General features: G+C 41.0%; 8 protein-coding genes and 1 long non-coding RNA gene across 9 annotated transcripts; all 9 read right to left on the reverse strand.

The window, feature by feature from the left end:
• Positions 1-3,619: 3,619 nt before the first annotated feature.
• LOC133425161 (NACHT, LRR and PYD domains-containing protein 4C-like) lies at positions 3,620-18,609 on the reverse strand. Its single transcript, XM_061715842.1, has 10 exons — positions 18,361-18,609; positions 18,173-18,277; positions 17,933-18,046; positions 16,027-16,105; positions 14,308-14,515; positions 7,065-8,901; positions 6,621-6,788; positions 4,772-4,945; positions 4,377-4,423; positions 3,620-4,227 (listed from the first exon to the last, which is right to left on the reverse strand). Exons 1-10 carry the CDS (start codon positions 18,447-18,449, stop codon positions 3,701-3,703), a joined length of 3,348 nt encoding a protein of 1,115 aa, XP_061571826.1. The 5' UTR covers positions 18,450-18,609; the 3' UTR covers positions 3,620-3,700.
• Positions 18,610-27,376: 8,767 nt separating this feature from the next.
• On the reverse strand, positions 27,377-28,826 carry LOC133425160 (neoverrucotoxin subunit alpha-like). The gene is made up of 3 exons (XM_061715841.1): positions 28,568-28,826; positions 28,173-28,219; positions 27,377-28,018 (listed from the first exon to the last, which is right to left on the reverse strand). Exons 1-3 carry the CDS (start codon positions 28,666-28,668, stop codon positions 27,492-27,494), a joined length of 675 nt encoding a protein of 224 aa, XP_061571825.1. The 5' UTR covers positions 28,669-28,826; the 3' UTR covers positions 27,377-27,491.
• Positions 28,827-29,933: 1,107 nt separating this feature from the next.
• On the reverse strand, positions 29,934-36,696 carry LOC133425157 (NACHT, LRR and PYD domains-containing protein 3-like). The gene is made up of 4 exons (XM_061715837.1): positions 36,527-36,696; positions 35,754-35,961; positions 30,542-32,348; positions 29,934-30,249 (listed from the first exon to the last, which is right to left on the reverse strand). Exons 1-4 carry the CDS (start codon positions 36,527-36,529, stop codon positions 30,045-30,047), a joined length of 2,223 nt encoding a protein of 740 aa, XP_061571821.1. The 5' UTR covers positions 36,530-36,696; the 3' UTR covers positions 29,934-30,044.
• A 10,920-nt stretch (positions 36,697-47,616) lies between these two features.
• LOC133425442 (neoverrucotoxin subunit alpha-like) lies at positions 47,617-48,285 on the reverse strand (the record flags this gene model as incomplete). The annotated part of the gene is made up of 1 exon (XM_061716297.1): positions 47,617-48,285. A coding segment is annotated over one exon (558 nt), but the record flags the coding sequence as incomplete, so codon positions are not given.
• On the reverse strand, positions 48,270-58,213 carry LOC133425154 (NLR family CARD domain-containing protein 3-like). The gene is made up of 6 exons (XM_061715835.1): positions 58,010-58,213; positions 57,655-57,880; positions 50,698-52,498; positions 50,314-50,487; positions 49,510-49,683; positions 48,270-48,437 (listed from the first exon to the last, which is right to left on the reverse strand). The coding sequence occupies exons 1-6, from the start codon at positions 58,010-58,012 to the stop codon at positions 48,299-48,301; spliced, it is 2,517 nt and encodes an 838-aa protein (XP_061571819.1). The 5' UTR covers positions 58,013-58,213; the 3' UTR covers positions 48,270-48,298.
• A 57-nt stretch (positions 58,214-58,270) lies between these two features.
• LOC133425163 (uncharacterized) lies at positions 58,271-63,701 on the reverse strand. Its single transcript, XR_009770936.1, has 3 exons — positions 63,637-63,701; positions 59,566-59,811; positions 58,271-58,417 (listed from the first exon to the last, which is right to left on the reverse strand). It is a non-coding gene; the product is annotated as an uncharacterized LOC133425163 (long non-coding RNA).
• An 8,943-nt stretch (positions 63,702-72,644) lies between these two features.
• On the reverse strand, positions 72,645-75,503 carry LOC133425158 (E3 SUMO-protein ligase ZBED1-like). The gene is made up of 2 exons (XM_061715838.1): positions 74,871-75,503; positions 72,645-74,348 (listed from the first exon to the last, which is right to left on the reverse strand). Exons 1-2 carry the CDS (start codon positions 75,289-75,291, stop codon positions 73,351-73,353), a joined length of 1,419 nt encoding a protein of 472 aa, XP_061571822.1. The 5' UTR covers positions 75,292-75,503; the 3' UTR covers positions 72,645-73,350.
• Positions 75,504-80,978: 5,475 nt separating this feature from the next.
• On the reverse strand, positions 80,979-101,398 carry LOC133425162 (NLR family CARD domain-containing protein 3-like). Its single transcript, XM_061715843.1, has 11 exons — positions 100,969-101,398; positions 100,775-100,885; positions 98,288-98,398; positions 95,293-95,403; positions 94,639-94,717; positions 94,284-94,509; positions 86,506-88,306; positions 86,122-86,295; positions 83,032-83,205; positions 82,419-82,465; positions 80,979-82,292 (listed from the first exon to the last, which is right to left on the reverse strand). Exons 1-11 carry the CDS (start codon positions 101,055-101,057, stop codon positions 81,769-81,771), a joined length of 3,447 nt encoding a protein of 1,148 aa, XP_061571827.1. The 5' UTR covers positions 101,058-101,398; the 3' UTR covers positions 80,979-81,768.
• Positions 101,399-125,869: 24,471 nt separating this feature from the next.
• On the reverse strand, positions 125,870-142,635 carry LOC133425159 (calcitonin gene-related peptide type 1 receptor-like). The gene is made up of 13 exons (XM_061715840.1): positions 142,486-142,635; positions 138,236-138,311; positions 132,182-132,326; positions 131,939-132,049; positions 130,628-130,737; positions 130,458-130,549; positions 130,255-130,360; positions 130,014-130,167; positions 129,871-129,931; positions 129,723-129,789; positions 128,653-128,871; positions 128,528-128,569; positions 125,870-126,701 (listed from the first exon to the last, which is right to left on the reverse strand). The coding sequence occupies exons 2-13, from the start codon at positions 138,302-138,304 to the stop codon at positions 126,495-126,497; spliced, it is 1,383 nt and encodes a 460-aa protein (XP_061571824.1). The 5' UTR covers positions 138,305-138,311; positions 142,486-142,635; the 3' UTR covers positions 125,870-126,494.
• Between the last annotated feature and the right edge of the window lie 1,544 nt (positions 142,636-144,179).

Raw genomic sequence — 144,179 nt, forward strand, 5'->3', positions numbered from 1 at the left:
GAGTAATTAATTGAGTGTATTGGGATTTTTTTATTCTTAAGTAATGGAAAATGTTCTTGAATGGTGTTAAAAGTGTGTTAGCGACTGTTTTGCTGACTAAATGTACTTGTTAGAAAGGTATTATTTTACACAAAGAGCGTATTTGTATGCAATTGCATCAAAGATGCTTTAAACGTATCGGCTGATGAGAAAGAGAACTAATTGAACAAGGAGGAACTACTTACTTTTCATTAAAATAATATTTTAAGTAGCAAAAGTTTTGATAAGAGATGGAAAAACAGAGGCTATATTTGTATGTATGTGATACATAGAAACCAATCAAATTATGCTTCTTTTAAATTTTATCTAAAAAAGTGGTTAATTAGTGGCCAAGGCTGTCAACATTACATTTTAGTGTTTAATTTTCCTGGCTTGCTGCCCTGCCTGTCATGTTGCGTATTAGTTTGTCTAGTTACACTGTTGCTTTTGGTGCATGGCTTTTTATTCCGTGTTTAGTGCTTTTGTCTTGTTTGTTTTTGGCCTGTTAGTGTGTTACTGTGTCTTGTGTTATTAATGTTGATGTTACTGTTGCTGCTTCATGTTGTTTCTGTTTTCGTTTGTAGCAATTGTCTGTTGTTGAGCTTATCTTAACCTGTGTGTGTATGTATTTTAGCTTAGTCTCTTACTTTTTAATCTTTATTCTGATGTAGCCTTCTTATTTGGAAATGTTTTATTGATTATATCTTAATAATTTTTCTTTTAGGTTGTTATTTTACACCAGTCCACGGACAGCAGATGCAAAATAGCCTTTTTGGCTAATTCTGGCATATTTCACATTTGTTTAAATGTATTATTAATGTGCATTGTCCCTGATAACTAAACCTTTAAATAAATACATAAAATAAATAAATCCCTCTCATTCTCCGCTCCATGTTGATTGTTCTCCCTCTTTCTTCTCATCACAAGGACGAACTGACCTGCAAACCAAAACCTTCAACCACCAATACTTGCTGTGACTCCTGCTTGCACATACTCCTACTGCAGAGTAAGTACTGCCTATTTCCTACTGAGGGTTATTTGACTCCTCGTTGTTTTACAACAAAAACCCTCAGAAATGAACATCTGGGAATCAAGCATCCATTTCAAATGCGGGTTCTGTGGTGAGATCAGAAATGTTGACTCATTTGTTGAGGATCCAGTTCACTTGTGCCAAGCTTCATCATCAGACTCTTCCAGACTGACTTACAAATACAATAATTATATTAATAATTGTCTAACTTTTGTCTAACTTTACCTTTTAAATGATAGGTTTCCTCATGTTTCTCTAATCTCAGCATGTCTCCGTGCAGATATTAAATGGAAAAGGATAATACATTTAAATAAAGTAAAGTAAATTTAATTGTAGGATTTTTCCATTTCTTTGCTTTTTCAAGCTTTGTATCCGAAGTGCCGCTGTGTCCTGGGAAAAAAAGGGAAAAATTAGCTGCAGCACAGTTGGTAGAGCATTTGGATGGTATTAGAAGCAAGAGAAGAGTTAATTTTACCATCAGACCTCCGTGACTGGCTGTGGATCAGCCTGGAAGGCTTTGAGGACGAAGATAAGCAGCGGGCACCTTTTGTTAATGGAGATTTGGGTGCATGATTATGGACAAAAAATGATAATCATGATTATTTTGATAAATATTGTGATCACAATTATTCAAGGAGTTTAGTCGTATTTTTATTTATTTTTTGTCATGTAAAAATATAACATCTGTGTGCTACATCAAATTTACAAACATTTTGCATAAAAATAAAATTCCTGGATCCGTCAGCCAGCTCCATGCAATATTTCTTTGGATCAAAACACTCATCAAATGTGTGAAGTAGCTCCACAGTCCACCATTGGTTCATTTTTCTTCATACTGTCAAGAAGAAACTGCCTGCAAACATCAATTGCCGTGGTACATATTTTATATATCCGTCGACTCACTTTCCAAGTTATTTCACAATAAAAGCAAGGCACACACAACACTGGGAAAACTTCCATCATGCGTAAATATAACGCATGATATAATAAGTTCAACCCAACATCCACATAAAACAATATGTCTGAGGAGAACACATATCCTAACAACTCATAATCCTATACTTCTACTGCGTTGCCCTCATGAATAAGTCTGAATAATTAATTCATTTTAAGTTGAAACACTACAAGGACATTTATATTATCCTACCGCGCCTGGCTCCGTTAGAGGAGGCCACCTGCAGCAGCAGCTCCTGTAGTTCTGTAGTAAATTTTCTTTTATTAGTAGATATCTTATTTTTGAGTATTTTTCTTGTGTTCCTGTTTCAATCATTTCCCGGTCCTGGGATCAGTAAAGTACATCTTTATCTTTATATGACTGTCATAATTCAAGTGAAACCTGTCAGTCAATACATGGAGGATATTTACTCTCGTTTTTGTTTTAAAACATTTTCACATCTTTTCTTTGACTTTACACCAGTGGGAGGTGATTGTTGGCAATAATGTTGAGAGCTAAAATTTGAATATTGTTTGACTTTTTAAAATGTATTTTCATAAGCATTCAGGTAATAATAAAGTCTTTTAATCATCACAGAAAACGTATAATTTTAATATTGATTGATTTTGAGAATGAATGAAAGAGAATCTGTGTATTGGACAAACTCTGTTTCTAACTTCATCTTGGCTTTTTGCAGCTCACAGACTCCCGTCTCGTTATCATAGTTTATAACGTGCAGAAACTGATACTGAATTTAATATACTCTGCAAAAGAATAAGTAACAAATAATAAGTAGGGAATATGAATAAATGTGAATATTTGCATAAATGAAATATGCAAATATCCTGTATTGCTGGTCTGGATGCAGTCTCTCACTTCCTGAATGAAATCCGGTTGGAGGGAACGCTGGAGTCTGCAATATGTTCCTGCTGTGCTGTCACATCTTGACGTTCAGAGTTCAGAGTTCTTCATAGTCCCAACTTGTCTTCATCAGTGTTCCAAGTTTTCCCACTCCACACGCCAAAGATCTCATATATTTCGGCACAACTCAGAAGTATTTATATACACGTTCTCCTTCTTTTCACTGCCTAACTTCCTCAATGATGTCAGGCTGTCTGGATTATAGAATTACATGGGTTTTTGAAAAAAAATAAACGTGAAAAATGTATATCTATATTTTTTTATAAATATGATAGATAGATAATCAACAAATGTCCCTCTTAAGAAAGTGATAATTAGAAGCAAAATTATAAAGTAGCAGAGCATCCAAACTAAATACAAGTTTCAAAAAAAGATTGAAGTTATTGTAAAGGTTTACAAGAAATATGTACAGACTGGACTTTTACTTCAATGAGTTATGAAACTGAAGCCAAAGTCTCTGAAGAATCGGGCCGGAGCCCAAATCCCGAATCTCCCTCTTCATGAAGTCTCATCAGAATCAGAGAGCCATCTCTCAGCTCATCCCCAGCTCTCGATTCACCAGTCGCTCTACATTCCCAGCCTCAACTATGGTCACAAGCTGGGAGGAGTCACGGGGGAGGCATTGTCTCTCGGCTAAACGCCTTGGGATACCCAAGCCCAGATAAGCAGTCGAGGATGGATGGATGGATGGATGGTAAAGGCTTTTACATGTTGTTTTTTTTAACATCAGCTCACACAAACACTCTTCATTTCTCTGGTACGGGCCCGGTTTGGCTCCTGAGCCAAATACATTTGCACTAAACTGAACACAGAGCCACTGAAGAATCAGGCCAGAGCCTAAATCCAGGATAAAGAGGTTCAGTGAAGTTGGTGTTGAAGGTGTGGAGGTGCATCATAGTGTCAGAGGAGACACTGTAGAAGGACAGAGTGCGAGCAGGATAGTTCACATGTACTGCTACTCTGTTAGAGACTGAGGAGGAAGATGCGACTTCTCTGTCATTGTGAATGACAGAATACCGACCATCATCAAAACACTCCAGACTCCAGGACTGTTTGTTCCTCCCAAAGACACAATCTTTCTCGTCTCCTCTCTTTCCGATTCCTCTGTAACTCACCGCTATCGCAACTCTGCCTTGCCACTCAACCTCCCAGTAGCAGCAACCAGTTAGAGGATCTCTGCACAGCAGCTGAGGCCACTCATCAAATCTGTCTGGATGATCAGGATATGACTGAACCTCCTTCAAGCAGGTCATATTCCTGTTGTCTTCAGACAGTTTGATGTTTTTATTTACTGTGTTTGTGTCGATCGTGAGTTCACAGGAATCTGTTGGAGAAGAAGAAGAGAAACACAGCTGCATTTGTTATTGATGTGTCATCTGTTCATTTGGACTGATGAATGAGTGGTGAAGCAGTTTGAAAGTGAATCATTGTGTGCTGCCTTTTTTTGTCCTGAATTAAATGAGAAGGACTTACACTTGCTTGGACCCGGTTTCAACCATCGCTCTCCAGCAGGCTCCACCCTGAAAGGAGGAGGAGGGTCAGTCCAGCACAGTCTCTCTCAGTATACAATCATGGACACTACATGGCTCTCATACATGAATTGTTCTATTCTGAAAAAGGAAGACATGGTCAGATCTGCATCAATGCAGCGTCTCTAAAGTCCTGTCCTTTGGTTGCTACATTCCAGCACAGTTTGAACTAGTTCATCCACTTGATTTCATCTTGTGGAGGAGTTCAGATGAAGCTGTTATTGTGGCCTGATTGGGCTGCAACTCACGCTGCTGCATCTCTGGTACCTACACAAGATGACCTGCTTAAACTTGGTTCGCTCCTCCTTCTCTGTGGGATGCAAGCGGATGTGTCCAAACCTGAGAGATTGCAGTTTCCATTCTGGATCTTTCACTCCATCACTGAGGATCCTCGCAGCTGACTCTCCTGGATTATTGTAGCTCAGATCCAGTTTTCTCATATAGGAGGGATTGCAGCTCAGAGCAGATACCAGAGAATCACAGCCTTCCATTGTGATTAGACATCCTGAAAGGCTGCAGAAATGCAACAGTTAGAAAACTGCTGTGGGTCGAAAGCCAGGATTCATGTTCACTTGACGATGGCACTAAAGAGTCAGAAGAGCACCAACAACACTGTACTGCACCCTGACTGCATGAAACGAACATCATCACAATGTACATTGTGGAGTCAAAACCACTCTCGGTTGGGTGCTTGTTCACCATCTATTAGATTGTTAGCATTATAAATATTTGTGAGGGAGTGAGAATAGAAGTGATTTTGAGTGTCAAGTGTATATGTTTTTTTTTTTTTATAAATATTTCATGACCAGTAGGCTTCATTGAAAGTATCTCAAGTTTATTTCATGTAAGTTGGTCAGATGTTTAGAAAAAAAATATTACAAGCAAGACACTAAGGGCCCGATTTACTAAGATCCTAAATAAAGAGTACTAAATTGCGTGTGCACTGAAAAAGTTTGCGCGTGCTGTTGTGTGTTTTGCGGGTGATCGACTAAGATTGCGTGCGCAATTGATAACAGGTTCAAACAGCAGTATTTAAATGAGGTGTTGCGCGTCTTACGGTTTGCGGCGCAAACTTTGCGCCATGGAGTCTGGATGGAAATAAGGATATAGTCGCAAGCGCAAAATGAAATTTGACGAGTTGGAGTTAGAGATATTAGTGGAAGAGGCAAATTGTTGTGCCGTATTCAGCACCCCTGCCGTGAAAAGCACCCCCTCGTATATTCAATGATAAGTAGACCAAGAAAAAAAACAACACACTGACACTTCAATATATTTATATATACACACTCATACAAACACATACTTAGGAGTTTATATTATATATATTTACAAATATTATGGAAGACAACACAGTAAGCAGGCTATTGATTAATTACATCAATAACCATTTACCCGATTTTCGTTATCTGTGACTGTGATTGTGGGAAAGTATGACTATTGTGGAATCCATGAGTGCATTTAAACATGAATCATTAACACAAAACTGGACGCTCAGCAGAACGTGACACGGAATGAGAATATAATTTTTGTCAGACGAGGGGGTGCTTTTCACGGCAGGGGTGCTGAATACGACACAACACCGGGGTATGAAGACTGCAGAACATATAGGCGCACAATAAGAAACACTTTTTTCTCCATGAAAACACGTGATTTATTTATTATCACAAATAAAAAAATGAATGTGCCTCCTGTGGCAACCTTTTGCTGAATAATACTCGATTTAACATTCAAATAAAATATTTCTCCTTTTGCATGTGGAGATTAGCACCTTCCGTTCGAACGTATTAAATACAGACGCAATCGCAATCCCTGCAATTACTTTCAGGCTTGGTAAATCTCATTGCGCGTGGTAAATGGACCAATTTGCATCTTCCCCTCCCAGTATTTAGGATTTCTGCCGGGTATGCCCCATATTGATTATTCATCAGGGCAAAAGTACTAACTGAATTGCGTGTGCTATTTTGCGCATTTGAGAGACGCAGTCCTCTTTGCACGCTGTTAGTAGATCAGCTGGCACTTTGGTTTGTGGGTGCTGTCAAGTTTGCACATGTTTTTACACACGCAAACCTTTAGTAAAACAGGCCCTAAGTGTTCATAAGTGCTTCAGAGAACCCCACTTTTAAAAAGAATCTCTCTGATGTGAATGATAATTTATGCTTAACAGTTGACCAGGTTGATGAATGCTGACCTGAGAGTTTCCAGTTTGCACTGTGGACTCCGTAGTCCAGCCGAGAGTCTCTTCACTCCCGAGTCCTTCAGGTCGTTGTTACTCAGGTCCAGTTTACGCAGACTGGATGAGCTGAGAACTTCAGACAGAACTTCACAGCTTCTCTCTGACAGATGACAGCCGTTTAGCCTGAATTTCATATCAAAGGTGGAGAATTAAATTATTTACTTATTGCGTAAGTAGTTTTAAACATATTAGTGGCACTAGTTTTGTAAAATAACTTAAATATTCAGTCATAAATTGTTGGTACACTACAATTTTCCTCAAAGAGGTTGCCGGATTACTCTTGAATTGACTCTTGCCTGTCAATGACACTGAAATTAGTTGAACATTTAGTGTAACTAATTTTTCCATTATTAAAAAAGTAGTCTAGTATTGCCGAACAAGTTGGTTTTTAATACTTACAGAGCTTTCTTCGAAGCTTTGACCACTGGCAGCAGCCTCAGTAGAGCCTCCTCTGTAGCCGAGTATTTCTTCAGGTCAAACACCTCCAGGTCTTTTTTTGATGACAGTAAGATGAAGACCAGAGCTGACCACTGAGCAGGAGACAGTTTGTCTGTGCAGAGACTGTCTGAACTCAGGTACTGTTGGATCTCCTCGACAAGAGAATGATCATTTAGTTCATCCAGACAGTGGAACAGATTGATGCACTTTTCTGGGCTTGGATTCTCTTCGATCTTCTTCTTGATGTACTGGGCTGCTTCAGGATTGATCTCTGAACTCCTTCCTGTCTTAGTCAGCAGACCTTGTAGGAGACTCTGATTGGTTTCAAGAGAAAGACCAAGAAGGAAGCGAAGGAACACGTCCAGATGTCCATTTGGACTCTGCAAGGCCTTGTCCACAGCACTCTGGTAAAAAGTTCTCTCCTCAGCTCCATCTCTTTTTCTTTCAGACTTATTACGGGTGTCCAGCTGTTGTTCCTTTAAGAGGTTGACACCAGAGTTGATGAAGGTCAGATGGACATGAAGAGCAGCCAGAAACTCCTGAAAACTCAGATGAATGAAGCAGAACACCTTGTCCTGGTACAATCCTTTCTCCTCTCTCCTCCTCCTTTCTCCTTTCTCCTCCTCCTTAAAGATCTGTGTGAACACTCCCGAGTACACTGAGGCTTCTCCGATATTGATGTCACACTCTCTCAGGTCTGATTCATAGAAGATCAGGTTTCCTTTCTGCAGCTCCTCAAAGGCCAGTTTTCCCAGAGACTCAATCATCTTTCTGCTCTCTGGACTCCAGTGTGGATCCGTCTCAGTTCCTCCATCATACTTGACCTTCTTCAGTTTGGCCTGAACCACCAGGAAGTGGATGTACATCTCAGTCAGGGTCTTGGGGAGCTCTCTTGACTTTCTGGTTTTCAACAGTTTCTCCAGAACTGTAGCAGTGATCCAGCAGAAGACGGGTATGTGGCACATGATGTGGAGACTTCGTGATGTTTCGATGTGAGAGAAGATCCTGTTGACCTCCTCTTCATCTCTGAATCTCTTCCAGAAGTACTCTTCTTTCTGTGTGTCATTAAATCCCCTGACTTCTGTCACCATGTCAACACAGTCAGGGGGGATTAGACTGGCAGCTGCAGGTCTTGTGAGGATCCAGATTTGAGCAGAGGGAAGCAGTTTCCCCCTGATGAGGTTTGTCAGCAGAACATCTACAGAGGTGGATTCTGTAACGTCAGTCAGGACCTCATTGTTGTGGAAGTCCAGAGGAAGTCGACACTCATCCAGACAGTCGAAGATGAAGACGACCCGGAACTTCTCAAACCTGCAGATTCCTGCTTCTTTGGTTTCAGGGAATAAGCGATGAATAAGTTCCACCAAGCTGAACTTTGTCTCTTTCAGCACGTTGAGCTCTCTGAAGGTGAATGGAAATGTGAACTGGATGTCTTGGTTGGTTTTGCCTTCAGCCCAGTCCAGAATGAACTTCTGCGTTAGGACAGTTTTTCCAATACCGGCCACCCCCTTCGTCATCACTGTTTTGATTGATTCAACTCTTCCAGGTAGCAGTTTGAATATGTCTTCGGGTCTGATTTTTGTTTCCTTCATGTCTTGTTTCCAAGATGCAGCTTCAATCTGTAGGACTTCATGTTCTTGATTGACTTCAGCTGTCCCTTCCTCTGTGATGTAGATCTCTGTGTAGATGTCATTCAGAAGGGTTGGATTTCCTGCTTTTGCTATCCCTTCAAATACACACTTGCATGTCTTCTTCTGCCTCCACTTGAGCAGTCGTTGACAGACAGCAGCAGCATCCTCTGAACAAACACACAAAGAACATCAGGGCATGCTTTATTATATTGAACCTAATATGCACCTTTTTGAGCTTCATATCGATGTTATACTCATGAACATACTCGTACAGCTCCTCATTATTGTGTACAGGGGTGGACAAATGTTTTGGTTCATTCAGTTATTGAAAGAAAAACTCACAATGGTTTCTAAATAAAGTAATAATAAATTACAATTTACTGAAAAGTAACTGATCAAAATCAGATATTGCCTTTGAGCTTTGGTTTGACAGAACATTATATATAGAACAATCACTGCAATCAAGTGATGTCAGTAACACCTAACAGCTTCAGTCATCTCACGCTTGAATGGTTTCTTCTCCAGACTTCATGTTTCAGCTCTTTCTCTACAGATGTTCATAGGATTTAGATCAGGACTCCTCAGGATATTCCAGTGTTTTGTTCTTCCATCTCATTAGTTGCATGTGTTTTGGGTGATTATCGTGGTAGAGGACCCACGAACACTGAAACCAAGCTTTGTGACACTTTCTGACACAACCGTCTCCAGAACGTCTTGATAGTCTTGAGATGTCATCGTACCTTCAAACAATCAAGACTTCCTGTACCAGATTCACTTGTAAAAAGCTCCGGATTTGTCTCATCTGTCCAAAGAACATTCTCCAAAGCTTTGTGGCTTGGCTTTATTTCTTTAATGATTTGCTTTCAATAGCGGTGTCCTCTGAATATGCTCGTCTAGAAATGTTCTCTCTGATCTCTTTTGCTTTCTCTGGTCCAAGTTCAGTGTGGTGAACACCATGATACAAAACAGCAGTGACTGACTTTAATGTTCAAGAAGCTAGTGATGCTAATTACAGGTCAGACTGGTCCAATTGTTTTCAATCAACAAAGTAATTTGTTTAGGCCAGTTTCATCTGCTTTTTTTTTTAATTTAATTATTCTTTAGAAGCACAATTAAATAGCAATATCTGATTTCATTTGTCAGTTTTAACCAAGTTATTAGGGCCCGAGCACTGACAGCGCGAAGGCCAGTGTTGTGCTAGTTACTGAAAAATAGTAACTAGTTACCGTTACTAGTTACTTCATTAAAAAAGTAACTCAGTTAGTAACTCAGTTACTTAGACCAAAAAGTAATGTGTTACTATGAAAAGTAACTATTGAGTTACTTTAAATGAAAACATTATTTTAAATGCTCCAATTAATGCCCCTCTAGCCTTCATTTCAGCAGGTACTGTATGGATTTGCATTGTGCATCATGTTCTGCATTCTAAATAGTCTCCCCCCTCTTCACTTCCTGTATCAATAACGTTGGTTGCTTAGCAACAAGCTGAGAACGGCCAATGAGCTTCAGCAGAAGCTCAGGAACGGGACTCTTTGATGAATCGGTCATTACAGTTCTCAAATATAACCAATGGTGGCATGTCGGTTTATAAGAATCTTTTTGCCCAGAAGAAAAAAGAGCGACAAAACGACCTATAACTATTTTCTTCTCTCGAAAAAACACACCTGCACTGTGGGCTTTAGGAGAAAAAGACGCTACAGAGTCGGGATGCAGCAGCGCAGTCAGAAGAGCAGTGGAATACGTGCGAGGCGGTGCTGATCTCTGCAATTTGAAGCCTTTTTAATTGTAAAAAGAATTTCACTTACCACAGGTTCTTTTTGGAATGTAACCGCTGCGAAAAAGGAGGGATTACTGTAATGACAATATTTCCACGTTGCGAAACTCGCCGTCTCTCGGCTCTCCATGACCGCGGTGAAGTTAGTTTTATGTTTGATATTTGACAGACATTCGCTCTGGGGGCGGCATTTCTGTCGAATATCCAACGTAAAACTAACTTCACCACGGTCTCGCCATGACCGTCATGTTTTTGAAAGCACACACACATCCACACTACATTTCCTCCGGTATCCGCGTGTGGGGAAAAAAGCTTCACTGTAGCCAGAAATAACGGAGTAACGCACCCTTGGTAACGGTAACTGCGTTACTGAATTTAAAAAGTAATGCGTTAGAGTATTAGTTACCGCAAAACTAACGGCGTTACTGTAACGCGTTACTAAATAACGCGTTAGTCCCAACACTGGCGAAGGCCCTATTGTATCTGTAGGAATTTTTTTTCTTGTTTTTCTGTTTTTTTTTATTTTCCTTCTGCCGACGAAATGGGGCCTTCTTGCCCCCCTAAACGTGCCCCAAAAGTCACCAAATTTTGCACACAAGCCAGGCCTGGCGAAAAATTATATATTATAATAAAATAATATAATTATAATTATATAAAATATATTTAATGGTTTGCATTAATGGGCGTGGCCTAATGGCTCAACAGCGTCCCCTAGAAAACTTTGTGCCTCAAGCCCCACAATACGGTTTGACGTACATGCACGGAAATCAGTACACACCTGTATCATGTCGCAACTTAAAGAAAAGTCTCTTGGCACCATGGCCGAAACTGAACAGGAAGTCAGACATTTTGAATTAATCGTGTAATTTTGGCGCAATTTATGCCATTTCTTCGGCCGTTAATACGGCCCGAACCATAACGTGCACCCAGGTGAGTTATACATCAAAATGTTCGTCTCCATCCTGCGACGATGCACATTACTTTTCTCAGTCAAAAGCATTACCGTGGCGACGCTAGACGCCAAAAAGCGCGCCCACCCTTCATCTGATTCGTCCATATTTGATAGTTCCTACTTTCTGCCATAACCTTTGAATGGTTTGACATGGAGAGTCGTGGATGGTGTCATTTCTGATATGCTTATGATGATAAGTTGAGTTTTATGTGAACAGCAAAGGCACTTTTTATGGTATTATTGACCTAGGAATGTGGGGGGAACCCGGGGGGGAGCGGTGGCATTTTGAATTAATCGTGTAATTTTAGCGCAATTTATGCCATTTCTTCGGCCGTTAATGCGGCCCGAACCGTAACGTGCACCCAGGTGTGTTATACATCAAAATGTGAGTCTCGATCCTGCGACGACGCAAATTACTTTTCTCAGTCAAAAGCGTTACCGTGGCGACGATACGACGATAGATGCCAAAAAGCGCGCCCCCCCTTCATCTGATTGGTCCATATTTGATAGTTCCTACTTTCTGCCATTACTTTTGAATGGTTTGATATAAACAGTGTTGGGTGTAACGCGTTACACATTCGCCAGTAACGCAGTAATGTAACGCGTTACAGTTGTAATTTGGGTAATCCCGTTATAGTTACTCTAAGACAAGAAAAAATATGTTACTTTAGTTACTTTAAGCTTTTCAGCTACATGTAGAAAGGGAGAACAGAAAAGAAAATCAAACTTGCCTTTCATGCGTCTTCACGCGTTGCGCTGCAACACTTGTCTGACTTGAGGCTGATTTATGGTTCCGCGTTAAATCGACGCAGTGCCTACGGCGTAGGGTACGCGGCGACACACACCGTACGGTGCGCGTCGCCGCTTACCCTACGCCGTAAGGTCTGCGTTGGTGTAACGCAGAACCATAAATCAGCCTTTAACGTGATCTTACGGGATTTGACGGGACTTCTGGTGCTGATCTGGGCACTGCAGTAATAAAGTTCCAACTACAGGACTGTCTCAGAAAATTAGAATATTGTGATAAAGTTCTTTATTTTCTGTTATGCAATTTAAAAAAAAAAAAAAAAAAACTAAAATGTCATACATTCTGGATTCATTACAAATCAACTGAAATATTGCAAGCCTTTTATTATTTTAATATTGCTGATTTTGGCTTACAGTTTAAGATTAAGATTCCCAGAATATTCAAATTTTTTGAGATAAGATATTTGAGTTTTCTTAAAATATAAGCCATGATCAGCAATATTAAAATAATAAAAGGCTTGCAATATTTCAGTTGATTTGTAATGAATCCAGAATGTATGACATTTTTGTTTTTGTAATTGCATTACAGAAAATCACAATATTCTAATCTCTGAGACAGTCCTGTAAATGTTGTTCATTGGCAATCGAGTTATGGTGCAGCTCAGGTGATAATGCGGAGTAATCCAAAAGTAATGTAACTAGTAGTGTAACTAGTTACTTTCAGCAACAAGTAAGTAAGTAGTGTAAGGGATTACTTTTTTAAAAAGTAACTAGTAATATGTAATGGATTACTTTTTTTGAGTAACTACCCCAACACTGGATATAAAGAGTCATGGGTGGTGTCATCTGATTCGGTATTGAGTACTTGACCTTCATTGGCATGAATTAGCCCTGCCCCTTCTTCTGATTGGTCAATATGTGATAGTCCCTATTTTCTACTATAACTTTTGAATGGTTTGACATAAAGTCGTGGGTGGTGTCATCGGACTCGGTTTTGACTCCTTCACCTTAATTGGTGCAAATTAGCCCCGCCCCTTCTTCTGATTGGTCGATATGTTATAGTTCCGATTTTCTGCAATAACTTTTGAATGGTTTGACATAAAGACTCGTGGGTGGGTTCATCGCACTCAGTTTTGAGTCCTTGAACATAATTACTGCAAATTAGCCCCGCCCCTTCATCTGATTGGTCGATATTTGATAGTTCCTACTGTCTGCCATAACGTTTGAATGGTTTGGTATAGAAAGTCGTGGCTGGTGTCATCTGCTAAGTGTCCAGGCCTGAAGAATCTACATGCAAGTCATACAAGCGCTTTCACTGCAGCACGCCTGAATGTGCACAAGGGTGCGAGGGCCCGTTCATCGCTGCTTGCAGCTTTAATTTGGAAGAAAGTTGACAAATGTGTCCACCAACGTGTGTGTATGTGCATACTGATATCCAGGAACTAAAATAAACTCTCACGTCCCATTACGCTGTTTCAAGTCCTACATGAAACTATGCGTTGTCTTGAGTGTACGTTCTGTGTCTTGGATCTAAAGATTCTTCCACGTTTTGTAGTTTAGCGTTTGAGTAAAGTTTTTACTACTGCCCCTTCTGCTAAACGGGAGAGCAAAGGAAAGGTGGTTGGAAGTGGGAGGTGAACCTATTCAGGACCGTGTCCAGAACTGTTATTGGTCTTCCTCTAAAATGCAGAGAAGTAGGGAAGAGAGTCCTCGATGTCCAGCAAGGCAAACGGCCGACACAAGTGCATGGAAGTAGGCAGTTCATCTCAAACATGTCTTCTTGGTACGAGCTTTGCTCCTCGATTATTATGATCAGAATTATACTGTGTAGGGAAAGAGACTTCCCTTAAACTGGTGCCGGTTCAGCAAACATGTACAGAAATAAAATGAATGCTGCCACTAAGAAACGGTAGATGGAAACAAGCCCTCACACAGGAAAATGACAGAAAAACACAGGGAAGTTAAGAGTCCTGTTTGTGTCACCGCTGCAAACCATGTCCTGCAAGAAAACAACTCTGTTGTTGTTAGCTACAAAAATGTCAACATTCATGGAGAAGCCAGATTTGGTCAACTTTTTGAAGTTCAGACGGATGCTCTTACTGCTCCACAGACAGTCGGCCAGGTCTTTCCGTTTCATTTTTCTCAAGAAGTCGACTGAGATCGTCACAACTGCTTCTCTGGCAACCTTCTCCTCTTTGTCTTCACCTTCCTCTTGCCTCTCTAAGCATTGTGGATCATCTGCACTCAGACTGTTCTTCATCTTCTTTAGCTCCTTCTTCACAAATGTAAAAATCTTCTCCTCCAGCATCTGAAACAAAATACCGCATGAATGACAAACTGAAATCACCGAACATCAGATCTATGTTGGACAGACGGACAGTCTGCTGGTCTATAAAAGGCAGCACAGAAATTTTTTTTTTTTCTCATGTTTGTCGCACTTAAAAATGTTTCAGATCATCAAACAAATTTAAATATTAGACGTACACAAAATGCAGTTTTTAAATTAAGGTTTTTATTATTAAGGGGAAAGGAAAATCCAAACCTACATGGCCCAGTGTGAAAAAGTGATTGCCCCCTAAACCTAATAACTGGTTGGGCCCCTTAGCAGCAACAACTGCAATCAAGCGATGGCAATGAGTCTTTTACAGCGCTGTGGAGGAATTCTGGCCCACTCATCTTGGCAGAATTGTTGTAATTCAGCCACATTGGAGGGTTTTTTGAGCATGAACCGCCTTTTTAAGGTCATGCCACAGCATCTCAGTCGGATTCAGGTCGGGACTTTGACTAGGCCACTCCAAAGTCTTCATTCTTGTTTTTCTTAAGCCATTTAGAGGTGGACTTGCTGGTGTTTTGGATCATTGTCCTCCTGCAGAACCCAAGTGCTTCAGCCTGAGGTCACCAACAGATGGCTGGACATTCTCCTTCAGGATGTTTTGGTAGACAGCAGAATTCATGGTTCCATTTACCACAGCAAGTCTTCCAGGTCCTGAAGCAGCAGAACAGCCCCAGACCATCACACCACCACCTCCATGTTTTACTGTTGCTATGATGTTCCTTTTCTGAAATGCTTTGTTACTTTTACGCCAGATGTAATGGGACATACACCTTCCAAAAAGTTAAACTTTTGTCTCGTCAGTCCACAGAGTATTTTCCCAAAAGTCTTGGGGATCATCGAGATCAAGTTTTCTGGCAAAACTGAAACGAGTCTTCATGTTCTTTTTGCTGGAGTCATGAACACTGACCTTAACTGAGGCAGGTGAGGCCTGCAGGTCTCTGGATGTTGTTCTGGCTCTTTTCTGACTCTTGGATGAGCCGTCGCTGCTCTTGGGGTCATTTTGGTCGGTTCCTCCTGGGAAGGTTCACCACTGTTCCATGTTTTCTCCATTTGTGGATAACGGCTCTCACTGTGTTTCGCTGGAGTCCCAAAGCTTTAGAAATTGCTTTGGAACCTTTTCCAGACTGATAGATCTCATTTACTTTGTTTCTCATTTGTTCCTGAATGTCTTTGGATCGCAGCATGATGTCTAGCTTTTGAGGATCTTTTGGTCTACTTCACTTTTTCAGGCAGGTCCTATTTTAGTGATGTCTTGATTGAGAACCAGTGTGGCAGTAATCAGGCCTGGGTGTGGCTAGAGAAATTCAACTCAGCTTTCCAAAGATGTGATAAACCACAGTTACTTTATGTTTTAACAGGGGGGGCAATCACTTTTTCACACTGGGCCATGTAGGTTTGGATTTTTTTTCCCCCGTTAATATATATATAATATATATATATATATATATATATATATATAAAGCCATTGGTGTACAAGTACAGACCATAAATGTGGAGTCCAGATCTGTTTGCTGCTGCTGGACAGACTGACGAATGGGAGGCTCTGAGCTCTGCTGCTTAACTCTGTGGAGGAATCATGAAGAATTAGCTCACATCGTACCTGCACACACAACCATGAACTAAAGGTAGAAGTGATCTTTAGATGTAAACAGGGATTAAGATGAAGCGTAAAGATTTTGGTCCTGCTGATCCCACTGAGACTGTTCATGACACCTCCAGAGAGCTGCGCTAATTTGTACTGATGCTGATTTGTACTGATGCTGATTTGTCATCAGCGTCAGTCCTCTGGAAGGAAAGACTTAGAGGTGATTCAAACGGTGGAAGGAAGCTAATGTGAGGAAGTAAAGTCCTGTGTAGAGGGAGCTCATGTCAAAAGCAGGGGATCAAGAACCACAGGGGTCGTGCACTAAATGTAAAGAAGCAGAAAATGTGAATGTTTTCACAAATGAAGGCTGATCAACTCCAAGACAACAATGACACACTGGGAGCACAAAGATATACAAAACATGTTTAAAAGGAACCCTGGTTATTAAGACTTGTAGTCCCTAATTAGCCACAATTGTTCTCTTATACTAAAATATGTTGTTAGAAACACATAAAATAATCTAATTGCTTTAAAAATCTACAATGTTTATCACATATTTTGACCTGCGGGAGGCGCCATGTTTTACTTGCGCAATGCATTCTGGGGGCGATGACGTACAACGGTGGCTCTGGGAAGATAAGCCGCGTTGGTTTAACTGGGACAGGTATCTAAAACATAGATGAGCAGCATCTCCCGGCCGTGGAGGCTGACGAGGGAGCCCATAAGACGTCTTGGTTCAGGCAAACTGGATCAAAGTTCTGTGATGCTCGGGAGATCTGCAAAAATGATCAATGTCGTGCGCATCTTACCAGTGCATTAGGCTCCTGCGTAGACGGCGTAGGCTCCTGCGTAGACGGCGTAGGCTCCTGCGTAGACGGCGTAGGCCCCTGCGTAGACGGCGTAGGCTACGCCGTCTACGCAGGAGCCTACGTAGCCGTAGTCGGCGTAGCCGTGGCTCTATGAGCCTGCAGCGCTCCGCCATCCGCTCTCCGCTCTCGCCGGGATGGAGATGCCGGTGGGCAGGAGGCACGTTTGGGTGGGCATAGCCCACCCCTGCCCCCCCTAAAACCGGCCTCGGTGCTGGTTTACCATTTGATGACAGACCAGAGGCTGAGGGGACTGGCCCGGGATTTTGACGAAACGGGAGGCGCAGACTTCGCGTCAAATAGGCAAGAACATCTTTATTTAATTTAATGACGCCAGATCTGGCTGGGGTTTTTATTGTAGCATCGGCTATCTGCTAGTTGAAACGTGTGGTCGGTTAGTCTATCTGAGTTTTATGGTGTTTTTATAGTTCATACTTTATGGTGCGGCACTTTTTTTGTTTTTTTACTTTTTTGTAGGTGCGCCGTCACCTTAATGTTTAGCTGTGTTTTGATCTGTGTTTCTGGTGCGCCGTCACCTGTTTAGCTGTGTTTTCATCTGTTTCTGGGTGTCAAAACAGTGTACGGGGGTTAGCAGGAGCCACCGTCTGACGTCACTACCCAGAATGTAAACAACAATGGCGACCTACATGTTAAATTATATTTTCAAATTTTATAAAAACGAAGACATCAACAAGGTTTTTTATATCACATTGTTATAATTGATACCAACATTTATCTTTTAAGACCTACATGTCTTAATAGCCAGGGTTCCTTTTAAGGGCCACAGAGGAGCAGGAGGGGTGCACTGGAATCACATCTGCCAATATTTTCATCATCCATTCAACACCGTCATAATTATTTTCATCAAATATTTGCAGATTTCAATTTCACCTTCAAATATTAGGATTTGCTGCTTTTCTTGTCTCGGGTATAATTTACCTCTTTGCAGCAGGAGGCCGGTCTTCAAATGTATTCATAATGTCTTTCGACCTGTCGCTCTTGAAGGACCAACAGCTGGGTTCAGGTTCAGGAGAATCTCTCTTCTGATGGACCCTGACAGAGAGAGAGAGGAAGAAAAGATTTGGGGGTGCCTGTGATGGAAGTAGCTGTGTTCATGTCAGACTCATGTTTGAGTACAGTTTGGATCCGAGTCTCTGGCAGGTTTTAGATATAACTCACCTCTTTGCAGCAGAACGCCGGCCTTCAAATGTATTCATAATGTCTTTCGATCTGTCGCTCTTGAAGGAAACAAAGCTGGGATCATGTTCTGGTTCCGGTTTGGTCCTGTGGAAGATGATAGTTGGTAATGTAAGAAGAGAGCTGTGATGTACAGAAGAGATATGGACAGTAAGAAATAATCTTCTCACTTCTGAGCTTGGCTGTGGCTCTCGTCTTTCTCACACGGAGGTGTTTGTGAGGGAGGGACTCCCTCCTCTCCGTCCTCATGACCATCCATGCTGCTAAATTCACCTGCAATTCAGGTCACACATGTTTTTCTTTTCTTTTTTTGGAGGAAGCACATCAAAGATCTACTGATTAGATCTTCTGTTTTATATTCCCATCAGCTGATGTTCTTCTATCAGACCACTAGATGGAGACCTGGAGCCGTAGGATGTCTAAAATAAAAGAACAAACGCCAAACAGGAACAGGCGTCAACTGCTTTGTACAAATGAAACATTTGTTGCAGCAGTCCTGGAGCCGTATGATGTCTAAAATAAACTAAATCAAAGGCCCTTTCCCAATACCTATCAGTAGTTCATGAGTTGATCCACACACACATTACATTAAATGTATATTGGTTATAAGTAATTTATAAGAGCTAGCTGTATAATTGTAATTTTAAATGTAAATGTAGACTGGATAACTGGTATTTTGTAAGTTTTATGTTTTTATACTTTAGTTTTTATACATACTAAATGTATTGTACAAGTGAAAAGTTTAGATAGGATGTCATATGAATGATTGCTAACAATTTCATAATTTTTTTAAAAGAATGTCCATATATACCGCTGCACAAATTACGGTAATGTTTCATCAGATATTTATGCTTGTTCCCAAGTAACAGCATACCGTGATTGTATTTACACATATACAGCGTAAAAAAAGTTAAAATATTTCAACACTTAAATGCACATTTTCCTTTGCTTTGGATCCGCAGACGCGGGCCTTTTTCTGCCGTTTTGGGCTATACCGAGGTGTGGATCAAAGGAGCCACGTCCCCTTGATCCACACTTCGGAACCATTGCTCTTGAGAAATGGGACTCGTACCGATCATCGGGAATGCACAAATGAGGTGCATGAGGGTGGAAGTGCGAGTATTGGGACAGGAACAAAGAGCCAAACGGGAAGAGGTCTCTCTCCCACTCTATCTCTCTCACTCTCACTGTATGTGTGTAGATATGTTGATAGAGAGATTTATAGTAATGTTTATGTATATAATTGGAGGTAAATATGAACCAGTGTATATATAGCATATCTACTCTTATATAGTTATTCAAGCATATTGTTATACCATTGCTGTATATTGTTCTCTATTATATTGTAGTATTATAGTAAAATAATGATAATGGAATACTATTAATTATAATTACTTCTATTATTACATACATACATAGTAGCACAACTTAATGCTGGGCGTTTGTTTTGTTTTCTTTTGTTTGGGTTGATTTGCTTTGATTTTGATTATATTTATATATAATTGAGTATTATATCACTGTATTGAACAGTTATTAAAGTAGGTATGGGTGCTAAGCTTATTGAAACTCGTCTTATTATATGCAAGAATCTTATATCTAAGAATGTAAGATTCAGGGGTAGGACTCGATAAGTGGTTACTTCATTCCTACTCCGTTTCGAGCATGTTGGTGGATCCGTGAGGTCTGCCCAAGTGCTGTAGACAGACAGACAGATATATATATATATATATATATATATATATATATATATATATATATATGTATGTGTGTGTGTGTGTGTGTGTGTATTCTGTTTTTTTACTTTTTTGTACTTTTTTTTATCATGCATGCATGTTCGAAATAAAATCTTCAAATCAAATCACTCTCTCACCCTCTCTCTCCCACCACCACCATTCATGCTGTTCAAAGATAAGCTGCTCCTTTATTTATGGGCCATATCTAATAAATGTTAACACAGTACAGACCAAAGGTTTGGACACACCTTTCTATTCATAAAAATTGGGAAGTGTGTCCAAACGTACGTGTGTATGTATATACAGAAGCATGCTTTTGAATTTTGTTCATGCTTTTGAATTCAAATCTGCACCAGTTTCCTCAGACTTGACTTTTATTCTGCTGAGGACTCGTACATCATTCATTTTGTTGAAATAGCTTCTCCTCCTGATCGGCTCTTATCTTTAGTTTTTTAATGTGTTCAGAGTATGAACCTGTGATTATCTGATGTAATTCTGATTTTAGACTACTAGATCGAGACAGAGTTGTAGCCCAACAAACACCAGCATTTATCTTCACCGGAACATCCAAACAGAGTTTGTGTTTAGTTTTTAAGACAAATGAAATCATTGATTTGCGTTATAGTTGACTTTTTATAGGATGCACGTGACACCAAATACAAGACTAAAAATATTAAAACCTAAGGAGCCAAACAGGCTGTGCAAGCTGAGTATTTTTACAGAAATTAAGCTGTAAAAATTAATAAATGTCTGTGTGATGATGGACAGACAGTTGAGAAAACTTTGATCATTAACCGCACAACTAATCACACAACTGTTGTTGAAGTCACCTTGAGGACAAGTGCAGTGTAAAAGTGTTAGTTTTAATATTTAAACTCGCGACTGATCAAAGTACAAAGTGGATTGTGAGAGAAAAGTAAGAGAACAGATACTTTGAATAAATGTGTGTAATAAATGTAAACATTTCCAAGGGAGGAATGTTTTTATGCACTCAAGAACGTGAAACGTTGTTTAATATTCGGCATCTGCGGATCTTTAAACCGTTTCTCAATCAATTATGCAGAAACGAGCAGAAAACCTTGTTTCAAGAAAAATAATTAAAGAAATGAAGAAACTTACAGTTTCTCCAATCAGTCCATATTGTTGAAGAAGACGACACGTCATCTGGAACTGCAACAGTTTATGTACGACTCCGTCCTGTTCCTGTTACGTTCTCTTCTCTTTCCCTGAAGTCAGCTGCACCTACAAACCTGCGTCTATAAAATTGATATCAGAGTTTATGTCCATCGTTCAAAGTGCAAACTCCAGCTAGTGTTGGTTCAAACAGAATCCGACAGTATCAGTTCATATCATCTCAAACAGGATAAACCAGAACAGACGATGGTTTCAACTGTCAGTTGGCGTCTTCTCGAGCCGCTTGCAGTCTGGAAAACATGTTTTAACTGGGCATGATACAGTTTTATCGATCAGTTGGTCCTTGTGATTTCACCAAACTGGAGAAAAAAATCTCCAAGGATAGTTTTACTTTACTTATGAGTCAGTTAAATGTTTGTTACCCATTTATTGTTTTCTTTAGTTACAGTTTAATTATGTTGCTTTATCAGGGATTGAAGTTCAAAGTAATATACTGTATGTAATAAAAATGTAATAATGTTTAACCATTGTTGATAAAAGTGCTGCAGACGACGGCAACTTGCTACTGCCCATCTTTTAACCAACACTAACAGACGTGTGCACATCACTCCAGTCCTTGACTCCCTCCATCGGCTTCCTGTCCTTTATCGAATTGATTTTAAACTTTTGATGTTCGTTTTTAAAGCTATTTTTGACCTTGCACCCTTGTATTTATCCAAGCTTTTAACTGCACTGAGGTCAACTGATCAACTTTTGCTGGAAGTCCCGAGGTCAAAATTTAATTTAATTTTTTTTTGTAGTTTGTTTTTGAATGTTCTTATTTTTCCTCCTTTTTATCTATTACTTGCTGTAAATCACTTAGACACACTGAAGGCCTGTTGTAAACTGCTATAAATAAAGTACATTACATACATTACATTACATTAATATGCAAGCAAGAATAATTTTTGTACTTGTATTGGAAAAAAAGACAGAGGCTACTGTTGGAGCCATATTTGTACTGTTTGTATTTTGTGAAGGTGGTGCATCCAAGTGGTACTGGTGATAATGTTGACTGATTATTGAAAATGGTTGATGGATTCTGTTTGTTATTGTGACTGCTTTCTGCTGCTCACGGCCTCCTCCTCCTGGTCGGACCGCCCTCCTCCTGTGATTAGGGAGAGGTGGGTGCGCTGGCTCTGGTTTTTGTGTGGAAGTGAGTGAGGAGTGAGACAGTTTTTCTACAGCTAAATAAGTCATATACCTCCTCCTCAGACTACTTTGTTATTTAAAACATTTTTTATTTAATGCAAGAGTAGCCATTACAGCTATATTTGTATGTATGTGATAAATCCCTCTCATTCTCCGCTCCATGTTGATTGTTCTCCCTCTTTCTGCTCATCACAAGGATGAACTCACCTGCAAACCAAAACCTTCAACCACCAATACTTGCTGTGACTCCTGCTCGCACAGACTCCTACTGCAGAGTAAGTACAGCCTATTTCCTACTGAGGGTTATTTGACTCGTCGTTGTTTTACAACAAAAACCCTCAGAAATGAACATCTGGGAATCAAGCATCCATTTCAAATGCGAGTTCAGTGGTGAGATCAGAAATGTTGACTGATTTGTTGAGGATCCAGTTCACTTGTGCCAAGCTTCGTCATCAGACTCTTCCAGACTGGAAGACAAATACAATATCAGCATAGTTGTCAAACTTTACCTTTTAAATGATAGGTTTCCTCCTGTTTCTCTAATCTCACTCTCAGCATGTCTCCATGCAGATATCAAATGGAAAAGAGTAATAAATCTAAATAAATAAAGTACATTTAATTGTAGGATTTTTCATTTCTTTGCCTTTTCAAGCTTTGTATCCGAGGTGCCGCTGTGGCCTGGAAAAAAATGAAAAAATCAGCTGCAGCACAGTTGGTAGAGCACTTGGATGGTATTAGAAGAAGAGTTAATTTTACCATCAGACCTCCGTGACTGGTTGTGGATCAGCCTGGAAGGCTCTGAGGACGATGATAAGCAGCGGGCACCTTTTGCTAACTGACATTTGAGTGCACGATTATGGACAAAAGATGATAATCATGATTATATTGATAAATATTGTGATCACAATTATTCAAAGTCGTATTTTTATTTATTTTTTAACGTGTAAACATATCACATCTGTGTGCTACACATTACTGCTTATTTACAAACATTTTGCATAAAAATAAAATTCCTGGATCCGTCAGCCAGCTCCATGCAATATGTCTTTGGATCGAAACACTCATCAAATGTGTGAAGTAGCTCCACAGTCCACCATTGGTTAATTTTTCTTCATACTGTCAGGAAGAAACTGGCTGACTTTAAACACATAGGTTGATTCCTCCTGGTTTTCTGGACCCTCTGCAGTTTGTTTTTCCGTCATCTTTGTTTCATTTTATCTCCTGCACATCTCAGGACACCATTCACCATTGTGATACATCTTTTTGGCGGCAATGGCTTGCAATATGGCGGTGTTTTCCACAACCATAGCAGATCACTGATGACATGTTCACTTTCATCACATTGCCTGACTTTGGTTTAGTGTCGAACTTTTCAGTTTCTTCATAGCTTCGTAGATTGCTTTTGAACTTTGTAAATGTTAGTTCCTCGCTGCTCTGGGTTGTATGTTCGACAAAAGGCTTGTATGATTCTGGGAGGGCTTTTACAACCATAGCCATCATTAACCCATTGCTAATGACTTCCTTTGCCTTTCTCAGGGAGGTTACCATCTTTTCAGCTCAAATAACATAATCCATCACAGTTTCCTCTGGCTGCTTCTGTAAAGAAGTTAGCTCTGCGTAAAGAGCAATAACTGTGGGCTCGCATTATGGTCTTGCAGTATTCCTAAACCTTTTCTTCCGTCATCCGCCGCGTCTCTAAATGCCAACGACAGGCTTTTGTCGTCGAGGAACTGAATTAGCTCAGGGTAACATTCTTTTCTGCATCTGGTTCATCCGTGGAAACTATATCTTTGAAGCCAAGTATTTTCATGTGGCAAAGAAACTTTACCTCCCAAAGTTTCTAGTTATTTTCATCTCTGTCAAAGACCAGTCTTTGCCATCTTCCTCCTGTGCCGCCGCGCCTGGGCCCATGACCTGTTACGCTTTCAGCTTCATTAAACATATTGAGGAAGAATCACACCGTCTACATGCAACGTAGTACTTATTTATTTCTCGAGACACTGCAAACATCAATTGCCGTGGCACATATTTTATATATCAGTTTACTCACTTTCCAAGTTATTTCACAATAAAAGCAATGCACACACAACACTGGGAAAACTTCCATCATGCGTAAATATAACGCATGATATAATAAGTTCAACCCAACATCCACATAAAACAATATCTCACTCACTCTCACTCATCTTCTCCCGCTTATCCGTTACCGGGTCGCGGGGGCAGCAGCCTCAGCAATAAAACAATATGTCTGAGGAAAACACATATCCTAACAACTCATAATCCTATACTTCTACTGCGTTGCCCTCATGAATAAGTCTGAATAATTAATTCATTTTAGTTTATTAGTAGATGTCGTTTTGAGTATTTTTCTTGTGTTCCTGTTTCAGTAATTTCCCTGTCCTGGTACATCATCAGTAAAGTACATCTTTATCTTTACAGGACTGTCTCAGAAAATTAGAATATTGTGATTTTCTGTAATGCAATTACAAAAACAAAAATATCATACATTCTGGATTCATTACAAATCAACTGAAATATTGCAAGCCTTTTATTATTTTAATATTGCTGATCATGGCTTACAGCTTAAGAAAACTCAAATATCCTATCTCAAAAAATTTGAATATTCTGGGAATCTTAATCTTAAAATGCATAAACTGATACTGAATTTAATATACTCTGCAAAAGAATAAGTAGCAAAGAATAAGTAGTAAATATGAATAAATATGAATATTTGCATATATGAAATATGCAAATATCCTGTCTTGCTGGTCTGGATGCATCTCTCACTCCCTGTATGAAATCCGGTTGGAGGGAACACTGGAGTCCGCAATATGTTCCTGCTGTCACATCTTGACGTTCAGAGTTCCTCATAGTCCCAACTTGTCTTCATCAGTGTTCCAAGTTTTTCCACTCCACACGCCAAAGATCTCATATTTTTCAGCACAACTCAGAAGTATTTATATACACTTTCTCATCCTTTTCTTTCGTTTTTTCACTGCCTAACTTCCTCAATGATGTCAGGCTGTCTGGATTCAAATCAAATCAAACTTTATTTATATAGCACTTTTCCTACAAATAATGAAACACAAAGTGCTTAACAGAAAAAAAAAACAAGAAAAAAACAAACATAAAACTTATTAATGCCCCCCCCCCCCCCCCGCAGACAAAAGCACACTACAATTCTCCTAAATTACACACACAGACAGGCACGCAGACACATGGTGTAGACATGGCTAGGCACAGAGGATCCAGGTGAGGAAACGGTAACAGGGAGCCGTCCACGCCAGGAGGTCTCATAGCCCGCAGCTACAAGGGGGGGGGGCCCACAGAGACCATCCCGGCCCGGACGGAAAGAGGAGTCCACACCACAGCGGTGAAGCCGTGGTGCAGAGTTCCACAACCATCCAGGCCAGAACGACCCCCAGGACGACCCCCTGCAGGCCAGAGTCACTCCCAGCATGGAGGCTCCCCATGAGGAAACACTGGAGATAAAAGCTACAAGAAAACAGGATAAAATACACTAAAGGAGTTTATAAAAAACATAAGACATACAAACATAAAATCCTAAAAGTATGTCTAGAAAGTAAGACATTAAAAACTAAAATAATAAAACAGTAAAATGTATAAAATAGACCATAAATAACAACTAAAATATTTAGATAAAACATTGAGATTAAACAAAAATAAAATACGATAAGAAAGGATAAACTAAATATAAAACAGAGCAGTAAGATTCAATAAAAATAAGGGTGAGCATAAGAAATGTAAAAGAGTTAAATGAGTCAGTTAAAAGCCTGATTAAAGAGATGGGTCTTGAGCCTCTTTTTAAAAACATCAACAGTCTCTGCGGCCCTGAGGTTCTCCGGGAGGTTGTTCCACAATCGGGGACCATAAAAACTGAATGCCGCCTCCCCGTGTGTCCTGGTTCTAACTTTTGGTATGGTTAAAAGGCCAGCACCGGAGGACCTCAGGGTCCGCGAGGGTCGATAGGGTAAAAGTAGTGCAGACAAATAAGAAGGCCCAAGACCATTAAGACACTTAAAAACTAGTAAAAGAACCTTAAAATCGATCCTGAAGCGCACGGGGAGCCAATGCAGCGATTTTAAAACAGGTGTAATGTGCTCCCGCCCTCTGGTCCTCGTCAGCACGCGTGCGGCTGAATTCTGTAATAATTGTAGGTTGTACATGTTCTTTTTAGGAAGACCAGAGAGCAGGGCGTTACAATAATCTAAACGACATGAGATAAAAGCATGCATTAGCACCTCCGTACTGGCCTGAGAGAGAAACGGGCGGACTCTGGCTATGTTCTTAAGATGGTAAAAACCGATCTTTGTTATGTTTTTAATATGTGGAATAAAAGTGAGCTCAGAGTCAAAAATCACGCCCAGATTTTTAACTGATTTTGAGGGTTTAAAATCCTGTAACTTTGGTAAAAGTTTCTCTCTCTGGCCTTCGGGACCGATGAGTAAAATCTCTGTTTTGCCCTGGTTGAGCTGTAGGAAGTTTGCTGCCATCCATGACTTGATGTCTAAAATACAGTTAAAAAGGGCATCAATTGGCCCAGTGTCATCAGGAGACACGGCGATGTACAGTTGCGTATCGTCAGCTAATTATAGAATTACATGGGTTTTTGAAAAAAAATAAACGTGAAAAATGTATACCGGTATCTATATTTTTATATATATATGATAGATAGATAATCAACAAATGTCCCTCTTAAGAAAGTGATAATTAGAAGCAAAATTATAAAGTAGCAGAGCATCCAAACTAAATACAAGTTTCAAAAAAAGATTGAAGTTCTTGTAAAGGTTTACAAGAAATCTGTACAGACTGGACTTTTACTTCAATGAGTTATGAAACTGAACCCAAAGTCACTGAAGAATCAGGCCGGAGCCCAAATCCCGAATCTCCCTCTTCATGAAGTCTCATCAGAATCAGAGACCATCTCTCAGCTCATCCCCAGCTCTCGATTCACCAGTCGCTCTACATTCCCAGCCTCAACTATGGTCACAAGCTGGGAGGAGTCACCGGGGAAGACCCGAGTCCCGGGGGAGGGACTGTCTCTCGGCTGAACGCCTTGGGATACCCAAGCCCAGATAAGCAGTCGAAGATGGATGGATGGATGGATGGATGGATGGATGGATGGTAAAGGCTTTTACATGTTTTTTTTTAACAGCTCACACAAACACTCTTCATTTCTCTGGTACGGGCCCGGTTTGGCTCCTGAGCCAAATACATTTGCACTAAACTGAACACAGAGCCACTGAAGAATCAGGCCAGAGCCTAAATCCAGGATAAAGAGGTTCAGTGAACGTGTTGTTGAAGGTGTGGAGGTGCTTCAGTCTGTCAGAGGAGACACTGTAGAAGGACAGAGTCCCAGCAGGATAGTTCACATGTACTACTACTCTGTTAGAAACTGAGGAGAAAGATGCGACTTCTCTGTCATTGTGAATGACAGAATACCGACCATCATCAAAACACTCCAGACTCCAGGACTGTTTGTTCCTCCCAAAGACACAATCCTTCTCGTCTCCTCTCTTTCCGATTCCTCTGTAACTCACCGCTATCGCAACTCTGCCTTGCCACTCAACCTCCCAGTAGCGACAACCAGTTAGAGGATCTCTGCACAGCAGCTGAGGCCACTCATCAAATCTGTCTGGATGATCAGGATATGACTGATTCTCCTTCAACCAGGTCATCTTCCTGTTGTCTTCAGACAGTTTGATGTTTTTATTTACTGTGTTTGTGTCAATCGTGAGTTCACAGGAATCTGTTGGAGAAGAAGAAGAGAAACCAACACAGCTGCAGTTGTTATTGATGTCTCATCTGTTCATTTGGACTGATGAATGAGTGGTGAAGCTGTTTGAAAGTGAATCATTGTGTGCTGACTTTTTTTTGTCCTGAATCAAATGAGAAGGACTTACACTTGCTTGGACCCGGTTTCAACCATCGTTCTCCAGCAGGCTCCACCCTGAAAGGAGGAGGAGGATCAGTCCAGCACAGTCTCTCTCAGTACACAATCATGGACACTACATGGCTCTCATACATGCATTGTTCTACTCTGAAAAAGAAAGACATGGTCAGATCTGCATCAATGCAGCGTCTCTAATGTCCTGTCCTTTGGTTGCTACATTCCAGCACAGTTTGAACTAGTTCATCCACTTGATTTCATCTTGCGGTGGAGTTCAGATGAAGCTGTTATTGTGCCCTGATTGGGCTGCAACTCACGCTGCTGCATCTCTGGTACCTACACAAGATGACCTGCTTAAACTTGGTTCGCTCCTCCTTCTCTGTGGGATGCAAGCAGATGTGTCCATACCTGAGAGATTGCAGTTTCCATTCTGGATCTTTCACTCCATCACTGAGGATCCTCGCTCCTAACTCTCCTGGATTGTTGTAGCTCAGATCCAGTTTTCTCATATAGGAGGGATTCGACTTCAGAGCAGATACCAGAGAATCACAGCCTTCCTTTGTGATTAGACATCCTGAAAGGCTGCAGAAATGCAACAGTTAGAAAACTGCTGTGGGTCGAAAGCCAGGATTCATGTTCACTTGACGATGGCACTAAAGAGTCAGAAGAGCACCAACAACACTGTACTGCACCCTGACGGCATGAAACAAACATCATCACAATGTGGAGTCAAAACCAACCCCGGTTGGTTGCTTGTTCACCATCTATTACATTGTTAGCATTATAAATATTTGTGAGGGAACAAAAGAGTGAGAATAGAAGCGATTTTGAGTTTCAAGTGTATGTGTTGTTTTGTATGCTTCATTGAAAGTATCTCAAGTTTATTTTATGTAAGTTGGTCAGATGTTTAGAAAAAAAAATATTACAAGCAAGACACTAAGGGCCCGATTTACTAAAGGTTTGTGTGCGTAAAAACGTGTGCAAACTTGACAGCACCCGCAAACCAATGTGCCAGCTAATCTACTAACAGCGTGCAAAGAGGACTGCGCCTCTCAAATAAGCAAAATAGCACACGCTGTTCATTTAGTACTTTTGCCCTGATGAATAATCAATATGGGGCGTACCCGCCAGAAAGCGCAAAATACTGGGAGGGGAAAATGCAAATAGGTTCATTTACCACACGCAATGAGATTTACCAAGCCTGAAAGTAATTGCGGGGATTGTGATTGCGTCTGTATTTAATACGTTTGAAAGGAAGGTGCTAATCTGCTGCTGCCGTTATTGTGGCAAGGAGGCGACATCGCCAAAATCAAAGAATACGCAGAGAGAGAGTCTTTATTCTGCTGCATGCTATTTTAAAAATGGTTGCACAAGTTTTATTAAAGGCCACTTTTTCTTTAGTTCTTCGCCTTATATCTTGCCACCTTCTTTTAACCTCATCTGCCGTTCTTTTTGTCTTACCAACTGCATTTATTCTATGCAGATTTTCTCCCATATTGCATTTCTTTTGGTAATGTTTAAATTTCTTTGCTGTAGTTCATGAATGTGTTTATTTGCCTCTTCCACTAATATCTCTAACTCCAACTCGTCAAATTTCATTTTGCGCTTGCGACTATCCTGCTTTCCATCCAGACTCTCCATGGCGCAAACCGTAAGACACGCAACACCAACATTTAAATACTGCGGTTTGCACCTGTTATCAATTGCGCAAGCATTCTTAATTGATCACCCGCAAAACACAGAACAACAGCACGTGCAAACTTTTTCAGTGCACACGCAATTTAGTACTCTTTATTTAGGATCTTAGTAAATCGGGCCCTAAGTGTTCATAAGTGCTTCAGAGTACCCCACTTTTAAAAAGAATCTCTCTGATGTGAATGATAATTTATGCTGAACAGTTGACCAGGTTGATGAATGCTGACCTGAGAGTTTCCAGTTTGCACCGTGGACTCCGTAGTCCATCCGAGAGTCTCTTCACTCCCGAGTCCTTCAGGTCGTTGTTACTCAGGTCCAGTTTAGTCAGACTGGATGAGCTGAGAACTGTAGACAGAGCTTCACAGCTTCTCTCTGACAGATGACAGCCGTTTAGCCTGAATTCCATATCAAAGGTGGATAATTAAGTTATTTACTTATTGCATAAGTAGTTTAAAACATAATAGTGGCACAAATTTAGTTAAATAACTTAAATATTCAGTCATAAATTGTTGGTACACTACAATTTTCCTCAAAGAGGTTGCCGGATTACTCTTGAATTGAAGGAACCCTGACATGACACTGCCTGTCAATGACACTGAAATTAGTTGAACATTTAGTGTAACTAATTTTTCCATTATTAAAAAAAGTAGCCTAGTATTGCCGAACAAGTTAGTTTTTAATACTTACAGAGCTTTCTTCGAAGCTTTGACCACTGGCAGCAGCCTCAGTAGAGCGTCCTCTGTAGCCGAGTATTTCTTCAGGTCAAACACCTCCAGGTCTTTTTTTGATGACAGTAAGATGAAGACCAGAGCTGACCACTGAGCAGGAGACAGTTTGTCTGTGCAGAGACTGCCTGAACTCAGGTACTGTTGGATCTCCTCGACCAGAGAATGATCATTAAGTTCATCCAGACAGTGGAACAGATTGATGCACTTCTCTGGGCTTGGATTCTCCTCGATCTTCTTCTTGATGTACTGGGCTGCTTCAGGATTGATCTCTGAACTCCTTCCTGTCTTAGTCAGCAGACCTTGTAGGAGAGACTGATTGGTTTCAAGTGAAAGGCCAAGAAGGAAGCGAAGGAACAAGTCCAGGTGTCCATTTGGACTCTGCAAGGCCTTGTCCACAGCACTCTGGTAGAAAATTCTCTCGTCAGCTCCATATCTTTTTCTTTCAGACTTATTACAGGTGTCCAACTGTTGTTCCTTTAAGAGGTTGACACCAGAGTTGATGAAGGTCAGATGGACATGAAGAGCAGCCAGAAACTCCTGAAAACTCAGATGAATGAAGCAGAACACCTTGTCCTGGTACAATCCTTTCTCCTCTTTAAAGATCTGTGTGAACACTCCCGAGTACACTGAAGCTTCTCTGACATCGATATCACACTCTCTCAGGTCTGATTCATAGAAGATCAGGTTTCCTTTCTGCAGCTGCTCAAAAGCCAGTTTTCCCAGAGACTCAATCATCTTTGTGCTCTCTGGACTCCAGTGAGGATCTGTCTCAGCTCCTCCATCATACTTCACCTTCTTCAGTTTGGCCTGAACCACCAGGAAGTGGATGTACATCTCAGTCAGGGTCTTGGGGAGCTCTCTTGACTTTCTGGTTTTCAACAGTTTCTCCAGAACTGTAGCAGTGATCCAGCAGAAGATGGGGATGTGGCACATGATGTGGAGACTTCGTGATGTCTCGATGTGGGGGATGATTCTACTAGCCATCTCTTCATCTTTGAATCTCTTGCAAAAATACTCTTCTTTATGTGTGTCATTAAATCCCCTGACTTCTGTCACCATGTCAACACAGTCAGGGGGGATTAGACTGGCAGCTGCAGGTCTTGTGAGGATCCAGATTTGAGCAGAGGGAAGCAGTTTCCCCCTGATGAGGTTTGTCAGCAGAGCATCTACAGAGCTGGATTCTGTAACATCAGTCAGGACCTCATTGTTGTGGAAGTCCAGAGGAAGTCGACACTCATCCAGACAGTCGAAGATGAAGACGACCCGGAATTTCTCAAACCTGCAGATTCCTGCTTCTTTGGTTTCAGGGAATAAGCGATGAATAAGTTCCACCAAGCTGAACTTTCTCTCTTTCAGCACGTTGAGCTCTCTGAAGTTGAATGGAAATGTGAACTGGATGTCTTGGTTGGTTTTGCCTTCAGCCCAGTCCAGAATGAACTTCTGCGTTAGGACAGTTTTTCCAATACCGGCCACCCCCTTAGTCATCACTGTTTTGATTGGTTCAACTCTCCCAGGTAGCAGTTTGAATATGTCTTCAGGTCTGATTTTTGCTTCCTTTATGTCTTGTTTCCAAGATGCAGCTTCGATTTGTATGGCTTCATGTTCGTGATTGACTTCAACTGTCCCTCCCTCTGTGATGTAGATCTCTGTGTAGATGTCATTCAGAAGGGTTGGATTTCCAGCTTTTGCTATCCCTTCAAATACACACTTGCATGTGTCCTTTTGCCTCGACTTGAGCAGTCGTTGACAGACAGCAGCAGCATCCTCTGAACAAACAAACAAAGAACCTCAGTGTATGCTTTATTATATTGAACCTAATATGCACAGTTTGAACATCCTTGTTGAGCTTCATATCGATGTTATACTCATGAACATACTCGTACAGCTCCTCATTATTGTGTACAGGGGTGGACAAATGTTTTGGTTCATTCAGTTATTGAAAGAAAAACCCACAATGGTTTCTAAACAACTTAAATCCAACAAAAGTAATAATAAATTAAAGCTGCAAGCAGCGATGAACGGGCCCTCGTTCCCTTGTGCACGTTCAGGCGTGCTGCAGTGGAAGCGCTTGTATGACTTGCATGTAGATTCTTCAGGCCTGGACATTTAGCGGATGACACCATCTATGACTATATCAAACCATTCAAAAGTTATGGCAGAAAGTAGGAACTATCAGATATCGACCAATCAGATGAAGGGGGGGGGGGGGCTAATTTGCAGCAATTGTGTTCAAGGACTCAAAATCATGTCCGATGACACCACCCACGAGTCTTTATGTCAAAGCATTCAAAAGTTATTGAAGAAAATAGGGACTATCAAATATTGACCAATCAGAAGAAGGGGCGGGGCTAAGTCAGGCCAATGAAGGTCAAGTACTCAATACTGAGTCCGATGACACCACCCACGAGTCTTTATCACAACCCGTTCAAAAGTTATGGCAGAAAGTAGGAACTATCAAATATAGACCAATCAGATGAAGGAGGGTCGTGCTTTTTGGCATCTGTCGTCGCCACGGTAACACTTATGACTGAGAAAAGTAATGCGCGTCGTCTCAGGATGGAGACGCACATTTTGATGTATAACACGCCTGAGTGCACGTTACGGTTCGGGCCGTATTAACGGCCGAAGAAGTGGCATAAATTGCGCCAAAATTACACGATTAATTCAAAATGTTCAAAATGGCCGACTTCCTGTTCGGTTTCAGCCATGGCGCCAAGAGACTTTTCTTTAAGTTGCAACATGACACAGCTGTGTACCGATTTTCGTGGATGTACGTCAAGCCGTATTGTGGGGCTTGAGGCACAAAGTTTTTTCTGTATGGACCAATCAGATGAAGGGGGGGGGGGCGTGATTTTTGGCGTCCAGCATCGCCACGGTAACGCTTTTGACTGAGAAAAGTAATGCGCGTCGTTGCAGGATGGAGACGGCCATTTTGATGTATAACACACCTGGGTGCACGTTATGGTTCGGGCCGTATTAACTGCCAAAGGAATGGCATAAATTGCGCCAAAATTACACGATTAATTGAAAATGGCCGACTTCCTGTTCAGTTTCGGCCATGGCGCCAAGAGACTTTTCTTTAAGTTGCGACAGGATACAGGTGTGTACCGATTTTCGTGCATGTACATCAAACCGTATGGTGGGGCTTGAGGCACAAAGTTTTCTAGGGGACGCTGTTGAGCCATTAGACCACGTCCATTAATGCAAACCATGAAATATCAAATGTATCGCCAGGCCTGGTCGCACTCTATCGTCGCCACGGTAACACTTTTGACTGAGAAAAGTAATGCGCGTCGTCTCAGGATGGAGACGCACATTTTGATGTATAACACGCCTGAGTGCACGTTACAGTTCGGGCTGTATTAACGGCTGAAGAAGTGGCATAAATTGCGCCAAAATTACACGATTAATTCAAAATGTTCACATTTTTCGCCAGTCCTGGCTTGTGTGCAAAATTTGGTGACTTTTGGGGCACGTTTAGGGGGGCAAAAAGGCCCTCCTTTCGTCGGAAAAATAAATAAAGAAGAAATTGCTACATATACAATAGGGCCTTCGCACTGTCAGTGCTTGGGTCCTAATTACAATTTACTGAAAAGTAACTGATGAAAATCAGATATTGCCTTTGAGCTTTGGTTTGACAGAATCGTATATATATATATATATATATATATATATATATATATATATATATATAAAAACAATCACTGCAATCAAGTGATGTCAGTAACACCTAACAGCTTCAGTCATCTCACGCTTGAATGGTTTCTTCTCCAGACTGCATGTTTCAGCTCTCTCTCTACAGATGTTCATAGGATTTAGATCAGGACTCAGTACACCTTAAGATAGTCCAGTGTTGTGTTCTTCCTTCTCATTAGTTGCATGTGTTTTGGGTGATTATCGTGTTAGAGGACCCACGAACACTGAAACCAAGCTTTCTGAGACGACCGTCTCCAGAACGTCTTGATAGTCTTGAGATGTCATCGTACCTTCAAAGACTCAAGACTTCCTGTACCAGATTCACTTGTCAAAAAGCTCCAGATTTGTCTCATCTGTCCAAAGTACATTCTCCAAAGCTTTGTGGCTTGGCGTCTTTTCTTTAATGATTTGCTTTCAATAGCGGTGTCCTCTGAACATGCTTGTCTAGAAATGTTCTCTCTGATCTCCTCAGACAACTGTCTCCTTTGCTTTCTCTGGTCCACGTTCAGTGTGGTGAACACCATGATACAAAACAGCAGTGACGACTTTTCACGCTTTAAAGCAGCACAATGTAACTTTTCCACCTTAATATAATATTTCCAGAGTCATTGTGATGGTACATCAACTTCCAACAGGTTTAATGAACCTCTGTCATGGTCTGAGGGGTCTGTATCACCTTCACTGGCACTACAGTATGTAACTTCGATGTGGATGGTAGGAACCCTTCCACACTACTGGTAAAGCACTACCGCTTTTGTCCAAAGGAGCCGCCAAACTCAACAAAAGCTGAAAGTTACATTGTGCTGTTTTAAATAGTCAGTCAGATTTGACTGACTTCAATGTTCAAGAAGCTAGTGATGCTAATTACAGGTCAGACTGGTCCAATTGTTTTCAATCAATAAAGTCATTTGTTTAGGCCAGTTTCATCTGCTTTTTTTTTTTTTAATGTAAAGATTCTTTAGAACCACAATTAAATAGCAATATCTGATTTCATTTGTCACTTTTAACCACGTTATTATTTATTACTACTTTCATCAGTTTCAACAATGACTATTGGAGGCTTTTATTTATTTATTTGGAAGAAAGTTGACAAATGTGCCACCGTGTGCATGTGCATACTTATATCCAGCAACTAAAATAAACTCTCAAGTCCCATTACGTTGTTTCAAGTCCTACATGAAACTATGCGTCTTGAGTGTACGTTCTGTCTTGGATCTAAAGATTCTTCCAAGTTTTGTAGTTTAACACAAGAAAATGACAGAAAAACACGGGGAAATGAGTCCTGTTTGTGTCACCGCTGCAAACCACTGTGCAAACCAGATACACTGTTCTGTCCTCCAACTGTTTTCGTGCAGACTTCCTTGAATAACTATGGGACTGACTGCTCCATACTGTGACAATAAACTGCAGAACTAACATTAGTAGAAAACAACTCTGTTGTTGTTAGCTACAAGAGTTCAGACGGATGCTCTTACTGCTCTGCAGACAGTCGGCCAGGTCTTTCCGTTTCATTTTTCTCAAGAAGTCGAGTGAGATCGTCATAAATGCTTCTCTGGCACTCCTCTCCTCTTCGTCTTGACCTTCCTCCTGCCTCTCTAAGCATTGTGGATCATCTGCACTCAGACTGTTCTTCATCTTCTTTAGCTCCTTCTTCTCAAATGTAAAAATCTTCTCCTCCAGCATCTGAAACAAAATACCACATGAATGACAAACTGAAATCACGGTGCTGAACATCAAATCTATGATGGACAGACTGGACAGAGGTGTATATGTATATGTATATGTGTATGTATGTATGTGTATATATATATATATATATATATATATATATATATATATATATATATATATATATATATATATATATATATATGATCTATATCTGTGCATGGAAAATAATATATATATGTATGGATGGAAAATGTACAGAGGTGTTATGTGAAATATTAAAATCAAATGAAACAAAAAATGGAAATCATTTAAAACAGTTACAAATCAGAGATGCTGTCTCAAGTGCACTCATTCTAGACTTAAAATCACTCAGTGGAATAAGTTCTGTTATTTTTAGATCCTTTATAAGTTTGTTCCATGTATAAGGGGCAGAGTATGTGAATGCTCTTTTTCCTTGCTCTGTGCGCACACATGGAACAGAAAGCAATAAATGATCAGGATGGATGGATGGATGGATGGATGCATGCATGTATATATGTGCGTGTATTTATATAGACATTGGTGTACAAGTACAGACCATAAATGTGGAGTCCAGATCTGTTTGCTGCTGCTGGACAGACTGATGAATAGGAGGCTCTGAGCTCTGCTGCTCAACTCTGTGGAGGAATCAGGAAGAATAAGCTCACATCGTACCTGCACACACAACCATGAACTAAAAGTAGAAGTGATCTTTAGATGTGAACAGGGATTCAGGTGAAGCGTAAAGGTTTTGGTTCTGCTGATCCCACGGAGACTGTTCATGACACCTCCAGAGAGCTGCGCTAATTTGTACTGATGCTGATTTGTCATCAGCGTCAGTCCTCTGGAGGGAAAGACTTAGAGGTGATTCAAACAGTGGAAGGAAGCTAATGTGAGGAAGTAAAGTCCTGTGTAGAGGGAGCTCATGTCAAAGCAGGGGATCAAGAACCACAGGGGTCGTGCAAATGTAAAGAAGCAGAAAATGTGAATATTCAAGACAACAATGACACACTGGGAGCACAAAGAGATACAAAACATCTTTAAGGGCCACAGAGGAGCAGGAGGGGTGCAGTGGAATCACATCTGCAAATATTTTCATCACCGTCATAATTATTTTCATCAAATATTTGTAGATTTCAATTTCACCTTCAAATATTAAGATTTGCTGCTTCGCTTGTCTCGGATACAATTTACCTCTTTGCAGCAGGAGGCCGTTCTTCAAATTTAATGATAATGTCTTTCGATCCGTCGCTTTTAAAGGACCAACAGCTGGGTTCAGGTTCAGGAGAATCTCTCTTCTGATGGACCCTGACGAAGAGAGAGGAAGAATAGATTTGAGGGTGCTGGTTCCACCTGTGATAGAAGAAGCTGTGTTCATGTCAGACTCATGTTTGAGTACGGTTTAGATCCGAGTCTCTGGCAGGTTTTTCTTCTGCTTCTCTTTGTCTCGGATACAATTTACCTCTTTTCAGCAGAAGGCCGGTCTTCAAATTTAATGATAATGTCTTTCGATCCGTTGCTCTTCAAGGAAACAGAGCTGGGATCAAGTTCAAGAGATCCTCTTTTCTGGTGGATGCTGATGGAGAGAAAGAGAAATTGAGTGTGCTGGTTCCACCTGTGATAGAAGTACTGTAGCTGTGTTCATGTCAGACTCATGTTTGAGTACGGTTTGGATCCGAGTCTCTGGCAGGTTTTAGATATAACTCACCTCTTTGCAGCAGAAGGCCGGTCTTCAAATTTAATGATAATGTCTTTCGATCTGTCGCTCTTGAAGGAAACACAGCTGGGATCATGTTCTGGTTCCGGTTCGGTTCTGTGAAAGATGATAGTTGGTAATGTAAGAAGAGAGCTGTGACATGCAGAATAGTCATGGACAGTTAGAAATGATAATCTCACTTCTGAGCTTGGCTGTGGCTCTCGTCTTTCTCACACGGAGGTGTTTGTGAGGGAGGGACTCCCTCCTCTCCGTCCTCATGACCATCCATGCTGCTAAATTCACCTGCAATTCAGGTCACACAGGTTTTTCTTTTCTTTTTTTGGAGGAAGCACATCAAAGATCTACTGATTAGATCTTCTGTTTTATATTCCCATCAGCTGATGTTCTTCTATCAGACCACTAGATGGAGACCTGGAGCCGTTGGATGTTCATGAGTTGATCCACACACACATTATATTAAATGTATATTGGTTATAAGTAATTTATATGAGCCAGGTGTATAATTGTAATTTTAAATGTAAATGTAGACTGGATAACTGGTATTTTGTAAGTTTTATGTTTTTATACTTTAGTTTTTATACATTCTAAATGTATTGTACAAGTGAAAAGTTTAGATAGGATGTCATACTGTATGAATGATTAAAAAAAAAAATGAAATTGTTAGCAAAGAATGTCCATATATACCGCTGCACAAATTACAATAATGTTTCATCAGATATTTATGCTTGTTCCCAAGTAACAGCATACCGTGATTGTATTTACACATATACAGCGTAAAAAAAGTTAAAATATTTCAACTCTTAAATGCACATTTTCCTTTGCATAGGATCCGCAGACGCGGGCATTTTTCTGCCGTTTTGGGCTATACCGAGGTGTGGATCAAAGGAGCCACGTCCCCTTGATCCACACTTCGGAACCATTGCTCTTGAGAAATGGGACTCGTACCGAACATCGGGAATGCACAAATGAGGTGCATGAGGGTGGAAGTGCGAGTATTGGTACAGGAACAAAGAGCAAGAGGGGAAGAGGTCTCTCTCCCACTCTATCTCTCTCACTCTCACTGTATGTGTGTAGATATGTTGATAGAGAGATTTATAGTAATGTTTATGCATATAATTGGAGGTAAATATGAACCAGTGTATATATAGCATATCTACTCTTATATACCATAGTTATTCAAGCATTTTTTTATACCATTGCTGTATATTGTTCTCTATTATATTGTAGTATTAAAGTAAAGTAATGATAATGGAATACTATGCATTATAATTACTTCTATTAGTACATACATACATAGGAACACAACTTAATGTTGGGCGTTTGTTTTGTTTTCTTTTGTTTGCCTTGATTTGCTATGAATTTGACTATTTCTATATACATATAATTGAGTATTATATCACTGTATTGAACAGTTATTAAAGTAGGTATGGGTGTTTTATAAGTAAGCTTATTGAAACTCGTCTTATTGTATGTATGAATGTTATATCTAAGAATGTAAGATTCAGGGGTAGAACTCGATAAGTGTTTACTTCATTCCTACTCCGTTTCGAGCATGTTGGTGGATCCGTGAGGTCTGCCTAAGTGCTGTGTACACACACACACACACACACACACACACACACACACACACACACACACACACACACACACACACACACACACACACACACACACACACACACACACACACATATATATATATATATATATATATATATATATATATATATGTGTGTGTGTACATACATATATATATATATATATATATATATATATATATTTGTATTCTGTTTGTTTACTTTTTTGTACTCTTTTTTTTTTATCATGCATGTTCGAAATAAAATCTTCGAATCAAATCACTCTCTCACCCTCTCTCCACCACCATTCATGCTGTTCAAAGGTAAGCTGCTCCTTTGTTTATGGGCCATATCTAATAAATGTTAAAATTTAACAAGGGAGGGATGTGTTTATACAGTCAAGACAGTGAAACATTGTTTAATCTTCGGTAAAACTCTGTGTGTGTGTGTGTGTGATATACACAGTACAGACCAAAGGTTTGGACACACCTTTCTATTCATACAAATTGGGAAGTGTGTGTGTGTGTGTGTGTGTGTGTGTGTGTGTGTGTGTGTGTGTGTGCAGGAGCATACTCTTGAATTTTGTTCATGCTTTTGAATTCAAATCTGCACCAGTTTCCTCAGACTTGACTTTTAATCTGCTGAGGACTCGTACATCATTCATCTTGTTCAAATAGCTTCTCCTCCTGATCGGCTCTTATCTTTAGTTTTATCAAATGTGTTTAGACTATGAACCTGTGATTATCTGATGTAATTCTGATTTCAGACTACTAGATCGAGACAGAGTTGTAGCCCAACAAACACAAGCATTTATCTTCACCGGAACATCCAAACAGAGTTTGTGTTTAGTTTTTAAGACAAATGAAATCATTGATTTGTGTTATAGTTGACTTTTTATACGATTTGCGTGACACCAAATACAAGACTAAAAATATTAAAACCTAAGGAGCCAAACAGGCTGTGCAAGCTGAGTATTTTTACAGAAATTAAGCTGTAAAAATTAATAAATGTCTGTGTGATGGACAGACAGTTGAGAAAACTTTGATCATTAACCGCACAACTAATCACACAACTGTTGTTGAAGTCACCTTGAGGACAAGTGCAGTGTAAAAGTGTTAGTTCTGATATTTATACTCACGACTGATCAAAGTACAAAGTGGATTGTGAGAGAAAAGTAAGAGAACAGATACTTTGAATAAATGTGTGTAATAAATGTTAACATTTTCCAAGGGAGGAATGTTTTTATGCACTCAAGACAGTGAATCGTTTAATCTTCGGCATCTGCAGATCTTTAAACCGTTTCTCAATCAATTATGCAGAAACCAGCAGAACTTTGTTTCAAGAGAAATAATTAAAGAAATGAAGAAACTTACAGTTTCTCCAATCAGTCCAAATTGATGAAGAAGACGACACGTCATCTGGAACTGCAACAGTTTATGTACGACTCCGTCCTGTTCTTGTTACGTTCTCTTCTCTTTCCCTGAAGTCAGCCGCACCTACAAACCTGCGTCTATAAAATTGATATCAGAGTTTATGTCCATCGTTCAAAGTGCAAACTCCAGCTAGTGTTGGTTCAAACAGAATCCGACGGTATCAGTTCATATCATCTCAAACAGGATAAACCAGAACAGACGATGGTTTCAACTGTCAGTTGGAGTCTTCTCAAGCCGCTTGCAGTCTGGAAAACATGATTTAACTGGGCACGATACAGTTTTATGGATTCAGTTGGTCCTTGTGATTTCACCAAACTGGAGAAAAAAATCTCCAAGGATAGTTTTACTTTACTTATGAGTCAGTTAAATGTTTGTTACCCATTTATTGTTTTCTTTAGTTACAGTTTGATTATGTTGCTTTATCAGGGATTGAAGTTCAAAGTAATATACTGTATGTAATAAAAATGTAATAATGTTTAACCATTGTTGATAAAAAGTGCTGCAGATGACGGCAACTTGCTACTGCCCATCTTTTAACCAACACCAACAGGCGTGTGCACATCACTCCAGTCCTTGACTCCCTCCATCGGCTTCCTGTCCTTTTATCTAATTGATTTTAAACTTTTGATGTTCGTTTTTGAAGCTATTTTTGACCTTGCACCCTTGTATTTATCCAAGCTTTTAACTGCACTTAAGTCAATTGATCAACTTTTGCTGGAAGTCCCGAGGTCAACATTTTATTTATTTATTTCTTTTGTACCGTAGTTTGTTTTTGAATGTTCTTATTTTTACTCCTTTTTATCTATTACTTGCTGTTAAGCACTTAGGCACACTGAAAGTTGTAAAGTGCTATAAATAAAGTACATTACATACATTACATTACATTAATATGCAGGCAAGAATAATTTTTGTAGCCTACTTGTATTGGAAAAAAAGACAGAGGCTATATTTGTATGTATGTGATAAATCCCTCTCATTCTCCGCTCCATGTTGATTGTTTTCCCTCTTTCTGCTCATCACAAGGAGGAACTCACCTGCAAACCAAAACCTTCAACCACAAATACTTGCTGTGACTCCTGCTCGCACAGACTCCTACTGCAGAGTAAGTACAGCCTATTTCCTACTGAGGGTTATTTGACTCCTCGTTGGTTTACAACAAAAACGCTCAGAAATGAACATCTGGGAATCAAGCATCCGTTTCAAATGTGGGTTCAGTGGTGAGATCAGAAATGTTGACTGATTTGTTGAGGATCCAGTTCACTTGTGCCAAGCTTCGTCCTCAGACTCTTCCAGACTGACCTACAAATACAATATCAGCATAATTGTCAAACTTTACCTTTTTAAATGATAGGTTTCCTCATGTTTCTCTAATCTCAGCATGTCTCCGTGCAGATATTAAATGGAAAAGGGTAATAAATCTAAATAGTACATTTAATTGTAGGATTTTTCCACTTCTTTGCCTTTTCAAGCTTTGTATCCGAGGTGCTGCTGTCGGCAGGAAATAAAGGGAAAAATCAGCTGCAGCACAGTTGGTAGAGCATTTGGATGGTATTAAAAGCAAGAGAAGAGTTAATTTACCACCAGACCTCCGTGACTGGCTGTGGATCAGCCTGGAAGGCTCTGAGGACAAAGAAAAGCAGCGGGCACCTTTTGTTAACAGACATTTGGCTAACTGCAGTGGTAATTTCTGATTTTTGCCACCAAAACGACATTTGAAATGGGAGGTCTTGTCGATAATGTCTGCTGGAGGCTCTGCACCTCTTCATGGATCGACTGAAGGAGCCGGGAGCCACGGCGAATCATTTCAGAGCCCTTCCAGCTGGAGTCTGCTGAAAACTGGCTTGTGCCACTGCAGCAAGTCCAGCCCAGCCTCGTTACCACAGGTTGTCCATGTTGATGCTTTGACACCCCTCATTTCAAATATAATTTTGGTAGCGACACTTGAAATGATTGCAGAGCTTTGATTTGGATATAAAGGCTTCAAAAGTGCTCTTCAAAACAACCTGATGCCGATGTCAGAGGTGTTTGTACAGTTGAGCTCTGGTTCCAGTTTATGGTGCACTGCTGGACCTGAAATCAGGAAAAAGGTGCAGACAGCAAACATGGAGAGCAGACTCCAACTCTGGTGTTTTCTGATGCTTTGAGCCTGATGAGATTAAACAATTATTTTTCACATGAAAGGTTTCTCTTGGAATCCTAAAAAGTAATGGTTTTATTCCTATTTTCTATGTTGCAAGGAGTTTTTTATCTTCTCCCCTCAGATGATCCGAACAAAAAACTGTATATTAGGAAATAAATCCAGGTGAAGACAAAAAAGCATAGATAACTCTGTGGGACTGAGGGGATACACTCAGACTCAAGGATTTCTCACCATAAATCAATGTCTTCATATTTCAGTCTGGTGAGATTACTGAATGTTATTTTATTAAGGTTGAAATAGTTTTGATATTTTCAGTTTCACAGTGAGCAGAACCTCCTGATCCGCCACTCAGATTTAGGAAGTAAGATTAATAGTCGAGCCACAAAACTCAGTAAATCTTCCAAAGATTGTGTTCATGTTTGGTAACTTGCTGGACCATAGTTAAAATCTAATATTAATCAAAATTATTTAATAATTTGGTCTAGCGTTCAATCACAACTGACAAACTGTCAAAATGCTTTTGATATTTCTAAGTTCTCATTCCTGAGCTCTGCAGATGAACACAAGTCATACTTCATCTTTATTGAATGTTTCGCCTCAACTCTGACAATCCTTTTTTTAGTCTCCATATTTACTTTATTGTTCAAGTATCTGCTTAATGTTTGAAGTGTGTGTGTGAGTTAGAAAAGAAAAAAAAAGTTTCCTTTCAACAGTACAATTCATTCTAAGGAAGGATGCTCATGGTAGAGGGTGAGAGGATAAACTCATCTTACACTTCAGCTTCATTACCCATATTGATGAAGGATCACACCGTCTTCATCTGCAATGGAGTATTTATTTCTCACGACACTGGAAATATCAATTGCTGTGGTACATATTTTATATCCGTCAACTCGCTTTCCTTACACAGAGCTCGTTGCAAAAAACAAAACAAAAAAGCCCAGCAAGGGTAGCAATCAGACCGGAAGTTATTTCACAATAAAAGCATGGCACACACAACACTGGGAAAACTTCCATCATGTGTAAATATAACAAACAATAATAAGTTAATCCCCACATCCAAACAATATGTCTGAGGAGAACACATATCTTAACATCTCATAATCCTGTACTTCTACTGCGTTGCCCTCATGAATAAGTCTGAATAATGAAAGTTATAGTCTGTAATGTTTGAGAGCTAGCAAAATTTAAAAGTGGCACCTCCTCTAAGCCCCGCCCCCTCCTTCCCCTCCCGTCAGCGCTCCGTCCAAAGCCACGCCCCCACATACTTTGGGGAACGCGCATTTGCAGGAGTCGAGTTTTCCAGGACATTTTGGACAGCACATTTTCAACAAAACTACCCCATGTCTCATTCACCTGTAAGCAAGGCCGGTTTTAGGGGGGGCAGGGGGGTGAGCTGTGCCCACCCAAACGTGCATCCTGCCCACCCAATCAAAGTTATGGGGATCCTTTATTTTTTTATAATTTTATTTTTTTTATTTTTTTATTTAGAAGTTCAGAATAGCAGACACAGCACACACTGAAAGCTGATTTATGGTTCCGCGTTACACCAACGCAGAATGGTGCGCGTCGCCGCGTACCTTACGCCGTAGGCTACGGCGTAGCCGTGGCTCCAGAGCCTGCAGCTGAGCACCGCAGACCCCACCACCGGCGCTCCGCACCGGCGCACCGGCGCACCGGCGCTCCGCTACTGGGGGTCTGCCACGGACCCCACCTGCGCCGCAGAATCGCACTTTGGCTTTCTTTTTTAGCCTTTTTAGCAGGGCGAGCCGTTACATTGGACATGACCACCCGACCGCGAGCCGGCGGTGAAGCCGGGAGCAGCGAGGGCCCTCCGATGTCAGGCCGCGGTTGCCAGTCGGTCTGGAGGAGCGGGGGGGGGGGGGTTACACTGGGACACTCTGAGCCGAGGAAGACCCGTGGGAAGCGGACACGGGGGCTGGAGGCTGCTGGAAGCAGAGAGCAGGCTGGAAGCAGAGAGACGAGTCGAAAGGGCGCATGAGACGGAGGGGGGCGTGGACGGGGCTTAAAATGAAGGCATCTGATTGGTTCTTTCCCCCCTGCCAAGCCTCTGGTCCTGGACCCATCCGTTTCATTCGGACCGTAAATAACAGATTGGTCATAATTTTTACAGGATTAAAGCTGTCAGAGAGGTCGGATGTTTTTCTTTCCTTTTTCTGAACACATTATTCACTGGCTACTCTCAGGATGGAAGGACCATTTCACCCAGTATAACAATAAATGTTTTTGAATACAATTACAGACTATACCTTTAATTAATTTTAACTTGAAACACTACAAGGACATTTATATTATTTTACTGCGCCTGGCGCCGTGAGAGGAGGCCGCCTGCAGCAGCAGCTCCTGTAGTTCTGTAGTATATTGTCTTTTATTAGTAGATATCTTATTTTAGAGTATTTTTCTTGTGTTCCTGTTTCAATAATTTGCCGGATCAGTAAAGTACATCTTTATCTTTATATGACCGTCATAATTCAAGTGAAACCTGTCAGTAAATACATGGAGGATATTTTCTCTCGTTTTTGTTTTAAGCTTCTCTTTGACTTTACACCAGTGGGAGGGGATCGTTGGCAATAATGTTGAGCTAAAATTTTAATATTGTTTGACTTTTTAAAATGTATTTTCATAAGCATTCAGGTAATAATAAAGCCTTTTACAATCACAGAAAACATATGCGGTGCGTCCGAAATGCCATAACAGTATATACTCAAAAAATATACTTAAGTACGTACTAATGTTTCGGACGAACTAAAAAATCTCACGTACTGTTTTTGCATACTCATTAGGGTGGAAGTATGGAATTTCGGACGTAGCTATAGTTTTAATATTGCTTGATTTTGAGGATGAATGAAAGAGAGTCTGTGTATTGGACAAACTCTGTTTCTAACTTCATCTTGGCTGTTTGCAGCTTATGGACTCCCGTCTCATAGTTTATAACGTGCAGAAACTGATACTGAAGTAAATGTACTCTGCAAAAGTATAAGTAGCAAATACGAATTAATAGGAAGATAAAATATATATGTGTATAATATTTCAACATCCACACTGAAACATGTCCATGATTATCAGGCACCACAGTCCCTCCTCCTTCTGTCTTGCTGGTCTTGATGCGGTCTCTCACTCCCTGAATGAAAGCCGGGTAGAGGGAACGCTGGAGTCCACAATATGTTCCTGCTGTCACATCTTAAAGTTCAGAGTTCATGATAGTCCCAACTTGTCTTCATCAGTGTTCCAAGCTCTTCCACTACAAACCACAAAGAACTTCCTCAATGAGGTCAGCTTGTCTGGCATTGAGAAATACATGTATTATAATAATTATAATAATAAAGAATAATATAATAATAAAGAAAAAAATAAGTGAAAAATATATAGATAGAAAATCTTGAAAAAAAAGTTTCTTAGAACTGATTTAAGAAAGTGACAATTACAAGCAAAAATATAAAGTAGCACAGCATCCAAACTAAATACAAGTTTAAAAAAAGATTAAAGTTATTGTAAAGGTTTCCAAGACATATGTCCATATGTACAGACTAGGGATGCTTATTATCTATTAATTCTATTATTCTATTAATTATTTATTGACTCAAACATGACAACAATGGCAGTGACACACACAGTAAAAGAAAATTAGCAGGCCTAACCTATATTACTGTGAAAAAGTTCAAAGAAAATGTGTTTTTTAAAATAAAATGTCTGTTTTAAAAGAAAATGTCACTGTTTTGAACTGTGCTTCACACTGATTTCCTACTTAGTCATTTTTGTTCAAGAATATGAGCATGTCTACATGCTCAGGAGTGAGCCGTGAGCGCAGCCGGTTTACAGTCAGGCCAGCTGCTGAGAACACGCGTTCAGAAGCCACTGGTGTGTCAGGGATACACAAGTATCGTTGTGCCACGTTTGCCAGCTTTGAAGAACCAAACAAAACTTTATTTTTCCACCACTCTGTGGGTCTAGAATCAGTGGTGGTACTGGACCCTTGAGAAAACTACCCACTTGTTTTTCCACATCATCAGTGGTGGTGGGGTTGGTGTAGTTGGCACCCAGGAGTTGAACCATAGCAGAAGTGCAGCTCCCTGGACTGGCATGTTGGTCTGTGCCACCTCCTCCTCTCTGTTTGCTTCATCTGGTGTTGTGGAGTGCACATCTTCTGCTAGAGCCAGTTCAAGCAGTTTGGCATTTGCTGAAATCCTCCTGGCTGGGGTCAGAAATCCCAAGTGCTTGTGCCGAGGGTCCACCATTGTTGCTATCTTTGGAATTATTTGTGAAATTAAGTTTAACAGCTCTTGAAACCCCTGGTCATCCACTAGGCTTATGGGCATCATGTCTTTTGCAGCCATGCTGCAAATCCTCTAAGTAATGCCCTCCGTTCGTTTGTCATTACACTGCTTTCTTTTACCTAGCACTGTGGGCAGAGTAGGCTGTGATACACGGCTACTCTCGCCCAAAAAGCAGATTGGAGGTGTGTTTTTTAAATGGTACACCAACGAAGTGGTTGAGTGTTTGTATTTTAAAACAGCGTCACATATTTTACACTTTACTTTGTCGTAAGTGTTCAAACACAGGACTCGGTTTTGACCGCGACCACTTCATGGTTTCTGTGTTGTGTCCGCGGGACAACAGACAGCTGTCGGTAAAGGAAGCAGGGAGGTGTATGCATGACATGACCTTTTGAATAGGCTATGGCAATGGCGCCATCGTGTGGGCGGGACGAGACATTAAATCAGCATTACCTTCACGGAACACAGCCCAATGATAAAATGGTGCTTAACTGTTAATTGATTAATTTAATCGAGTAATTTCTTATTGACAATTAATCTAAAATCAATTAATTGTTAACATCCCTAGTACAGACTGGACTTTCAGTTCAATGAATTACTAAGCTGAACCCAAAGTCACAGAAGAATCGGGCCAGAACCCAAATCCAGGATAAAGAGGTTCAGTGAAGTTGGTGTTGAAGGTGTGGAGATGCTTCAGTCCGTCAGAGGAGACACTGTAGAAGGACACAGTCCCAGCAGGACAGTCCACATAAACTGCTGCTCCATTAGAGACTGAGGAAGAGGAGATGGAATAGGATAGTTTTCTCCTACCATGTCTGACAGAATACCGACCACCTTCAAAACACTCCAGACTCCAGGACTGTTCATTCTTCCCAAAGGCACAGTCTTTCTTGTCTCCTTTCCTTCCGATTCCTCTGTAACTCACCGATATCTCAACTCTGCCCTTCTTTTGGACCTCCCAGTAACATCGACCAGTCAGGGCATCTCTGCACAGCAGCTGAGGCCACTCAACAAATCTGTCTGGATGATTAGGATATGACTGAACCTCCTTCAACCAGGTCATCTTCCTGTTGTCTTCAGACAATTTGATGTTTTTATTTACTGTGTTTGTGTTGATTCTCAGTTCACAGGAATCTAATAGATAGAGAAAAAAAAAAACCCTGCTGGAGTTATTGATCTGTCATCACTGATTGACTCATGAATGGTTGTGTGATAGTTTGAAGCTGCTTTGTTTTCATTAATCTCATGAAAAACGACTTACACTTCTTCAGACCTGGTTTCATCCACTGGATTCCAGCAGGCTCCATCCTGAAGAGAAGAGGGGATCAGTCCAGTTTACTCTCTTTTCAGTATGAAAACATGAACATTTGACAGCTCTCATACACAGGTTCTTCAATATCAAAAAGGAACACACAAAGGTCTAACTTGAGAGTAGCATCTCTAAAGTCCTGTGGTTGTCTAATTTCACCAGTCTTTTGATTTGATTTCATCTTTGCTGAATCAGCCAGGGTGACGAGAAGACCAATGCGTGGAAGAGTGAAACCGCAACGCTTTTTATCTAGAACAATTGTCAGTAGTCAAAAACTGCTTAAAGCTGTGAAGTGAATGTTATTTCTGCAGTATGGTCTATAGGAGCCAAATATGTTATGGGTTGTTGTTCACTCTGTGTGCGTATAGGTGTCGCTGTGTTGTTACCTGAGGGTCAGGTATAAAGGTGGTTATGTCACTGTTGTCTGGCAGGTGTTTGACCCGGAAGGGCAAAAGGTTTTTGACCGCTGTGGCGCTAACTGCCAACGTTTTCTTTGTCGGATCAACTGTCCATGAAATCAGAATAAATTAATCTTTAATTGCATCAGAAGAACAACGTTCTGGTTCTTCGATCGCTGCCGGAAACGTGAGCAGCAGCAGCCAAAAGCGCGTCGACCAGGTTACTCTTGGTCAAGCATCTCAGTAGCTAAAAGCATTAGGCATTAGGTGGTGTTTGGGATGCAGTTTTTTTAGTGTTTGACACATTTAATGAGGCAGTGCCCAATAACATGAAGACCTTTTAGAGGTGTAATATCTGCGTACTCCTTCAGTAAGTAGTAGTTTATTAGGGAGTTAGGTCAGTTGTTGTCAGTTCTGTCAGTAAGTCTGTGTTTGAGAGGAGAGTCTTAATTGCCTAACAGTTGTTGAAGTTCAGTGTTGTGGGTCGATTGTTGAGTTGAAACAGCGATGGTTCAGGTTGTAGACATTCTTTCATGTGCTTGAGCTGTGGAGCTGCGAGCCAGTAATTTATGATTATCTCAGAGGAGGCAGAGAAATGACTAATAATTGTTTTGGAGGACATGGTGTTGAGCGCTCTTGATCCTCTGTGTGGCTGCATCAGGTTTAACAATACCTGAGATTTTCCAGTTTCCAATGTGGATTGTTCAGTCCAGCAGAGAGGATCTTCACCCCTGATTTTCCTGGATAATTGTAGCTCAGGTCCAACTCTTTCAGATGGGACGGGTTGGAGCTCAAAGCTGATGCCAGAGAAGCACAGCCTTTCTCTGTGATCAGACAGCCTGACAGTCTGCAGAAACACAACACACACGACAACACAACTGTGAAGAAAAACCTAATAGAGCATCAGAAGTCTTAGTTTCAACATGTCTTGTTATCTGTAACGAGCTCACTGCAATGACAGGTTCTAGATTGGCCTGGAAGGGTCAGAGGAGGAAACGTGTCTAAGCAGAAGGCAGTAATTAACTCCCCCCAAGGCTGAAGGCTGCTACTTACTGGAGGATGGCCCAATTCAACTGAAAAGTACTGATTTTTGTGATATATTCTTAATCAACATCGTCCAAGGAACTCCTCCAGCAAATTTAAATCAATGTTGTGGTTTTGGTGCTACTGTGTTGGAGCGCAGCTAAGTTAGCCACTTGTTAACTTACCAGCCAGTCAGCCCCATTTTGAGTAATTTAATAGAAAAATGTCTCTAATTTGGTACCGCTGTCAAGGATGTGTGAATTAATTTAATTGGCATTTCTTAGCTCTTTTTTTAATGGTATTTTCATGTGTGTAAAAATCATTGTAGGCAAAAGAGAATCTTATAATTTCCTACTGTTTTATTACAGTTTATTCAAGCATGACGGCATTCACAATGATAGAGACACTAGGTACAGTAGTTAATGTGTGATCAAACATTTTAATGAAGACTGACCTCAGTGTTTCCAGTTCACATCCTGGACTCTTCAGTCCTACAGACAACGTCTTGACTCCTGAATCGTTCAGCTCGTTGTTGCTCAGGTCCAGTTCTGTCAGTCTGGTGGACTTAGAGCTGAGAACTGAAGACAGAGCTTTGCAGCTTCTCTCTGACAGATTACAGAGACTTAGTCTGCAGAACAAAAAAGGAAGAATTCAATTGTAATTACACAATATAACAAGATCAATTCAATGGTGTTTGAATATTAGAATAATCTTCTGGATTTCTCCCTTCATGTAAAGTACACCAACATTAATTTCACAACACTAAATTTAATTTAAGTTATTTTTTGTATAGTAAAAGAAATTGACATATTTGAAAATGTTTTTTATCAATCCTTACAGAGCTTTCTTCGAAGCTTTGACCACTGGCAGCAGCCTCAGTAGAGCGTCCTCTGTAGCCGAGTATTTCTTCAGGTCAAACACCTCCAGGTCTTTTTTTGATGACAGTAAGATGAAGACCAGAGCTGAACACTGAGCAGGAGACAGTTTGTCTGTGCAGAGACTGCCTGAACTCAGGTACTGTTGGATCTTCTCGACCAGAGAATGATCATTAAGTTCATTCAGACAGTGGAACAGATTGATGCACTTCTCTGGGCTTGGATTCTCCTCGATCTTCTTCTTGATGTACTGGACTGCTTCAGAATTGATCTGTGAACTCCTTCCTGTTTTAGTCAGCAGACCTTGTAGGAGACTCTGATTGGTTTTAAGTGAAAGACCAAGAAGGAAGCGAAGGAACAAGTCCAGATTTCCATTTGGACTCTGCAAGGCCTTGTCCACAGCACTCTGGTAGAAAGTTCTCTCGTCAGCTCCATCTCTTTTCCTTTCAGACTTATTACAGGTGTCCAGCTGTTGTTCCTTTAAGAGGTTGACACCAGAGTTGGTGAAGGTCAGATGGACATGAAGAGCAGCCAGAAACTCCTGAAAACTCAGATGAATGAAGCAGAACACCTTGTCCTGGTACAATCCTTTCTCCTCTCTAAAGATCTGTGTGAACACTCCTGAGTACACTGAGGCTTCTCCGATATTGATGTCACACTCTCTCAGGTCTGATTCATAGAAGATCAGGTTTCCTTTCTGCAGCTCCTCAAAGGCCAGTTTTCCCAGAGACTCCACCATCTTCCTGCTCTCTGGACTCCAGTGAGGATCTGTTTCAGCTCCTCCATCATATTTGACATTCTTCAGTTTGGCCTGAACCACCAGGAAGTGGATGTACATCTCAGTCATGGTCTTGGGGAGCTCTCTTGACTTTGTGGTTTTCAACAGTTTCTCCAGAACTGTAGCAGTGATCCAGCAGAAGATGGGGATGTGGCACATGATGTGGAGACTTCGTGATGTCTCGATGTGAGAGAAGATCCTGTTGACCTCCTCTTCATCTCTGAATCTTTTCCAGAAATACTCTTCTTTCTGTGTGTCATTAAATCCCCTGACTTCTGTCACCATGTCAACACAGTCAGGAGGGATTAGACTGGCAGCTGCAGGTCTTGTGAGGATCCAGATTTGAGCAGAGGGAAGCAGTTTCCCCCTGATGAGGTTTGTCAGCAGAACATCTACAGAGCTGGATTCTGTAATGTCAGTCAGGACCTCATTGTTGTGGAAGTTCAGAGGAAGTCGACACTCGTCAAGACCGTCGAAGATGAGGACAACCCCGAACTTCTCAAACCTGCAGATTCCTTTGGTTTCAGGGAATAAGCGATGAATAAGTTCCACCAAGCTGAACTTTGTCTTTTTCAGCACGTTGAGCTCTCTGAAGGTGAATGGAAATGTGAACTGGATGTCTTGGTTGGTTTTGCCTTCAGCCCAGTCCAGAGTGAACTTCTGCGTTAGGACAGTTTTTCCAATACCGGCCATCCCCTTCGTCATTACTGTTCTGATTGGTTCAACTCTTCCAGGTAGCAGTTTGAATATGTCTTCAGGTCTGATTTTTGTTTCCTTCATGTCTTGTTCACTGGACCCAGCTTCAATCTGTCTGACTTCATGTTCTTGATTGACTTTAGCTGTCCCTCCCTCTGTGATGAAGAGTTCCGTGTAGATGTCATTCAGAAGGGTTGGATTTCCTGCCTTTGCTATCACTTCAAATACACACTTGCATGTGTTCTTCAGTTTAAACTTGACTTTTTGTTGACAAACAGCAGCAACTTGTTCTGAATAAACACCAGAAAAGTTTATCAGTATGTTTTTTTTTGTTTCGTTAATGCAGTTAACCATACAGTACTTGATTATGTCTTGATTCTTTGGGTCAAGGCTTAATTGAAAGTCTTTTCTCAGTCTAAACTATTCATTATTCTGATGGCAATATCCAGTTCTTAATTCCTTACAAGAGTGTACTTATTTCAGGATCTATGCACATTCACGGTTTGGGGTGGGGGGGGTGGGGGTGGGGGGGGTCACCGTATTTTTTGTTGACTGCTACCTTTTTTTGATTGCTGTGATGACTTTAAGTTTGTGCACATTTATCATAATTTACTTTTCTTTGTCGTTAATAAAAGCTTTAACTTATTTTCATCTCTAATTGAAGTTTTTGTTATTCGCGACGGACAATCAGGCCCAACCTCAGTCTCTCAGCGGCTCTTTTTTATTTGCTCTTTTGAAGACACTACACATCCTTCCTCAGTTTCTCTCTGATATTTTATGTGTTTTGTAAGATGTAGACTGACAAAATAAAGACTTTAAAAAGTGTTTTTAAATAAGATTAAAAATCTTTTTTGATTTATATTATAATTAGATTGGTGTCCAAGACATAAGACTGAATTGATAAACTATGATGACTGTTTTTAATTTTGTCTGAATGCAAGACACATGGAAAGTTTATCATCTTTCATTCATCGTTCATCTGACGACATGTAGTATTTTAGTATTTAGCTGTAAAAATATGAATTTTTTGACTTGTGTTCTATATATATATATATATATATATATATATATATATATATATATATATATATATATATCTCGTTGTGTTCAGCATTTCATTTGCTATACAATTGCACCATTTTCTGGGCGAATGCTGCAATAGGTTTAACTCATGACAAAAGCCGGAAGTGCTCGTCCCGCCCCAACACAGGGGCTCATTCGCTATGAGGGGACAGGAAGCTCTTGTATGGCCGGATGACCTGTCAATCTATGTAGAGCGTACGCTCCATTTTAGCATTGGGCTCTCCCGTCTGAAAACGTGCAGGGGTTCGTTTCACAAAGCAGGTTCAACAAACTCTGAGTCTAATCCTGAACTCTTAGTTGATCTACTCTGAGATCAGAAACTCTGAGTTTTCATTTCCAGAACAGCGGTTTAGACTTAATTTACTCAACTCTAAGTAGTTTCACCTGGAGTTAAGCGCATGCACCACAACTATAAAAAGCCAGCATCAATGGAGCCCTGATTCGACGAGTCACCATGGCAACGGAAAAGAGGAGGTCTGCTTTTTTCACCCGAATGGAATTAGAGATTTGAATGCGCCCATACAGCGAATTTGAACATGTTTTTCGAAAAAAGAGTAATACCGCAGAACAGAATTTAATATAAAATTAATTGAACAGATCTCTACATCATTCACCTGCAATCCTGTGGAAGTCCTTGATGGCTTGGACAGGTTTATAGGCTTGCCACCCGTCCCTTGAAATACGGAATTGTTCCGTAATTGGGAATTAAAAGTTGCGTTCCGTATTGAACCAATACAGACACATATTATGCTCTTATTTATTTATGTAATAATATACAGGTGGAGGTCGGAAAATTTGAATATATTGCAAAACTTCATTCGTAGTAAATTCAACTTAAGGTGAAACAAATATTTCCCACTACATACAAAGTGAGATATTTCAAGCCTTTATTTGTTATAATTTTGGTGATTATTGCTCACAGTTTATGAAACCCCAAATAAAAAATCTAAACACATTTGAATGTATTATGAAATCAATAAACAATTCAATCACCCCCCCTCCCCCCCTGCGGCTCCACCATCACCACCCCCCCCCCCCCCCCTGCTGCTCCACCATCACCATCCCCCCCTCCCCCCTGCTGCTCCACCTCCACCATTCCCCCCTCCCCCCCCACTGCCCGCCTTTTCACATCTCACCTCAGCCAACCCCCCCCCCCACCTCTGTCTACCCCCCTCGCCCCACCCGACACCCTACCTGCACTTCAGATCTGTGAGGAGGACGTGTGTCGGCTGTTCCAGCGGCAGAAGATCAGGAAGGCTCCAGGCCCGGACGGCGTGTCCCCCTCTTGCCTGAGAGTCTGCGCCGAGCAGCTGGCTCCCACCTTCACACAGATCTTCAACCGGTCCCTGGAGCTGTGTGAGGTGCCCTCATGCCTCAAACGCTCCACCATCATCCCAGTTCCCAAGAAACCCACCATCACAGGACTAAATGATTACAGACCCGTCGCCCTGACGTACGTGGTCATGAAGACCTTTGAGCAGCTGGTGTTGAGCCACTTGAAGGACATCACAGGCTCCCTGCTCGACCCCGGCCTGCAGTTTGCTTACCGGGCAAACAGGTCGGTGGATGATGCAGTCAACATAGGACTGCACCACATCCTGCGTCATCTCGACACCCCAGGGACCTACGCGAGGATCCTGTTCGTGGACTTCAGCTCGGCTTTCAACACGATCGCTCCCGCAATCCTCCACCAGAAGCTCACCCAGCTCACCATGCCTGCCCCCACCTGTCAGTGGATTACCAGCTTCCTGAGTGAAAGGAGGCAGCAGGTGAGGCTGGGGAGCATCACATCCAGCACCCGGACCATCAGCACTGGCGCCCCCCAGGGGTGCGTCCTCTCACCATTGCTCTTCTCCCTCTACTCCAACGACTGCACCTCAGGGGACTTGTCTGTGAAGCTCCTGAAGTACGCGGACGACACCACCGTCATCGGCCTGATCTGGGAAGGTGACGAGTCCGCATACAGACGGGAGGTGGAACAGCTGGTCCACTGGTGCGGTCGGAACCACCTGGAGCTGAACCCGCTCAAGACTGTGGAGATGACAGTGGACTTCAGGAAAAACCCACCGCCACCCCCTTCACCATCCTCAACAGCACTATCTCCACTTCAGACTCCTTCAGGTTCCTGGGGTCCACCATCTCCCGGGACCTGAAGTGGACCACCCACATCAACTCCGTCAGGAAGAAGGCTCAGCAAAGGTTGTACTTCCTGCGTCAACTCAGGAAGTTTAACCTGCCACAGCAGCTGCTGATCACCTTTTACACTGCAATAATCCAGTCTGTTCTCTGCACTTCGATCACTGTCTGGTTTGGGTCAGCCACCAAACTAGAGAGGCACAGACTGCAACGGACAATCAGGTCTGCAGAGAGGATAGTTGGGACTAACCTCCCATCTATCGACGACCTGTACCGGTCCAGGACCAGGAAACGGGCAGGTCGAAACTCTGCTGACCCCTCACACCCGGGACACAGCCTGTTCCAACTCCTCCCCTCTGGACGGCGCTACAGAGCTCTGTGCGCCAGAACCTCCAGACACAGGGACAGTTTCTTCCCCCAAGCGGTTGCTCTGATGAACTCCCACAAATAATACAGTCTCAGAGTAACCAATCACGTGCAAAAATCATATAGCACCTTCCTTGACAACCATGTCTGCCTCACTCAGCTGCACCCCTCACTGTGTATTTCTTTGTATAATTTGTATAATCTTTTTGTATTTTTTTGTATAATTGCCCTGTAAAATTGTAAATAGGTTATGTTTATTTTCATTCAGAACTGTCCCTTTTTCTTTTCTTTTCTCTCTCTACCTCAAACTGCTGCACCTTAAATGTTTATACTTTTTATTCTATATCATAGAAATTCCACATTTGTTTTATTGTTTATTCTATTTCATCACCAAAGAGCGAAATTACCGGAGTCAAATTCCTTGTTGGACAATGTTCGAACCTGGCCAATAAAGATGATTCTGATTCAGATCAAAATTATAACAAATAAAGGATTAACATATATTGCTTTGCCTGTAATGAGACTATGTACTGTAATATACATGTATTACGTGGTCTGATAACCATCTCCCGACGAATATTTAATTCTCTGCACATTAATGCTGCACCTTCATCAGTTGGGTCTTCATCAAAAGGACATGCCATGTTCGTGACTTCTAATATATATACTGACTCTGTTTTTAATGAAAGACGGCAGAACTCGCCTGCTGACTGAGTGAATGAGGAAATCAAATGTGCGTGCGGCTCTGAAAGAGGCGGAGACGCAGAGAAACTCCAGGTTCATTGAGATAAACCTGGTCCCAACCAGGTTAGATTCAGAGCGTCTGTTACTACGGTAACTGACCGAGAGCTTAAGTTACCTCTGTTTGTGAAACAGGCTAGAGTTACCTCTCTTTCTCTGGTTTGAGTTACCTCCCTTTGTGAAACGGAAAACTCAGAGTTTCCCTCATTTCAGGGTTAACAGACTCAGAGTTTTCACTAAACCTGCTTTGTGAAACGGACCCCAGGACGGAGGAGTTACAGAGTGTAAACAAAACAACATGTGCTTCTCCGACGACGGTCGAGATGAAGAGCGGCTGTTTGTGGATATTAACTGGTATAATAATGTATTTTGGACTAAATACTTTACTGGATAGGATCTATTAGACCTTTGGTTCCACAAGATTAGTAAGATTTGTAAATTACCTAGTTTTTGTAAATTTTGGAGTGAGTGTGCACCGGATATTGGCTGGAGGGGGTCGAGGGCGGGCTTCCGAGCGGCAACGGGTTGGCTGGTAAACGCATATAATCCAGAGAGCCACTTGACTGGATGTATTCATGTGCAAAACAGGACTAGAGGTCAGAAGTTGTCAATCCAGATAAAAAGCTGCTCCTTTTACATCAAGAGGATATTTTCCGCAGAGGTAAATCGAGTCATCTATTTTGCCTGCATCATGTAATGTTGAAGAGCTTTTAAAATCTTTCCATTCTGAAGCACCAACACTTATAACCAAACTTTGCAAAATACATGTCATATGTGGCTCCTTCAACCAGGAAAACTCTTGAATTCAAAGTTTGCCATCAGTTTCTTTCACTGATGTTTGGACTTGTATTTCCTGCAGCTCCATTTTGATTTAATGACCAACTGTAAGAAATGATAACAGCAGCGAGACTTATATGCTGTTGCCTTGAAAGGTTAAAACATAATGTAGTAATGTAATATTTTATTGGACTTGCTAATCAAGTCTTGATATACTATGTTTATTGTTGTGTGATGTTTTTTTTCCTGTCACTCCTAATTTTAATCAGCCCAAAGAACAGGTCATTGGATATGTAGATACATTCTGAATCATTTGTCCAAATGTGAAGAGAAATGTTCTTACTGCTCTGCAGACAGTCAGCCAGCTCTTCCTGCTTCATTATCCTCAAGAAGAACAATGCGATCTTCACAAATGCTCGTTTGCTTCTTCTTTGTTCTTCATTCTCACCCTCAAACACCTTCTCATCCTCACTCTGATTTTCTATGGATTCTGGGTAATCTGCACTCAGAACCCTCTGGATGTTCTTCATCTCCTTCTTCACAAACATGACAATGTTCTCCTCCAGCATCTGGAGACCGTAAGAATTACAGTGAAGTCATGGAGAAAAATCAGACCTAAGTTAAACACATAACAATCCACTAGGATTCAAAATGCAGCATAGAGACAATCAACAATATGCATATAAAAGTAGTTCTACCATTAATGTGGAGTCCAGATCTGTTTGCTGCTGCTGGACAGACTGACGAATGGAAGACTCTGAGCTCTGCTGCTCAAATCTGTGGAGGAATCAGGAAGAATTAGCTCACATCGTACCTGCACACACAACCATGAACTAAAGGTAGAAGGGATCTTTAGATGTGAACAGGGATTGAGATGAAGCGTAACGTTTTTGGTCCTGCTGATCCCACAGATGTTCATGAGACCATGAGAAAATATGATCACGATGTTTTTGAAGTCGACTCATTGAATCATCACTACAGGCCTATTAGAAACAACCCACCTCTCTGCAGCAGGAGGCCGGTCATTAAATACAGCCAAAATTTCTCTTGACCTGTTGCTCTTCAAGGAAACACAGCTGGGATCATGTTCTGGTTCTGGTTCGGTCCTGTGAAAGATGATGGTTGCAGTTATATATTTTAAGGATTTTTCTGTTGTTCCATCAATAAAAACTATAAGGTATGAAATAAATATAAAAAAATCCTTATAGTTCATTAAACAACACAGTTTTGCACAGCTAAATATAAATATATAATAAAATTATACAAAATCAAAAGGCCAGCTTGCTTACAGTCCAACAAAAATCTCTCCTGTACAAAATGACAAAAGATTTAAAAAATGCAGTGCAGTGCAAAACACTACACGGCACAGTGTTTTGCATTGCACTGCATATTTTTTCAAATGTGTTAAAAATAATATATTTTGATAAAAGAAGGGCACTGTTTCACACTAAATTACAGATTTCTATTGCATGAAAAAAATGCTGAGCACATGTGTCATCAAAATGCGATTACGCTACATTTGGCAGATAGATGACAAAAAAACAGTTGTTTTCAATAGGAATCATTTTCCAGTGGCACTTTGGTTTCTGCTAACCAACTTCTTTTTAAAAAAAACATTTTTCATGCCGGTAAACAGTTATGAACAGAAAACATCACGTAAAGGAGCTGATGTATGCCATAATTTGATCATGTGACGTTAGTTTTTACAAATATTTTGCCTATTTTGTATTAATTATTTTCCCGTCCACGAGAGACAGAGGTGCCACCGCTTTAGATGCTCCAACATCGCTGCCAATTACCAAATATGTTTGAGACTAGATTTAAGGTATTCCCATACTTTCGATGACTTAGAGAGAGCAGTTTTTAGGGGCTTTTTGCAGCGCTTTGTTGGACACGCTGTGAGGAAGTCCCAGTTTGGGTCTCCATTCTGCAAAGAGGAACTGTTTGTTTTGGGTGACCCACGTGAGTGTGGCCATTTGTCAAAGAGAAAATATGATGTTGACGATTTGTGGAAGTCGACGCATCAAACATCATCGACGCATCACAACAAACAACAAACAACCCACCTCTCTGCAGCAGAAGACTGGTCTTTAAACTTAGTGATAATGTCTCTTGACCTGTTGCTCTTGAAGGAAACACAGCTGGGATCATGTTCTGGTTCCGGTTCGGTTCTGTGAAAGATCATAGTTGGTAATGTAAGAACTGAGCTGTGATGTACAGAATAGTCATGGACAGTTAGAAATGATCATCTCACTTCTGAGCTTGGCTGTGGTTCTCGTCTTTCTCACACGGAGGTGTTTGTGAGGGAGGGACTCCCTCTTCTCCGTCCTCATGACCATCCATGCTGCTAAATTCACCTGCAATTCAGGTCACACATGTTTTTTTCTTTTTTTGGAGGAAGCACATCAAAGATCTACTGATTAGATCTTCTGTTTTATATTCCCATCAGCTGATGTTCTTCTATCAGACCACTAGATGGAGACCTGGAGCCGTAGGATGTCTAAAATAAAAGAACAAACGCCAAACAGGAATAGGCGTCAACTGCTTTTTACAAATGAAACATTTGCTGCAGCACAACAAGCATCATGTTCACAAAAACAAACAAACTCAAACAAACGGGAAAACAATTTCAGCCATTACAGTTAAACGTGTTTTAGGATTTTACATTTACTCAGGATCAATGTCTTTACAGTACTTTTAATAGCTCCACAATGATTTACAAATAACACTACGTTATTGCATTAGAGGGTTTCTCTTGTTTAAAAACAATATTTTCATGTAAAAAGATCTATTTCTTTACTCTTCTCCAGTTTGACAAACCATGTGACCTAATCAAACCAAACTTTATTTAGCACCTTTTATGCATAAGAAATGCAGCACAAAGGGCTTTACATAAAAACAATACACAAACATAAAACGTATTAATGCCCTGCCGCAGGATAAGATAGGCTATGATGTTAAAATACACACTAAAAAGGTATAAAAGCATAACATAAAATCCTAAAAGTAGGTCTAGAAAGCAAGGAGGATGTATAATAGGATGTATAAAATAGACCATAAATAACGACTAAAACATTTAAATATAACATTGAGATAAAACAATGGGATAATAAAACAGGATAAACTAAAAAATTAAATACAGAGTAGTAAAATCCAATAAAAATAGGGGTGAGCATATAAAATTATAAAGAGTTAAATGAGCCACTATGCATGTGAATTTCAGTCAGTTCAACATTGCTTCCAGCAAGAACAGCGGAGCAGTAAGTGAAACATCTAATTTAATATGTTTGGCTACTTAATCCCCTTGTTTGCTATGAGAAGTGTTTAGTTATTAATCTCAATCGCTTTAATTGTGTAACTATCAATACAAGCCACATATTCTTCTTCCCTCAGACTGTCACCACACTGAACACACACCCCCTCCCCTCCCTGCTCTCCAAATTGATCACACACACAAATCCTGCTGCTATTTGAGGTCATGTGTTTACACTGCTCTGTTGCACATTTTTGTACTTTTTACAGAGTCTATTTTATTTTGTACTATTTTATTTATACTTATTCTACTTTTTTACTTTATTTCTACTTAATCTGTTTTTGAAGGAAAACACCACTCCATGCCTCTAATTTCGTTGTGCCCTGTAATTTTTTTATTTATTTTTTTGCCCTTGTCTGCATATATATTAATGGTTAATATCATGCTGGTAAGAAACCAAAGCATATATATGCATTTTTGATATACAATTTATCGTTGTGCCCTGTATAATGACGATAAAAAAATCTGAAGTCTGAAGTCTGAATATTATTGTAATAAGATAAGATAAGATATCCTTTATTTTCTCCCTCAGTGGGGAAACTTGGCCGTCAGGTGGGACAGCGCAGGGACTGATGGGATGCCATATTCCTTTGGAGGTTTCCTGCACTAAATGTGGTTTTATGTGTGTTTTTATACGTGTGGTAATGCCAGTTTTTTTTTTATTGTTTGGTCTCCCAGTTACGGTAGTTTTCACAGGTGATGTTCTGGTTGTTGGTGCACCATGAGTGAGCTGGGTGTAGCAGCTAATTCTATTTCTCTGTTCTCTTTTGTTGTAGGTTGAGTTATTAATAAAATCTGACTTGCTGAATTCAAATAAAATTTTCATGAGTCTATTTACAATAAGCTCTACTCATGCTGTTCAAATAGCTTCTCCTCCTGATCGGCTCTTATCTTTAGTTTTATCAAATGTGTTTAGACTATGAACCTGCGATCATCTGATGTAATTCTGATTTCAGACTACTAGATCGAGACAGAGTTGCAGCCCAACAAACACCAGCATTTATCTTCACCGAAACATTCAAACAGAGTTTGTGTTTAGTTTATAAGACAAGTGAAATTATAGATTTGTGTTATAGTTTACTTTTTATAGGATGCACGTGACACCAAATACAAGACTAAATACAAAAACCTAAGGAGCCAAACAGGCTGTGCAAGCTGAGTATTTTTTACAAAGATTAAGCTGTAAACATTATAAATGTCTCAGTGTGATGATGGACAGACAGTTGAGAAAACGTTGATCATTAACTGCACAACTAACTGTGATTGAAGTCACCTTGAGGACAAGTGCAGTGTAAAAGTGTTAGTTCTGATATTTAAACTTGCGACTGATCAAAGTACAAAGTGGATTGTGAGAGAAAAGAAAGAGAACAGATACTTTGAATAAATGTGTGTAATAAATAGGGATGTCCCCATCAGGTTTCTTTGGTCCCGATTCGATTCCAAGTCATTTGATTTAGAGTATCTGCCGATACCGAGTACTACACATACTACACATACATATTAAAAAAATTAACAAATGCAAAATAAACTGATCCAGGTTGTCCCTATTTTCATTTTATTCACCTTATTTTATCATTTTGCACTTAAACAGTGAAGTTCTCTTTTTTCTTTTTTTGGATTGAACAATCAACTAATAATAGTGCAACTATTAACTAGTAAAAATTTGAATTAAATAAAAACAGCAGCTCAACTTAAAATACCCAGCAGTCATGTAACAAATAAGCAAATAAAAGAGCAACAGTGTCATAAATGCTAGTGATGTGCTTTTTTACACTGAACTCTTACTTATTACTTCATTTTTCTGGCTTAAAGAATAAAATATTTGTGTCTGAAGGACCTACAATCTTCCCCGTGGTAGCCAGGGTGTCCATCATGCTGCGTTGAGAAAGCAAGCCCTCTTGCTCCCAAAGTCGGCAAACTATAACTTTTATTTATTTGCCTCCGCTGTAACTCTGCTGTGCGCATGGGCAGATCCCCACAAACAAAGAACTTTATTTAACTCACTTTGTGTGACAGGCCCACCCTCCCCACCCCAACCTCACTCATAGATTTCTTCATATTAGCAGCATTGTTGAGCAAAATGACGTGGACCTGTTGCTTGTTGTTACACTAGTTGTTTAGCATGTTTTCCATCATCTGTTTTGATGCGGTGATCAAAATAATGAGAATAAAATATCTATATCCGATCCCTTATGGGGATGCAACGTCTGATTTCGATTAAGTCTGAAACAACGTGATCGGGCCGATTACCAATCACGTAATCAGATCTGGACTCTAGTAATAAATGTTAAATTTAACAGGGGAGGAATGTTTTTATGCACTCAAGACAGTGAAACCTTGTTTAATCTTCGTTAAAACTTGTCTTTGAAACTTGGTGTGATCTGCATGGTTTAAATGTATTTTTCTAAAAATAATTACTTCATGGCGTTTACACGACAGCTGTGGTTTACACTGGACGGACATGAAAATTAAACTTTTCAGCATTTATCCAACTTGGTTTATATACTGATTTATTGGTCAGTTGTACTTTTGAACAAAAGATCTTTGTAGTCTTATTGGTTTAATTTTCCTGTACCGGTAACTTTACAGTTTTTGTCATTTACTTCATGAACCAATCTTTGGCATCTGAAATGGATGCATCGCATTACTGAAGAATTTGGAGTTTTAGAGTTTGAGTATTTTTCAAAAGGAAAAAGCCAAATTCTTCAGTAATGCGATTATTATCCCATGGGGTTAATATGTTGAAGGTCGAGATCTCTAAATTGACCTCCAATTCTGGCTCAACTCATAAAGAGCAAGAACACAAATCGGCATCTACGTATCTTTAAACCGTTTCTTAATCATTCAGTCTTTTAACCAAACTGTCATCGAACAGTGATTCATGTTTATCCTCAAATACAAGAATTCTCAAAGTTAAACTCAGAGGGGAACATGTTCTCAAAACACGATGGAGAAGAAACAAGCAGAAAACCTTGTTTCAAGCAAAATAATTAAAGAAACGGAGAAACTTACAGTTTGTTACGTTCTCTTCTCTTTCCCTGAAGTCAGCTGCACCTACAAACCAGTGTCTATAAAATTGATATCAGAGTTTGTGACCACAGTTCAAAGTGCAAACATATCACCTGGAACATATCAAACTTAATTTCAGCAATAACTCAATGAACTTCGTTCAGTAAGAGTCCAACAGGATATATCCTGTTGGTTTTATTGTGCTAAAACGAACAATGGCAGAGCAAAACACATAAGACTTAGGCATCACTAGGCACCAGTGTTGGTCTTCTTCCTTTCTAAAAAAGTAATTAGTTATAGTTACACATTACTTCTCCCAAAAAGTAATTGAGTTTGTAACTTAATGACGTCATTGTAAGAGTAATTAGTTACTCAGCAAAGTACCTGATGTTATTTTTCATGTCCTATATGCTATTATGTTCTATAAACTTTTTAACGTCAAAGATGTTTATATTAACTGAGTGAAGAATAAAGACACTATATACAGTATTTTACAACATTTGGTATTTATTTGAACTAACTAGAATGCAGCCTGTCATATGCATAGAAATAAAAATGTATCAAAAATAAATATTTAAAATAAAATTCAAATGTAAAATTAAGAAACACGTGCAAACTTGGGTAAAAATAAACAAATGAAAATCTTGCCTTTATGTCGTGTAATTCTCTGTACCTGCGTACCACTGCACAATAAAGAGCACTATCCAACTCTTAAATATTCAGTAAAGTAATAAAAATTAAATATTGAAAATAAATAATATTCAGTTATTCACACACTTTGCAATCAAGTGCAAAACTAAGACACACAAATGTAAACTTGGGTAAAAAGAAACCAAGGAAGGCCTGGCCATTTATTAGTGCAAATCTCTATTGCACAATAAACACTATCCAGCTCTCTGTGTATATTAACCTGTTGTTCGTTCTCAGTGAAAGTAAACATACATTAATCTATACTAAAATACTCCTGATCTAACTACTAAACCAGTAGTTTTAACGTAGGAGGAGAAGTCTTTTGTCAGACAGTCTGTTCCTCTTCGGAGAGAAGACAAGCTTGCCCAGGCTGAACAGTCTCTCAACAGCTGCACTGGATGGAGTAGCAGCATTGTAACGTAGTGACATTTTCTTGTTGAGAGAAAATCCGGTTGAAGTTTGGTGCTGAAGATCTAAAATAGTCTGCCCAGTTTTCTGCCGAAGAGTTCTCTTGTTCTCTTTGGTTGAATCTGTGTAATGTTAAGATGTGCTGGTACCTGGCTGAGGTTTTTTGAGGTCAACTTTCCGGCACTCTGCCAGCAAACTTGTCTTATCCTGTAAGTCCTGGACCACAGCCAGCGAAGTCTGAATTTTGAAGAGTTGCAGCAGCAAGTCAAAACTCTACATTTCCCAGGACATCAGCAAATCTGGTTTTGATAGCCTGAAATGACAAAAGTAATCACATCAGATGTTTGCATCCACATAATCTTGATATTATTAATATTTATTATTGAGTATTACAGCAATGTTCACTTAATAAATAATAAAATATTAAATTGAAGTTCTTACTGTGACCAGGAAGGTCCCTCTGTATTTACAGGCCACTTGTAAGGGCTTCTGTCTTCAGTGTTAATGTCTCCGTTGTTGGTAGGAGTTTACCATAAAGATTGTCTTCTCCCTGCAGTATATCCAAGGCAACTGTAAGAAAACTTCATCGCAGAAAGGGAACTGGTGTTATCGCTGTCAGTCCTAATTTGGAGGAGAGGGTGTTAAGGTCTACCGTGGATATTTCGGATATTCGAGCCAGGGCATCATAGAAAGAATTCCATCGTGTTGTACAAGTTACAAGCAGCTTTTTTGACATTAACTCATTAACTGTTTCAGTAGCCAAAGTTGATCAACTGGTCTTGTTCCATAGGGCTGGACATATGGAAGTAGCACTTCTGTAAATAGTGTTTGTTGCAGGTTTCCATGCGTCATGACTGGGATGCCCCTTAAACCATCTGCAGGCAAGAGCTGCTTTCTCTCATTCCATGTTATTGGGATTGATCCAGTGTGCTGTCAAACCCACTAAACTTCTATAGGGCTTGGTCATCTTGACGTCTTTACTCCGCGGAGCCGCCATGTTGGAAGCTACCTTAGCTACTCTTCAGACCACTGCGCACTGTGTAAGATGTGCTCCCTCTTCATTGTGTCTTACTTGGAATTGTTACTTTCCGTTATTCTGTAAACCATGGTAACCCGTTGCTGTGTTGTAGGGTGCAGTAGCTCCACATATAACAGACGTGGGGAAAAGATCGCTCATGGTTTAACTTGTTCTCACTGTTTGCCGGCTTTATGATCTGAAGCTACTGCACCCATCCATTTGTGAACTGCACATGAGACTCCAACGACTTATAACAACGAAGTGTAGGCGCTCACACCGCAAACAAGGTAGCCGAAGATGTAGGTCGTGCAGAACTGCAGCAGTAAGTCCTCGTCGGAGCTCCACTCTTTATTAGGGATTTCATATGGATCCAAACCGTTAATAATCATTATTTTCTCCACATACCGGTCCCTGGCTTCCTTGTTTAAGGTATCCCGGTAAATTCCAGTTCCTTTCCGGCATTTCAAATTTATTTTTTGCGCTCCGTCTGTTCACTTGGTGCTACCACACTGCTGTTTGTTTACACTCACGAGGCTGCCAACATGGCCGCCGCATCCCAGAATGCAACTTGGCGACCAAGCCCTACTGTGGGAAGTCCAGATTTCTGCTGTGGTTGAAATGTACCAATTACTCAAATTACTTTTTAAGATCAATATTAATTTTTTCGTATTCACTGTCTATGAATTTAGAAAAAGTGTTTCGACATTGGGCAACCCCCCTTCCTCCTCTTCATACTGGTATTTTAGCAAGGATAACTCTGAATGACTCAGACTCCACAGTGGACATGGGTAGCATATTTCAACAACATACCTGGCAATCAATGTGTTCACCTGTTGCTGACCCGGAAAATGGAGCTTTGCTTGTTTAAACTAAGTGGCTCTGTCTCCTTCGCTGGTTTCATTTGGGCTTGGGGTTGGGTTAGCAGCATGTGGCGTGTTAGCAAGTGGCGTGTTAGCATGTGTTGACGTGACGTGCTTCATAAGGTTTGAGTTGCTTGAGGCAGACGTGGTTATCTTTTTTCCTGGGCATGGGGTGCATATAACAAACATTTTTTTCCTTTAAACTCAAGGAGTGAGAAGAAGTGCCGGTACTTCCAACCTGAAAAAATATAACCTTTGAATTTGCCTGGCTCGTTGCCGTGGTCTCTTTGTTTCTGGTAGTCGGAGCGTGCAGTGAGACAGCGTGAGCAGGGCACGATCCGAGCACCCAGCCAATCACCATCGAGTTTGCAACGGTGTCATCACATACCCAAAACCTGACACTGCGCTTTATTCAACCAAATTGTAGTAATGCCTCACTTCACATTCTCAGTAAGGGTAACGCCGTTGCAACGATGGGAAAAGTAATTAATTAGATTACTTGTTCCTGAAAAAAGTAATGCTGTTAGTAACACCGTTATTACCAACACTGCTAGCCACATAGGCATCACTGGAAGCAGCAAACATCTCTGTACATGAGTCTACTATATCTAAGTTATTGAATAATCATTGAACAAAAATACTAAGTATTTTGTCATACAAGAAGAGCAAATGGTCCGTGGGCACGGTGGAGGGAGCGTCATGCTCTGGGCTTGCTTTGATGCTTTGAACGCTTGCTCTCATCATGTAGAAAAGGGACTTCCAAGTTTTATTTAAACATTCAAGATTTTATATTCTTTATTGAGCCAGCGTCCCGGCACAATGAAATTTCATTCCAGTGAATCCCGTCCAGCGTAGACCAGGCTGCAGTTCACTTTAACAATTTTAAACTTTAACATGTTAAAGTGTGATGTGAGGGTGGCTGTCCACACCTGCACTTTGTTAGAAAGTTGGTTGATGCAGCAGGACGATGACTCGAAGCATCAAAACAATCTGCAGAATCCAAACAGGCGATGGTTTCAACCATCGTCTGTCTTCTCGAGCCGCTTAATGTCTGGAAAACATGTTTTAACTGAGCATGATACAGTTTTATGGATTCAGTTGGTCCTTGTGATTTCACCAAACCGGAGAAAAAAATCTCCAAGTAGAGTTTTACTTTCCTTATGAGTCGGTTATAGTTACCCATTTACCCGTTTGTTACCCATTTAATGATTTTATAGTTGCAGTTTAATTATGTTGCTTTATCAGGGATTGAAGTTCAAAGTTAATGTTTGTTTGTTGCTCCAAAATGTAATAATGTTCAATGCAATAAATAATGCAATAATTGTAATAATGTTTAACCATTGATGATAAAAGTGCTGCAGATGACGGCAACTTGCTACTGCCCATCTTTTAACCAACACTAACAGACGTTTGCACATCACTCCGGTCCTTGAATCCCTCCATTGGCTTCCTGTCCTTTATCGAATGATTTTAAACTTTTGATGTTCGTTTTTAAAGCTATTTTTGACCTTGCACCCTTGTATTTATCCAAGCTTTTAACTGCACTTAAGTCAACTGATCAACTTTTGCTGGAAGTCCCGAGGTCAAAATATAAACACTGGGGTGACCGAGCCTTTTCTGACGAGATGCTGCTTATCTCTGACCTCAGCATTTTTAGATCTAGGCTAAAAACCGACCTATTTAAAGTGGCTTTCAACAACCAGTAGTGTGATTTTTTTTTTTCTTTTCTTTTTAATTTTCCTTTTTTTGGGGCTCTTTATTGAAGTAGCAGACAGGAAGGTAGAGAGAGAGAATGGGGATGATATGCAGCAAAGGTGCCCAGGCTCGGATTGGAACCTGCAACCACTGCAGGAGGACTGTAACCTCAGTATATGAGCCCAGTGTTTCCTCTAGGAATTTTTTCAGCAGTGGGGGCATGCTTCCCGGGGGGGGTGGCGGCGGCGGCGGCGTTGACTCAACAACAATAACGCCTGGCATGAGTGTCACAATACTTAATTGTGGCTCATGATACTATACCATCCAAATTATAGCAATAGCACTGATTTGACTAGATGTGTTAAGAGCACAGTATTCTAGTTTAACTTGAATACTCTCACATAGAAATTAAGGTCTCACTGCAGTCCCTCTGCTTGAACCAATACAAAACAGGTATCTGAAATACACAACACTGTATGAGTTATGATAAATCACAATGTAAAGAGGGTGTAAATACACAGTTTAACTTGAATACTCACATAGAAATGAAGGTTGAATGTGAACCTAAAAAAACAAACCAGCAATGCCATTTTTCTCAATGTTTAGGGATAAGGAGTTTCTTCAACAGGTCACTTTTTTCTGCAACTCTGTCATTGTCAAGGGACATGAGGATCTTTCTCTGTGGTCATAAGCATGGTGTTCTTGTGACTGTGTGCTCCCCCCTCACAAAAGAAAAACAGAGAAACATATTTTCTCATGAACAAATTTAATTGTCTGAAAGATGGTTCAAATGTTATTACATTGACCGAAAAATGTTATTTTGTTACTTGGAAAATTTTAAATATGTTTTGTTGGTGAGAATATTGTTTTTAGGCACTACCTTGTTCTCTATAGCTGATATAACATGAATTACTCCTATGTGGGATCAATAAAGTTCTTATTTTTGCCATCTGAGAAAATTTAATATATTATATTTGGTGCCTAACTGTTTCCAACAATCTTTTTCATGTGGGAAGTCAGGATGACATTCCCTTCATCCAAATGCACTTTTGTTCTTATTCTACCAAAGTCCATGTTGTGCACCTTTCCAAAAAGACACATGTTTACAGCACCAATAATTTCTGTATTAATTGTGATTTTTGATCGATTTCTTTTTATGTTTTGAAGATAATTTTAAAAATAAAACCGGGTTAAACTTTAGCCAAAACGAGGCGTAGTTTAATAGAAAAACACAGAAAAACTCCCACAGGGAACTCAGAACTTCTTCACAAATAACTTAAAAATCACAGAGAGGAAAAAAAAAAACACCAGCAAACTAACAAACAAAGCTCAGAGTTAAGAAAACGAACCAGCAATGCCGATGAACAACTCGCAGCCGCTCCTTAACTTTTCCTCCCGGGCTGCAGGTGGTTTAAGGATGATTTATGGTTCCGCGTTAAATCGACGCAGCCTACGGCGTAGGTTACGCGGGGACGCGCCCGTACGTTGCGCGTCGCCGCTTAACCTACGGCGTAGGTCTGCGTCGATTTAACGCGGAACCATAAATCAGGCTTCACAGCGCGACTCACTGTCCGCCGCGCAGCTCCTCGCCACGCCGACTCCGCGCATAGGCGCCGGAAGTGGGGGTGCGGCAGGGGCTGCAGCACCCCCTGGAAAAATTGAAATGACAATAAAAGATTATAAATATATAAATATTTGTGGTTGCTGTTTCTGTTCCACAACATTGTAAGCCACATTTGAGATGAAGGCTGAATATAGGGGTAATTTTAATTAAAAAAATGAAAAGTAGCCAGTCACACCCCCCTGGTCTGCGGACCCATAGTGCGGACCGCTCAGGTGATCAGAACCGCAAATTTTGTTTTTAAACATCCGCATTTTTGTCCGCCAATTACAAATAACGAGCCAGCAGCGCTCCTTTCAAAACACAACACAAAGCTCCAAGTCAAGACCAAGATGGATATACGTTCATTTTTTAAACCAAAAGAGAAACAGACACAAAACATTGCCGAAGCTGCTGCCAATGTGACAGTGAGTGGGAGGAGAGCGACTGCACCTGCAGACCCCCCCCCCCAGTGTCTAACACCGGCTCTCCTGATGGTGCAGCCGGCCATATGAGCAGTGATGACCCGGGAGGAGGAGGAGACTGCACTGCCGGTAATATTGGTCAAATTATGCTCAAATCATTGTTATGCAACTGTTTTGGGTGAAAAAAAACTTCAAAATTTTCGCGCGAGAATTCCTCCCTAGCTTCACCAAATATTTTCTGTCACCCGCCGCCTATGTGACTATGATAATAATTATAGTCATGTTCCTTTTTTACTGTAGATGGTTGGTTCGCTATGTTTTGGTAAAGCTTGTGCGCACTGTCAGCTGTTCTTCATGTAGGGGAGGGGCAAGTGATTTCTTAAGGGAGAACCCCCGCACCCCCTGCTGCCACCACTTGTTCTCGGGACGGCGCGCATATCAGCCAGTCGTCCAGGTACGGCAGAACCTTCATACCCTGTGCCTGCAGGGGAGCGAGGGCTGCCGCCACGCACCTGGTGAAAACTCTTGGGGACAGGGAGAGCCCGAACGGGAGCACCCTGAACTGGTAATGGCGGACGAAATAGAACAGCGACAACCGGACAGTGATGTGATGTCATGGCAGAAAGGACTAGTTGGACCGTGGAGAGGGAGAAGGAGGAATATAAATGTAAGTAACTTTAATATATAACTTTTTTAATTCAATTTAGTGTAAGGACAACGATTAAAAATTGTGACAAAGCTACGTTGCCCATTTGTAATGAATGTAGAACTTGGCATATTTGTCCTAATAACGTTAATACAAAGCGATAACGTAACGTTAAGTCAGCCAAAGTAACGTTACAGTTAACGATAGAAAGCTGTCATGAAGAAAACATATAACTTATCTTTATTAGGGACAGATAAGGACACCGAGGCGCTGATTGTGTGGCGGTCCGCCAACAAAGCCCTCTTCAGTGGGCGCCGAAATGCTGGCCTAAAAGGATTTAAGTTAGGTCTTTAATAGTATGTTAGGTTTTTGTTAGTTATCTTAGCGTGCTTGCTAGGTAAATAAAAGTGATTTAAGTGTTATGACAACGTTATATATCGGTAGTTCGTTGTATTTTCATGAAATAACTACATTTCATTGCTGTGTTTTGACAGAGAATTTGTCCGGGAGCTGAAATAAATAGCAGATGCAGAGAGAGCGTAAGGACAAGGAGGAGAAGATGGAGAGAGAGCGACTCGACAGAGGAGAAGAACTTTGTTAATAATAAAATAAAATGAAATTCAATAGACTGATGTGTTCATTTTAATACATTTATTAAAATCCCTTTCTATCCCTTATGTCATTTCATCAATGAATGTGGTTTTACTGCTATTTCAACATTTAGAGTCATCACGAGAAAAATAACACCAGAAAAAATAACTTATTTGACAATTTTCACCTGTTTCAAGTACATTTTCACTTGAAATAAGTAGGAAAAATCTGCCAGTGGGACAAGATTTATCTTCTCATTACAAGCAATAAAATCTTGTTCCACTGGCAGATTTTTCTACTTATTTTAAGTGAAAATCTACTTGAAACTCCCATACGGTCATCATGGTGACAGAGATGTCCGACCCGTCAGCAGCTCCAGCTGAAAACATCAGGTTGGTCTGCACCGGAGCAGCTGGTCCAGTTCAGGGCAGAGATCCAGAAGGATCCTCTTGGTACCTAAACCAGCTGATGGTCCAGTCTTAGTCCTGGACCAGCAGGTCCAAACTAAAGCAGCTGATGGTCCAGTCTTAGTCCTGGACCAGCAGATCCAGACTAAACCAGCTGATGGTCCAGTCTTAGTCCTGGACCAGCAGATCCAGACTAAACCAGCTGATGGTCCAGTCTTAGTCCTGGACCAGCAGGTCCAGACTAAACCAGCTGATGGTCCAGTCTTAGTCCTGGACCAGCAGGTCCAGACTAAACCAGCTGATGGTCCAGTCTTAGTCCTGGACCAGCAGGTCGTGTGATCTGATGCATCAGATTGGAGTCGCCATTGATGAACCAGGGACTGAAGGTAGACGGAAAATTACTGAGTAGGGCTGGGCGATATGGCCTTTTATTAATATCTCGATATTTTTAGGCCATGTCACGATACATGATATATATCTCGATATTTGGCCTTTGCCTTGAATTAACACTTTGATGCATACAATAAAACCAGTATGATGATTCTATGTCTACATTGAAACATTCTTGTTCATTTTGCATTATTATATGGTAATTTTAAACATTCATGCAAAAAGGGGGAAATCACAAATAATTCAAGTTTACCAAAACTGTATTTATTAAAAAAGCTACTAAGTAAGGGGTGGCACAACATAAAAATTGTCATTTCAAAACAAAAAAACAGATTGTCACACAGACAACATTTCAAAACAAGACATTAGTGCACTTTTGTGCATGCTGTAACTAACATGGCATTTCAAAACAAAATTAAAGTACACTTTTGTACTTAATGCCACTACAATATTTTAAAACAAATAAAGTGCCTTTTTGTGCATGATGTCCCTAAGATGACATTTCAAAACAACACTAAATTAAAGTTAACTTGTATAATGCCACTAGGATATTTTAAAAGAAATAAATAATGCACTTTTGTGCATGATGTCCCTAAGATGACATTTCAAAACAACACTAAATTAAAGTTCACTTGTGCATAATGCCACTAGGATATTTTAAAATAAATATATAATGCACTTTTGTGCAGGATATCACACAGGTAATTTCAAAATCGGTAAAATAAAAAATAGCTGCATAATAGGAAATAAAATGGTGAAAAAGAAAATGTATTTAAGAATCACAATCCTATGGTAGCAGCCACAATGCCTAAACAAAGAATTCACAAAAGGTGAATGAGGTTCATTTTTGAAAGGTTCACAGCTTTAGTTTTGGTTTCTTCTGTATGAAATATAAGGCACAAATAAAAAGTAAAAAAAAATATTTAGTTGTATTTTGTGCCTGGTGTGTTCTGCCTTTGTGACAAAAACCAATGAGTACCAGGTTGTTTAGAGGTTTTGTGCCAAAAACACAAGCCTATCAACAGCGTCTGGTTTGAGAGATGCTCGATGGCATGTAACTATATTCCCACTGGTACTAAATACCCTTTCCGATGGGGAACTGGTGGCGGGCACACACAGATACTTTTTTGCCACATTCTTCAGGTTTGGGAACATTTCCTCATGGTTGTTCCACCACTGCAATGGATTTGCTTCACTGTCAACAATCTCAGACTGCAAGTAGGCAGACAACTCTTTCTCAATCCGCTCTCTCTGTGATATTGTGGCAGAGGGTGTTGCTGCAGTTTTAAAGAAGCTACCAAGGGATTTGTTCCTTGGTGGCTGAGCTGGGTGTGATACTGTTGCATCTTGAGACAGTCCCTGATCAGACTTGGACAGCATTGCCTCCATCTCAGTTATGGCTCTGCTCTTGATGTCCTCCACCTTTTCTCCTGTGCAGTATGTTATCTTGAACCTAGGATCCACTAAGCCTGCCATGTCCAGCAGGTTGTTAGTGGAAGGATCAGAATACTTCTCCCTCATGTAATCAAGGATGGAGGCTTTGATAGACTGAGTCAGTGGAGTGTCATCCTCCTGACTTGCCAAGAGGCTGGAATGGAAGAGATGGAGCACAGGCTTAACATAAGACACTGTGACATAGCTCTCACCGGATAGAGCGTCAGTGAATTCCAGGAGGGGTTTGAGAGCCTTGTGCACTGACTCTAGGACTTCCAGGTCTTGCCACGTGAGAACGAGATGCCGGGTTTTTTTGTCTGCAGCTAAGACTTGAGAAATGGCCTTCTCCTGCTCCAGCACCCGCTCTATCATCTTCTCTCGGGATCCCCACCTGGTAGGAGACTCACTGATCAGCTGGTGTGCAGGGAGATTCAGCTTTTGCTGCGCTGTGGCCAGGTCTCTCCTCCTCTTCCAACTGAAAGAGAAGCTGCTCACCACCTTCTTACACACAGCAACAGCACGGTCAATACGGGGGTCCTTCATGCTTCTCTCTGAGAATGAAAACAAAAATTAAAAATGTTAGAATAATTTAAAATGTTATAGTAATTGTGAAGATATCCACTCAGCCTAACACCAAAACTAATTTTGGTAATTCTTTTTTTATACAGTAATGTGTAGAAGTGAAGATGTGAAGTGAAGAAGTTTCAAAATATAAAAAATGCACTATAAAGAGCAGTCTACTCTACTGACACATTAACGCAGAAAAAGAAAAAAATGACATGTAAGACAATATATATAAAAACTCTTGGGTGCCTCAGCTAAGACACACAGTAATGTACTTTTTTGAAAAATCACACTCACTCACTCCCACATTCTCACATACACACACACACACACACACACACACACACACACACACACACACACACACACACACACACACACACACACACACACACACACACTTTAATTGCATAGATATAACATTATTACGTTCTCTGTGTTATGACCATGCTGTTACAACATTGCTCATAATAAATATGATTACTATTTTATCACGGGTAAACACTCACCAATTGCGAGATGCAGGCGATGGCCAAAACACTGTAGACGTGTCCACCGGTTCAGGCTCACAGCTTTGATAATGTTAGCACCCTTATCGGTGGTGATGCACACCTGATGAGCTTCATTTAAGCTCCATGATATGAGAGCATCTTGCAGACCTTGTGCGATGATCTCGCCAGTGTGATCCTCAGGCAGAAAGCTCGTCTGAAGGCACTTGCTTTTTAACTCCAGATTGTCAATGTAGTGGATCGTCAAACTGAGGTATGGCTCACACGTTCTGCTGCTCCACATATCGGCAGTTGTTGAGAAATGGGTCACATTTGTGAGATGACCGGCCAGCTCTTCTCTCACTTTTATGTACAGCTCAGGCAGAGCTGTCTCTGCAAAATATTTGCGACCCGGCAGATGATTGACTGTGCCGGGTTCCATCGTTGAGCTCCTGCCTTTAGTTGTTTGTTCAAATCATGTGGTTGATTGTGAGATTGTTGCAGCTCCACTCTTGTGTAATTTATCTGGTGATGTGGGGACTGTTGTGTCCTTCATGTGGTCGTGAACTTATTGTTGACGTCACGTTTCCCCATATTCTGCACTTCACTACATCACCAGTGAGTTTCGCCAACGGACAAAACCTCAGAAAAGTGCGTACGCCAGCCACAACTTTCTACGTTCAAATCACGTTTCGCACATCCGACCGTGAGCGTAGAAAGTGGCGTACGCACGTTTTTTGTGCACTGTACGTTTTGTACACAAGGCCCCAGAAGCCGACAAGGAAGAAACCCGAACCCAGCCGCCCACAGAGGGCCAGAGGAAACCCCCTCCCGGCAGGCGACAGAGGTAAGCCCGGGTGGAGCCCCCACAACCATGGGAAGAGGCAGCCAGGGAACCCACGGCGGTGGATATATGTGTGTATATATATATATATATACAGGGCTGCACATAAGTGGGCCGCCAGAGCGCATGCGCTGTCAAAATCCACAGTGCGCTGTGAATCTTGTGCTGGAAAGCGCTTTTGCGTACCACCAGCTGGGGCTCATATTATTGGTTGTGGCCGGACCAGAATACTAATATTAAAAAAATCTATTGGGAGAGCTTTTCCCCAGAACTGCCACTCAAAGTTTGTACTGGGCTGGCCAATCACAGCGCGTCCGTTGCTGCGGTGGGTTGCGCAGGGAGAGAGGTAAGGATCAGTTTTACTGAACAAACTCCGACACGTCTCGTCAAAATGTCCAAGAAACAAGCGCCATTAAGTAATAATTTGTGCGTTCCACCACCACCAACTACAAAGAGACGCCAAACTGAACCACTACCCGTGGATAGAAACAGAAAACGTGTTTGCCGAGAAGTGGCTGCATGATGTTACGCGGCGACGCGCACCGTACGTTCGCGCTCCCGCGTATCCTACCCCGTAAACTCTGCGTTGGTGCAACGCGGAACCATAAATCAGCCAGCGTCCTTCACTGCGTGCAGCAGTTATGAAAACCCCAAATAAAAAATAAATTAGAGAATATTTTATGAAATCAATAAACAATTCCATCATCAAAATTATAACAAATAAAGGTTTAACATATCTTACTTTGCATGTAATAAGACTAGGTAATATATTAGTTTCCCCTTTTAAGTTGAATTATTGAAATAGATTAACTTTTACACCATATTCTAGTTGAATTATTGAAATAAATTAACTTTTACACCATATTCTAGTTGAATTATTGAAATAAATTAACTTTTACACCATATTCTAGTTGAATTATTGAAATAAATTAACTTTTACACCATATTCTAGTTGAATTATTGAAATAAATTAACTTTTACACCATTTTCTAGTTGAATTATTGAAATAAATTAACTTTTACACCATATTCTAGTTGAATCATTGAAATAAATTAACTTTGTAAAGGACCATATTGAGCCATTCATCTTTATAAGTGAATAAATATCGTTTTGCCTATAACTTATTCCTGCATCCTTCTTTTATCGATCCGGCGAGACGGGTCACCGCGTTTTTGGAGGCCCAAGTCACATATCCAGGGGCTCCTCTGAGCACCAGACCAAAATAATTATGTGCAGCCCTGTATATATATATATATATATATATATATATATATATATATATATATATATATATAGTCAAAATCATAGCGTTATAACTTCATCGTCAGTCTTTGAATTCTTGGTGACATTTCGCTGAGATAATTCTTGATAATGGATATTAATGGCTTATGGTCTGTTTCTGCTACAAACTTTGGCAGGCTATAGACATAGTTGGAAATTTCCCCTCTGAGGGACTATTAAAGGATTTTTTATCTTATCTTATCTCAGTGGATATTTTAATCTTCTTAGATGGATCAAAGAATGTCAGCACTGGCCCTGTTGTGAGAAAGGTTTTCAGCTGTGCCCCTTCTTCCTCATGCTTATTAGTCCACTTGAACTCCCTTCCATCATGCAGCAGCTGTCTCAGGTGTACAGTTTTGGAGGACAGGTTTGGTATGAATTTTCCAACAAAATTGATCATTTCAAGCACTCTCAACACACCTTGTTTATCTTCAGGCCTGGGCATCTCCAGTATTGCATTTACTTTACTTTTCTCTGGCTCCACACCTGCTCTTGACAGCTTGTCTCCCAGAAAAGTGATCTCATTCACACCAAACTGACATTTGGCTCGGTTCAGCTTTAGCCCATATTTCTGTATGTTTTTTAGCACCTTGATGAGTCTTTCATTATGCTGCTCCAGTGTGGATCCCCACAGTATGAGGTCATCCAAACACACCCTTACTCCATCAATGCCCTCTATGATGTGCTCCATGCTTCTGTGGAACACTTCAGGAGCAGAGGAAATTCCAAAAGGCATCCTTTGGAAACAGTAACGGCCAAACAGTGTATTGAATGTACAGTACTGTACATTGTGCTATCTTCATGCAGTTTTATCTGCCAAAAGCCCTGGGATGCATCCAACTTACTGAAGAATTTTGCAACAGCCATTTCACTTATGATCTCCTCTCTCGTTGGAATCTGATAATGTTCTCTCTTTATGTTGGCATTCAAATCTTTTGGATCCATGCACACACGTAGGGCTCCAGTTGGCTTTTTAACACACACCATTGAATTCACCCACTCGGTGGGCAGCTCGACCTTCTTTATTACTCCCAGTGACTCCATTCGGTCAAGTTCTTGTTTTAGCTTCTCTCTTAGTGGAGCCGGAACCCGCCTGGGAGCATGAAATACTGGCTGTGCATCATCCTTAAGTTGAATCTTGTAGGTGAATGGCAAAACACCAAACCCCTCGAAGATGTCTGGATACTGATCCAAGATTGTCTTTACACTGTCCTGTGCATCGATACAATACACTCTCTTGACTAGGCCCAGCCGTTCACATGCTTCGTCACCAAGCAATGAGTCATAACATTGTGTTCCTTTCCTTTGACTTTAACCTTAAGTCTGCAGGTGCCTTTGTTCTCAATGAGCTGACCATTATATGCTTTAAGAGGTTTTGCATTTGGATGTATGTGGGACTTTACCTTCATGGCTTTGATGTCCAACACATTCACCAGATTAGCTTGTGCTCCTGTGTCCAGTTTGGGAAGAATGACAGCTCCATTTACATGCAGTGGTGCTGTCCACTTGGGCCGCTCAAATGCACTCACACCTGTCCACTCCCCTTCAGGTGCCTGTGAGGGCTCAGGTGCATGTGTGGACTCCTCCTGCATCACCATGCCAACAAAGAACGAGTCCGAGAGATCAGTTTCTTCCACAGCATGAACACGTGCAGCCCTGCTTTGTTTCCCCTTCGAAAAACATTGCTTGGCATAATGATTCTGTCCTTTACACTTGTTGCAAATTTTCCTGTATGCGGGGCATTCTCTTGGCCTCCTCTCCCTGGCCCTGCCCCTTTTCAACCTTTCCCCGACCCTGCACCCCAACCTGGGACTTGATGATTGGGCCGGAGCTTCGGGAGCTGTGTGCTGGCCTGCGGTCCCCACCCCTGGTCATCCCGTTGCTGCTTCCACCTGCCTGCTGTGCTGTTGACGTCCCGACCCCCCCAGTCTGGCCTTCGGCAGGAGGGTCCCCCCTTACGAGCCTGGTACTGCTCAAGGTTTCTTCCCTCCTAAAGGGGAGTTTTTCCTTGCCACTGTTTGGCTTAAGGTTTTTCTCCCACTAGGGGAGTTTTTACCTGCCATTGTTTATGTAATAACTGCTCGGGGGTCATGTTCTGGGTATGGGTCTCGGGAAAGCGTCTAGAGACAACTCTGTTGTATTAGACGCTATATAAATAAAATTTAATTGAATTGAATTGGTGCATGACGAGTGCCGCATCTTTTACAATTATAAGTCTCTGTACCTTTTTGCTGTTTCGCCTGCCCCGTTTTCTGTCTTTGTGTCCGTCCAGACGGTCCCGACACCATGGCAACGGCTGCACTGTCTTTGTCTTGTTCCCCAAACGTTTTAGCGTGCTGCAGAGCTAATTCACTGGCCTGGCATATCTTCACGGCTCTTGTCAGAGTGAGATCAGTCTCACGTAACAATATCTCTCTTACTTTTCTGTCACAAATCCCGAACACAAGCTGATCCCGGATCATGGAATCATGCAGTAGTCCATAATTGCACAATCTTGCTTTCAACTTTAAGTCCGTCACAAAAACATCCACGCTCTCATCAGGCTGCTGATAGCGCGAGCGAAACACATCCCGCTCAAATGTTTCATTTTTCTTTAGTGAACAATGTTCATCAAACTTGCCGATGGCGTTGTCAAACTTATCTCCATCTTCCTCCTCGGCATACACAAACGTGTTATATACCTCCAAAGCTTGAGGTCCAGCGACGGTAAGAAGCAGTGCAATTTTCCGGGCGTCCAGTTTAGTGACCAATCCGAGAGCTTGCAGGTACAGCTTGAAACGCTGTTTGAACATTCGCCACTCGTAGTCCACATTATCAGACCAATTCACAGCGTCAGGCGGCTTAACACTTTCCATGACAATATCATTCCTGATACCATGTAATGTTTCTTAACATGAAAATAAAGAAACTTGGGTTCTGCTTCAGGTTTGTTTATTCACTTGTGAACCACAGCACATGTTACAGAGACACAATCATATAATGTTTGTACACAGGGATAATCAGTACACCTGGATAAGTAACTAGGCAGGAATGGTAGTTAATCTGCCCTCTGGTGGTCAGGAGTACTATCATTACAATAACCACACACCCAATGAAGCGAACATAGTGAAATATAACACTCATGCAATCAGAGCTATAACGTATCCACACACACGCAGGCACGCCGAGCCAGTAAAAGTTAGCAGTAAATAAAATCTCACTCTCACTCTTAAACTCACTCTCAAAGTCACTACAACTATACTATATCTCAACTGTTGTTTGTATTCTTACAAATAAAAAGTATATAAAACAGTGCAAAGTGCCAAACAATCACAATTTCTTACCTGTAAAGGGGAAGATGTGAAACAGACACACAGAGACGATGCTTGTTAATCAGAGTCCAGTTCTGTATTGGCTCAATAACAAACACCGCGTCTCCCCTCTAAAGGTAAGTGCAGGCACAACCAATCAGAACCCGTTCGGTGAGCAAAACAACGATTAAACATTCTTTAACAAGTGATGAGCAAAACGACGATTAAACATTCTTTACAAAGTGATGGATTATGATAGTTTTTTTTTTACTGTTACAATATCATGACTCCAAGCCTTGCCTTTGTTAATCAGAATTAATAGGAATTTTATCACCATTACATATGCATGTCCTAAAAAATAAAAAATCACAAAAACATAACCACACGCATGTCCAATGAAGCGAACATAGTGAAATATAACACTCATGCGCGTACTCATGCACTCAGAGCCAAAACGTATCCACATTACGCATGATCAACAAAGCTATTTAACCATAGGCTGAACACGACTATCTGGCTTAACATTCATCACATATGAATATGTAACAGGTTGGCCTGATGGTTGTATATTACAAAGCAAAGCAGCAGGGTAAAAGACAACCATATTGCTGCTTACCTGTGCTACTGCACAGCTCTCAATTTAAAGGGCAAGATGGGGTGGCTTGGCCTTGAATAAATGTATTATTTCATCAGAGTCCAGTTTCTCTGTGATTAACAAGAGTCTACTCAGTCTCTCTGTGAGCATTGTCGCTCTGCTGAAGGCTCTGATCCTGTTGACAACTGAAAAAAGGCACTCCAAACAGCAACTTGTAACAGGCAATGATATCAGAATACGAGCACACAGTTAATCTTGGGGAAAATATCTTTGTCACAGGAGACTAAGACTTAAATAATGGACGGGAACTCATGTCCACCATCCACAATCCGTTTGATGAGTTGCATAAACACAGTCAATCAGGGTCGGTTGCAGGTGCCGCAACACATCGCCTGACGGAAGTTTTTACATGCTAAAATAAAGTTTTATTTTGAATTATTTTGAACATCATGATTACATAGGAATAGCATAGATTTAGAATACAACATGTTAGTAAGCCTATAACAGAAAAAAAGCATCACATTTTTGGGTGTGCAAGCTATCTCTGTGGGTGGTACAGGCACACCCTGACACACTGGTGGCTACGCCACTCGTTCCCACACAGGACTCGGTTTTGACCACGACTGCTTCTTGGTTTCTGTGTTGTGTTTGCAGGACAACAGACAGCTGTCGGTAAAGGAAGCAGGGAGGTGTATGCATGACATGACATTTTGAATAGGCTATGGCAACGGCGCCATCGTGTGAGCGGAACGAGACATTAAATCAGCATCACGGAACAGCCCAATGATAAAATGGTGATTAACTGTTGATTGATTAATATAATCGAGTAATTTCTTATCCACAATTTATCTAAAATCGATTAATTGTTACCATCCCTAGTACACATTGGACTTTCAGTTCAATGAATTACTAAGCTGAACCCAAAGTCACAGAAGAATCGGGCCAGAACCCAAATCCAGGATAAAGAGGTTCAGTGAAGTTGGTGTTGAAGGTGTGGAGATGCTTCAGTTTGTCAGAGGAGACACTGTAGAAGGACACGGTCCCAGCAGGACAGTCCACATAAACTGCTGCTCCATTTGAGACTGAGGAAGAGGAGATGGAATAGGATCCTGGTCTGACAGAATACTGACCATCTTCAAAACACTCCAGACTCCAGGACTGCTCATTCCTCCCAAAGACACAGTCTTTCTTGTCTCCTTTCCTTCCGATTCCTCTGTAACTCACCGATATCTCAACTCTGCCCTTCTTTTGGACCTCCCAGTAACATCGACCAGTCAGGGCATCTCTGCACAGCAGCTGAGGCCACTCAACAAATCTGTCTGGATGATTAGGATATGACTGAACCTCCTTCAACCAGGTCATCTTCCTGTTGTCTTCAGACAATTTGATGTTTTTATTCACTGTGTTTGTGTCGATTCTCAGTTCACAGGAATCTAATAGATAGAAGAAAAAACAACCCTGCTGGAGTTATTGATCTGTCATCACTGATTGACTCATGAATGGTTGTGTGATAGTTTGAAGCTGCTTTGTTTTCATTAATCTCATGAAAAACGACTTACACTTCTTCAGACCTGGTTTCATCCACTGGACTCCAGCAGGCTCCATCCTGAAGAGAAGAGGGGATCAGTCCAGTTTACTCTCTTTTCAGTATGAAAACATGAACATTTGACAGCTCTCATACACAGGTTCTTCAATGTCAAAAAGGAACACACCAAGGTCTAACTTGAGAGTAGCATCTCTAAAGTCCTATGGTTGTCTAATTTCACCAGTCTTTTGATTTGATTTCATCTTTGCTGAATCAGCCAGGCTGACGAGAAGACCATGTGTGGATGAGTGAAACCGCAACGCTTTTATCTAGAACGATTGTCAGTAGTCAAAAACTGCTTAAAGCTGTGAAGTGAATGTTATTTATACCTAATACCTAATTTAAGCAGGTGGTGTTTGGGATGCAATGTTTTTAGTGTTTGACACATTTAATGAGGCAGTGCCCACTAACATGAAGACCTGTGGTCTATGGTTCAGATTGTACACACTCTTTGATGTGCTTGAGCTGTGGAGCTGCGAGCCAGTCAATTATTATTATCTCAGAGGAGGCAGGGAAATGACTAATAATAGTTTTGGAGGACATGGTGTTGAGCGCTCTTGATCTTCTGCGTGGCTGCATCACAATACCTGAGTGTTTCCAGTTTCCAATGTGGATTCTTCAGTCCAGCAGAGAGGATCTTCACCCCTGATTTTCCTGGACAATTGTAGCTCAGGTCCAACTCTTTCAGATGGGACGGGTTGGAGCTCAAAGCTGATGCCAGAGAAGCACAGCCTTTCTCTGTGATCAGACAGCCTGACAGTCTGCAGAAACACAACACACACATGACAACACAACTGTGAAGAAAAACCTAATAGAGCATCAGAAGTCTTAGTTTCAAGATGTCTTGATATCTGTAACGAGCTCACTGCAATGACACGTTCTAGATTGGCCTGGAAGGGTCAGAGGAGGAAACGTGTCTAAGCAGAAGGCCATAAGGACAATTGGCCCAATTCATGAACTGAAAAGTACTGATTTATGTGATATATTGTTAATCAGCATTGTCCAAGGAACTCCTCCAGCAAATTAAAATCAACGTTGTGGTTTTGGTGCTATTGTGTTTGAGTGTAGCCGCTTGTGTTAGCCACTTGTTAACTTACCAGCCACTCGGCCCCATTTTGAGTAATTTAATAGAAAATGTCTCTATTTTGGTACAGCTGTCCAGGATGCCACTGTTTGGCTTAAGGCAGTGGTTCCCAAACTGGGGGGCGCGCCCCCTAGGGGGGGGCGCGGCGAGGTTGGAAGGTAGATTCAGTTAAAAAAAAAAAAAAAAAAATTAAGATTTTTCATTTCTTTAAGATTTGGCCGGAAATAAGGGGAAGAGAGAAGGGGAATGACATTAAGTAATGGTCTGGCCGGCGGGAATCTAACCGTGGACCTGCTGCTTCAGGAATCTAACCAGGACCTGCTGCTTCAGGCCCCACAACTACCCGGTCCTACTGGAAGGAAGATGCATGTGGTAATCTCTCACCTGCAACCGGTTTGAGAGGATCTGTAACATGAAACAAGCCCACCAGACTCACTGAAAAGTTGTGGGGATTAAAGCTGACATTTTTGCAGAGCAATTGTTGAAATTTTGATTATTTGTTTAGCTGTTGCTGCTGGGTTTTTTTCCTCAGGGAGCTGGTTATTTTTGGAAAGAAATATGTAGAAAGTAATGCATACTGTATTGTACAGTAAAAAGGAAAAAAAAAGAAATGTGTTGCACACATGAAGCAAGCCCACTCACATCACTGAAAAGATGTGGGTATTAAAGGGGACACATTATGGCATTTAATGTATATTTTAAACAGGCCTTGAATGTCTTAAAAACAATCTAAAGCTTGTTTTTTCTACATAAATCATAAATCCAGCCTGTGGGCACTGTCACTAGTTTTACCGCTTCTAACCCCTTTTTCTGTGCTCCATTCTAAGGGAAGGGGTATGATAATGAGGCTCTGTGCTGATTGGCTCCCTGAATGACGTGTAGCAGGGGAGGAGAATAAACCTCGCTCCGCCAGAGCAGCCCGAGCCTGTAAATTATCACAACACTGAATTTTCACAAATGGCAACTTTATTGTTAAAAAAATAAAATATGAGTTGTATATAAATAATATTTATGCACTATTTCAGCCGGATCTGCCCGGCGGATGCTGAACGCTGGCCCCGGAGCCACGCCGGGGAGCGCCCGGCATGGCTCCGGGGAGCCTCCCCCGTTAACGGTGATCAAACCGACAGATTTCGCTGAAAATCTCGGAGGGTGAAGCTGATCCAGCCTGGGACGTACCCCAGAAATCCCTGCTCCCAAAGCGGCTGGGAACCTGGACAATTTAGTCGGACGGACTCCGCTTTGGAAACCAGGAAGTAGGCTGGAGCAGCGCACATCACCGCGGCTTTAACCGGGAATCTGATCGGTTCCGACCGGCCGGGACCGCAGGAACCCGCCTGGACTGGTAGCAGGGACTCCCGGGGACTGACCAGCGGAATTTCAGCCGGATCTGCCCGGCGGATGCTGCGCGACGGGCGCCGCAACCCCACGGCGGGCGCACAGATCCGCTCTGGGGCGCATCCGCTGCGCATCGACCGCTACCGGTGATCAAACCGACAGATTTGGCTGAAAATCTCGGAGGGTGAAGCTGGTCCAGCCTGGGAAGGACCTCCGAGGACCCAGCTCCCAAACCACCAGGGAACCTGGATGATTTAACCCGGATCCGCTCTGCCGCGGCGCCGCGTCCGACTGGCTCGAGTAAGGACCGCTCGAGCCTGCGTAGAGAGCTGGTTGTGGGCGTGGTTTCAGCAGCGGAGGCTGAACCTCTGGAAATCTGCTCCCGTCGTGACTCACGACGGGAGCAGATTTTAATCGGCTCAAAAAAAACCACGTGACACTGGGGGACTCTGTCCGGTGGGGGTCAGACACCTTGCAGAAATTCATGGTATTTTGTCTCCCCTGTGCTGGCAGGGTGAGGGGAGACCACTTTATATATGTTAAAACAAGAAAAAAGAGGAGTTTTTACCTGCCATAGTTTATGTAATAATTGCTCGGGGGTTTATGTTCATGTTCTGGGTCTCTGGAAAGCGTCTAGAGACAACAACTGTTGTATTAGACGCTATACAAATAAAATCGAATTGAATTGATGTGTGATTTAATTGGTATTTCTTAGCTCTTTTTTTTTTTTTTAAATGGTATTTTCATGTGTATAAAAATCATTATAGGCAAGAGAGAAGCTTAGAATTTCCTACTGGTTTATTACAGTTTATTCAAGCATGACGGCATTAACAATGATAGTGACTGTTAGAAAGCCCACACTGTTTATATTTAATAGTTCATAGTATTTTATATTATTAATTTTTCCATTGTGGTTTGAATTGTCCCACGTTACTGGACTCACCAGACTTTACCAACGGTCCCTGAATGCACCACAACCATTATGTGCCAACACCGTCGAGTGAAGGCAGTTTACTTTTTCCTTCATGTGGCTGCCGATAGATGGTGCCCTTTTCTTCGTCTGTTTAGCCATCCGCCTGTTTTTTGAGTTTATTACTGTGTGTAGATGCCTAAAGACCACAGTTAAATAAATTCATCTGACCTGGAAATCCGTATCCATGTCCTTTAAACCAGATATTTCCTCGAGACCCCAATTCTCCTTTTTAGTGACACTAAATAATGTAATGTGTGATCAAACATTTTAATGAAGACTGACCTCAGTGTTTCCAGTTCACATCCTGGACTCTTCAGTCCTACAGACAACGTCTTGACTCCTGAATCTTTCAGCTCGTTGTTGCTCAGGTCCAGTTCTGTCAGTCTGGTGGACTTAGAGCTGAGAACTGAAGACAGAGCTCTGCAGCTTCTCTCTGACAGATTACAGAGACTTAGTCTGCAGAACAAAAATGGAAGAATTCAATTGTAATTACACAATATAACAAGATCAATTCAATGGTGTTGGAATAGTAGAATAATCTTCTGGATTTCTCCCTTCATGTAAAGTACACCAACATTAATTTCACAACACTAAATTTAATTGAAGTTATTTTCTGTATAGTAAAAGAAATTAACATATTTGAAGATGTTTTGTATCAATACTTACAGAGCTTTCTTGGAAGCTTTGACCACTGGCAGCAGCCTCAGTAGAGCCTCCTCTGTAGCCGAGTATTTCTTCAGGTCAAACACCTCCAGGTCTTTTTTTGATGACAGTAAGATGAAGACCAGAGCTGACCACTGAGCAGGAGACAGTTTGTCTGTGCAGAGACTGCCTGAACTCAGGTACTGTTGGATCTCCTCGACCAGAGAATGATCATTAAGTTCATTCAGACAGTGGAACAGATTGATGCACTTCTCTGGGCATGGATTCTCCTCGATCTTCTTCTTAATGTACTGGGCTGCTTCACGATTGATCTGTGAACTCCTTCCTGTCTTAGTCAGCAGACCTTTTAGGAGAGATTGATTGGTTTCAAGTGAAAGACCAAGGAGGAAGCGAAGGAACAAGTCCAGATGTCCATTTGGACTCTGCAAGGCCTTGTCCACAGCACTCTGGTAGAAAGTTCTCTCATCAGCTCCATCTCTTTTTCTTTTAGACTTATTACGGGTGTCCAGCTGTTGTTCCTTTAAGAGGTTGACACCAGAGTTGATGAAGGTCAGATGGACATGAAGAGCAGCCAGAAACTCCTGAAAACTCAGATGAATGAAGCAGAACACCTTGTCCTTGTACAATCCTTTCTCCTCTTTAAAGATCTGTGTGAACACTCCTGAGTACACTGAGGCTTCTCTGATATCGATGTGAGACTCTCTCAGGTCTGATTCATAGAAGATCAGGTTTCCTTTCTGCAGCTCCTCAAAGGCCAGTTTTCCCAGAGACTCAATCATCTTTCTGCTCTCTGGACTCCAGTGAGGATCTGTCTCAGCTCCTCCATCATACTTGACCTTCTTCAGTTTGGCCTGAACCACCAGGAAGTGGATGTACATCTCAGTCAGGGTCTTGGGGAGCTCTCGAGACTTTGTGGTTTTCAACAGTTTCTCCAGAACTGTAGCAGTGATCCAGCAGAAGACGGGGATGTGGCACATGATGTGGAGACTTTGTGATGTCTCAATGTGGGGGATGATTCTACTAGCCATCTCTTCATCTTTGAATCTCTTCCTGAAATACTCTTCTTTCTGTGTGTCCTTAAATCCCCTGACTTCTGTCACCATGTCAACACAGTCAGGGGGGATTAGACTGGCAGCTGCAGGTCTTGTGAGGATCCAGATTTGAGCAGAGGGAAGCAGTTTCCCCCTGATGAGGTTTGTCAGCAGAACATCTACAGAGCTGGATTCTGTAACATCAGCCAGGACCTCATTGTTGTGGAAGTCCAGAGGAAGTCGACACTCGTCAAGACCGTCGAAGATGAAGACGACCCGGAACTTCTCAAACCTGCAGATTCCTTTGGTTTCAGGGAAGAAGCGATGAATAAGTTCCACCAAGCTGAACTTTGTCTCTTTCAGCACGTTGAGCTCTCTGAAGGTGAATGGAAATGTGAACTGGATGTCTTGGTTGGTTTTGCCTTCAGCCCAGTCCAGAGTGAACTTCTGCGTTAGGACAGTTTTTCCAATACCGGCCACCCCCTTCGTCATCACTGTTTTGATTGGTTCAACTCTTCCAGGTAGCAGTTTGAATATGTCTTCGGGTCTGATTTTTGTTTCCTTCATGTCTTGTTTCCAAGATGCAGCTTCGATTTGTATGGCTTCATGTTTTTGATTGACTTCAGCTGTCCATCCCTCTGTGATGAAGAGTTCTGTGTAGATGTCATTCAGAAGGGTTGGATTTCCTGCTTTTGCTATCCCTTCAAATACACACTTGCATGTGTCCTCTTGCCTCAACTTGAGCTGTCGTTGACAGACAGAAGCAACTTGTTCTGAATAAACACCAGAAAAGATTATCAGTATGTTTTTTTTTGTTTCGTTAATGCAGTTAACCATACAGTACTTGAGGATGTCTTGATTCTTTGGGTCAAGGCTGAATTGAAAGTCTTTTCTCAGTCTAAACAACTTATTATTCTGATGGCAATATCCAGTTCTTGATTCCTTACAAGAGTGTTATTATTTGCGGGTCTGACTTCAAGTTTGTGCACATTTATCATAATTTACTTTACTTTGTCATTAATAAAAGCTTCAACTTATTTTGATTTCTCTAATTTAAGTTTTTGTTATACGCGACGGACAATCAGGCTCAACCTCAGTCTCAGCGGCACAATTTTTTTTCTCTTTTGAAGACACTACACATCCTGTAGCGGCAATCTTTCTTCTTCTGACTACTCCACTTAACCATTACTATTAAGCAGTCTTCTTGGCAATAAGCTTGACACTAGAAAAATAATCTTCCAAGGCAGTAACTCCGTTCAAAAACAACGTTACGTACTGTAAAAGCAAAATCAAAGTTACAAGATTCGCTCTGAGGTATTGTCAAAAACCTGTCTTGCTCCTTAGGCTACTCAACCTGGTCTGAGCCAAGCTACTGTGATGTCATCAGCAGCATAATTAAAGGAGCAAAGAGTTGTCAGTCCAGATAAAAATCTGCTCCATTTACATCAAGCGGATATTTTCCGCAGAGGTAAATCCAGTCATCAATTTTGTCTGCATCATGTAATGTTGAAGAGCTATTAAAATCTCCATTCTGAAGCACCAACATTTATAACCAATCCATCCATCCATCCATCCATCCATCCATCCATCGTCTGCCGCTTTATCCGTTCCCGGGTCGCGGGGGCAGCAGCCTCAGCAGGGATGCCCAGACTTCCTTCACCCCAGACACTTCCTCCAGCTCCTCCGGGGGGAATCCGAGGCGTTCCCAGGCCAGCCGAAAGACATAGTCTCTACAGCGTGTCCTGGGTCTTCCCCGGGGTCTCCTCCCGGTGGGACATGCCTGGAACACCTCCCTAGGGAGGCGTCCAGGAGGTATCCGATACAGATGCCCAAGCCACCTCAGCTGACTCCTCTCAATGTGAAGGAGCAGCGGCTCGACTCCGAGCTCCTCCCGGGTGACCGAACTCCTCACCCTATCTCTAAGGGGGCGTCCAGCCACCCTGCGGAGGAAACTCATTTTGGCCGCTTGTATCCGCGATCTTGTCCTTTCGGTCACTACCCAAAGTTCATGACCATAGGTGAGGGTAGGTGCGTAGATTGACCGGTAAATCGAGAGCTTCGCCTTTCGACTCAGCTCCCTCTTCACCATGACGGTCCGGTACATCGACCGCATAACTGCGGACGCTGCACCGATCCGTCTGTCAATCTCCCGCTCCATCGTCCCCTCACTCGTGAACAAGATCCCGAGATACTTGAACTCCTCCACCTGAGGCAGGACTTCTCCACCCACCCGGAGAAGGCACGCCACCCTTTCCCGGTGGAGAACCATGGCCTCGGTCTTGGAGGTGCTGATTCTCATCCCTGCCGCGTCGCACTCGGCCGCAAACCGCCCCAGCACATGCTGAAGGTCCCGGTCCGATGAAGCCAACAGGACAACATCATCTGCAAAAAGCAGGGATGAAATCCTGAGGTCCCCAAACCAGAACCCCTCCGGCCCCTGGCTGCGCCTAGAAATCCTGTCCATAAAAATTATGAACAGAACCGGTGACAAAGGGCAGCCCTGCCGGAGTCCAACATGCACCGGGAACAAGTCTGACTTACTGCCGGCAATGCGAACCAGACTCCTGCTCCGATCATACAGAGACCGGACAGCCCTTAATAGAGGGCCCCGGACTCCATACTCACCGAGCACCCCCCACAGAATGGCATGAGGGACACGGTCAAATGCCTTCTCCAGATCCACAAAGCACATGTAGACTGGTTGGGCAAATTCCCATAAACCCTCGAGCACCCTGCGGAGGGTATAGAGCTGGTCCAGTGTTCCGCGACCGGGACGAAAACCGCATTGTTCCTCCCGAATCCGAGGTTCAACTATCGGCCGTGATCTCCTCTCCAGTACCCTGGAGTAGACTTTCCCGGGGAGGCTGAGAAGTGTGATCCCCCTATAGTTGGAACACACTCTCCGGTCCCCCTTTTTAAACAGAGGGACCACCACCCCGGTTTGCCACTCCAGCGGTACTGTCCCCTTCCTCCATGCAATGTCGCAGAGGCGTGTCAACCAAGACAGCCCTATGACATCCAGAGACTTGAGGTACTCAGGGCGAATCTCATCCACCCCCGGTGCCCTGCCACCGAGGAGCTTACGATCCACCTCGGTGACCTCGGCTTGGATGATGGATGAGCACGCCCCAGAGTCCCCACTCTCTGCTTCCTCAGTGGAAGGCATGTCAGTCGGGTTGAGGAAATCCTCGAAGTATTCCTTCCACCGTCCGACGATGTCCCCAGTCGAGGTCAACAGCTCCCCACCCGCACCATAAACGGTGCCGGCAGAGTACTGCTTCCCCCTTCTGAGGCGCCGAACGGTCCTCCAGAATTTCCTCGAGGCCGACCGAAAGTCTTCCTCCATGTCCTCCCCGAACTCCTCCCAGACCCGAGTTTTTGCCTCCAGGACCGCCCGAGACGCGGCTCGCTTGGCCTGCCGGTACCTATCTACTGTGTCAGGAGTCCCACAGGCCAACATAGCCCGGTAGGACTCCTTCTTCAGTCTGACGGCATCCTGTACTTCCGGTGTCCACCACCGGGTTCTAGGATTGCCGCCACGACAGGCACCGGAGACCTTGCGACCACAACTTCGAGCCGCCGCGTCGACAATGGAGGCAGAGAACATGGTCCACTCGGACTCGATGTCCCCCGCCTCCCCCGGGATCTGAGAGAAGCTCTCCCGGAGGTGGGAGTTGAAGATGTCCCTGACAGAGGGCTCGGCCAGACGTTCCCAACAGACCCTCACAATCCGTTTGGGTCTGCTCGGTCTGTCCAACCTCCTCCTCCGCCAGCGCATCCAACTCACCACCAGGTGGTGATCAGTTGACAGCTCAGCCCCTCTCTTCACCCGAGTGTCCAAGACATGCGGCCGAAGGTCAGATGAAACGACAACAAAGTCGATCATTGACCTCCGACCTAGGGTGTCCTGGTGCCACGTGCACTGATGGACACCCTTATGCTTGAACATGGTGTTCGTTATGGACAAACTGTGACTAGCACAGAAGTCCAACAACAAAACACAGCTCGGGTTCAGATCGGGGAGGCCGTTCCTCCCAACCCGCCTCTCCAGGTATCACTGTCATTACCCACGTGAGCGTTGAAGTCCCCCAGTAGAACAATGGAATCCCCAGTTGAAGCACTATCAAGTACTCCTCCCAGGGACTCCAAAAAGGTCGGGTACTCCACACTGCTGTTCGGCCCGTAGGCACAAACAACAGTGAGAGACCTTTTCCCGACCCGAAGGCGCAGGGAAACGACCCTCTCGTTCACCGGGGTAAACTCCAACACATGGCGGCTGAGCTGGGGGGCTATAACCAAGCCCACACCAGCCCGCCGCCTCTCACCCTGGGCAACTCCAGAGTAGTGGAGGGTCCAGCCCCTTTCAAGGAGCTGGGTTCCAGAGCCCAAGCTATGTGTGGAGGTGAGCCCAAATATCTCTAGCCGGTACCTCTCAACCTCACGCACAAGCTCCGGCTCCTTCCCCCCCAGCGAGGTGACATTCCATGTCCCCACTGTGAGGGTTTTAGTCCAGGGATTGGGTCGTCGAGGCACCCCGCCGCGACTGCTACCCAGTCCACATGGCACCGGCCTGCCATGGTCCTTCCTGCGGGTGGTGGGCCTACGGGAAGGTGGGCCCACGTCGCCGTTTCGGGCAGAGCCCGGCCGGGTCCCACGGGCAAAGACCCGGCCACTAGGCGCTCGCCTACGAGCCCCAACCCCAGGCCTGGCTCCAGGGCGGGGCCCCGGTGACGCTGATCCGGGCGACGTAACGGTCCTTTGTTTTTTCTTCACCATGGTTAGCATTTATAACCAAACTTTGCAAAATACATGTCATATGTGGCTCCTTCAACCAGGAAAACTCTTGAATTCAAAGTTTGCCATCAGTTTCTTTCACTGATGTTTGGACATATTTCCTGCAGCTCCATTTTGATTTAAAGGGGACCTATTATGAAAAACACGTTTTTTCTTGTTTTAACATATATAAAGTGGTCTCCCCTCACCCTGCCAACACAGAAAAGATGTAAAGCCACGAAATTCTGCAGGGTCTGTACACCCCGCCCGGCAGAATCTTCCAGTGTCATATGACTTCTATGAGCCGTTCAGAATCTGCCCATATGGTGACGTCACCATAGGGGCAGATTTCCATAGGTCTCCTCCGCTGCTGAAACCACGCTCACAACTAACTCCGCCGGCTGGAGCGCCCGCCATTGTTTGGAAGCGGTGACTGTTTCCACAGCGAGGGACAGTTTTTGCATCGACATTTACCCTCATAAAAAGGATCAGTGCCCAGAGTACGGAGCCGGCAACTGCACACGAGTCAGCAGTAAGTGACGTTATTTTTTTTATGTTATTTATATTTGTCTACAAGTATGATCTTTGTATGGGCTAAGTATTTAGCTTAGCTCCGGAGCACCGGAGCTGCTCACCGGACCGGACCGGACCGGTGAGCAGCTCCGGTGCTCCGGTTATCCCTAACAGAGTGTTGTGTAACACCGGAGCTCTATTAGTAATACATTTTTCTTCTGTTTATGGTTTCAGATCTTCCAAGCAATGCACCTGAGCCAGCAATAGTGCATACATGTTATTTATATACAACTTATGTTCTTTTATTTTTTTAACAATAAAGTTGCCATTTGTGAACATTCAGTGTTGTGATTTCTTTACAGTTAACATGATTCATTTGTCTTGTAAAATAAGAAATGAAATGATGAGGAATCGGAGTAAATAACTGTGGTGTAACTGTTTAGAATTCAATTAAATCTTCCTGTGTGAATTAGTGTGAAGTAGGGATGGGCGGTATGGACTAAAAAATGTATCACGATAATTTCTGGCATTTATCCCGATAACGATAAAAATGACAATTAAAAAAAATACCAATTCAACTCCACCTTTGTAACTATAAATCTATCACCACATTCAGTCTTTGGAACCCCCAAATCACTGCTCTAAAAGAATACTAAATGCTACTAAACTACACCAATTCAATTATTAATTAATATTATATCATATTAATAAAAACAATTAAATGAGTTACACCTGTACTGCAAAACTGGAATGACTCAGATCCGCCATGTTTGTTACACAAACACGTCATCAACGGGAATTTATCCTTTTTTCTTTCTTTCTTTCTTTCTTTCTTTCTTTCTTTCTTTCTTTCTTTCTTTCTTTCTTTCTTTCTTTCTTTCTTTCTTTCTTTCTTTCTTTCTTTCTGGCTCATTTCCTTCCTTCCTTCCTTCCTTCCTTCCTTCCTTCCTTCCTTCCTTCCTTCCTTCCTTCCTTCCTTCCTTCCTTCCTTCCTTCCTTCCTTCCTTCCTTCCTTCCTTCCAATTGCCACGTCATTCAGGCAGCCAATCGCAGAGCCTCATTATCATAGCCCCGCCCCTCAGAATCCCTCACAGAAAAGAGGTTAGAAGCGGTAAAACTAGAGACATGGCCCACAGGCTGAATTTCTGATTTATGTAGAAAAAACAAGCTTTAGACTGTTTTAAAGACATTCAAGGCCTGTTTAAAATATACATTAAATGCCATAATAGGTCCCCTTTAATAACCAACTCTAAAAAATGATAACAGCAGCGAGAAGGTTAAAACATAATGTAGTAATGTAACATGTTCTTGGACTTGTTAGTCAAGTCTTGATAAACTATGTTTATTTTTGTGCAATGTTTTTTTTCCTGCCACTCCTAATTTTAATCAGCCTAAAGAACAAGTCATTGAATATATAGATACATTCTGAATCATTTATCCAAATGTGAAGAGAAATGTTCTTACTGCTCTCCAGACGGTCAGCCAGCTCTTCCTGCTTCATTATCCTCAAGAAGAACAATGCGATCTTCAAAAATGCTTGTTTGCTTCTTCTTTGCTCTTCATTCTCACCCTCAAACACCTTCTCATCCTCACTCTGATTTTCTATAGATTCTGGGTAATCTGCACTCAGAACCCTATGGATGTTCTTCATCTCCTTCTTCACAAACATTGCAATGTTCTCCTCCAGCATCTGGAGACCGTAAGAATGACAGTGAAGTCATGGAGAAACATCAGACATAAGTTAAACACATAACAATCCACTAGGATTCAAAATTCAGCATAGAGACAATCAACAATATGCATATAAAAGTAGTTCTACCATTAATGTGGAGTCCAGATCTGTTTGCTGCTGCTGGACAGACTGACGAATGGGAGGCTCTGAGCTCTGCTGCTCAACTCTGTGGAGGAATCACGAAGAATTAGCTCACATCGTACCTGCACACACAACCATGAACTAAAGGTGATGTGAACAGGGATTGAGATGAACTGTGGTCCGTTGACAATTTAGCTTTTGCTTACCAATTTAAAACAAACAAAAAAAAATGTTTTTCATGCCGGTAAACAGTTATGACCAGAAAACATCACGTATAGGAGCTGATGTTTACCATAATTTGATCATGTGACATATTTTGCATTAATTATTTTCCCGTCCACGAGAGACAGAGGCGCCACAGCTTTAGATGCTCCAACATCGCTGCCAATTACAAAAGATGTTTGAGACTAGATTTAAAGTATTCCCATACTTTCAATGACTTAGGGAGAGCAGTTTTTAGGGGCTTTTTGCAGCGCTTTGCTGGACACGCTGTGAGGAAGTCCCAGTTTGGGTCTCCATTCTGCAAAGAGTGAACTGTTTGTTTTGGGTGACCCACGCGAGTGTGGCCATTTGTCAAAGAGAGAGTATGACGTTGGCGATTTGTGGATGTCCACGCATCAAACATCATCGACGCATCACTACAAACAACAAACAACCCACCTCTCTGCAGCAGGAGGCCGGTCTTTAAACGTAGTGATAATGTCTCTTGACCTGTCGCTCTTCAAGGAAACACAACTGGGATCATGTTCTGGTTCTGGTTCTGGTTCAGTCCTGTGAAAGATGATGGTTGGTAATGTAAGAACTGAGCTGTGACATGCAGAATAGTCATGCGCAGTTAGAAATGATCATCTTACTCCAGAGCTTGACTGGAGCGGGTGGCAGATCTGTGCTGAATAACAACGGGATTCGTGTAGCGACTTCTCCCAAATCATTTTGCACATATATGACCATCAGTCTCTCTCTGCCACTCCCGCTGTTGTGGTCGTTGACTGCAAAGAACTTCTTTCTGACTCTTTAGTCTGCCAATGAGCCCAGTTTAATGTCTTGCAATGCCGGTCTGTCATTTTATTAGCCAGCTATGATAGCTATGATAATGAGCCATTACCTTAGTCCCAACCTGCGACCCTGTGTACTCTGAGGCCAGTTATTGGCAGGGCCACGCTACGAGTCAGTAAATGTAAAAAGTAGTGATGCACTGAGTGTTCCGTAACTGAAATTGTTCGGCTGAAAATAGCAAAATAAACACTTTCGGTGTTTGGTGGAATAAGTGGGGAAAAACCAAACTATTAATAACGGCATGTTTGGATGACGCAATGTAACAGCGAAAAGCATGGAGCGGTGTTAAATGCAGCAAACATGTCAGCATGTCAGATCATTACTTGGATGTGGGGAAAAAGCAGAGGACACGAGAAATGATCCAGGCTGAGTTGGATTTGGGAAACCGCTTGGTGATGGAGACGGTTACGGGACGCACCTTGTAGAGAAAAGTACCGTACTACCGATGCGGTGGAAAACCCTCACTGTCTGATATGTTTGACCAGATCCTCCAAGAAAATAACCCAGATTTTTACAATTATTATACAAGGCTTCAAATTGCGGAGATCAGCCCCACCGCGACCCAATTAACTGGATTTGAACGGGAGAAAATGAAAAAGGATTATGAAAAAAAATACAATAAATACAGTAAGACAAAATGTTACAGGGGGGTATTTCACTGTACATTTTTTTGATTTATGCAATGGTGAAAAAATTGGCAAAATAAATGAAAAACTGCGAAGAACCATTGTTGGGTATTATTCGGGATTCGGCCAAGTGTTTATTATTATTTTTGGTTTCGGTTTCTGCCACAAATTTTCATTTCGGTGCATCACTAGTAAAAAGGACCGGCGACACGCGAGATTCAAGTGTAAAACGCAGGGTGTCTACCAATGTAAAAGATGCTCCTGATAGAAGGAGCTGTGTTTGTGTCAGACTCATGTCTGAGATCAGTTTAGTTCTGGAAGCATCAAACATGAGACTTTGGCAGGTTTTAGAAACTAGGGCTGGGGGTAAAGATTACTTTTAAAATGATTAATGTGACGATTATCGATAAGTCGACTGATCTAATGAGTAATTGGACGAATTATTTTAAGGATTTTTCTGTTGTTCGATCAATAAAAACCATAAGGTATCAAATAAATATTTGAAAATCCTTGTAGTTCATTAAACAACACAGTTTTGCACAGCAAAATAAAACTATATAATAAAATTATACAAAATCAAAAGGCCAGCTTGTTTTCTCTTACAGTCCAACAAAAATCTCTCCTGTACAAAATAACAAAAGATTTAAATAATACAGTCCAATGCAAAACACGACTACACAGCAGTGTTTTGCATTGCACTGCATATTATCCAAATGTGTTCAAAATAACACGTTAAAAATAACATATTTGGAGAAGGGCACTTTTCACACTAAATTACATATTTTCATTACATTAAAAAAAGTCGAAGCACGTGCATCATCAAAAGGCAATTACGCAACTAAGGAAACTTCTATGGCAGATGGAACTAAAAAAAGTTGTTTTTGGTAGGAATCATTCTCCGTTGACAATTTAGCTTTTGCTAACCAATTTAAAACAAGCAAACAAACAAAATGTTTTTCATGCCGGTAAAAAGTTATGACCAGAAAACATCACGTAAAGGAGCTGATGTTTACCATAATTTGATCATGTGACGTTAGTTTTTACAAATATTTTGCCTATTTTGTAATTATTATTTTCCCGTCCACGAGAGACAGAGGTGCCTCCGCTTTAGATGCTCCAACATCGCTGCCAATTACAAAAGATGTTTGAGACTAAATTTAAAGTGTTCCCATACTTTCAATGACTTAGGGCAGGGATATTCAATTGGCGGCCCACGGGCCACATGCGGCCCGCCAGGAGCTTTTATGTGGCCCCTGGTCATATTTCAAAAAAGGGGGTGTTTGTTGAAAAAAAAAAAAAAAAAAAATTATTTTAATAATATTTTTATAACTGGCTACTATGGACTAAAATGGTTGTGCTCAATGCTTAATATAATATTCAAATAAGGAAATCTTGGTGGAAAGTGGTGCTTTGTCATTATGGCGTGTTTTATTAAAAGTAGGTCAATATCAACTTCATTAAGTTTGCACAATGCATGGTTTCAAAATGAACTTGCATTCAAAATAATATTTCTTTATCTGAATATTATATTTAACATTCACAATTACTATATCTGGAGACAATTAATACATAATTTATATGTAAACTAGATATATTCAAATGTATAATACAAAGGTATTATATTTACATAAGTCTTCGTCTTTGAGTGAAAAATACATTTTGAAAACCCCCACATTTTAAAATTGTGCGGCCCTCTTCATACAGTCCTTTTGCAGATGTGGCCCCCGGCCGAATCTAGTTGAATACCCCTGACTTAGGGAGAGCAGTTTTTATGGGCTTTTTGCAGCGCTTTGTTGGACACGCTGTGAGGAAGTCCCAGTTTGGGTCTCCATTCTGCAAAGAGTGAACTGTTTGTTTTGGGTGACCCACGCGAGTGTGGTCATTTGTCAAAGAGAAAATATGATGTAGATGATTTGTGGAAGTCCACTCATCAAACGTGATCGACGCATCACTACAAACAACAAACAACCCACCTCTCTGCAGCAGAAGGCCGGTCTTTAAACGTAGTGATAATGTCTCTTGACCTGTTGCTCTTCAAGGAAACACAGCTGGGATCATGTTCTGGTTCTGGTTCTGGTTCAGTCCTGTGAAAGATGATGGTTGGTAATGTAAGAACTGAGCTGTGACATGCAGAATAGTCATGGACAGTTAGAAATGATCATCTCACTCCAGAGCTTGACTGGAGCGGGTGGCAGATCTGTGCTGAATAACAACGGGATTCGTGTAGCGACTTCTCCCAAAGCATTTTGCACATATATGACCATCAGTCTCCCTCTGCCACTCCCGCTGTTGTGGTCGTTGACTGCAAAGAACTTCTTTCTGATTCTTTAGTCTGCCAATGAGCCCAGTTTAATGTCTTGCAATGCCGGTCTGTCATTTAAGTAGCCAGTTGCAGATAAGGTTCTGTAAAAGGCTGAGGAGATCGCATCCATCCTCATCTTGTCATCAACAAATCCCACTCAGGACCCCCCACCAGTTCTGTTTACCTTAGTCCCAACCTGCGACCCTGTGTACTCTGAGGCCAGTTATTGGCAGGGCCACGCTACGAGTCAGTAAATGTAAAAAGTAATGATGCACTGAGTGTTCCGTAACTGAAATTGTTCGGCTGAAAATAGCAAAATAAACACTTTCGGTGTTTGGTGGAATAAGTGGGGAAAAACCAAACTATTAATAACGGCATGTTTGGATGACGCAATGTAACAGCGAAAAGCGTGGAGTGGTGTTAAATGCAGCAAACATGTCAGCATGTCAGGTCATTACTTGGATGTGGGGAAAAAGCAGAGGACACGAGAAATGATCCAGGCTGAGTTGGATTTGGGAAACCGCTTGGTGATGGAGACGGTTACGGGACGCACCGCGTAGAGAAAAGTACTGTACTACCGATGCGGTGGAAAACCCTGACTGTCTGATATGTTTGACCAGATCCTCCAAGAAAATAACCCAGATTTTTACAATTATTATACAAGGCTTCAAATTGCAGAGATCAGCCCCACCGCGACCCGATTAACTGGATTTGAACGGGAGAAAATGAAAAAGGATTATGAAAAAAAATACAATAAATACAGTAAGACAAAATGTTACTGGCGGGTATTTCACTGTACATTTTTTTGATTTATGCAATGGTGAAACAATTGGCAGAGTAAATGAAAACCTGCGAAGAACCATTGTTGGGTATTATTCGGTATTTGGCCAAGTGTTTATTATTATTTTCGGTTTTTGCCACAAATTTTCATTTCGGTGCATCACTAGTAAAAAGGACCGGCGACACGCGAGATTCAAGTGTAAAACGCAGGGTGTCTGCCAATGTAAAATATGCTCCTGATAGAAGGAGCTGTGTTCGTGTCAGACTCATGTCTGAGATCAGTTTAGTTCTGGAAGCATCAAACATGAGACTTTGGCAGGTTTTAGAAACTAGGGCTGGGGGTAAACGATTACTTTTAAAACGATTAATGTGACGATTATCGATAAGTCGACTAATCTAATGAGTAATTGGACGATTATTTTAAGGATTTTTCTGTTGTTCGATCAATAAAAACCATAAGGTATCAAATAAATATTTGAAAATCCTTATAGTTCATTAAACAACACAGTTTTGCACAGCAAAATAAAACTATATAATAAAATTATACAAAATCAAAAGGCCAGCTTGTTTACTCTTACAGTCCAACAAAAATCTCTCCTGTACAAAATGACAAAAGATTTAAATAATACAGTCCAATGCAAAACACGACTACACAGCAGTGTTTTGCATTGCACTGCATATTATCCAAATGTGTTCAAAATAACACGTTAAAAATAACATATTTGGAGAAGGGCACTTCACACTAAATTACATATTTTTATTACATTAAAAAAAGTCGAAGCACGTGCATCATCAAAAGGCAATTACGCAACATAGGAAACTTCTATGGCAGATGGAACTAAAAAAAAAGTTGTTTTCGGTAGGAATCATTCTCCGTTGACAATTTAGCTTTAGCTAACCAATTTAAAACAAGCAAACAAACAAAATGTTTTTCATGCCGGTAAACAGTTATGACCAGAAAACATCACGTAAAGGAGCTGATGTTTACCATAATTTGATCATGTGACGTTAGTTTTTACAAATATTTTGCTTATTTTGTATTAATTATTTTCCCGTCCACGAGAGACAGAGGTGCCTCCGCTTTAGATGCTCCAACATCGCTGCCAATTACAAAAGATGCTTGAGACTAGATTTAAAGTGTTCCCATACTTTCGATGACTTAGGGAGAACAGTTTTTAGGGGCTTTTGCAGGGCTTTGCTGGACACGCTGTGAGGAAGTCCCAGTTTGGGTCTCCATTCTGCAAAGAGTGAACTGTTTGTTTTGGGTGACCCACGCGAGTGTGGCCATTTGTCAAAGAGAGAATATGACGTTGACAATTTGTGGAAGTCCACACATCAAACGTCATTGACGCATCACTACAAACAACAAACAACCCACCTCTCTGCAGCAGAAGGCCGGTCTTTAAACGTAGTGATAATGTCTCTTGACCTGTTGCTCTTCAAGGAAACACAGCTGGGATCATGTTCTGGTTCTGGTTCTGGTTCGGTCCTGTGAAAGATGATGGTTGGTAATGTAAGAACTGAGCTGTGACATGCAGAATAGTCATGGACAGTTAGAAATGATCATCTCACTTCTGAGCTTGGCTGTGGTTCTCGTCTTTCTCACACGGAGGTGTTTGTGAGGGAGGGACTCCCTCCTCTCCATCCTCATGACCATCCATGCTGCTAAATTCACCTGAAATTCAGGTCACACATGTTTTTCTTTTCTTTTTTTGGAGGAAGCACATCAAAGATCTACTGATTAGATCTTCTGTATTCCCTTCAGCTGATGTTCTTCTATCAGACCACTAGATGGAGACCTGGAGCCGTAGGATGTCTAGAATAAAGGAACAAACGCTAAACAGGAACAGGCGTCAACTGCTTTGTACAAATGAAACATTTGCTGCAGCACAACAAGCATCATTTTCACAGAAATTAAACTGCACAAACAAATGGGAAAACGATGTCAGTCGTTACAGTTAGTGTCGTTTTAGGATTTTACATTTACTCAGGATCAATGTCTTTACAGTACTTTTTAATAACCCCACAATGATTTACAAATAACACTACTTTATTGCATTACTCTTCTCCAGTTCGACAAACCACATAACCTAGTCCAGTTCCAAGGCCAAATAAAACACTCTTTATAGTTCACCGTGTTTTATACTTTGTATTGTACGATATATATATATATATATATATATATATATATATATATATATATATATATATATATATATATATATATATATATATATATATATATATATATATATATATGGTACAAACACTCTGTAATTCGGACAGCAGCAAAAAATTAAACGAGGTATAACGTCGATCAGCGCTCACAAAGACTTCTGCTCCCGATGACTGTTTACTTGTTTATAGTAAACATTTGCGGCAAAGTTTAGCAGAGAGTAAACTTTAAACAGCTGATGGTAAAGACTCATTATTTGAAAACTGCCCACGATACCTTTTTAGATGGTTTTACTCGAAGAAATTTGTTAATCTCTCCCGCGGCTGAAATCGAAAGTAAAAGACAGAAGACTTAACTCCACCCAAAGATGTGTGTGGTAAAAACGGTGACGCAGTTTGAAAGTTATGTATTTTCTGTCCCCCCGAAACATTTTCTCTTTCATTTACGTTATGAACCAGCGTTGTAGGTACGGTGTCCTTTCAATTTATTTTTTAATTGATAAAAAAACGTTTGATTATAGTGATTCAAGGAAGTTGGACTTGTTGCTTAAATTAATTCGATTTTGAATTTAGTGTTAGTGTGATTTTCGTCACCTAATTGTAAATCATGTATTGGTCAGTATTTAAAATGATTTAAAACAGAGTAGCACTAACATCAAACCACCTGGCAAATTGATATCTTTGTATCTGAAATGGGTGGATCACATTACTGAATAATTTGGCTTTTTTCTTTTGAGAAATACCAAGTCTGACTGGACAAACTGGCCCCAAACGCGATAAAACCAGAGCAGACGATGGTTTTAACTTTCACCTGGAGTCTTCTGAGAAAAAGTCTCAAAGTAGGTGGTTTTAATTTCCCTATGAGAGAGAGACTCCTGTCTTTCAGTGGGGGAAATTGCAGTGTAGCAGCAGAACTCATAAAATAACACACAAGTAGATACAGGACTGTCTCAGAAAATTAGGATATTGTGATTTTCTGTAATGCAATTACAAAAAAAAAAAGTCATACATTCTGGATTCATTACAAATCAACTGAAATATTGCAAGCCTTTTATTATTTTAATATTGCTGATCATGGCGTACAGTTTAAGAAAACTCAAATATCCTATCTCAAAAAATTAGAATATTCTGTGAATCTTAATCTTAAACTGTAAACCATAATCAGCAATTTAAAAATAATAAAAGGCTTGCAATATTTCAGTTGATTTGTAAAGTATCCAGAATGTATGACTTTTTTGTTTTTTTAATTGCATTACAGAAAATAAAGAACTTTATCACAATATTCTAATTTTCTGAGACAGACCTGTACAGGGAAATAAAGCAAGCAAAGCCTCCAACTAAAATTGGTACATATAGTTTAGGATGTTGTGCATCTCTGGGAACAATCACTTTTAATCTAAAGTAAACTGTATGAGAAATATAGCTTTTGTGGCACAAATTGCCCCCAGCGTGGGGTAAGTTGTGCCATTACAGAAAATACACCGGGGTAAATTGTGCCATTGGCAAAACATATAATTTTAATCTCACAAACAATGATGCTATATAAAAGCAAAATAAATTCAATACACAATTGCTTATTTATGGTTTGTTTAATTGTTGGAGTAGGAGTAGGATGCGGGAGGCAGGAGTTCCAAAAATAGTGATTTATTGTACTTAAACCAAGGAAAAGTGCTGCTTAGCAGGATTGCAAAACAAAAGAGCCTAAACTTAAGCCAAAAAAAACAAAACATGACACATGGAGGTAGAAACAGTAGGGGAGAGTGGGGTAATTTGTGCGAAGGGGCAAGTTGTCCCCCCCTCTTATATAGAAAACCATAGAAGAAATTGGTCATGTGATCACATATTTTTGGAGAGGGATCCATTTCAATCATCCTGCAAAGAAGGGAGACACATGGCTTGAGAGATAAGCACATTTAAGTTCAAAAAACAATTTTATGCCCTCCAAAGTACAGTGTCTATGAACAAGGTTTTTTGATTGCAGTGTTCGAACAATTATAGACAACTTAGAAAACAGTTCACACATGTTTTGGTGCTTTATTAAACTACACCATGAATCTATACAGTTAGCATGATAGTAACTTAAAACAACTAGGGGATGCATTTTCTTCCAAAGGGGGTTGGGGTGATTTGTGCCAAAGGGCCTGGGGTAAATTGTGTCTCTCCAAAAATATGTGATCACATGACCAATTTCTTCTATGGTTTTCTAGATAACAGGGGGGGAACAACTTGTTACAACAACAAATTACCCCACTCTCCCCTATATACATATATATATATATATATATATATATATATATATATATATATATATATATATATATATATATATATATATATATATATATATATATATATATATATATATATATATATATACAGTAACATCAAATCTAACAGTATTTATTGAAATTAAAGCCTTTTTATTCCTATTTTCTTCAGTAGATTCACAGTCAAACATCCAAAAACAGTTCAAAGCAATTACTGTAAAATCAAGTTTCAACACAACTTGATTTTACAGATATACAGTATCCTACAGTATAAACTTTACACTATAAAGTTTTCTAAAAATTTACCTTTTCAAGAGGAAACCTGCCCGTCTCATTTTAAAGACACAGTAAACATAAACGTCTCTAGATTGTAAAATATTTCTTTCGATGAGCGGAGCTGGACCTTCGCTCCTCCAGAGGGAGACAAAGCATTTCACTTCTGACATCAAACTCCAGTTGATGGTTTTTACTTGAACTCCAATTAAACCAGCAGAAATCTGCAGTTGGGTTAACAGTAAACCAGGATCACTTCAGAGGTTTAAAACATTTCAGGTTAAAGTTCCAACATCATCTTCCTTTATTTATGACAAAAACAATGGCAACACAGAGTTCTGATTTGGACTTTTATATTAACTCTTTTCAACTTTTACAGCCCGTGTGGACACTAATGGGAGTGTAGTTGATCAAAGTTAAAAAGAAAAAAGTAAAAGCGGAGAGGGAGAAATGAGGCGTTCTTACAGGAAGAAGACAAGTCAAAGTTCAGGCAGCACATGTTTCTGGGTCGACCTCTGGTCTCCGCGCTCGCTGAAAGACGTGACGCTGTCAGAGTTTCCTGCAGCCCGGCCTCGCTCCACATCTGTCTCGCTCCTCATTTTTAGCTGCGGGTTCTATTTTCGAGGGTGGAAAGTTTACCAAAGAAAGTGTACGTGAAAGACCCGAATGGCAGACATCATCTTGTGACACCAGTTTGCTTTTTTTTGGTTTAAAAAAACTAAATTACAGGTTCTCCTGTCAAAACTGATGGAGCTGGATGCAGTTTGACCCTTAAACTTTCCTCTAGTTTATTTCTAATGTGCAAGCAAATATATTGTATTGTAGCCTCCTATTTTTATGTCTTACTTTAAATGGTTTTGAAATCCTGGAAGAATTGTACTCATAAAGAACCACTCCCACGTGTTTCTACTGAAATACTTAATTTGTAGTTGAGACTTCCTCCTTTTGCTTAATAACGTTAACATGGAGATTTTATTTACTGGACCCAGGAACGCATGTCAGCATATAAAAGAATAAAACTCAGCTGCCACATGTCCACAAGTAGGAGAGGAACCACATTAGCACACGTTGCATTATATCTTCAAAGTCATGGATAAAAGCATGAAGATGCATACTGCTCAGTGTCAGCAGACATTTCTCTATTCTTGTTGAGTGTATCAGCCTTAAGGCTCAATAAGTCGACATGTTCGGCCCTGATAAATGCTCGGGGGTGTTTCTGGCTTTGTTAGTGACTGTTTTTTTGTTTTCAAAACTTTTTCCAGTTTATGTGCATAATTAGTTTTTTCTTTTAATTTTGATTTTGAACAGATTAACACAAATAAGTCCATGGATTGAGTTACTTATTTTAATGTTCTCTTCTCAAAAACTGCTATAAAAACATGACAAATTCATATTTTTTCCCACTTTTTGATTTAAACTTTCAATCAACTTCCAAATATTGAATTGTTTTTATCATTTTGAGCCTTTAAAGATCAATTTGGTTGCATGATGTCACTTTTTTTATGTATTTTTTTTTTAAACATACATATACATACATACATACATACATACATACATACATACATACATACATACATACATACATACATACATACATACATACATACATACATACATACATACACATATAATTTTGGGGCCTGGGATTTTTAAATATCTTTAAAAGATCAGTCTTAAATGTACCAAAGTTTAGCAACAACATTAATAGAAAGAAATTATAGCTAATAGGGATAAAAGTCTGTAGCAGAATCATTATTCTTACTGTAAAAGTACAACAGAAGTGATACAAAGAAAAGACAATCAAAATATAAACCGTTAAGACATGTTATAGATTCCACTGGACTATTGTAGTGCGGTAGGAGCTCAGTATTCCAGGTACTATTCCAGTGTTATGCTTGACTTCCCCGAGGCCTGACGGGTCTCTGAGATGGATCTCTGAGGATGCTCTGGTCCTGCCGAGGCTTGACAGAGAAAAGACAGCATCCGTTGATATTTTTGGGCAGCGTTCACGACCTTTTGCTTTCTTTTTTTTTTTTTTTCTGTCTGCTGCAGTGCAGCTGGTGAACCCCGGCGAGAGTCCACAGCTCAGTGGCACAACCATGACACCAACTGTCTCCACGCCAAGTTGTTCTTCCTGAGGATTCTCAGGAAATACATCCTTTGTTGGGACTTTTTCAGTAGCACAGAAGAGTTGTTTTCCAGGTCAGGTCTTCCTTTATTGAGATGTGAAGAGGATCCTGGCATGTGGATCTAATGTGATCTGGTCTGGAGTACTGTAGATAGACGGAACCAAATAACCCAACTGCTGAAAATAGAGGAAAATATTATCTATTAACAATTTAAAAAAAACATTTGTGACAAAAGAAAACTATTACGCAGCCCCTTTTGGTGACATTTGAAAAAAATAAAATAACGCATTAATAACTCGTGGCCACGAGTTAAGGGAGCATGAGGCTCCTTTTAAGAAATGAGACTCTCTAGCGCCACCCTTCACCACGACGGCCGTCGGGGGTACTGCAGCCAACAGTGAAGCCGGCACGGGAGAACGGGGAGAACCAGCATGCAGCGTCATGTGACGTCACATCCGCAGCCCAGCGCGGGAAATTTGGGCCCAAATTGCAGCACATTTTGCAGCACACAGCCTGTTCAAGGCAATGGAGAGATACACTAGAGGAAACATTCTTTTGGGTTTGGAACGCTTCATCTGACATTATTACTAGAAAACTTAAAACGTATACGCATTTTTTTCATAAATCCTGCCTCAATCCTGCCTCAATCCAGCCTCATGCTCCTTTAATAACTCTGAACTGCAAAATATAATTTTGTTGAAGCAGGACATTGTTTTTGTTGAGTAGCGCCAACTACCGGTTGAGATCAAACAATAATGCGCTAAACGTCACTAAGTCATGATTATTTACTTTTTTATTAATAGCACAAATATTGGAATTCAGTTTGCTTTAAAAAATGATTTGAGAAATTCAGAAACAGGTAGCAGTGAAAGTCCTGTGCTTTTATTTATGTACTAACTGGTGAAGAAACAGTTCAGATATCAGAACATGTTGGATACATGTTGTTGGAGTCTGCATGTTATAGTACAGTGGTCCCCAACCTTTTTTCAGTTATGTTCCCCCTGTGAAATATTTTTTCAGCCAAGTACCCCCAAACCAGCGCAAAGCACTTTTGGTTGTAAAAAAAAAAATACCTAAAACAGAGCACTGTGCCATCAGTTACTGATTTATTAAACATAAAAATATTGCTGCTACGCTTCAACCACGACTCCATCGTTGGTCCAAGTGACTGACAGGTGAAGCCAGGTGATTGACAGGTTAGGTGGAACCATCCTGGTGTGGGGGAGACTCTGGGGTATTAGGATAATAAGTTGAATAGCCTACTCCTGAAGATACAATTCATTTTATGAATTTAGACTTATATTTTCCTCAATTATTATTTTTTTTATTTATTTATTTATTTTTTTTAAAGGATTTTTGCATGGATGCTACTTTTTAAATATATGTATATTTTAAAATCTCACGTACCCCCTGTAGTGCCTTCACGTACCCCCAGGGCTACGCGTACCCCCATTTGAGAACCACTGTTATAGTAAAACAACAGTAAACGTCTGTCCAGCTAATAGGTGTTTTAACTTTTCTAGATGTCTGCCTTTTTTCCCAACTTTTTCCCCTCCTCAAACCAGCTATGTCAGTCATTTAAACAGTGCCAGCACAGTCATTCACCTGAAAATATGAATTTCTTTCTTTGACCTAAACTCAGGTGTCTATCAGAAATAGCATTAAATGACTCAAAAAAAAATGCCTTTTTAGAAGAGTTTGCATAGGAAACCAGGATCAACAATTTACACTAATTTTTCACATGTTTATTTATGTATTTTATCATAGCAGATATGGTCCCATGTGGATCCGTTTCTGAAAAGATCTCATGCTGTGATTCATGACTGTCAGCAAATGTAACAATATTTTATAGTCATGAAGGAAGAATATGACAGAAATCCAGCCGAACAGAGAGGTGTGGCTAAGAGCTAAACAAATGAATGTTGTTATTGTTATTTTAACAAATGGACATGTGGGGGTGCTGGTTTACTGCTGCTGTCTGGACTTCACATGTGCCACTTTAATTAGCCTCAGGTCCCCCGGAGAGGAAAAAGCAATTCCTCATCAGCTGCGGAAACACATACGTGCGGATCTTTGATTTTTTTTCCTCCTGCTTGCATGCATGCATTAAAGTCTCCCTGCAAACCTGATGCTGTTTGAATCAAATTGTGGGAAGGACGGGCACCGTTCTGCTAAAGGCATTGTGCATGCTTCACCAAAAGAAGTGCCGCGGCCGTCTACGACCCTGAGATGACTTGGCAGCGATGCCCAGATCCTGACTGGGGTGTCTCTTGTTCACCGAGGAGCCTCGATGAGATTTCCCAGCTACTCCTTTTCCTTCCTGTGCACCCTGCAACCCCACCTCACTGACGCCCCTCTAAAAACACTTAGAGACCACAGGAGACAGATCATGAGAAAAGATCAAACCGCTGGCTTGAATTATTCTCACTGGCATGAAACTCAGGGCTGAGAAAAAAAGATTCTCACAATTCAGGAACAGTGTTCAGAGGTTGTTGTTGACATAAAAAAAAAACAAAAAAAACTTTGTTTATATCCCTTGTTATTCTCACGTTTTTTTCTGCTGTTGCACTCATCTCCTGCCATTATTCAGGACCTTTATTCCTTTCATCCCCAAGATTAAAAACTTTTTGTTGTCACTGCTGTGTGAGTTGTAGGTGTGTGTCGTTATCTGTTTTGAACCAATACATGTGTCACTTCCCCTTAAACGAATAAGGAAGCTTAAGGAACATAAACTCACTTACTTGTAATTAGTAAGCTAGTTTCGTGGACTGTATAAGAAGAACTGGACAAATCCTCAGCAAAGACACACATAGGTTATCTGAAGAGTGAAAGCGTCTTTTTCTTCGCTGTATGTCATTCCGACTTGTAAATGTGCAGAAGGAACAGGACTGGGAAGCCAACCTGGTGTCAATCATAGTTAGCTATTTTAGCTTGGCTGACTTTGCTTATGTTAACAATGCTATTAATATTACTTTACATTCCTTCTTATCAAATCTGTCCAGACATCCTTATTTCAAGTGTCACTATCAAAATGACATCTGAAATAGGTTCTGAGCAGAGGTCTGCCGGGACCGAAGGTCCTTGGCCTGCTGTAACGGGGGTTACGGGCTTTGTAGTCACGCAGCATGGCGGCCTGATTGACGTCGGGTGTCAGCAGATTTCCACTTGGAAGGATCCTGAAATGATCCGCTGTGGCTCCCAGCTCCTTCACTCCGATTCCCCAACGGTATGTTAGCATTACGTAATTTTACGTAATTAATCAGGTTAATGTGATTACAAATGGTAATTAAAGCTGCAAGCAGCGATGATCGGGCCTTCGCACCCTTGTGCACGTTCAGGCTGCAGTGGAAGCTTGTATGACTTGCATGTAGATTCTTCAGGCCTGGACATTTAGTGGATGACACCAGCCACGACTCTCTATATCAAACCATTCAAAAGTTATGGCAGAAAGTAAGAACTATCAGATATCGACCAATCAGAAGAAGGGGCGGGGCTAATCTGCACCAATTATGTTCAAGGACTCAAAACAGAGTCCGATGACACCACCCACGAGTCTTTATGTCAAACCATTCAAAAGTTATGGCAGAAAGTAGGGACTATCAAATATGGACCAATCAGATGACGGGGGGGTGCGCATTTTGCCGTCTATCGTCGCCACGGTAACGCTTTTGACTGACAAAAGTATTGCACGCTGTCGCAGGATCGAGACGCACATTTTGATGTATAACACACCTGGGTGCACGTTACGGTTCGGGCAAAGAAGCGGCCGAAGCAATGGCATAAATTGTGGCAAAATTACACGATTCATTCAAAAATGGCCGACTTCCTGTTGGGTTTCGGCCATGGCACCAGGAGACTTTTCTTTAAGTTGCGACATGATACAGGTGTGTACCGATTTTCGTGCATGTACGTCAAACCGTATTGTGGGGCTTGAGGCACAAAGGTTTCAAAAAAAAAAAAAAAACGAGAACGAGAAACCCACACCCACATAGCACATATTTACCCCCCCCACGTACAAATCAAAACATACGGTAATCATAAAAATTATAAACAAATATCCTCAGATTCATCACAAAATCAAACTAATTCAAATCTTTCAACTGTAACAATTACACTTTTAAAAAATGGGTGCAACATTTTGGATACCATAATGTTCTACGATTGCAAGTTAGAATGTTACATAAAGAAAAAGAGAATATTTTTTTGTAGACTGTGATTGACTGTGTAGATTACATGTTATGTTTAGAATGTTTTTCCAGTTCCACTGCAGCTGTCCTGCAACAGTGCGGGTGAGATGACTGTAATAACCCCATGTTGGCTTTGAAATGCAACTTCTCAGCTTTTAGAAACACTTGAATTTTAATAGTAATTTTGTATCATTTAGGCTTTTTGCATTTTTTCTGTATTTGTGAGAAGAAGAGAGGGTTAAATTTGCACAACTACATTTTGTATATGGTTATTCAATCATGTTGCACTTCTGAAACTAAAGTCAATGTTATTTTGCACGGTTGTCCTTGTATTTATTTACCATGATTAGTTACTTTCAACATGCGTGAGTTTGAGAGGGACATTTTAGAGAATTTTTGATCCTTCATTTTTTTTTTTCAATGAAATTGATCATTTTCCGTCTCAGATCAGTGGTTTTAGCGTATGAATCGGTAAGGAACCCTGCCCTCGGTCACTGATGCAGTGACTCAACTAAATCAGAAACTCCATACCACTTTGATGAGTGTCTCGTATAAACTCGAGTCAATAAAATTAATCCAGTTCTTAACGAGTGCTTGTAAATGTTTGTTTGAACATTTTGGGAGATGCCTGTGCTTTTTGACAATGATGGTACTGAGTAGTTTACCAGCCTTGTTACCGCCATCATTTGAGCTATACACTTTCATTCTACCTGCGTGGTTCCAACTACGCTGGTTTTTCACATAGACTGCGTTTACATGCAGTCAATAACCCCTTTGAATAACCAGAATTTGCTCATATTCCAGTTTTTAAAAACCCGAATATGACCCCTGGGTTACTCCTTTTAAAACCCGAATATTCGGTCACGTAAACGCCAAACGGAATATCCCCATCAAACGGAACAGGAATTTGTTTTCTGCACATGTTCTGTTCACAAGGAATCCTGGTCTTTTGAGTCCCGGAAGTTCTTATAAACACGGAGAAACCAAGACCAGGAGGAGACTAATCACTTCATAAATGTAATGAAGGATATGAACATTTCTGCATTTGTAGACGGTAGAAAGTACCGGGATAGCGAGATTTAAAAGAAGTTGCGCGAAGCAGCATTTGTTTTGAATTTGGATACAGGAAGAAGAAGCAGAAATGACGGGAATTGCGTCATGAAGTTCTCCGTGCGTCGCTGGTTTGATCCAGATATCCCGAATGATTAATTACCATGTAAACGGAATATTCCGAATCTTTCAGTAACCGGAATATTAGCAATAACCTGAATTTTGACTGCATGTAAACGCAGTCATAGTTGGTAACGATGGAAACCACTGGACTTCTCTTCATCACTTTATCTCACCCAAACCCAACTCTGTAAAAAAGAATTACCTCAGGTTACATAAGCATTCTTTTTTAATTCAGGTTTCACATCAGATGATGAATAGATTAACACTTTGGCAGATCAGGATTATAATACTGAGAAGAAGTTTAATGACCTTCAGTCACCTACATGAACATGATCATCACAAAAGAAAATCCACATCTTTTCATCAAACTTGTAATTCTCCTCTGTCTTTTCACACACACACCCCTCCTCTACCAGCTGAGGTTCAAGCTGATCAAAGGGGAAATGGGACACTTTAACATCCCACCTTTTCCCAGATCCTGGGAGGAGCCTCTGCCTGGTGGCAGCGAGCAGAACAATGGCAGGAAACTGGGAGAGGAGCGAGGGAGTTCCTGTTGGCAGGGCGATGCTGAAGACGAGAACATCGACGCACCTCATACAAGTGGACACTGGCCCGCCGCCCTGGGCAGGAGGAACTGGGCTCTTTAAAACTGCAATAAGTGCTTATTGTTTGAGATGTTTTGAAGAGGCTGATTCCAAATATTTGACGTTAGAAAGGGAGGGATATCTTAGATGTTCTGCGGGTAGACGTGAAAAATGAACGTAAGAACAAAATTGCTTGCAAAGCAAACATCCTCCGTCCCTTCGGACACGCTCTTAATTACACAGAGTATTCATGCTCGAAAGGCCAAAAGCAGAAGTAGCTGAACACCTCCACGATCACATAGTTGTAAAACTCTTCCTTACAGTGTTTAAGGCAAGGAAAGTTTATTTATATAGCACAATTCAACACAAGGTGATTCAAGAGCTTTAAGAGACTAGTTGTCCTCATTTCCATTGAAAACTTTGGACTTGCGTGGTGGATTTTGGAGAGAACGTTCGGGTGTGCTCACTAGCACTGGAAAATCAAAGAAAATCAAAAACCTGGCAGGCTACTTCTGTGGAAAAATAAATCCCCATAGTTGTGGGACTGGGTAGTAAAATCATACAGGCTTCGAATGTAGGCTGTTGCTCCTCAGCAGCAAGTTTGAGCATCGCGGTATCTGTGTAGAACTGTACTTGACTCCAACACCAGGGGACATATTACGAAATACATTCAGATTTTCCAAGGTTTTATGGAGACTTGGTGCAAACTGTATAATGTAAGTACAGTAGTACCTCAGCTAATTTTTTCTATGGAAGTAAAGGTTTGTAATTTTTGTATACTTTAAACACAATATAAAGATATAAATAAAACAAAATATAATAATTAAACATAAGATGTGATTATAAATCCACTTTACCTTGTCAATGGGTAAAAAAAAAACCCACAAAAACCGCAGACAAAGACCGTGAGATATCTCCGCGTTTGTGTGATCTGGTTGGTACCAAGTGCGTAATTGATCGGGGAAGCAGGCGAGAGCGATGCTAATCCTGCAGAAAATGGCCGCCGGGTAAACAAGCGTGTCGTATCCGGGGACGAGGTTCGTGTGCGGAAGCTTACTTTTCTTTGGGCAGCAGGTTTTAACCATGATCCAGTCCGCTAACAGGGCTTACAAAAAAGAAAAATGTTTTCCCCTCCTCTTCCCCAGTGTCATCTTTTCTCAGCTAATGATAAGGGCAGTGCCTACCATGCTGCACCCTCCGTCTGTCTACCCATGTCCCATGTTGTCGTCTGTTTTGTGTTTTTTTTTGCTCTCTTGGACGGGCTGTACTGGAATGAAATATCGTTGTTGGGACGGTGACTGAATGACGAATTAAAAAAATTAATCTGAATGTGTACAAACAGTGAATCCAAGGTTAAGTCTCAAGTGACAACAGTCTAACTTTTGGAGATGGTGACGCGGGGCCGAGAAAAGCTGCAGTTCCTCTCCTGACCACTATAGGCTGGCTCCAAAAGTGAGTTTATCTCCACTAACCTCCATGTTAAAATGTCCAACTTTACAGCACAAATAAATATTGTGGTGTTTTGTGGTAAAAAAAAAGGCTTTCACTTTAACAAAGGGAAAAAAAATCACTGTGCTAAAATGTCAACTCATCTGCAAACCATTATGTTTAATTTGCAGTAAACCAGTATTGTGTCCTGGCTCTTCTTCGCTACACCCCTGGCTGGCTACCACTCTGGAAACAAACCCTCCACGTGATGCTTTCACGTGACGTCCCTCCTGAAACCACCAAAGAAGAGAACCAAGTGTTGACATCACCGTGTGAAGGGCTGCTCAGATAATTCATGACCCCATAGAGGTCTGAGAGGGCCGTGCGGTGAGCAGCGTACTTCCTGCTGTCCCACCCAGACCCGTGTCACATCCATGCAGCCGGGCATTGCTTACCCTCAACCCTTGCACCGTTCGGCCTCCACACCCTTCAGCTTAGAAGTACTGTTTCCATTGTTCTCAGGCGTGAGAGAGCTCTATTCAAAATCAGCCAGTTTGACATGTTCGGTTATTTTAAACAGATGGGTTTCCAATTAACTGGAATGACTGAAAGCTGTTGTCTGAAACTTGAGTCATTCTTCCTCGCTTACTTTCTTACTGTTTTGTCTTTCATTAGTGTTCGGCCTTACACGCTCACTGATGATTGCACTAAAAGTTATATCACAGCTTCTTCCTGAGCCCATTCCTGACATACCACCTCTCCTGCTGATGGGAAGCTAAACTGCATCACTTCTTGTGCATCAGGTTTTTTGTTTTGTTTTTTTTGCCTCGGGAGTCACTTGCACTTATGACAAATGGGAAATGGGGAGTTTCCCTGTTCAGGATGGAAAAGTCCATTTGAATGACCTATAATTTTGTTACCTGACATTTTTGTCTAAACTCCAGATTCATGATATTCATCGCTATTCATTGACATGAATATTGATGAAGAGGTGTGATTGAAAAAAGCAAGCAAATGGCCTTCTTTTCATTTGTTTGCAACATTTTGGCTGAGCATGGATTCAAAGGACAGAGGTGGCGTTTGTCCACTTGATGCTGAACCATGAACATCCGTGGAAAATTACACTGCAGGCCCTAAATACTGAAGATGCTTTCGATTGAATTATGTTCTGAAATGGAGGCTGGTGACATTTCTATTCTTTCTTTTCTTTATAGAGCTGACAAATAGATTTCTGATTCCTAATTGAAATGAAAAGCTCAAATTTGTAGTCAAAATGAATGCTTGTGTAATTCTATTTTGATCAGTGAGCTCCCCATCAGCACGGATTCTCCAGACAACGTTGTGACCGTCTACTGCATGTAGGATTATAGTTGCTCAAAAGAACTTACCACAACCCCCGTTCCATAGAAAACAAAACACAGCTTCTCAACCCTTATACGGTACCCTGCATACCCAAACCCCACGCAGTAAGATCATGATAGATGTTCCAACACTACAAACCTAATTAAATAAAAAAATAAGTATTAAAGAATCCTTATTTGACGCTGGTCATTGACCAGTGTCAAATTCTAAACATGTTCCACTGAAGCTTGAGATGTACTAATTACTAATTACTAAGTAAAATGTAAATTAAAACTGAATATGTTTTGCAAATATCATAAGTTATACAAAACTGAGCATTCATAGTAGATAAAATGTTAAAACAGAGGAAAGGTTCTACCATAAGAGACAAAAAATCAGGTCATTTTTAATTTATTGGAGCGGCGCGTCTCATAAGAATTGAGACGTGTGAAGTTCTCCGTTGTGTAGCATCCCCCTAATATCTTTTTATTTCACAAAAGAAAGACAATCAGATACATTCTTAATGACGGTAGGTCTTACAATTTTCTTTTGTGCACGCGTGTCTACTCCCGCCTACCCCCCCCCCCAAAAAAAGCACAAAAACATACACAAAAAATAAAATAAATAAACTGGAAAGAAAAAAAATAAATAAATAAGTGAGTGAATAAAAATATGGAAAATAACATCAGTAAATAACAATAGGGGCATCAAAACTCAAATACCTACAAATAAGATACATAAAGTAAATGACAGTAATAAAACAGCATTCAGCGGACAATGAAGTTCTCTAAACCAGAGAATAATGGGAACCAAAATTCTTGAAAAAGATGGCCACAATTATATTTTTCCAAGGTTAGTTTTTCTAAGGGTAGAAATGCTGTGAGTTGATCTACGAAAGGGGAATTGTTCTTCCAAAATAAAAGTATACATTTCTTTGCAAAGTAAGTGATCAAAATTAATATCCTGCATTTTTTGTTATATGTGTCATTTAATAAATATAAACTACTGCTTAAATCAAATTTTTTGTCCAGGACTGATTGTGTAAGGGAATTAATTGAATTCCAATAACTTTGTAAACGGTCACATTCCCAGAACATATGCATGAATGTCCCCTCCTTCTTTTTACATCTAGGACACTTTGACGAAATATCCTTTGATATTTTATGCATTTTTTATTGGAGTTAAGTATAATTTGTGGATGCATTTAAAATTAGCTTCCTTAATTTTATTACTTGTAAATGGAAAATGTACTCTTTCACAGATATTTAACCAGGCATTTTTTTCTAAGGTTCTGCCTAATTCCTTCTCCCACATCTTTTTTAACAACTGAAAAGAAGGACGACCTTCTCCTGATAGGATGTTGTAGACTTCACTAATCTTTCCTTTTATTGTGTCTCAAGATAACAAAGTTTCTTCAATTTCATATAACCCAAGCCGTAATTTCTTTTTTTGAATAAGTGAATGAGTAATGGTACAAATTTGTAAATATTTTAAAAAGTGTCTGTTAGGAATATTATATTCTGATCTTAGGTCAATAAATGATTTTACCTGCATGTTCAAATTTAACATATCTTTGAATTGTGTTACACCGGAGCTCATCCATTGACCTATATCAACCATTGTGATTTGAGTGTTGAAGTCTGGATTTTGAAAAATCAGAGAATAAATAGATGTACAGGGAGTGATCCCACTTTTTTTTCTACAGTCTTTCCACGTTTGCAGAGTATTGAAAACAGAAAAACATTTGTCCATGTTTTTTATCTTTTCAAAATGATTTATGAATAGGAGGGAGATGAGAGACAGAGGTTCGAATAGTTTTGCTTCCATCTGAACCCACAAGGATTCCTGTCTTGCCATAGACCATGATATCAGATTCCTTAATTGGGCTGCCCAAAAGTAATATTGAAGATTAGGGAAACCGAGACCTCCAATTGGTTCAGGCTTCATGAGAGTCGTTAGATTGATCCGAGGTTTTTTATTATTCCAAATTAATCTTGAGAGACAGCTATTTATTGATTAAAAAAATTCCACAGATAAAAAACATGGAAGCATCTGGAAAAGAAAATTAAATCGTGGAAGAACATTCATTTTAATTATGTTTATTCTCCCTAAAAGTAACAGTGGCAAGGAAGACCACTTTAACAGGTCTGATTTGATCTTAAATGTGAGAGGGGTATACATGTACATTTTCCATAAACGATTTATCCAGATTTGGAGTTATGTGTATAACCGAATACTTAAAGCCCTTTGGTGTAGGGTTAAAACCATAAGATGAAAGTGTTTTTTCCGTTGGTGTCATGTGTAAGAAAACAGCACTAGACTTATTAAAATTGATCTTGTATCCTGAATAACTTCCAAATTGTTTAATTGTATATTGCGGGTAAGATATAGATTTCTCAGGGTCACTGATATATAAAAGAATGTCATCAACATACAAGGAAATCTTATGTTCGTTGTTATCAGTCTTTAAACCTTGAATGTTAGTGCTATCTCTTACACATGCTGCCAGAGGTTCAATCACCATAGCAAAGAGCAATGGAGACAAAGAAACAATGGACACCCCTGCTTTGTCCCTCTAGTTAGAGAAAGAAAATCTGAACAATGGCCATTGGTTATGACTGCAGCTTAAGGCGTCTTATAAATTGCTTTAATCCAATCAATAAAATTACCACCCATTTTAAAGAGGACCTATCATATCATTTAATGTCTATTTTAAACAGGCCTTGAATGTCTTGAAAACAAGCTTTTGATTGTTTTTTCTAAATAAATTACAAATTCAGCCTCTGGGCCATGGCTTCATCTTTACCGTTTCTAACCTCATTATCTATGCGGGATTCTGAGTGGGCGGGGCTATGATAATGAGGCTCTGTGCTGATTGGCTGCCTGAATGACGCGATACACCGCTACGAAAAAATGGCGGAAGCTCCGGCCGGCGGAGTTAAGGCTGATTTATGGTTCCGCGTTACACCAACGCAGAGCCTACGCCGTAGGGTACGTGGCGACGTGCACCGTAGGCTACGCCGTACCCTACGGCGTAGGCTCTGCGTCGATTTAACACGGAACCATAATTCAGGCTTTATGCGATGCGAGCGAGCGTCAGCGACACAATCAATTCCATTGCTTTATTTTCTAATGGACTGTCCTAACTGGCCACAACGACGCAGTGCCGTTTTGAGCTGAACATTTGTCAGACGTTCTGCTTCTATTTTCTTCCTGTCGCTCGCGTTGAAAGCCGGTTGAAAGCCGGTTGAAAGCGCTGGAAACAGTCACAGATGAGGAACGTCTGATCCAGTTAGTTGAAATGAGAAGTTTTCTCTATGATTCCTCCTCATTTCACTACAAAAACCTCAATAAAGTTGCAGCTGCTGGAGTGAGATGGACAGAGAGCGTCCGATGTCACGCAGTGCTACGCAATAGTCGGACGCTCGGATGCTGTTAGGACAGTTAGTTGTGGACGTGGTTTGCATTTTGGTTATGTAACGAAAATGTGCCGAATCTGAACGGCTCGTAGAAGCCACATCACACTGGACAGCTCATCCGGGTGGCTGTACAGACACTGCAGAATTTGGTTGCTTTCCTCCTTCTCTGAGTTGGCAGGCTGAGGGGAGACCACTTTATATATGTTAAAGCAAGAGAAAACCTGTTTTTCATAATAGGTCCCCTTTAAATTTGTGCAGAACAGAGAACAAAAAATTCCACTCAACCCTATCAAAAGCCTTCTCTGCGTCTAATGATAGCAAGAGAGAGGGCTTCTGTTGGTCAATCAATCATGGCTGCAGGTGTGATCAATGAGTGGGAAGGCAGGGGGCGGGACCTGGGAAGAGGCAGAGCAGAGCAACCACACACACACACAAACAGACACAGAGGCCACAGGGCTGTAACATTGATCAAATGTATTACGGTCATGGCTCTCCTTATATTGTCACCTGCATATCGCCCCTTTATAAAACCTGACTGGTTTGGGTTGATCAACTTAGGTAGGACGGACTCCAGCCTTCTTGGTAAAAGTTTAGTGAAAATCTTATAGTCATGATCTAAGAGACTTATGGGTCTGTATGATGAGGGCTCCAAGGGGTCTTTACCACTCTTGTGTAATACACTAATATGAGCCAAGTTCATTGTCTGAGGGAGTACATTTTCTTTACAAAAGTTATTCACCATTGCCATAAAGATGGGTTGAATCTCAGGCCAAAATTCTTTATAAAACTCAACTGGGAACCCGTCTGGTCCTGGGCTCTTATCTAAAGGCATTGAATTAATTGTGGCTAAGATTTCTGTTTGTGTAAATGGTGAATTTAAAAAGTGTCGTTCCTGAGTAGAGACTTCAGGTAGCTTGATGTTACTGAGATAATTATCCCTCCTTCTTCTAAAAATAATCCATTCATCTGGAAACTGAGACCAGGTGTCATATTTGTATATTTTGGAGTCCTGTCTCAACTTTGTGAAAAAACAAATTGAATTAAAGCTGCAAGCAGCAATGAACGGGCCCTCGCACCCTTGTGCACGTTCAGGCGTGCTGCAGTGGAAGCTTGTATGACTTGCATGTAGATTCTTCAGGCCTGGACATTTAGCGGATGACACCACCCACGACTCTCTATATGAAACCCTTCAAAAGTTATGTCAGAAAGTAGGAACTATCAGATATCGACCAATCAGATGAAGGGGCAGGGCTAATTTGCAGCAATTATGTTCACTGACTCAAAACTGAGTCCGATGACACCACCCACGAGTCTTTATGTCAAACCATTCAAAAGTTATTGCAGAAAATCGGAAGTATCACATGTCGACCAATCAGAAGAAGGGGCGGGGCTAATTCATGCCAATGAAGGTCAAGTACTCAAAATTGAGTCAGATGACACCACTCACGACTCTCTATGTCAAACCATTCAAAAGTTATGGCAGAAAATAGGGACTATCAAAGGTGGCGCTATGGAGTTCATCCAAGATTGTCATATCCACTTGTTCAGAATGGGAGCCTGATTAAATGTACAGATTTTGGGTCAAATTGGACAAAGTATGAGCAAGTTACAACGACTTTTATGTTCATGGCGAGACACCAAAATTTGACTACCTCTAACGGCAACGCCCTTTGATAAAAAGTTACAGTTTTCACTGTCAGTCATTGTCAATGTCTTACCTATTATGTGACCAGGATTGAGATGCATCCGCTCTTCTTGCTTGGAGCATGGATGCATACTAGAAGACATGACAATTCCTGGTGCCAACAGGTGGCTCTACAACCGATCGTGAATATTCCAACATAGATGTCTTCAGGCTCAGTCTACAATCGTGCACATATGTTTTCGACCACATCAAATAATGTATTGCTGAGTTACAGCCAATTGATGTTTCATGGCGAGCCTTAAAAATTACCTCAAACGTCGCCGGATTGCTACAGGCAAGCTTAAAAAAAAATAATCTTTTTTTTTTTTTTTTTTTTTTTTATAAACTTAAAAGGTTCGCAATTTAGCGTCGACCATGTGTCTAGATTGTACAAACCAAGTTGTGAGCCAATCCGATAAAATCTCTAGGAGGAGTTCGTTAAAATACGAGGCCTGGAAATGACCAGAATTCATGAAAAATTACATTTTCTGTTCAAAATGCTGGACTTCCTGTGTAACTTAGAGCATGGGTCCAAGAAACCTTTTTGTAGAGCTTTGTCTGATACAATAGACACATAAAGGTCATTGCTGCAGGTCAAACCATATTGTGGAGCTCGTCGAAAAACATAAACACCACAAATACAATAGGGTCCTCGCACCTTCAGTGCTCAGGCCCTAATAAATACTGTATATAATTTCAGTTGTTAAAAGACTCCAGGCTGGCCAGTTCAGCACAGACTTTTCTACTGCCAAGCCACGGTTTTTATAATGGCTGCTGTTTGCAGTTTAACTTTGTCTTGTTGAGAGAACCCAGGCCTTTTCTGTAAAAGACATGCGTATGTGAGTATATCTTACTTTAAAACCTCTATAAACCTTCCAGGGCTGATGTTTCCTTTCCAGATGTGCAAGCCACCCACTTCTTATTCCCTACCACATCCCCACATCATCAGAGAAGAAGTGAACACAGTGCTGATAATAAACCGGATGGTCCCTCTCGTCTTTATTCCTGAGGATGAGGGGTCCATGATTTTCAAGATAAGAAAGAAAATGTTTTGCTTCGTCTGACCACAGGACAGTTTTACACTTTTCCTCAGTCCCTTTTCAAAGGGATTTGAGCCAGAGAAAACTGTGTCTGGTCTTTCTGTGATCTCAGACTGAGATTTTCATCTTTGCACTGATTTCCACTGGAGAATCATCCCTGTTTTCAATGTAGAACCACATGATGCCCTGAAGATCACAGCCATCCAATAATTATTCACAGCCTCGTCCACTTGAGAATAACAGAATCTTTTGATATTGTGTACCGTATATGATGAAATAGTAGAACCCTCTGCCGAAGAACGTCATTATGAAATTGTTTCATAATTCATAGAGGCAGTTTTAGATTGATGAACCAAACCTACTTATTTACAGCTGTGATCTCCTGGTCCTCATCATTGACACTGCAAAACAAGTCACGGGAACAAGGCTCATAAAAAGGTTCAGAACAGGTGGTTTCATACTGCCTGAGGTGGTACTCCTGGGAAACTCATTTTAATTGAAAGCTTAGTATGTCATCTCAATTCCTGAGTTAAATATGTCCCTTACATGTGCAGTAGATTTAGGTGATTATTTTACTACATCTGCAGATAGTCCCAAAGCAGGCAAACACATGTCCGCCTTTATTCCTTCCACGTCCTGTGGAAATGCCCTTGACAAAATTCACAGAATTGCCACCAGCATGCTTGCTGGAAACCCAATGGGACGCATAACGATGAAATGTTTTAAGATTCTGTGGAAGCCAGCGGAAGTGAAGGCAGTAAACAAGTGTTAGTCATGAGGCTGAGGAAGTGTTTGCTACCTGTACACAAGAGCCGACAGAGCAAGAGTTCAATGGCAGTGTATTCTTAGAAACAGGAAGCCTGCAATATATCCACATGATCCGATTTCCACTGAGGTAAATACGAAGAGGCGCAGCTCGTCTGATGGTGTTGTGATCGGTAAACAACAAAAAACATATTTGCTCTGATCTTTCATATGCTTTCTCTTCATGTTTATTTATTGTCCCGTCTGTGCAAACAGCGCAGGATCCGCCATTTGCCAAGCAGCTGCATCAGGACACAGGTCTCAAAATGTGGTTAGTTGTTGTGTAACATGTCAGTGTTCTGCATGAAGGGACATGGGAGGGGACGCTCTCACAGTGACGATGCTCTGAGCACCGTCCAAAAACCGCAGATACCAGAGTCCCTTTGTGGATTGATGTCATAACTATGACAGGCATGCAAGTCAATCGTAAATAAAACTGGTCACGCACAATGCACATGTGCTTTTGATCATCCTGTGTTTTGTTTGCAGATATTCAACAGAAAAGTGGATGCTAAGTGCTTTAACAGCCTCCATGATTTGAACTAGGTCAATGATGCACAGTAAGGATAGATATAGCCCCTTTCCTTTGGGACTTCCTGATTGTACCTGTTTGCATACATATAGGTTCTGGACGAGGAGCAACTAGTAACCCACCCAGCTTTGTGTGGAAACAATCTTCGGTACAGTGGGAAATGTTTTCTGAGGTCCGTCAAGGAAATCCCACCCTCGCTTAAATATGTGGGGAAAAATGTAATTGGAGACTTTTTTTTTTTTAGGTTTGTCTTTCTGAGCAATCTAACGAGGGTCAAAGAAAAAACAAGCTGCAAAGAGAATGAAACAAAGAAACAGTGAGCCCTCTAACGAATCTCTGATTAATCCATCTTTTTATTTACACTTTTTAAACTCAAACTTAACCACATAACTTTATGTTGAGGTTCTTTTTTGCACCTCGAGAGGTTATCTGATCCACAACAAGATAGCCTAAACTTAAGGTTCTATAAATATTTTATCAAGTATATCTCATCTCCGGGATTGACAAATGGAACTTAATCAGATCAATATGTGAGGGGTACATTAATACTCATATATGCAATATTGACCTTCTAAATGAGCGTAATAGGTAAAAAAAGGTAAAAGCAACATATTATTGTTGGCATATTGTGAATCCGAGACGAACACAATTATCCTTTGAAGCTTGTTAACCTGCCTCTTGGCATATTTGCAGAAAAAACCTTACAAAAAAATATTCAGTAGTTTTGTGAGAAAGACATAAGATAGATTTGACTTTCACATCTGGGCCAACGACATGAAGTCGTCGCTAGCTCAGTATGACAGCAGTTATCTAGTTTAGCTAACTAAATCAGATCAATCAAATGAAATACAGTACGTTAACGAAAAAGGCTTCATATTTGCTGGTTGGCTGTTTTTGCTCGAAACATTTCTGTTTTTCTCATTTCCAGTCTTCACATTGATGTTAAGCTATCCTGTTAGCGTTACCTGGATTTTCTGAAGTTTTGGGTCTTGTGGACATAGACTATTTTGTCGACACATCCACTGCAAAAAGGTGAAAATATGAATTTCCAAGATTGTTACACTAATTATTTAGGGATTTAATATCACCAAATGGACATATAGCATAGAGAAAATACACATTCATTATGATCAGTAGCTGGGTGGAAGCTGGTGTCAGAATCAAGTTCAAGTTTTAGCGTTTCAGATACAAGGGGACAGGTTAAGTGGCATTATAGATGGCTTCGTCCAAAGATGAGATGCCATATGTATTCATTTGTAAGATTTAAACATGATGGCTAGAGACTTGCTGTTGGACAGCTAACAGATTTCCAATGTTCACTTCTTGTGCTAAATTGAGCTGATAATTTTCTTGCTCTAGTTACTTTGAAGGGACCACAACAATTATCTCTCCATAGAAAAACAACAAAAGCTACCTCCCACGTTTTTGAAACGGTGTTGCCCAATTATGACCCAGATCCAGCAATCCAGAAAAAACAACTCAGGCTGAATACAATGGGACAATCAAAAGATGCACAATCATGCTCATGGTTGTGTTAAACGTCTCTTCTTTTCCTCAGTTTGTCACACATGATCTGGTCCAAGAGCGCAGTTGAATGTGCGGACAATTAGTTTCAAACTCGCTCGCTGACACATAATTATTTAAATTAATCTAAAATATTCAATATTATTACTTGTCATACTATTCATTAAAATTGATAATTAGAGAATAATCACTTTTTCCGGAAATGATGGGAAAGTTACAGAAAATACAGTAGTGTACAAAATAATATCTGTGCCTTGCATCTAAAAACACAATCAAATATCAATCAAATCAAATATATGTACAGACACATGCAACCCCCAGCACTCGTCCCTCCAGCATTTGGAATAATCATTAAGAAATGAAATTTAAAAAAACAAAAACAAAAGGAGATTCTACTTCTGCATATATAAAAAAACAGTGTTCCTCAAGGGACATTTCATTCTTGCGCCCATGCTGCTCACGTCATGTAAAGAAATGACTTTTGTCAAAGATACCAACAGAGCCTTGATTTATGTTTACAGGACTGTCTCAGAAAATTAGAATATTGTGATTTTCTGTAATGCAATTACAAAAACAAAAATGTCATACATTCTGGATTAATTACAAATCAACTGAAATATTGCAAGCCTTTTGTTATTTTAATATTGTTGATCATGGCTTACAGCTTAAGAAAACTCAAATATCCCATCTCAAAAAATTAGAATATTCTGGGAATCTTTATCTTAAACTGTAAGCCATAATCAGCAATATTAAAATAATAAAAGGCTTGCAATATTTCAGTTGATTTGTAATGAATCCAGAATGTATGACATTTTTGTTTTTTTAAATTGCATTACAGAAAATAAAGAACTCTATCACAATATTCTAATTTTCTGAGACAGTCCTGTACATGTGTGTTTCATAGAACGCCGATAACCACTAACTAATCACATAAAAAGCCATTACTTGACATCAGTAAGGGTCTTTTGTTCTGTTCCTTCTTTGCGACACCTGCTTTGCCATGTAAGCTACTGTAACTCCAAACTACTATGACTTTGTGGCCGGCCACCCCCCTCACTTTGAAAGGAGTCTGGTACCGCTCCAGTTCAGAGCCATTTCCACTGAAACAGGACGTGCCAAACCTTTCGTAGAGTCCTTGTGACGTTGTCTAAAACAATCAAGTTTGAAGCCTGGTATCATCTTTGTAAAGGCACCGTCTTGCCAAGACAGGCTCCGCCCACTCCTCACACTTAATCCAAAACTGGGAAAACAAGGGGAACAAGCAAGTCTGTCCCACCTTCCCTCAGTTACATGGTCTTAGTTCATGCTAACCTTTGACATAACTCTCAATAGTGTGCATTCACTCTGATTTCATTTCTGTTGTAAACACGCCTTTGGGGGATTTCTCAGAATTGGGTCTCAGGTGAGGGAGTCGTCCAGTGAGCGAGAGGCCGTTCACCGGTTAAAACCGGGTAAAACCTGGTAAAACAGCTGCTGCCTGCTGCTTAACGAAGCTGCATCCTCAGGCGTTTCCAGGGCAACCAACAGCTGGCTGAGGCGGTGTGTTGGTACAGTGAACAGCACAACTAAATACATTATCTTTACAATAAGACTGACTATACACTGTTAGGTCTTTATTCACAACTCAGGGGTCAAGTAAAGACAGTTGTAATCGCTAAGTAGCTTTAGTGATGACAAGCTATGGATATTAACGATGGTCAACCGTCAATCAAAAAAACTACACCCCTCATTATTATATAACTTTACATAATTTTACTTCAAGAGGTACACTAAAACTCACCCCTGTACAGTTGTCATGGATGTGACACATAGCTATGGTAATCAAAACTGTGTTTTTGTTAAGTTATTTTAAAGCAGGCCTTAAATATGTTTATTTCTGCTGCAAAACTGATCAATTTGGAAAATGATCGTTTCTTCTGTGTCCATCGGCGCAGTAAGTCAAAGTTGGGTTCAGAGGAATCAGACTACGTAATTGTATTTTTAGATGACTGATAGTCATTTAAATGTTTTATTTTTTACCAGGGTTTGGCCCTCTCATCCTCCTAACTAACACTTGTGCTTGGATTTCGCGCTCTTCCTTTCATTGACTTTGCTGAAGAGGCAGACGGTCCTGAAATCCTTTGTGCATTCCTCTTGGCAATATTTTCACCACCCATTTTTTGTTTCTGTTTTTTAAATTAAAAGCCTAATAAAAAGCTCCCTCTTTTGCAAGATCGTAACAGAACAGTTTCTTTCAGAACTCGTCAAGTTATATCCATGTAACGCAAGAGTTAATTCCTCGTTTTTGTAAATTACTGGCTATTTGTCTTCATCGTGTCCGGCAACAGTCCCTTTAAAATGGGGAAAAGGGTGTCCATGTTTTCTTCTCTCCAACTGACTTATCAAAAAAGTATGTAAAAAAAAAAAAGTATTTTTCCTTGAAGATGGTAAAAATACATCAAAAGAAGCCAAAGTGTGTACGGAGTTGCCATGACCAGTCTCAGTCATGAAAACATCGGTCTTGAAGAAAACAAGACGAGCTGATGTTGACTGTCCTCCTCACACAAAGGGGCTGTCCGATCTGAAGATGTCCGAGTAGCTCTTTCCGTTCATGTGTTCGGTGTGGCTTTCGATGCTGTAGCAGCGGTGGACCTCGGTGAGCGACGACGCCACGTAAGAGGCCGAGCGGAAGAAGTCAGCGTTGGCGAAGGTGCCGGCAAACTGCATCCGCTGCAGGTTCCAGTGTCTTCTAAGAACGGTCTGAACCTGCAAGAGGTGAAGGAAACATCATGTTGGGGTTCTAAGAACTTTGGATTTATGGTTGTGTCTTGTCAAACTAGTTTATGTCAACTAGGGTCCTTCGGTTTCTTCATATCTGAATAGCTTTTAACAAACAGATTTAGCGTGAAAACAGGAAAAATCATCAAGCTTTAGTGAGTGCGACACTGTGCGATATTTTAAATCGTTTGATTCAGCCCCATCTCAAACTGCATGACTAGATCGCTGAGTTCAAAAGTTCACAGCCCACGATTTATGTTCTCACACTGTACGACCCGATGCTCTGATGCTCCGTCTGCTCACACTATACGTTCATAATCCTCACATCGGACTTCTGTTACTGGAACTGCAACGTCAAAAAGAAGTGGAAGAGGAGGAACCCCGAAGTGGGAGACACCGAAGATGCTCGGCAAAAACAAACGCACTGCCTTAAAGGAGCATGAGGCTCCTTTTAAGAAATGAGACTCTATAGCGCCACCCTTCGCCACGACGGCTGTCGGGGGTACTGCAGCCAACAGTGAAGCCGGCACGGGAGAACGGGGAGAACGCGCATGCAGCGTCATGTGACGTCACATCCGCAGGACAGCGCGGGAAATTCGGGCCCACAATTGCAGCACATTTTGCAGCACACAGCCTGTTCAAGGCAACGGAGAGATACACTAGAGGGCTCATTCTTTTTGATTTGGAACGCTTCATCTGACATTATTACTAGAAAACTTAAAACGTATACGCATTTTTTTCATTAATCCTGCCTCAATCCTGCCTCATGCTCCTTTAAGCCTGAATTATGTTTCCGCGTTAAATCGACGCCGTCGGCTCTGTGTTGGTGTAGCGCGGAACCATAAATCAGCCTTTAGAAATTTGTGCCATTCTGTATGGCAATAAATGAAAAAAGATTAGACAACGTCGTGATTGGACAAGGAATTGGCTGGGGAGACGTGGGAAATGCGGTCTTTTTTTTTCTGCTATTAAAACATGATTTGTAATGTGAATTTGCAACACTTTAAACTACAAATAATAGTTTTTGACGTGACATCAGAGATTGCGCATGCTCTCTGTGAAAGGATGAGTCCAGTCGGGTCGCAGCTGCTTCAACTGTGCGATTCCTTCACGAGGAGCGACCGGGATTTCAAACACGTTTGATTTTCTTGCGAGCACACTATTTGTGATCGGGAGCTCGTCGTGAGGTGTTAATCTCTCGTCGTGAGGTGTTAATCTCTCGTCGTGAGGTGTTAATCTCTCGTTGTGAGGTGTTAATCTCTCGTCGTTACCGCACGTACACTGCACGAGGCACGACCAACGATTGGGTCGAAATCCGGCCCGATCCAAAAAATAGTTGCACGACTGGAAAATCGGTTCAAAACGAGCCGATAATCGCACAGTGTCTGCCCGGCTTTAGATGAATAATAACCTGCATTTTTTTTCCCCAATGCCATAATTTATTTAACAAATATTAAACCATAACCATGAGGGCAATAGTAAGCACTGCTGTACTCAGACGCCGCTAATCATCACCTCCGGATGAACTCAGAGAGAACTCAGCAGCAGCTGGACAGACCTCTAAAAGTGCAGTCATGTCGGCAACTTGCACATCTGGAGCATTCAGCTGTGTATTAACACAATGCCAAGAGGGGAAGACATAAGCTATGGTTTTAGAGAAGCAATTGTTGCTGCCCATCGATCTGGAAATCGTTATAAAATAATCTATTATAAATCTTACACATTTTATATATTAATATGAATAACGTCCATAACTCCAACATTTATGTATTCCCCTTTGATTCGACATTCAATGAATCAAAGTCATTACTCACCTCTCCATTGAAGAAACAGAATATTGTAGAAACCAAGAGACCCTGCGTTGCAAAAAGAGTTTTGTGAGAAAACAGACAGTTTTTCATGTATTTTTTTCTTCTGGTGCTTGCAGATATGCACAGACCTGGTAATGCATGAGGATGTTCATGATGTACATGTAGAACTCAGTGATCCAGTGGTCATGGGGCTTGTATGCAAGCAGAACGTACTGGATGCCGAGCAGAGGGATAAGGATGAGGGTGGCCCTCACAGCCCTCATGTAGAGGCTAGATTCAGCCTGGTGAGTCACTCGCAGCTTCGTGATGAGAACCCGAACGATGTTCAGCAAGAAGAAAAAGTTCACCTAGAGTCAAAAATGATTGTTAGACGCAGATATTTCTCATGAAGACAAAACTGCAGGGACATTTTGGTATTTTGGACTCAAATGATGATTAACATCGCTTTCATACAGAGCTGTTACAGTAAACGAGCGACTGTAGTGCAGTTTGTCACTGACTGCGTTTACATGCATCAATAACCCTTTTAAAACCTGAATATTGGCAATAACCCGAATTTGCACAGCCATGTAAACACCAATAACCCCTTTGAATAACCCGAATTTGATCATATTCTGGTTTTTTAAAACCCGAATATTCGTTCATGTAAATGCCAAATGGAATATCCCGATCAAACGGAACATGAATTTGTTTTCTGGGCATGCTCTGTTCGCAAGGAATCCTGGTCTTTTGAGTCCAGGACGAACTTCTAAACACGGCGAAACCCAAGACCACGCCACACTTTTGGAGTGAGAAGGAGACTAATCACTTCATAAATGTAATGAAGGATATGAACATTTCTGCATTTGTAGACGGTAGAAAGTACCGGGATAGCGAAATTTACAAGAGGGTGAGCGAAAAGTTGCGTGAAGCAGCATTTATTTTGAATTTGGATACAGGAAGAAGTAGCGGAAATGACAGGAATTGTGTCATGATGTTCTCCATGCGTCGCTGGTTTGATCCAGATATCCCAAATGATTAATTACCTTGTAAACGGAATATTCCGAATGTTTCAGTAACCGGAATATTAGCAATAACCCAAATTTTGACTGCATGTAAACGTAGTCACTGTGAAGGAGTATCTCTGCACCCTGGATATTGAACTGCTGTGATGCGGCTGCTATGGTGGTTGTGAGTAGAAGCCAATAGAAGTACTCACCACCAACGCAGCACAGATGGGAGCATGGATGATGTACAGCAAAGAGGTACCTGGACCTAACCAGCATCTGCAAATGCATCAATAGGTCGTCATATATAGCAGCGCCTAAGTTATTGACAGATGTCTGGGGTCAATCAAGAAGACTCACTTGTCATCGTAGTAGCAGTGGCGTGCAATGGAATAAATAACTGCTGGCACCAGTGGGAAACCTGTAAAATAACCTTGATGATATTTGTGTCGGCACAGAATGTATATATGCTACTGTTCTTAAAAACCAAAACCTTTACGTACCCCAGCCCAGCAGGTAGTACCACATGAGATGCTGTTTTTCTGCAAACACTGCCACAACAATCAGAGTGTGCAGATAGATGCCCTCACAAAGCATCCAGAAGTAGTTACAGCTCATGATATACATTTGGATGAATGCAAGCAGTTTGCAGCCAGCCTGAAAAAGAAAATACACACAATCAAAACCTAAAGCTCCATTCGCTGGCTGGTCTTATTTACGGTTAAAGGCAGTCATATTACTCACAGAATCCTCCTTCCGTGCAGACAGCCATACAATAGTAATGACCGAGTTCAACACAAATGAGAGGAAGAGGTTTTTGTGGAGAGTTATCCTCTGGCAGCTCAGACTCCTGAGAGAACGAGACACAAATCGACATCTGCTTTAACCACTAAATCATAGATTAAAATGATAATCTCAAACTCAAATCCAGTGTAACGGCAACTTACTTAAAATAGAAGAATATTCCTAAAGATATTAGGAGTGACACCAGCGACAGTCCATGACCAATCAAGATCAAATAAAAGTGAGTCATTGTTGCCTGCCAAAAAAAACAAGCTTGTAAGAAATTCAGTCGTAGGCCGCTACAGATTCAAGCACGGGCTCTGTTCCTTTTTACCGTTCCGTAGACAAGGCTGGTTTTGCAGTTTGTGTAATCTGTCCATATTCTGTTGCTCTCTGGGTGGCGTCCCCACTCCCCCGTCGCTGTGCATTCTTTGATCGCCATCACTGCTCAGATTTTTTTTAGAAAAAAGACAGTTATCTCTTTATTCAGTAAATATTGGCTAATCTTCTTAAAATTTACCACCTTTGAGACTTTCCTTTAACCGTCGCCTCGCACATACAAGCTCAAACAGTCTTGAGCATCGTCGTAAGTTCATTATAAATGGGGCAGTGTCAGGCGTTGCTGAACTGAATTGTGGGGTCAGTGTGTTGCAGAGGAAGCATTGCTTCCATCAGAAGTTGGAGAGTTTTCAACTTTTAGCCCTTTACCGCAAGCGTCAGCCAATCAAAATGTGGCTATAGCTAGGCAGGACACTTTCAAAGCACATGGCTTATGCTGCGGTAAAGGCACATCGAGTTTTAGACCCGCTTACAAAGAGGTTTTTGTTTTGTGTGTGCCACACATCCCGAAGACTACGCTATGTATGTTTTTAAAGTTATATGCTCAACTCATTGTGTATTTAGGGCCCGAGCACTGATAGTGCAAAGGCCCTATTGTATCTGTAGGAGATGTTCTCGTTTTTATTTTTCCGATGAAAGGGAGGGCCTTTTTGCCCCCCTAAACGTGCCACAAAAGTCACCAAATTTTGCATGCAAGCCAGGCCTGATGGAAAATTTGATATTTAATGGTTTGCATTAATGGGCGTGACAACAGCGCCCCCATAGAAAACTTCGTGCCTCAAGCCCCAGAATACGGTGTGACGTACATGCACGAAAATCGGTACACACCTGTATCATGTCGCAACTTAAAGAAAAGTATTTTGGTGCCATGGCCGAAACCGAACAGGAAGTCGGCCATTTTGAATTAATCGTGTAATTTTGGCACAAATTATGCCATTTCTTCGGCCGCTTCTTCGCCCGAACCGTAACGTGCACCCAGGTGTGTTATACATCAATATGTGTGTCTCCATCCTGCGACGATGCGCATTACTTTTCTCAGTCAAAAGCGTGCCCCCCTTCATCTGATTGGTCCATATTTGATAGTTCCTATTTTCTACCATGACCTTTGAATGGGTTAACATAGAGACTCGTGGGTGGTGTCATTGGACTCGGTTTTGAGTCCTTGACCTTTATTGGTGAAAATTGCACGCGCGAGGGCCCGTTCATCGCTGCTTGCAGCTTTAATTCTTTTTAAACTTGTATTCTTTGCTATTTACAAGAGTTTTACAAAATCTTTACAACATTTTTTGTGTACACAAAAATTTACCTTGGGGGTCAAAATCATCGTAGTAGGGTGGACAGCTCTGTTCTTTCATCCCGGCTTCTGTTTCATCCCAGCACAGCCATCCATCCCATGTCATGTTGCACACCGGCCCCTCTGACAGCAACCAAGGACACGCAGGTTTTATCATTTATGTGTGCGTACCGCGGTAGCATTGAACATTTTACAAACATTTATAAAGAATTTAAAAGTACTATTTCCACTTATTGTTCTTGCAGCGACGCTCACCTAAAGCTTTTGTTTTGCGGTGTGATTCTTTCAGGATCCTCTGGAAACACTGGAACTGGGCCAAATAAATGAGTCTCCTCCTCCACTCAGGTCCGGTCACATGGGTCACATGCTCCTCGTCCTCCGACGCTGCCACCACCACCAACTGAGGTTATCACACATCAGCAAGAAGCAAGATGTAAAACCAGATCAAAAATGTCACATGATCTAATATGTATACGCAGTAGGATTCTATTCAATTCAACATTTATGGTACTCAATACAAGTGACAGTATTAATGTAATAATACTGATACTGATACAGTGCTGCATCCATCCACAGGGACGTGCTGGAACCTGTCCCAGCTCTTCATGTATATATAGCTCATAAGACCTGATACTTCAGAAAAGCTATAACCTAAAGAAGAGACCACCTTTTGTCATATTCAGGAAAGATAGAAAATCTTGTCCATGTCACTTATTTATTTATTTTCTTTAAAGCAGCACAATGTAACTTTCAGCTTTTGTTGAGTTTGGCGGCTCCTTTGGACAAAAGCGGTAGTGCTTTACCAGAAAGAACACTACATTTCCCATGAGCACCAGCACGTACTGCCGGAAAACTCCTGTCCCCGTCACTGCATTTGTTTTGATAGTGAATGAGAGAAGACGGGACGGACTTTCAAAATTACTTTTCTGTTTTCAGCGGTCGTTTGCAGGATGGATAGAGAAGAGGTAAAGTATCTATTTTTGGCTAAACAATATAATATGACGATGTTGAAAATCACTAAGTTCAACTTGGTTTTATTAGTGAAGTAACCCCCGCCCGCCTGTCCTGTTTCAGCCAGATAATACGCCCCAAATTCCAAACGCTCTGGTTTTGTTCTACTGCACCTTTTTCCTGTCACGTTTTTTAGAGGGACTTCGTCACAAATTAGTAGTCCAACATACTTACTGACAAAATAAAAAAATACTTTATAACCTGTGAATAACTGAATGTTTTGCAGATCAGCCCTGCACAATTTTACAGTTCTCAGGAAAAATACTAGAAATGTTCTATACATTTTCTTTGCATTGCATTATTTCCTCTAGTGCTGTAATTCTATTCAATTGTATTATTATTTTATAAAGCTTCCTCATTGCCAATTACACAATTTTATGATCACTATTATTATTCTGTGTCTGTTGTTGATATTGTCAGTAATTTTACAATTACCAAAACCCAAGACGAATGTGAAAACGTTCTAATTTTGATTCTTATTCTTATTGGGGCGGCAGTAGCTCAGGTGGCAGAGCGGGTCGTCCAATGATCGGAAGGTCGGCGGTTCGAATCCCGCTCTGTCCCAGTTTGCTGTCGTAGTGTCCTTGGGCAAGACACCTTACCCACCTTGCCCCGTGTGAATGTGTATGCATGTGTATGAATGTTGGTGGTGGTCGGAGGGGCCGTTCGGCGCGATATGGCAGCCACGCTTCCGTCAGTCTGCCCCAGGGCAGCTGTGGCTACAAATTGTAGCTTACCACCACCAGTGAGGATGTGTATGAATGAATAATGATCTCTGTAAAGCGCTCTGGGTGCCTTGAAGGGCGCTATATAAATCCAAGTCATTATTATTATTATTATTATTGAACATAGAACTCTACATTTACATTTGTATCATAATTCTGTCTCTTGTATTATCCCCATAAATCCCCATCGGTCAGACATCCCTCCTCGTCTTTCAGCTCACGCCAGCGAGTGAACGCCGGGCCAATGTTTATTCTTGTCCGGGCATTTAGCTTGTTACTCTCCTGCTTTCTTTTTTTCGCCTTCTCTGTTAAAACTTTTATTTTCTTGGGTTTTTCCGCTGCTTCGGCCATGATACCCATAGATATAATATATATTTATATATATCTATGATGACACCAGCTTCTGCTGAGTTCTGCGCTCCACGCCCGCCCAGCTTTGGTCTGGACTACGAATCGGGAAGGAGGGGGAAGTGACGTATGCCGTAAAGCAATCAAAGCCGTAAAAATGTGTAGTTTTTTAGTGTGGCAGGGTTCCTACCATGCTCCTCAAAGTTACATAGTGCCAGTGAAGGTGATACAGACCCCTCAGACCAGGGGTCGGCAACCCGCGGCTCTAGAGCCGCATGCGGCTCTTTAGCGTCGCCCCTTGTGGCTCCTGGAGCTTTTTCAAAAATGTTTGACCTTTTTTTTCCTTTTTTTTTCTTTTCTCCTTTTTTTCTTCTTTTTTCCTTTTTTCCTTTTTTTCTCTTTTGTTTCCCTTTTATTCTCTTCTTCTTTTTCCTTTTTTCCTTTTTTCCTTTTTTTCTTTTTTCTTCTTTCCTTTTTTTCTTTTTTCTTTTTTTCCCTTTTTTCTCTTTTTTTCTTTTTTCCTTTTTTAATCTCAACATTTCGACTTTTTTTTCAACATTTCGACTTTTTTCACGGAATTTTGACTTTTTCTCGACATTTAGACTTTTTTCTCGACATTTCGTCTTTTTTCTCAACATTTCGACTTTTTTCTCGAGACTTTACTTCAACATCAATCTCGACATGTGGGAGGGGGTCCCACATCACCCGCGTTCCCTCACCGGCCTGGGCCTCGGACGGGTGGGTCGGGTTACCCGGGCCTGGCGGGGCCCGCCGTGCAGCCTGGGGTGCCTTCTGGCGGTGCTGGACCCCCCCGGGGAGGGGGAAACGGTGCGTGATTGTATGTCTGTGTCGGTGAGAATGCGGTATGGAAGGGTCCTGCCATGGAGGATTTGAGCCTCCATTGGCAGGACATCAAAAACTTAATAATTTATCAATATTATATTATACAAAGATGGTTATTATTATTATTATTATTATTATTATTAGTATTATTATTATTATTATTATTATTATGTATAGTATATTATATTATTATTAGTATAGGTATCGGATAGGTGAATGGATGAATGAATGGGATGCCTGGGTCTGGGGCCCTCCGTTGTCGGGCCTGCGCGGGTGTCGCCTTGTTGGGGGGTTCCCTCTCTCCGGGCCCGTCTCCGGTCCCCCCCGCTGCCTCTACGGCGGGGCGCCCCTCTGGTCTTGGAGGGCCACTTTCGTGGGGGACGGGTGCGCCTGCCCGCGTCGGCGGCCGGGGCGGCTCTGTCTCTCCGGGCAGGCTGGCCCCCTGCCGGGTGGGGGTCGTTGGCCTGAAGGGTGAGGGCCTCCTGGCCGCGTGTCCGGCCCGGACCGGGTGGCCGGGGATTGCCTGGGTCGCGGTCCGCCGCCGCGGGATCCCTGGCTGCTTCTTTCCGCGCCGTGGGGGCCCCGCCCGCGGGCCCCCTCGGCCGCCGCCGGGCGGGGGGGGGGCCTCGCAGGCGGTGGGTTGCCTCCCTCCTACTTCTCCCCTCTGTGGGGTTTGCCGGTGGCCTGGGCTCCGGGCTCTTCCTTGTCGGCCTCTGGTCTCGCGGGTGGCGGGGTCGCTCCCCCCCCTCCCCCACTATAGATACACTTCAGGTGGAGCTTTGTTTGGTTTATTACACACACACACACACACACACACACACACACACACACACACACACACACATACACACATATAGTCATTTAGTCACATGCACACACACGCACACACACACACACACACACACACACACACACACACACGCATGATCATATACATACACACACACACACATAGACATACACACTGGCTTGTTCACCTGCATGCTGGCTCTCTAGTTTTTGGGTTTAGGTAGCGGTAGCGATAGCTTAGCTCAGACTGCGATCAGATCTCAAGATTTAGGTCGATTGCTGTTCGTGTTTTGGTTGGCTCCGTGCCGGTTTCGTGCTTTGTTTGTGGTTTTTTGTTGCAGATTTCCAGTGCTTGACGTGTGCCTCCGTGTGTTCCTGCTTCCTGGATTGGCAGTGGATGTCGTCAACCCCCCCCCACCCCCTCCCCCCCCCAAAAAACAAAAAAAAAAAAACACTGGGTTTGTATGTGTATATTTATGTATGTGTACGCATATGTGTGCGTATATATATGTATATATTACATATAGTAATAATGCACATATATACACTTTTGGTTTCTACCGTCATGGTATCAATCAATAATATGTGTGCAGACAAGGTAAAAAAAAAAAAAAAAAAAAAACATCAATCTCGACATTTCAACTTTTTTCTCTGAATTTCGACTATTTTCTCTGAATTTTGACTTTTTCTTGACATTTCGACTTTTTTCTCGACATTTCTACTTTCTTCTCAAGATTTTACTTCAACATTAATCTTGACATTTCGACTTTTTTCTCAAATTTTTGACTTTTTTCTCAACATTTCGACTTTTTTCTCGACATTTTGACTTTTTTCTCAAAGTGCATAATAATTCCCCTAGTTATAACTAATATAGATACATGCAGCATGTGTTGCCTTCATTCTAATTTTTTGCGGCTCCAGACATATTTGTCTTTTGTGCTTTTGGTCCATTATGGCTCTTTCAACATTTTGGGTTGCCGACCCCTGCCTCAGACCATGACAGAGGTTCATTAAACCTGTTGGAAGTTGATGTACCATCACAATGATGATGATGAAATATTAGATTAAGGTGGAAAAGTTACATAGTGCTGCTTTAAATCAGTTATTACTTTTCCCCGTGTGTCCTCAAGTACTATTGTGCATGTGTACAATATTAGTCACATGACTCATTGAAGAGAATTCAAACACAGACAACTGAGAAACACCTCCAGCTTTTATTGCTTTCATCGACTAAAGGTTAACGCCACCAGTCTGTTCCGACCCTTCCAGCACAATCACGCTGAATATTGGCACTTTTCCACTAGTACAGTCGAGCTGTACACAGCTCAGCTCAGCTCCACTCAACTCCAAGAGTGATATACATTAAAAGAAAGCAAGGCTCTGTCTGATATCCCCCCTTGCTCACTATGTCGTGCACCCACAGGGGGTGGTCTCCATTTTGTCGCGTTATCTGTATCTGCAGCAAGAATCAGAGAACATCTGAACACCAGAGAGATGAAACGTTCTTAATCCTTAAAAAGACCATTGGACGAGATTGAATAATCAGAATAAACCATGCAGAGGGATGAAAGTGAGCGTAAAGTGATGCTCCAGAACTCTGCCTGAAAACTAACGCCCTCTCTAAATACAGATTTATCCCCATTATTAAAAACATGGCAAATAATTGGCTGATTAATCAGTTGACCTCTTCATAAAGATGATTTCATCACAACCAGTAAATGTCAGACTGTTTTGAATAATGTATGAATCCCTGAGCTGTTTCCGTCTACAAGTCTGCATGATGAATCACACAGAAACTGAAAAATATGATTGTGAGTCACCAGAAAGATGGTAAATAATCCATCAACAACTGAAAATCATTACAGGACCACTGGAAAAAAAGACCAAGGACCCAAAACTACTGATGCAGGAAAAGATCATTGTTTGGCTGAAGATAAGCAACACCAGTCCAGTGTGTTGGATCATGGATAATAATACAAATTGTAAATTATGTGTTGACAACTGACCTTAACAAAAGCCTCCACAAAAGTATGTCAGTTGCCAAAATGGCTATAAATGCTGTTGGAGTGAGAACAGGCTCAATGTTTAAATTAATAATAGGCCAAGGAATACGGCCAAATCTCACCAGTTTCTAGAATACAGCAAATCCACAAACATCAAACCAGGGGAACATCTTCAGGAGATTTTAAGTAGAAAAACAACTAGAGAAATGTTGATATCCTCCTTTCTGAGGACGATTGAGCGCCCTATTAAAGATACCCAATGTAATCTAAAATAACATATTTTGATATTTTTAAAACATGTGCTGAATCTCCCTTGGTGGACCGGCATTTAGATCAAATATTCAACTTATAAATATTCTGTAACTGGTTAAAGTTTTGCATCATTTCACGTTTAAGTTATGGAAAACACGGCGTGCACGGACTTCCTTTTTGACTGAAAACATTTTGTTTCTGTTAAAAAAAAGAAGAGGAACTGAATACAAATACACCAATCTCAGGGAGCACCATATGCATAATTATACTTAATGAAAGAGTTTTGAAAATGTTCATGATATGAAGGTGAGCAACATGGGAAACAGATTCTCAGGTACCTTGTTAAAGAAGAAGAGGACCAGGAGAGACACACTGCAGATCAGATCCATTTGTTGGCTGGTCTTCATATGTGTCCTGTAGAAAAGTCACAAGATTCAAATATCTTTGACGGGTCAACACTTTATCTGATTTGCACAAGAGGATGTAATAAGATTAGGGCACTGATAACGACATATGATGCCCTTTTTATGTGAAACAAGTTCCTGAGATCTTAATGAAATATGTGTGACATTATTTGGCTGAAAATATCACATTAATACAATGAGGAAACTGCCCGTTAAACCATTTCTTGAATGTGAGTGCAGCTCCACTTTTCTGTAAGTCGTGAGATACCTCAAGGCTCCTTAACGGGTCCTCAGCTCTTTTCATAATATCTCTTTTGTTTTGCAAATGACGCCCAGATTGATTTATTTCAATTTCAGATCACTTCTGTTTAGAAATCCATCTTTTCTACAACTAAGAGGAAGTCCTGCGTCCCTTCCAAAGACTTAGAACAAGTCATGCATGCTTTAATTGATTCAAGATTAGATTACTGTGTCAAACTCATCATCTTTCATTGGCTTTCTGTTTGCTTTTGTTTTATTTCACTACTGAATTCTGCAACCCACTCACAGTCACAACATTGCAACAGTGGGTTTTATCTGGCGTTCCTTTGTCATGCCATTTAAAAAAAAAAACACACAAGTACGCTGCATGAGTCAAAATATGATTTTACATCAATGCATGTAAAGCTGAACTTTCCTCAAATTCTGATGGGAGCAACACGTCCTTGTGCAAAAAGATGGACCCACAATTCAGTTTAGTAACGTCTGACATCACCCTATTTGAAGTTTCCAACACATTTATACAGTATAACACTTATAACTTATTTTAATGATCACATTGCTTACGTATCGAACTCCTTCAAAAAGTTCTGTGATCATTGAGTATATTGCTCAGAGATGTTCCCAGATCCCAAACTGTTTACCCCTTCACATTCGTACGGATGCGACTTTCGTCCAATTTTTCTGCTTGAGGCCAGTCCATGTAGAAATGCCACTTCTTACCACGAAAGATAAATGCTGTGCATGTGACAGTACTGTGGTAGTGAGTAGGGATGGGCCGGCGTGTTGTCCCACGAGAGCTGCACTTTGGCTATATTTCCATTAGGGGGGTCCAGGTGAAAAAGGGCACAGTCAGAGTCAGCATCCCCCCTTATCCCCTCAACTTCCAGCTTCATGCAACTGGTTTGTGAGGAACGGTATATTCATGATGGCATGAATTTGGGTGGAGAAGATGGATAATACAACGTTTATGGACACGGTTCTGTCACATCACTGTTCTTGATTTGGTGGTCATTTTAGTCCCCCACATACAGGACGGTCTCAGAAAATGTGAATATTGTGATAAAGTTCTTTATTTTCTGTAATGCAATTACAAAAACTGAAATGTCATACATTCTGGATTCATTACAAGTCAACTGAAATATTGCAAGCCTTTTATTATTTTAATATTGCTGATTATGGCTTACAGTTTAAGATTAAGATTCCCAGAATATTCTAATTTTTTGAGATAGGATATTTGAGTTTTCTTAAGCTGTAAGCCATGATCAGCAATATTAAAATAATAAAAGGCTTGCAATATTTCAGTTGATTTGTAATGAATCCAGAATGTATGACATTTTTGCCTTACAGAAAATAAAGAACTTTATCACAATATTCAAATTTTCTGAGACAGTCCTGTATATGCAAATGTACGCTCTCAAGCACAACAGTACACATCAGTTCCTGTGAGATTGAATCATACATGCACTTTTCATCCCAAATTTATTTTTATTGGATATGGAGGAACGGGAACAAATTTCACCACTTTTGCAAATCGTTTTTTCCCCAGGAGCTCTGTAATATTAGTGTTTCCTGAGTCGCAGCAGCTGCCGAGCTGATCGAGTGCACAATGTGTTGACAGGAGCTGGGCTCGCGTTCACGTTTTATTCTGTCACACCCGTTGAATCAAGCTCTTAGAAATCTTTCAAACCCTCAGTTTGCTACTCATGTATGTAGTAGGTTAGTTTGTTGTAGTAGGTTCTGCCTTGGATTTGTTGTTGTCTAGTGCTTAAGAAAAACAACACCATGGCCATTTTTATTTTTCCCTTTGCAACTCATCAGATCTTATCAGGTTTCCTATCCTTTTATATTAACCAGAACTCGTGTAGACATAAACAGAGTTGAGATATGCCTCCACATTTGTGTTTTTATTTCAGGGCTCCCCTTTTTTGGGGATGTCAGTGTCAAACATTTGACCCTTTGCTTCCTCTGCTCCCCACAGCTTCCTTCCTACACGCTGCATTATGAATGCTGAGCAAGTTTAAACAAGATTGAGATAAGAACCTCTCACCGACAGCCCAGCCCTGATTCCACTTTTAAGCCATCATATTAACTCTGATGTACACATTAAAATGGGTTATGCAATCAGCACAAGCAGTAAAACAGATGGACGTCGCTCTCAAACCAAACCTCTCGTGGTGGTGTATCCTTTAATCACCAATTGTTGGTTTTCCTGCTGAGGGATTGCTGCTGCTTGGTAAACAAAACCAAGACACACACTACATACAGCTAAGTCCAGAAGTATATAAACAATGACAAAGTTAAAAGATTAGAAATAAAACAATCAAGATGTGATCCAATCCATAGACTTTCAGTTTTAAGATTTTTCACAAAATAAAAAAAAAATGGCATTTACAATTTAGGGATTATTTGAAACAATGACAAATACATCTACAGACAAAGTGACATAATTGTGAATATAATACCTGGATGAAAACCCAAGCTCTTTGTGCCTTCAGTTTTGACTCAAGTAACTGAAAAGCATATTCTACTGGACTGAGACCAGGAAACTAACTTGATCACTGAAGAATATTCCCTTTCTTTGCCTTCAAAAGGTCTTACTTTGCTTTTTCAGGATGTCTAGGGTTGTTGTGCATCTCCGTGGTAAAAATCCCGTCCTTTCAGTTCATGTGATCAGAGAGTATAGTCCAACTCAGAACTCTACCTCTATCAGAACCATCATTAAACAGCAGCAACCTTGTTTTGACTGGCATCCACCCATGCCCATACCATAACACCACCTCCACCATGTTTGACTCATGATGTGGTCTTTGGATCAAGAGCTGTTCCTTTCCCCTTCCTGCCTTCTCTTCCCATCCTCGTGAAAAGAATAGTCTGTCTAAGGAATATGATGAACCGTTGCTCTGCACCTTGTTGTATAACCTCGGTATTCACAAAGACGTCTCTTGACTGTAGACGTTGACAACGATACACCTACTTTCTCCAGACTATTAGTGACTTCTGATGATGATGTGGAAAGTAAAAGATTCTGCTATTTTCATCCTTGGTCTTCTAAGCCTGTTGATGTGACCACGCCTAAGGCTTTTGCTGTCTCTCTTCCATATTTTTTTTTATTCTTCAGCCTAAAGATCACCTCTTTTATTCGCATTAAGAGTCCCATTAAAACAGCTGCCAACTTAATACCTGATATAAAATCTGGATCTTTTATCTGCTTCATTTGTCCTGAAGTCATGAGTAAATTAACTATTGTTCATTTAGTTTTCCAAATACTTCCAAGCCCTTGAAAATGGCTTTCATAAAACCCATAAAACTTTCATTAAAATACTGTAATTCCTGACATATTTTGATAAAACCTCCATAGTTTTAAGCTGAAAGTCTGCAATTTGATCACATCTTGATTGTTTGATTTTGAAATCCGTTGTGGTAGTGTATAAAGGCTAAATCATAAAAGAAATTTAACTGTTATTGCTTCAATAATTTTAGATTTGAATGTAGTTGCATTTTAGAGAAACTCCAGCTTTATTGTGCACACCGGCTCGCCTTTCCATGTAACTCTCCAAACATCGAAACAAAATCTGACGCAAAAGCATATGTTTCTGCTTTTGTAAATACACATAGTGACACATTCTTGATTAGTATCTTCTGACACGCACAGTTCGGCTGACAATAATAATAATAATGATTTAATCCTCTTGTTAACGGCTGCATCTGAATTTACACAGTTTGAAAGTTATTAGAACCACATTGATGCTGAGAATTACTCTTCCCCGCGGTGCCAGACGTGAGTGGCAAATAACACGATCAGACTTTTTAAACCTTGAATAGAAATGTTCTACTTCAATAAAACATAAAAAAGGCAACTTGACCTCTTTCTCAGCATGTTAACCACAGTCCAAGCAGATCTTCTTGAAATTAAATGAACTTACCTTCTGAACAAGTGTTTGGCAGAGCCGAGAGTAATCCTTCAATCTGAGAGTTTATCTTTGCTGGAATATATGAACAATAAGAATCGATTTTTGGGATTTCCTCAGGAGCCTTTCTTTACTGTTTGGCACAAGAGGCAGAGGCGACACTGAGCTGAGCTGAGCTGATAAAAACTGGCCGAGCCAGGGATGACATCACAGGCTTGAGACGTCCCAGGAGAGTAAAGATGATCATCACAAACACGTATGCGCTTAATAACAGTTTGTGTATGAAGTAAATTCCCCCCAAGTTCTATGCTTCACCCATTTTTGTATTTATTTGGAGTTATGGGTCTGGAAAAAGATGAAGAGAAAAAAAATGGTCTTATAGAATATTTGTATCATAATATTTTCTTAATATTAATGAGCATAAAGCTATGGTGCAAATATTTGTTGTATTTGGGTTACATTTTTATATTTTCAAATAATTCCCATAGCATTTGTAATCATTTTAGTTGGATTCTTTATAAAAATGAACATTACATCAATAAGTACAAAAATGGACTAAACACGAAAGGTCCCTTTCCAACGCAACAGCGCCCTCTGCTGGCCATGACTCCCGCTAGCAACCGGCCCTCCGTTACCATGACAACAGCATTCTTGAGCCTCGTTTGGATATCAAATATATGTCTGGGTTCGTTAAGGTAAGGACGTGTAACTGCAGGCTCCTTTTTGTTTGAAGATTTACACCTAATTATAAACCTGTCAAAGGCAACAGTTGTTTTCTAAGGCATTTTAGAGTTTTTCTTTGTTCAAAAAGACAGTTTTGAGTGTTATTTTTAGTCAGAATTACGTGACAGGTGTTGCTAATGGTTGCTGATTAACGTTGAGCTAGCAACGCAACCTCGGTGTTTGTTGGCTTAAAATTATTGATTTTGTCATGCTTTTATCTTTTTATTTTGTCTTTTATCTCTTAGGTTGTTATAAAAAAATAATATGTCAATAAATGTAGTCAGTTGAGTCAAATATAAGGTTAAATATTGGCTTTTGGTTGAGGGTTGGAAGAAACTTAGATTGCAAGTCTGCATGATGATTATAAAGTAGTATTACACAGATTCAGGGTAAACCTGTTTGTAGGTATTTTTGTAACTTTTGTGTGGATTTGGATGTGTAATGTGGGGTTGACATTGATGCATCAGGTTGTAAAATCCACATAATCCACGCAGATGTAATGATAGTGTTATAGGTTTTTGTGTGTTTTAACAACTTTGCAAAATTATGTGGGCAGTCTGCTCTTCTTTACATGTTGCTCATCTTTTTATTCTCTCTTCTGGTGCATTTATGATCCTCCGAACTCCTCTTTAAATAACTTTGTATCATGATATGATTTAATGTTTTTTCTTCTTTTTTGCTTAGTTATGCTTAAGTTGCCATGGTAACAGTAAACAGCCTAAATGCTTGCATGTAACTGAAGTGTAAAGGGTTTAAGCTTGATGAAAGCTTTGAAAGTTTATCAGGTGCTGCTACGCGTCTGGGTCAATGACGTGATGCCTATTTCTGAGAAACAGATTTTTTTTCAATTCCAAAAAGGTTTAAATGGATAAAAAAAATATCATATATATGAACTACCTGTCCCACATATGGACTCACTTGAATTTTACAGAAAATACTAGTTTTTTAGGATTTTGTTATTGTTTTAAGTGTCAAAATGTCATGTG

The sequence above is a fragment of the Cololabis saira genome, chromosome 24, assembly GCF_033807715.1.
Source record: "Cololabis saira isolate AMF1-May2022 chromosome 24, fColSai1.1, whole genome shotgun sequence".
In the NCBI taxonomy this organism is placed as follows: Eukaryota; Metazoa; Chordata; class Actinopteri; order Beloniformes; family Belonidae; genus Cololabis; species Cololabis saira.

Excerpts from the sequence above, each read along its gene's own strand:
- LOC133425154 (XM_061715835.1), bottom strand. Across the intron at positions 52,499-57,654 it reads GGCTGACTGTCTGCAGAGCA|AACAAGTTGCTGCTGTTTGT; the intron begins GTAAGAACATTT and ends GTGTTTATTCAG. Across the intron at positions 48,438-49,509 it reads TGGAAACTGGAAAATCTCAG|GATGGAGCCTGCTGGAATCC; the intron begins GTATTGTTAAAC and ends TCTTCTCTTCAG.
- LOC133425162 (XM_061715843.1), bottom strand. The coding sequence starts at position 101,057 with ATGGATGGTCATGAGGATGGAGAGGAGGGAGTCCCTCCCTCACAAACA. Across the intron at positions 100,886-100,968 it reads AACCACAGCCAAGCTCAGAA|GACCGAACCAGAACCAGAAC; the intron begins GTGAGATGATCA and ends CATCTTTCACAG. Across the intron at positions 82,466-83,031 it reads TGGAAACTGGAAACACTCAG|GATGGAGCCTGCTGGAGTCC; the intron begins GTATTGTGATGC and ends TCTTCTCTTCAG.
- LOC133425160 (XM_061715841.1), bottom strand. The coding sequence starts at position 28,668 with ATGAGAAAACTGGATCTGAGCTACAACAATCCAGGAGAGTTAGGAGCG. Across the intron at positions 28,220-28,567 it reads TGGAAACTGCAATCTCTCAG|GGTGGAGCCTGCTGGAGAAC; the intron begins GTATGGACACAT and ends TCCTCCTTTCAG. Across the intron at positions 28,019-28,172 it reads GAAACCGGGTCCAAGCAAGT|ATTCCTGTGAACTCACGATT; the intron begins GTAAGTCCTTCT and ends CTTCTCCAACAG.
- LOC133425159 (XM_061715840.1), bottom strand. The coding sequence starts at position 138,304 with ATGAAGACCAGCCAACAAATGGATCTGATCTGCAGTGTGTCTCTCCTG. Across the intron at positions 130,738-131,938 it reads CGATGATTTTGACCCCCAAG|TGATGGCGATCAAAGAATGC; the intron begins GTAAATTTTTGT and ends AAATCTGAGCAG. Across the intron at positions 129,932-130,013 it reads GTACTACCTGCTGGGCTGGG|GTTTCCCACTGGTGCCAGCA; the intron begins GTACGTAAAGGT and ends GTTATTTTACAG.
- LOC133425157 (XM_061715837.1), bottom strand. Across the intron at positions 32,349-35,753 it reads GGCCGACTGTCTGCAGAGCA|AGGATGCTGCTGCTGTCTGT; the intron begins GTAAGAGCATCC and ends TTGTTTGTTCAG. Across the intron at positions 30,250-30,541 it reads AAAGCTTCGAAGAAAGCTCT|GCTAAACGGCTGTCATCTGT; the intron begins GTAAGTATTAAA and ends TATGGAATTCAG.
- LOC133425161 (XM_061715842.1), bottom strand. The coding sequence starts at position 18,449 with ATGGATGGTCATGAGGACGGAGAGGAGGGAGTCCCTCCCTCACAAACA. Across the intron at positions 18,047-18,172 it reads CGGCGTTCTGCTGCAAAGAG|GGTCCATCAGAAGAGAGATT; the intron begins GTGAGTTATATC and ends TCTCTCTGTCAG. Across the intron at positions 8,902-14,307 it reads GGCCGACTGTCTGTGGAGCA|AGGATGCTGCTGCTGTCTGT; the intron begins GTAAGAGCATCC and ends GTGTTTGTTCAG.
- LOC133425158 (XM_061715838.1), bottom strand. The coding sequence starts at position 75,291 with ATGGAACCCGGCACAGTCAATCATCTGCCGGGTCGCAAATATTTTGCA. Across the intron at positions 74,349-74,870 it reads TCGCCTGCATCTCGCAATTG|AGAGAAGCATGAAGGACCCC; the intron begins GTGAGTGTTTAC and ends TTTCATTCTCAG.